The sequence below is a fragment of the Coloeus monedula genome, assembly GCF_965178545.1.
Source record: "Coloeus monedula genome assembly, chromosome: 3".
In the NCBI taxonomy this organism is placed as follows: Eukaryota; Metazoa; Chordata; class Aves; order Passeriformes; family Corvidae; genus Coloeus; species Coloeus monedula.
Window position 1 is genome coordinate 86,425,498 of NC_138783.1, and position 113,782 is coordinate 86,539,279.

A 113,782-nucleotide genomic window follows, 5' to 3' on the forward strand; every position below is an offset into this window, starting at 1 on the left:
GAACAGCCACAGAGAACTCGTTATTGTTGATGAGTTTAGAGATGTAGGATGAAATCTGATCAGACTGGTTTGGGCTGTAAAGCAAGAGACTCCCTGGATAGAAACACTGGATCTGGCCTGGGGGAAACAAAACAACCTTTCTTCTCTGTAATGGAAGACATAACCTGGAAAGCAAGCTTCTGGGCCTGTGTTTTTCTGGAAGACTAAAAACTAACTAGCATGGTTAGCACTGCGTGAGTAAGGATATATGCATGAGTAAGGTTATATGAGGCTGAATTTCTGAGCTTAATGAAGTTGATGAAAATGTTACTGCTTGCTTTAACAAGGACAAGATTCACTCTAATATTAAAAATAATTAACTATGCAAAATGTAATTAACAATGAGTTCTAATTAGCTACCTGTGGAAATTGTGTCTTTATTGTCACAGGTTTTTCTTGTCTTTTTTTTTCACTCCTCTGTATTCTGAATTGCTTTTCCAACACCACCTCTGTAATTGAGCTGTGTCAGCTGTGCAATATACTGTGATTCACACAACACTGTTTCCACAAAGAAAAATTGTCACAGGAGAAGAACTTGTTAAAATTTTGACTGTAAGCAATATCTGTCATTTTAAATTGGAATAATAAAAAACAGTGAGGGGTTAACTTAATTCTCTTTAATGGAGAAACAACAGTTTCCACACTAGAACTTGCATGACTGCCCAGTAAAGGCAGGAGTGAAATCACCTTGGAAGTGTGGGTGAACGTGAAGGATATAGGTTGGAAGGGAGATCCATTAGAGAAATGGATGAGAAGTAGCAGGGCTGTTACCATTGAAAATGAGAAAGGAGCAGAAAGCCGGGCACACAGATGGAAGATCTTGTTTCATTATTCTGAGGAGGTGTGAGGAAAGACACCTTTTTGGGATACTGACTGCAGGGGGCTTGGGTTTCTGAGCATGGAAGCGGCTTCCTTTGTTTGGTTATTCTTCTCCTTATGTAAATAATATTTATTCAGCAATGAAAATGGTTGGTAGAAAGGGCTATTGTGACTATTTAGAAATACTAGTGAATATGGGAAAGGAGGAGAATCCTCTCGTGTCCTTACTGTCCTGTTTTCCCCCTGTAGAAAGCACTGGTGTGGCAAAATAATATGCATTGACCAATTTGAACTGATGGCATTCCTTGCAAATAACACAGTAAAGAAATAATGGGCCTTACCATGAGCTTTTAATGGTATAAAACCAAAATTTAGGCCAACAGTTCAGTTCAGAGAGTATGAAAATAATAAAGGCTAAATGTAGAAATTTCTTACTTTCTTTGGGAAAGCCTCCATCCTTCAGAAGTAAGCCAGGGAATTCTTTGAGACTTGTTGTAAGCCCGAAGTGGACTGGATTTTGCATTTTGTGTATAATAATACACAAAGGCTTCCAAACTTGGTGGGACAGCTCGACACAAATGGCTCTTGAAAAAAAATTACAAACAACACAGGCATTGTCTTGTAGTGAGCAGCTAGGCACTGCTCTTACAGAGATGGTTTTGTGTCCCATTCACATGCATAACACTTCTTGATATTCACTAATGAGAGAAAAAAACGCCTCACATTCCACTGCTGTTGTAACTGGAATGGATTCCTTAGAGCGCACGCATTTAAAATAATTATTAATTACTAAAGATTTCATGCTGACACCGAGAATACCTGCAGGTTGGACTAGATACTATTTTTATGTAAACATATACTTGCTTACTTTTGTCCCTTTTTAATGAAAAACAATAAAAATTGTTCTCACAGTTTGTCCATTGGCTCTTAAGGTTCTGCATTTAGTTACTTGAGAATGCAATTGCCTCAGTTTTTGAGATTGATCTTATCAGTACCTATGAACCCATTTTCACAACTGAAATAGAAAGAAATATGGTACTGCCCAGATTGTCCAAATATACTTCTCTTTCCTGTGCCTGCCCTGCTTCAGATTCTTGTGATAGATTTACTTTATTCAGTTAACGTCTATCCCTCCCCACCTCCTCAGGCAGGCCTGACAGTGTTACAAATTGGAGGTGAGGGTACCATTCATGCTCCCAACCCTACCTTCTTCAGCCTTCTGTGGTTACACAGTTCCCACGTGCACCACCATTCATTTTTCCTCTACATCCTGCACCTCTACAGCACCTTGCCTCTTTTAGAAGCCGGTGTGGCTCCTTTACCACATTTACAACAAAAGAGACGTCTCCTGCACACAGCCAGACATTTTTAAAGTACTCTGTATTGTTTGTAGGTGTTCTAAGAGGTGGACCAGTAAATGTGACCCCTTGGTTTTAGTGTGCCTTTCACTTTGATATATTTACTTTTTTCTTTAATCTATAAGAAGAGTGAAGTGATTTAGAATATGCCTAGAAGTGAATACACATAAATGAGTGACTGTGTCTTGTGGATACAAAAATGCTGCTAGCAAGGATTTTCTTGCTATTTTCTAAGCCTGTGAGAGACTGTTCTCTCTCGCAGAAGAGGTAGCAGAGTTATGTAAACAACCAAACACCTGCAGCCTTGAAAAGCCTTGTTTAGAGTACAGTAGGAAAATATTTTGACAATGGATGTTTTAGGATTTTAGCCAATCACCCCCAAGGGGTGGCTGATCCTTTGTCCAATTAGACTATGAAGAAAAAAGTCTATAAAAGAGCTTGTAAAATAATTAGATAAATCAATCTTGCTGCACAATTCCTGCCTGCTGGATCTTCTTTCCTCCTCCCTACGGCTGCAGGACATGGTAATATACCCTAGGGCATTTTTTTTTTTTTTTTAATAGTGTCTGACCATGGAAACTAGATTTTTCCATGTCCAACAATTTCTCTGGAGGAGGTAAGAAAGATGTGCACAGATTTTGACAGACTTGTAGTGAATGCAGAGAGCTGAGATTCCTTCCACCTCACTAGCTCTCTGCCCTGCAGATCCTGAGGATGTTGGTATCTCTAAGGCAGGGCCATCAGGGAATCACAGAATGGTTTGGGCTGGAACAGATCTTAAAAGTCATCTCATTCTAAACCCCTTGCCATGGTCAGGGACACCTTCCACTCGACCTGGTTCCTCAGAGCCCCATCCAAACTGGCCTTGAACACTTCCAGGAATGGGGCATCCACAGCTTCTCTGGGCAACCTGTGCTAATGCCTCAATATCCTCACAGGGAAGAATTTCTTCCTAATATCTAACTGGGGTGTGCATTTGAAAATCCACCAGACCCACTTAATGATTATCTTGGGTGTAAAGTAGGTTATTGAGCAAGCTGCAGCACAAAGGATGATGCCTGGAGAACAGATTCACAGGATCATAGAACCTTGCTTTAAGATGGAAATATGCATGGAAGAGTGGAGCACAAGGCTTGTATGGTAACACTTCAACAGTTTCTCTTGGACTTGCCTTCTGAAGTCTGTCAGACCTTCATTACCTTGGTTAGTCTGAAGTGATACAACTCACCATCATTATGTAAATAAAGCTATTGGTGGACTTAATATTGCAAATGCTGTGTATAAAGACAAACTTCAGCTTCCCGAAGCTTCAAATTTTATGATTATTTGAAAAATAAAATTATTTTAAATAATGCTATCAAATAAATTGTTCATGTAGTTGTACCAGATACACTTTCTCTCTGTAAAATGTGGTGGGTACATATTTTTATAATCGAGAATGCCATTTGATATTGCCCCACATTATTACAGTGCATTTTAAATGGAAAAAAATACTCACCAGAAGTGAAATCTAAATCTGGAAATACAAAATAGTCCATAAATTCTTCACAAGTATCTCTAGCTTTGAATTTCCATGGTTACTGCACCCAAATATGATTTTTGTTGAAGTGAGTGCGTACCTGCTAATTGGACCAGTGATTCAAATCTAACAAGCTGCATAGTTGGGTACTTTTCAAATTCTTCACATCAGGAGTTCTAGCAAAGGCTATTGCCATTTTTTATTTAATAAAAATAAGAAAACTTCTGGTCGTCAAGGTAGACCGTCTAAAGATGATCATCTTGAAAAGCCAAACCAGAACTAGCAGTTAAATTTGCAGATGCAAATTATCTTATTTAGATATGACTTGCAAATCATTTAAACAAGCAGTAGGCACAACCAGTGGGCACTGTGGTTTCAAGCAAGTTTTCATAATTCCTTTTAGATTGGGCTCCATACATAAAATATAGAATCATAAAATACCCTGAGCTGCAAGGGACCCACATGCATCGGGTCGAACTCCCGACCTTGCACAGGACACCCCCAAGAGTCACACCATGTGCCTGACAGCGTTGTCCAAACGCTTCTTGAACTCCGTCAGGATTCGTGCTGTGACCACTTTGCTGGTGAGCCTGTTCCAGTGCCCAGCCACCCTCCGGGTGAAAATAATTTTCTTAACATCCAACATAAACTTCCCCTGACAATTTCAGGCCATTCCCTTGGGTCCTGTCACTAGCCAAGAGAAAGAACAGTGTCTGCCCCTCCTCTTCCCCTCATGAGGAAGTTGTAACTGCAGTGAGGTCTCCCCTCAGTCTCATCTTCTCCAGGGTGAAAGGACCAAGTGACCTTAGGCCCTACTCATACGGCTTCCCCTCAAGGCCCTTCACCATCACCATGTCCCTCCTTTGGACACTCTCTAAAAGCTTTATATCTTTTCTATATTGCAGTGGCCAAAGCCGCACACAATATTCAAGGTGAGGCCGCCCTAGTGCAGAGCAGAGCAGGACAATCCCCTCCCTTGCCCGGCTGGTGATGCTGTGCCTGGTGCACCCCAGGGCATGGCTGGCCCCCTGGCTGCCAGGGCACTGCTGTCTCATGTTCAACTCGCCATCGACCAGGATCCCCAGATCCCCTGCTGCTCTCCAGCATCTCATTCCCCAGTTGGTATGCACATCCAGGGATGCCCCATCTCAGGTGTAGCATCTGGCACTTATCCTTGATGAAATTCATTGCCCAGCCCTCTGCTTTGTCAAGATCTCTCTGCAAGGTCTCTCTGTCTTTGGGAGAGTCAACAACTCCTTTCAAATTAGCACTGGCGAACTTACTTAGTATCCAAAGTAATTTATGATGCTACTGAAGAGCACTGGCCCTAAAATGGAGCCCTGCCAAACTCCACTATTGACAGGTCACCAGCCTGATGTAACCCCACTTACGATAACCCTTTGTGTCTGACCCATGAGCCAGTTGCTCACCCACTGCATCTGTTATCCAGCTGAATGATGAACAGGCATGGCAACAAAACTGATGGCCCTGTAGTTACCAGGGCCATTCCTCTTGCCCTTCTTGAAAATCAGGACAACACTGATGGATGCCAGCACTTTCAAAAGCATTTTCACAGGGGACCCTGCTAACTAGTTCCTTAAGCAGCCTGAAGTCTGCTCTCCTCATATCCAGAGGTAAAGTTTTGCTGGCCCTTTTCCTCCTGCCAGCGGAGAATTTAAACTGGATTGCTTTGGGATTGCTGTGGCCAAGATAGCCAACAATCAACACGTCACTTATGACACCCTCTCAATTACCAAACTAAAAAATCAAGGAGGGCGCCTTTCCTAGTCAGCTCCCTTAATACTTGTATGAAGACGTTATCATCTGTGTGTTTTAGGAATCTTCTAGACCTGTTTGTACCAGCTGTGTGGTATTCCCAGTTAACATCTGCCAAATTGAAGTCCCCCATAAGGACAAGGGTGGTTGATTTAGATGTGTCCCTTAGTTTCTTAAAGAATAATTCATCAGTATAGCCATCGTGGCTGGGTGGCCTATATTAGACTCCCATCAGGACACCTGATTATTTATCTGATTATTTGTTTGTCCCTTAATCCTTAAATTTCAAAGCAGTTTTTATCCCTCTCTGGATTATGTCAATATGACTACTTTCTTACATTTTCAGTGGGCCAGGTAAGACAAGAGTAAAGTATTTCCCATCCTGGTGCAATAGCTCTTGTCAGCTAGTCAGAATAGACACAACATGATATGCATGACAAAACTTCCAGTCCCCTCAAAGTTTATAACATGTAGGCACTTGGGAAGGTTTTTCAAAGGAAACTACTTTTGGTTTTGAAAGGTCATATTTTAAAGTTTCTGTAAGTAAATTGAGGAAATTGGGTATTTCTATATTTTTATATAAATTTTGAGGCATTTCAGAAATTTTGTACAGTATTTTACTTCAAGTGCCTACTATATCTTGATCCAAGAGAGGTCTGCAGTAAATGACAGGCTAAGCAGTTAGGTCATGGTTGCAGTTTCAACTTTGAAAATGAGCCCTGGAGAATCAAGTTCCCTATTTTATTACAATGCTTCTTACATAATAACAACTAAGTGTTGTGTATTTTGCCTAAATGCCAGCAAATGGCCTCAGTTCTGTTAGCATTTCATTGACATTCAGTCTGTGGCTTCATGTTGGCCAAAGCCAATAGTAGTCCCATCTGCCAAGTCTTGCTCCTACATTCCTAATTCCTTAGCTGCCAGGGAACAGGAGTCTAAGTATTGTGAGAAACTTGACTTCTGGTTAATTTGAATTTCAAACTACTAATATACATCCCCAACAAACTTATGCTGAAAGATGATTATTTGCCCCAGAGCAGTTTCTCCCTTGAGCGATCAGTCAACATTTGCCTCCGGACTCCTGTCATTGCTTGCCATTAGCAAGTTCACACTTTATTCCCCAGCATCCTTATTCCTTCATGTGTAGGGGTATCACTTTACTGTTCCCAGCCTCTGTTCCTTCCCTGGTAACAGAAGATGCAGAGAAGGCAGGTTACTGATGTCTTCTTTGCATTGGTCTTTACTTACAAGACCAGCAATGGACAGAAACTGATGCACAGGAAGGTCCACCTGAGTATGAGTTTCTTTACTGGGCAGATGACCTTGCACTGGAAGACATTATGCAGAGGGGCTGCGGAGTCCCCCTCACTGGAGATATCCAGGAAGCATCTGGACAGAGTCACAGTATTATTAGGGTTGGAAGAGACTTTGGAGATCATCCAGTCCAACATCTCTGCCAAAGCAGGGTCACCTAGAGCAGGTTACACAGGAACACAGCAAGGTGGGTTCTCAATGTCTCCAGAGAGACATTGTGCCACGTGCTCTGGGATGACCCTGCTTGATTTGGGAGGCTGGACCAGACGCCCCACTGTGGTCCCTTCCAACCTTACCCACTCCGTGATTCTGTTTCCCTCCAAGCTACTGGTTACTAACCTTTCTCGTCTGAAACATTTAAAAGCTACTTTTTTTTTGAAATCAACAGTATAGTTTGCAGATAGCCTCTCAATTACTTAAACATCTCGATTTTGTGTTTTTTTAATCTCTGCATACCGGCTGTAAGGATGCTCTGATCCCCGTTATCACCGGCCCGGCTCCGCCCGCGGCCCCGCGCCGCTCCCCGGCGCCGCTCCCCGCCCCGCTGCAGGACAGGATGTCCCGCCTCCCGCCGCTCTCCCGATTGGCAGAGAGCTCCGCTGGCGTACGGAGGGCTGAGCTTTCCCCGTCTCCAGTAGCGGAGGAGCGAGGGCGGGATCGGAGAGCGGCTCCGCCGGAGGAGGGGTGGGGGGTGGGCGGGCGAGGGAAGGAGGGGCGAGGATTACCCGGGGCCGAGCGGGCGGCGGTGGAGCGAGAGCAGGAGCCGCCGTCGTCGCTGCCGCGGCTGCCCGGTGAGTGCGAGAGCCTCGACGGCCCCGTCGGGCTCGGGGGGAGCGCGGAGCAGGGGCGGGAGCGCCCCCGCCCCGTGGAGCGCTGGTGGGCGGGCAGGCGGCGGGGGGAGCGCGGCCTCCGCTCCGCATCTCGGGAGCCCCGCGGGAAGGGGAAGCAGCGCAGGGGCGGCCCCCGCGCCGTGTGCGGCGACCCCTGCCCGGGAGGGGCTCTTCCTCCGCCTCCCGCCCCCGGCCCGCGCCCCCCGTCTGTCCCCGGGCTGGCCCCTGGGTGAGAGCCGCGGCTGGCGGCCGTCAGGGGCGGTGACAGCGGGACGTGAGCGCGGGGGTGGGATGCTGCCGGGAGAGGGGGAGCCCCCGGCCTCGGCCGCCGCCGGGAGGAGGGGGTGCGGGTGACCCTGATAATCGCTTTATGTTGGCCTGCGGCTTGCGTAATCTGCGATCAATTATTTATTTCATGCACCACTTACGGGGCTGAGGGGCAGCGTTAAGGCCTTTGGTGTGGCTCAGTGCAGCAGAAGGGAGGCTTCCTTCCCACGGGTGTGATAGGGAAGGGATGTGGAGGCTTTTTTCTAGGTTCGGATAGTATTCCTAATGCGTCTTTCTCTCCCCGTGCATATTCAGGGAATGTGAACGAGGGAGGTCCTTCTTCATGATACATTTTTAAAGATCAAGTGGAAGCCGTCCTAATCTGAACAAAAATAACCTTGTGTGGTTTACTTCATATGCTAGATTGTCTTTTTTTTTTTTTCTTTTCTTCCGCTCTTTCTGTAGCAGGTTGGGCTGCTCAGCCAGCCTGGAGAGAAGGCTGAAGAAGGAAACATGTCTTCTGATTCTTTTTGTCTGTCTGCTCAAGCAAGGTTTGACTCCAAATGGTTGAAGACAGACTTGCAGGTAAGGAGTTTGATGGTCATATTGCATTGTGACCTTTCAGGCGCTGATCAAGGATGCTTTTAGTCCAAAAAGCTGACAAGTAGAAGACTGCAGCTCTTGAGATAGTGTATAGGTTTTCCCAAGTATGCTGATTTATAACTGGTTTTGAAGAAACACTAGCTTATTTTGAGCTGCAAATAGATCTGCATTTTCAGTCCAGTTCCTTCTGCTTTGAAACAAGCTGGGCTACATATGTGTGTTATCTTTGCAGAGTGTCAAAGCCCCTAGCAGAGTATGTGGCATTTCTGCTAGAACTATACATTCCTATTTAGGCTGTTGCTAAATGTCTTGCCTGCGTATGAGCTAGCAGCTTTAATGCACAGGAGAACTGACGCAAAAGGCAATGGAAATGTAATTTATATTTTTGAAGAATTCAGATTAGATTTACTGTAGTTGTTGGTATCATGAATAGAGGCTTTCCTTAAATTTTGTCCTTTTTGAAGGGAGTCAATTTTTTGTCGAAGGTGCAAGGTTGAAATGGAAGTGGTCTTTGTTGAAATATGCCAGTGTTTGGTGAAAGTTTTCTTTTGTCTTAGAAGATGATTTCTTCATTTAGCAAAGTTGCATGATACCGGGAGGAGGAGGATACTAACGTGTTTTCCCTGTTCAGGTTTTATGATTAAGTGGAAAATATGGAGAAATAGAGTAGTTTGGGTCAGTTATATTTGTTTCAGATGAAATGAGTAACTAAGTCCTTGTCGCTTTGTCTTCCTTTCCCCAGATGTTGCATATAGATTCCTTACTTTGAATAACCTTTCCAAGTTTCCACTCAAAACTAAAATACTTGCTGGGATGGGCCAGCCAGTGTTATTCTTTTCTTACTGTTAACAGTAGTGCTACTGAGAAATTCTTAAAAATTCTGTCTTTGTGACTTTATCCCAGATTACATGCTGATAGTCTGCATGGCTGAGTTGAGCTGCTCTTATGGTTAGACAAGGATTTTTCCCCGTGCAGTTGTGATTTGGAAGCAGCCTTTCTCCAGTATTTTACATCAAACAAGATAAATTGGAATCAGAAGTGACAGACATAGCCTAAGAGGTTACATTATTTAGTGGGTCTTGAATGTAAATGCTGTGAAATGACAGGGCTTGCTCTTGATTTGGCTAGATTAATTCTATTTTCATCTTTTGTTCCTACCAAAGTAAAAGTTTCAATCTAAAGTCAGATGTTTTCTCTAATGTAGTAAATAAAGATACTATATAACATTTTGGAGATAAGCATATTAAGAAATATGGAAATATATTTTTGTTTTCAGAAGGGTGGCTTTTGGATTACAAGTATATTGCTTCAATGATCGTTGAATACAGGAAAATGTATCTGAAAAAGTGGCTACCTTTGTTTGTAACAGCTGCTGACTATGCATTGCCTTTTTTTTCTTCTGTATTATATGGGGTGAAAAATGTGACTGTTCATGTGATTTCTCAGATTTTTCCTTTTTTTGTAGTGCCTTTTTTCTACATCCCTTTTTTTTCTATTTATTTAGACTTTTGGTGGAGGATTTCAGTTGTCATCCCAAGTTTTAAGGGTTATTTTCAGTTTTGTGTATAAATGCAATGAAATATTTGTGATTTATGAGTCTGTAGTTTAGTTAATGTGTTACAATAATTCCTTTTAATAATAAAAAAATCTTCATTTGCAGTATATTTCTATGAATAAGTGCTCGTACTTATATGAGTTCTTTATAAGTAATAACAAGTTAGACTCTAATTGCCAGGGTACTCCTTTTTTTTTTCTTCCAGTCAAGCTGTAGTCAAAATAATGAGATTAATGAAATAAGAGAACAGTAATCATTTGTGATCTGCTGGATGCAAACATCACTTCTCTGGAATCTGAAGACAAGCCAGGCCTCCTGGGTATAATATAATTTTCTTACTAGGTTATCTGTTTTTGGTATTACACAGGTCCTCATCACAGAGCTCTTAATTGGATGCGTGTGTTCAGTATTTTGAAAAATGAGCATGTGAATCTTGAGTAGCATCTTTTAATGTATTAAATGGCAGGTGTCTTCTGTAAAGGAGAGGGGTTTTGGGCTCTGGAGAAGTTTTCTACTACATGAATGATTATTTTAGCTACTGGTTGACTAGCATGACTTAGCTGCATGTGGGTATTTTTTTAATAGGTATAAATCCTGTGTCTTAATCCTTTAAGTTCTGTGTGTACTGAATATATAGATTTCCTATCATGCATGTTTTTACTGGCTCAGCTGTAGCCCTATTGGTGTTCAAGAGACTGTCAGCAGGAATTTGAAAAGGTGACTGTGAGAGGTTTGAAGAAGACACACTAAATTTATGTAAATAGATCAAGATGACTACAAATTGTTTTGAATTGGACCCTGGAACTCTTCACTTCGCAGCTACATTTTAAAATTCTCAGTGTACAGCAGTCCCAAGAATGAGTAGGTGACAGTCCTAGGAGAAACAGAATTATTCTGGGGAATTCTTACCTTGGAGATGTACAGAGACTGATTAGTTTTTAAAATAAATTCTTCTGCTGCAAAATTTGGGGTGTATAGCTAGAATTGGAAGTAAGATGGTTTCATTTGATGGCCTAGTGGTCTCCAAAGTACTTTTTTTTACTTTTTTCCTTTGTCACTGTTGTCAGAGAGTTTACCCTTTAGAGTTGATAACTGGCAGTTATTGCAGATTAAGCCAATGAAATCTCTCTGAAAATTATTGTATTCTTTTTTGTGATATTGCGTGAATAATGTAATACACAATATTCTAGTACTATTTGCATTAATAAGTCTGTTACATTGTAGTATTAATGTAATAAGAAAAGAAGGACATGTGGATTGTAGCACGGATAGTGTTTAATCACCTGTGTGCGTCACTGTTGCAGCTGGTGTCCGGGCCAAATTTAAATGTTCTTACTCAGTTTTGGGATGTTACTGCTGTGAGACAAAGGCAGTGTGGTGTAGCATGTTATTACTGTTCTTAAGTGAATATCAAAGGCACAAGTCCTTTTGTAGTAGCAGCGAGCCTCTGGCCTGTAGGATTAACTGATGTGGTGTGAAATGTTAATGGAACTGTATCTTCATGGTGTTTTTTGCTTATATTAATTTTTCTGAAACTGAACAATGCTATTTTAGGAAGCCGAAGTGCTCTACAAAGATCCAAGTGCATCCTATAACTGCTCCATGACTTTTTACTAACTTTGTAATTACTTGTATGATTTGTGGCTACTAGTGTAATTTTGAGGTGCTCAGAAACATTTATTTTACTGAAAAAATCTAAATTTCCTGGTGGAGCAAAATAAGATACACTGCATGTTGCCTGAAAAAACAAACTGTTACAGCAGCTGAAAAATTCAGGGTAGTTCAGGTGAATATGAAAACATCAGTATACAATATTGACATCTGTCAATAGGATGTGTATAACATCACCATTAATAAAATAGTTCTATAAAGTTATAAAATAGGCAGAGTTTAGTGCAGGACACTTTTTCATGTGTCATGTTTAACATAGTCACTCAAAAATTAAGTATATCATTTCAGTTTCTAATTTATTTATTTAGATTTGAATTAATACATTGAAAACACCTACCTGTTGATGACTATTACTAGTAGAAACCATCACATTTATAACAAAAGCTGTGTGTAATGGGAGATTGTGTTTTAATGACTGTTCCTAAGGAAGACATTCTTTATTATAAAAAGGGAAGATTAAAATTGTTTACTTAAACCTAGCTACCCAGTTTGCAGAATCAAACTGTGCTTAAAATAATTCTGATTAAATAGATGTACTGTACAACTAAATTAGAATCTTATACAGCGACCTTTAATTAGTGATGGATGAACAACTAAAAACTAGAATTGCTGTGAGCTAATGGGATGCATGTGTGTGTTCAAATGGAGTTTAATTAGGCTGCTTATTCTGGATCCTGTGGAGAACTGTTGTGCTTAATAGCAGGAGTTAGCGGGAAAAACTTTGATTTTCCTGTAGTGGGGAGAAAAACTTTAGGCAACAGTCAAGGTGGAAGAGCTGTCTGCAAGAGGAATATGAGGCATTTCCATCAGTTTTCATTGAGTTCATGGTTGGCAGACTATTTCTGTTATTATCTTTGTCCAGACATAAAAATGAGTTTTTAGAAATGAAATAGCCACCTTTAAGAGTTGCATTGGTGTGAAACCTTTTTACCCTTCCTTCAAAGTTACATTCGTCATTTTGATTTTCTTGAAAATCCTACTCTTTCTAACAGTGTCTTTACTTGTGATAAGATTATGTAAAGAAATGATGTCTTGGCTATTAAAAGCAAGAAGTTGGTGAAAGTTGCCTTCTCTATTTTGTTACTTTCCTTTTAACCTTCTTCTTTGTTTTGGTTTTCTGATCAAAAAAGTGAAGGGCTTATTTGGAAGTTCTTACAACAAACTGCAAATGAGGACTCCTTTACATTTAAAGGAAGTGAACTTCGCAGTAGCAATTTTTAAAAATTATTTAAATAATGAAGTAGTGCTATCTCTCCAAAATAAGTGATTTCCAGATGGAGGAAGAAACACTATATGTGGTGTGATAGGTTAGAGAAATGAGATTTAACACATGGGTACAAATATTTGGGCTCGGACAGACCTATTCTTCAGATGCATGAAGATAGTTTCTAGATTTGAGTGAATTGCATTATTTTTCTTTGTGTGTGACTATTAACTGTTAACTTCTCCAGCAAGTGGAAGACCAGCAGCACACTGCTACTATGGGGATGTTTCTAGTTTAACCCCGAATCGAAGTAACGTGGGACTGCTGAACTTTTCTGACTTAGCTCTCTGAGGTTTTGAGCACTGTGCCTAGGTCTAGTGGTGTTCCACTGTGCTTTGCATAGGTGTGATAAGCAGCTGGGGTTTCAGGGCATGCTTCATTCAGCAGGGAAGGAAGGAAGCTAGGACAAAATACTAAGACAACAATGAGAAAGGAAACACGAATTGAATGGATTCAAAAAAGCAAGAACAGAAGAGAGACTTAGGAAGGGACTTACTGTTCTGTGATTTTCCTTGCTATTACTGGGCTGAAAAAGTTTTTCGATTTAATATTTTTTTAAAGAGAAATGTTTTTTTCATATAGTCTAAAATACAGCCAAAGGCTAGTGCAAAAATAACTGAATAGAAGAACAGATTCTTCAGTACCCTTGCTGGCAATTCTGGGGTGAAGATTATTTAAGTAGCTTGTATTTTAAATCCATATTGATGTTCTGTGATTATGAAGTCAGTTTCTTAAACTTACAGTGCAATTATATAACCAGGAATCCCACCTGAGTCAATCCTCGTCCTTATGTGTCATTTTATTTTCCTGGCTTCATTTTTCTTGAGTTCAAGCTAACTTTTATGAAGGCTTCTATGCTTTTTGCAGGGAAGTTTATGAAACCACATTGAGAACGTCATCTAATGTACTACATGGAATGCATCTGATTTAAATAGTTGTCTTCAAAACAAAATCAGAGCTGCTGATTATTCTTTAAATAATCTATTAAAAGCAAAATTGTAGCAGTGCTTTGAGAATTCTCACGACCTTATCCAGTTATGGTTGCAAGATTTAATTTTCTTGAAATGCAAGGAAATGTTAACACCAGTGTCCTACTCTCTAGAGTTGATGGGGATGGACGGGAATTTCACTGCCAGCCCTGTTGGGGGCTGGCAGCAGCATATGTCAGCAACCAAACTAGATACCCCTTGGACTTAATCAGATGTTGTACCAGACAGAATAAATCACAGTTTAACTGCAGAGATAAGATTAACAAAAGATTAGAGTGGAGGCAGCCCAATTTACAGAAGAAGTTCACTTCAAAGTCTCCTTAGGCCCTTGCTTTTTTAGTTTGGGATAAGTGAGCAGGGCTGAGCCTTAGGTCTGTGTGGGAACCGTGGATTTGTTGAGATAAATGGCTTTCAAGTGCAGAGATCGAGACATGGTCTGGGCATGAAAAAGTGTGACAAATGATGGAAGAGGCTTGGTGTTTCTGAAGGTGAGATGTGTAGGAGATGGGGATTGAGAGGAGGTCAGTAGATGTCATGGGAAAGGACAAGGGAGATTTTTAGCATCTGGAGTGAGTAGGAGGATTAAGAGCATGGGCCAAAGTTGCAAGGCAGTGGATGGTAGTATTGGAGTATAGAGCTGCTGTTGTCCTGGTCTTGGGAAGGAAGCATGTAAGTGGTGGGGCAAGCAGGGCCTTGAGGGGGAGATTTACGGAGGGTACATCTCTGGTACTGTTGTCTGTTGTAAAAGTTCGGTTAAAACTTATTCTTAATTTGCTAATTTACTGAGTTTGTTTTAAGTTCATCCCTTTAAACATTTTCAAATGAAGTTACTAAATTATTAGAGGGAAAGATGTTCATATGGATCAAGCAATCTAGTAAAAGAGTGTTAGACTTCACAAAACACAAGTGGCTGCTCTTGTGTTTGGAACTCCAGTAGGTCAGGAGCAATGAGGACACCAACCAAGTGTGTTTTTCTTCTCTTGCACTGTACCACCAATTGCCTTGTGAACATTCTTCAAATAATTTAGTGTAAGTACCTTTTTCTTTTTTTGAGAAAAGAAACCAGAGAAATCTTTTCAAATTTGTTGTGAACAAAGTTCTAGTTCTCTAGTTTGAACACTGAGATGTGTTGATAGACTCTTTACGAATGACTGAATATGAGAGGTATTGGTGGGAGCAAAAGAAGAAAGTAGTATGTACTTGTTCTCGCTAGTCATAAAATATTGTAGGAAGAAAAAAATGCGGGATTGGGCAATCAAAGCAGACATTTGACTTTTCTACTACACAGATGAGTGTTATCTTCAGCTGCAAGTTTCACAGGGTCACAAATGTTTGAGATTGGAAGGGTCATCTAGTTGGACTAGAGATCATCTAGTCTAACTCTCCTGTTCAAGCAGGGCCACCTAGAGTCCAGTGCCCAGGTCTGCGTTTGAATGTCTTTCGAATAGCTCCAAGAATTGAGGCTCTACAACCTCCCTGGGCACCTTGTGCCACTGCTTGGTCACTCTCTCACAGTGAAAGTGTGCTTCCTGGTGGTCAGAGGGAAGCCCCTGTGTTTCAGTTCACACCCACTCCTGCTGGTCCTGTCACTGGGTACCGCTGAGCAAAGCCTGGATCCATCTTTTTTACATCTTCCTTTCAGATTTTATATATATATATATATATATATATATATATATGTAGATGAGTGTTCTTCCCAAGCCCTTTCTCTCTGCCTTTCTTCATTAAAAGGGTGTTCCAATCCCTTAATCATTATCATGGCTCTTTGCTGAGCTCTTTCCTTTTTGTGCATGTCTCTCACGCTGAGCCCAGCACTGGACCCAGCATTCCCAAGTGCAGAATAGAGGGGAAGTATCACCTCCCCAAACCTGGCAACACTCCTAATGCAGCCCAGGTCACACATTAACGTTCTTCATGGCAAGGGCACACTGGTGGTTCGTGTTCAATTTGGTGCCCACTAGGACTCCCAGGTTCTTTTCTGCAGAGCTGTTTCCCAGCAGGTCAGCCCCCAGCCTGTACTGGTGCCTGAGGCTGTTCCTCCCCAGCTGTAGGACTCTGCACTTCTTGTTTAGCTTCATGAGGTTCCTGTCAACCCATTTCTCCAGCTTGTCAAGGTCACTCTGAATGTCAGCACGACCCTCTTTTGTATCAACCACTCCTCCCCATTTCTGTTGGCTAAAAGAAATATTTCTCTTAGGGGAGCTGTAAGTTTTCTATTGTGATAATGTAATTTTGAGATTATGAAAATAAAATTGTGTAAATAATTTATCACTTAAAACCTCAGACTTTTCTTTCACTTTTGGCTATTATATATAGCAAATACTGGGTATCTGCTGAATGTTGAGTAGATTAATAGTAATTTTGTTACAGCCGAAATTAGGTTGCCCTCAGTTATGACAGATGAATTGGTAGTAAATACTGTTTCTTAATTATCCTTTCAGCTGGTTCCTTTGATTATTGTTGTAAAGTAAGTCCAGTGTTTCTTTACATTCAAACTTGTCTCCTTTTTCCCCTCCCCCCAGCACAGATACTGCTGACAAAATGTTAACTACAACCTAAGTAGTAGGCAAAATTGTTTATCTGAAGGCTGCTTATGGTGAGGTATTTGGAGAGGGAGGTGGAACTCTGTGACCTGTAGTCTTGGTGGTTCCTCTATCTTTTTGCAACATACCAAGAAAGTTACTTTGATAAGACTTTGAACCTAACCCAAGGCTGAAGATATTTTGTTTACTTTTTCAGTTTTTAGTTACGGGAAAGAGTTGAGTGAACTTTATGCCATGTAAAAGGATTAGAGGTTGAAGTGGAGAAAACAGTTCCTGATTCTGCTTTATATGAATGCTTTCAAAAATAATAAGTAAGTTTTCTGAAATAGAACAGGGCTGCATTATGAAGAACCTGGCATTCAAAGCCTGGAGACATTTAGATTCTATGGGCTGTGACAATAATTTTCCATACCAAGGTGATCTGAGAATGTAAAGTAAAATGTGTAAAAAAGACAATTTATTAGAGAAAGATCTTTAATTTGTGCAAACTGTAATTTATTATGCAACCCATCTGGAGGGTTGCCTCACTTGCTATTTTTCAAGCTTGTATTTTAGGGTAGGTTAGCATTTAACAGGTGAAAGTTAAAAAAAATAATCTATCACCACTATATGAGCCAAAATCAGTGAAACAGTTATTTTGCTATTTTACACAAGAAAAAAACTCTGAAAAGTAAATTCTCTAGGTATTCCACTAAAATATATGACCACATCTAAGGAAGGAAAAAGTGAACGCCATTTATTGTTGAAATATTCATAGATTGGGAACAATCAAGAAAATCAGTTCATGACGAATGATTTTTTTTTTCTTGTTGAAATGCAGCTTCAGCTTATTCCAATTTTTAAAAAATGAAACCAAATGTAAAGCTTTTAGCAAAAGACAGATCTTTGCAGAAGCTCTTTGTGCTGTTTGGCGCTGAAGAACAGGGACTGTACCTTTCAGTAAAGCATGGTCAGAGTTTGATTCTGGTGCTGTACAATTGATAAATCACAGATAAAATTAAGTGTCTAGCTCACACTTCATGGTTCTTTTCCTTCTTATGCCCCTGATCAGGCAATAGTAAGTGACAGACACATACAATGTGTCAGCTCATATTTTACGCTAAAAGAAGAATTAGTGAAGTCATTAATACATGTTGGAGTGAATTTCTGAAGAATGCAATATGAAGTCAAGAAACTACTGTGCTCGTTTAGTGTGTTATAGTGGTGTGAAAGTGTGCAACTTGTCTTTTAATTCATGTTAACTGAGATGAGCTAGATCAGCAAATGTCTTCTCTGCTGGTGGGTGTCTCTCATAAAACCTGTAATCTTTAATCATTAAAATGTATTTTATTTTGACCTATTTCCTTGAGACAAGTGGTCTTCTGTGTGTAATGGTAAATATTTTATGGCAGTTCTAAGCCACATCTTTGTATTACTTCTCAGCTGAAACACTTTGGATTTGAGTGCTAGTTACATAACACAAAGATGCTTCTGAGTAAGCCTTCAGCAGGTGGTGGGTTGTTGATTTTTTTTTTGTTGTTTTTTATTTGTTTGGTTGGTTGGTTTTGTTTTGTTGTTTTTTGTGTTTTTTTGTTTGTTTGGTTTTTTTTTTTAATGTGGTCCACTGCACCACTTGGGTATGCAGAAAGTATTCTGTTTCTCAGTTTCATGTCCTGCCCTCCTCCCTTATGCTACACAGTTGTGAATTACAGCGTGGTTATTATGGAATTTGCTTGGGATGTAGATACCTGTTTTACAGCGTTTTATAAAGCAGAAAACATCAATAGAAGTGAAGTTATCCTGGTCATTAGGATCCTTCAAGGGAGATCCAAATTCCTAAATCATTAGGAGATTTGTGTTACAGCCAGTGCTTTTGTGAGTGGTTCCAGCTAGCAGAGTCTATATTCTGTTGCCAGTATTTGTCCTCTTGAACACAAAGTGTATTGGGAGCTGACCTGGGCTGGGGCAGCCCTTCGCTCTTCCTCTGGGTGCAGCTGGTTTTAGGCTTGATCGTTCCATAATCTGCTCCTTCATGGGAGGGGAGGCATTGTAGCAGTTGGAAAGAAGAGGGAGGGTTGTGAGAGATGCTTTGCACAGCAGGACCAGATTGAACTGGCTGAATTCATTTACAAATCTGTGCCTTGATGTCATCATTCTGGTTGAGATGCCCAGCTCTTCAGTTGCTGGTTGGCGAGGGGACTGTATGTTTCTCTGTCTTTAGATTTTATGCAGCTTGACTTTGTTTGAATAGCTTTTTCTGAAGGGAAAAAGGGCACCCCACACCCTCTCAGCCCTCCAGCCCCCAACTGATGTCATCTTGAATGGGTGGATAGTTCTGAGATAACCAGATTCATGTGTTTGACGAGATTTGTCACCAAAAAAAGTTCATTTTGCCAGACTTGAATCTAAAATTTACTGTTTTGCACTTTTAACCTGAAAATAGCATAGCTAGACAATCAGAGATTCTGAAGAGCATTTTAATCCCTGTCCTACATGCATACAATGTCGTTTCCGATGAGATGATGCATGTATAAAATCAGATGTATTTTAAATGTTAGCTTGAGTTGCCTTGAGAGAAAATTGTTGTGTGTAACTATATATAATGTATTATTTTTAACAGCTTGCTTTTACACGAGATGGACTATGCGGCTTGTGGAATGAAATGGTAAAAGATGGAGAGATTGTATATCCTGGAACAGAATTAATACAGAGTGGTGAGCTACCTCCAAAAAAAGGTATGGATTTCAAATTTCTTCTTATTTGTTCATTTTTTCTTTCACTGTAATGATGAAAATGGACTTCAGCTTCCATACTGTCACAAAACTTTGATTTATCATTACCTCTCTATACAATTTGCAGGTGTTAATGTTTTGAATTAAATACATTTGAAAGTGATTTCTTAGAATTGTACAGAAAGGTAGCATCTAAGCCTCCAAATGAAGGCTTAAATCTGTTCCAGCCTTGTGAAATTTAACTTTGTAACTAGGCATGTTATTATGAGAGAGGCTTGGCAGTGTCTTTTTGTTTGGTATGCTTGGTGTGTTTACAGCTGAAGCTTTGTTTAAAGGAAGTGGACTGAGGAATGGGATAAAGCTGATACTGCTATTTCTAATTTTGTTTACAGTCTTCAGAACGTAGCTAAAAGGTCAGCTAAAAGCTGTGCACAATCTGCCTGAGAATGTAGTGCATTTTTTTTGTTTGTTTGTTTTTTAAGTTTTCCAGTGTACTTGAGAGCAGTTCAAATGCTGCAAATGGCACAGTAATACATCTATTTAGAGAGATTACTTCGGTGGAGGTGGATTTTGTTTTGTGATGGACAGTGGGGTGATTCTGCTCTTGCCTTTTTTTTCATCTTCACCACAAAAGTGGTACTCCTTGACTCCTTATTGAACAGAAAATTAAACTGGTCAAAAAGGAAAATATTTGTTTCCTGATCTGGCTGAAATGGACTCACCAAATGGTCAGACAAGTTTTGTCAGTAATTTTTAAGATTCCCAGGTAAATGAGAGATGGGTAGGAATACTGCCTTTGGTAACAGTGAAGTATTATCTTAGCACCTGAGCTAAGATAATAATAACCTTACTTCCTGAGCTATGCTGTGGGATAAGACATGATATTTCAAACCAATAATGCTCAATTACTCATGTAGACAGTTTTTTCATACCTATAGTATGCCTCCTTTAAAAATAGGAGGAATGGATGTGTTTTTGACTAGAGGAGGTAATTTCTACAGGAAATAAGATACAATAAATAATTTATGAGAGAAGAATGAATTATACATTTACTTATCAAGTGTGTAAGCTTTGTAGGTTATGAGTGGCTGCATGCTGTAATAAAAACCAGGTTATGCTCCTAACTGTTTCAGAGTTAGAAAACTTTTGTCTTCCGTATGCAGCTGGTCATTTGGAATATTATTGTTGACACTGGGTGAAAATACAGCTGGTCTTATCAGAAAGGATACTGCAAAACTGCTCATGAAATGAGTGGAGGTAGAGTAATAATTTGTGCTTTGGATTGGCTAGTTCCATGTATATTAATAACAGGTGTTGCAAACTTGATGCAATAAAGGGAAGGATTACCTCCTAAATGAATTGTAGGAAATGCTTTCCTGTTCACTGACAGCTCATGATAGGGGTGTTGTGGTGGTCATAGTACAACAATTCAACACACTATGCTTTCATGTAGAAGACACATAAAAACCATCTATAATACCAAAGACTACATATTATAGTAATGAGTAAGTACCTGCTTTGCAAATGAAATTGATGAATTGATCTTTTTGTGCCAGATACTTACACATTGTTTTTGGAGTTGTACTAGTCTTTGACAGAAGACTGTTCTTTCAATATCTTTATAGCTAAGTACCTGCAGAGAATTGAGATTTTTGTTAGTTACAGTGCTGAAGTGCTTTTAGTAATTCTGAGAAAGCTTATAGAGAGATGTCATAGGATAATTGTTTCTAATTTTCAGGGTAATCCTTGAAATATCAGCTAGGAAAATGCAATCTATCACTTCTGATGCTAGATATAGACAGCAGTATAAAGTAAAAATCCAGAAGTGCTAAGTCAATCATCTGTGACTTCACTTGTTTGTCCACACTTAGGATGCTTATTCTGAACAGCGATGAGAATTCTTTGTTTTAGATGCTGGATATATGTGTGTACACATGTCTTAGAAGGTTCAAAAATTTATAATGTGTTAAATACTGTAGGATACTGTTACTTAAAAATACAGAGTTTCTGTCACTTTACTGTAAAAATAAGGCTTTTTTGTTACCCTAAAATGTCAAAGCTGTGATGATGGTTTTGAAAGCTTTCTTATATCCATAGTAGTGGTGGTGAAGGCAGACTTCCACTTGTTGCTTCCAGTACTGTATTGTGGTGAGTTGACCTTAGCCAGGTGCCAGCCCTTCCAGCTCCTTGCTTGCTGCCCCTCCTCAGTAGGACAGAGGGAGAAAATAAAAGGGAAAAGCTTGGGGGCTGAGGTAAAGCCGGGGAGATCACTTACTGGGTACTGTCGTGGGCAGTTTATTTTAGTGCCAGTTAAGATTGAATTGGATGGTAAGAAAGATAAAAACTAAAACACCACCTTCCACTTCTCTTTGCATCTGCAGGAGTTAAGGGTAGGATTACATAGCACAGATCACACATGTTCCTTTTCACAGCTGGAGGGTGTATGTTCTGCGTAGGTATTTCCAAAACATCTATTTCATGAAGAACCGCAGTAGTTTAGGAATTTAAATAACAGCTTGTTCAGGCTCTTAACTCCTAGGATTAATGTATGAACTGGGTTTCAGTGAAGATAACCTTCAAAAATGCCGCTGTGTTGGCCTACAGGATTCTAAAATACATCTATCTTGCTTACCAGACTTGAGTTTTTAGAAGAAAAAGGTAATCAAGGCTATTTTTGGTCAGTGTCAATCTAATTGTATGTTTGATTCTGTTAGGCAGTAGTGAATCATTGAACCAGAAAAATTGTTGATCAGTTTGCACCTCTGAACTTGCAGCTCAAGTTGTTTCATTAGAATCTAAATTAAAATCTAAAGTATTTACATCTGTTTAGTTGGTACTTACTTTTTTGCATAAATGATCCAGAAATATAATTCAAGGGGAGAGGGAAACATACATACAAGTAATGAGATTTATATAAAACCCAGTGGTTTTATATGAGAAGCAGTATAGGTTAATGTCAGTATTCAGAGTTTGCTGCTAAATTGACTAATCTGGAGTTAAACAAGAGGGGTTGCTGTACGTGGTCCCTTTTATTCAGTCTGTTTTAAGAAGCTTTGATTTAAGCCCATCCATTATAAGTCTATTTCTTCATTACTGCTGTAGCACTCTGTTGATGCTGACAGGACTGTTCAGAAGCAGCACTTCATTCTGTCAGTGGATATTAGTAGTGGCAGTAGACTGGAAGAACATGCTATTGATAACAGAAATCATTCCTTTTCTCTCTAGGAAGAATATAGAAGTAGTGCTTTTTTTTTTTTTTTTTTTTCCCCTCCTGTTAGCAAGCATGTTTGATTAGGAATAAGCTCTTTGTTTTGAATTCGTGGCACTTTCAGAAAAACATATTTGATAAATGTGTTCAACTGAATGTGTTTGCATGTTTCCAGGTACCATCTGAGGACACAGCTGTTGACAGTAGTGATATCCAAATACAGGTGCACTTGTAGCATTGCATGTACTTAAAAGATAATCAGGCTGCCCTCAGGAAATTTGGATTAGATTAATACCTTGTATATGGGAACCTATGTACTGAAAATAATAAAAAGTAGTAAATAATATTATTACTAAATTTTCAAGTTAGAGAACCATTACTGTAAAATTTTAAGACATACCAGTCAACTACACAGGTCTATTTTGTGGGTTGCTATTTTTTATTTATTTTTGATTCCTCAAACTTCATAGGTGGAAAATTCTGTTTCAATTAGCTGTTTTAAGTTCCAGGACAAAAGTATAAAATCGTCAGTTTCATACCTCTGTCCTGCCTTTGGTAAACACTGTGGGCTTCCTCTTCTGTTCCCCCTTACCTGAAAGTTGGATCTTTCTCAGCCTGGTGCCGCTGAATCCATAAACCTCATTCAGTATTGCACCTGCAGGCAGGTTAAATGAAGTCCAAATGCCACAAGCAATTCCAGAGAGGCTGGCAGAAACAAAATATTTATGACAAGAATAACAGTATGTGGGAATTGGTTATGGTGGCTGCTGTTCAGACCATGTTATAAATCAAACTTTAGTAGTGTGCAGGCATGAAGGCTGGCTCCTGCTTTGTGCCTCCTTTTTGGTGTAAGGGAGAAATTGTTAAAAGTGAGAAGTGCCACTTCTCTGCTTCCCCTGACCCAGCTATGTACCCAGTGGTTCAAGAATTCAGTGCTCAGCTGTGGATTATCATACTCTCTCTGCAGGATATGGAAGTCTTTAGTCACCCTGTAGGACAGTTTGATTTCATAAATGTAAAATGCTCTATTGTAAATTCAAAATATAACTTAAAGAATGTATTGTAAAAAAATTAGTGTACCAGGGAAGAAAAGAAACTTTATTTATGATTAGGGTTAGGAGATCACAATCTATCATCTTGACTCAATCTAGAAGGCTGCATAAATATGGTTTGCAAATGGCAAGGCATGTGTCCTTCCATCCCAAATAACTATCAATTTTGTGTATGTATGTATATGTGGGTGTGTGTAAAAAGTAAAGGATTTTTGACAGAAAACATATTGCAGCTGAAATATTTCCTGGTTCTGGGACTGCCAAGTACTGGTTTAGGGTGGTTATAAAATACAGCTCTTGTCTAAAGCACTCTGTGTGACTTTTTGCCCTGTGAGGGGCAACATCTGTAAGGAAACTGTTGCCAGCTTTCTCTCTGGACTGAGGGATTCCCAACTACCTGAGTTCATTGGCATTTCAGAGCAGCCCAAGACCGTACTGTAACAGGTGGTGGAGGCGACTAAGCAGTGTCAGGTTTTTTTCTTCATGGATTATGAAATGTAAGTTCCATTTTTAGTGCTTCCTTTTTATCCTCCATTTGTACCAGATTAGGCTATGGCTGTGCGAGATGGTGCACACATGGTGAGCTACTGTGCTTTGATTTGGGAGCTAATTTCTAGTTGAGAACGGTTTCTGCAGTTGCTCAGTTTTGACTGGCTATGCCTGCCTGCCTCAGCATGGAAGCATAAGGCTGGAAAGTAAAACATAATGAAGAGAAAGTTCATTCAGGGAGATGTTATGCAGTTGTTTCCCCCACCACAATATTCACAAAATTAAGTTAAATCATGCTGACGCACTGCACTGTATTTTTGCATGCACTATTTTGAAAACTGTCTTACTACTTGTTACTTTGGCCTGTTCTGGCTTTGCTCAAGATTTTTCTCCTCCATGCCCCTCTTTCTGAAAGAGGGGTCTCCCTGTTCAAAAATCTTTCATGAAGCATAACAAAACTTCCACAATTATGATGTCTGTGTTGCTGGTTTCAGTCTAGACTGATACCAGCTTTGTCTGTTATGCGACAAGTGTTTTTTTGCAAATATAGTGAACCATCTTTGTGGAACAATTTGACATGGTCTTTTAATGTGATTCTTAGCTCATCTGCTTCCCACTTTTTCTCTCACTGTTCCTCTTTTCAGTTCATACAGACAATGTGGATTTACATGTCAGGGTTGTTTTTATTACATAAAAAGCTTGAGTTCCCACCTGGGTTGGGATCTTCTCTATTTGCAGTGAGGAGTTTGACAAAATGACTAAGTTCGTAGCCCTTGGTTGTCATCCCTTGCCAAGGTTCTGTTAATAAGTGTAACAAGTTCTCCTACAGCTGCCTGCAAAACAGTATCTTGGCACAGCACGCTTCTACCCACTAACTAAAATTCCAGACCCTGAAAAGTGTGTCTCTAGACGTGTGGGTGAGTGCAGAAACAGTGAGATTATGGTGTTACTGTGGAAATACTCTGAACCACTGGGGCTGAACAGGGTCCTTTAATGGTCTATAATGGATTCTGTACTTTCAGTGTTATTTGCATGTGCCTTTGAATAGAAACAGCTGGATTACATCACATTCTGGACATTGTTATCAAACCTAGTGACTTATAGGTTGTTCCTCAATGTTTGGGGGACGCAGTTACGTTCTCTGATTGCCACTTACAAGAGGTATATACAAATTGCATTCTTCTGTTCTCAAGTGACTTTCCTATCTCTTCCTTGGCCCACAGTCTCAGCCCCATCATGGATACTGCAATTAATGTCTCCTCTTCTTTCCTTTTCTTCCTGCTCTTCAGTCTTCATCTTGCACCTCCTGAGCACTAGTGTCAGTTATAGGTTAGGAAACAGTGGCTTTAATTTAAAATTTGTGTAATTAAGGCTCCCCCAAAAAGCTTTATTTTAGGAGGTGCTATTGTCTCCAGTTAAAAAAAATTTAACAAAGAGCCAATCACAGATCCAGTTCCAATCAGATTAAGCATTAATTTTCTGTCAGGCCAGATGGAAAGAACAGTTCCATGCTTTTGTACATTGTGATAGGTGTATTTTGTACGTTCTGAGGTAATGAGAGCCTTTGATCTCACTCTATGGGTGTGAGGCAGGCTGCAGTTAGATGTTCTGTGTCTGGCTACTGATGTGAACCTCTTGATTATTCTTTTCTTCTGATTTATGCTGGTACAAATGCAGGTTTTTTGGAGGGTGTGTGGGGTGAGAGAGGAAAGAAGACAAAATACTAGTGATTATCTTTCATGTTGTGGCCAGGACATTTAGGGAGGGAGTCTATGGACTAGATTGGCAGATAGGAGTGAGGGATTGGTCAGTTTTTAGGAGCCAGGTAAAAATGACTGGAACTAAACTCTTCATGGATAAGTTTCAAATGCTGGACTTCAGAAATTCTGAGTGGTATGGTTTGAAAAGAAGGTCAGGGTGAGGAAAGTAGTTGGCCATGTGTCCCTCAATTGCAATGCAGTCTTATGCATTGAACTGACTGGAGGTATGGATATGGAAATCCATATTCCCAGTATAAATAAGGAGAAACTTCCAGCTGTCTAGTTCTGCTGTGTTTAGAAATTGGGACTTTCATGCGGCCTTTGATTACAGAGGTAAGTGACTAATGTCTGTGTTCTGTCTTTGTGAAAGTAGTCTCAAAAGGATTGCACGTGGTGTTTGTTGCCTGGGCAGAAAATGGTGGAATTATTTTCATTACTTGCTAGTAATTACTAAGATGCTAGATATTTTACAGATGTTGACATACTGCTGCATAAAATTAGTGTAAATGCCAATATATAGCTCTTCTTGACTTTGAAATTAAGGCTATTGCTGTCTTTTTTTATTTTGTTGGAAATGGAATATAAAAGCAAGTAAATACTACAGAAATAGGAATAGTTGGGAGCAAAATCTGACTCCAAGTGCCTCCTCTGCAGTACTGTGTATTACAAATCCTTTGCAAATCTTACAGGATAGTATCTATATTAGATGTTCATCATCCTGAGGAGGTTATAGAGGTGATTTCTGGATTGTAAGGTCACTGTCTTACGAAATGTAACATGAGACCCAGCACCTGTGACAGTTAACTGTCCTCCCCCCACCCTGTTCTCTTAATGATAGACTATATTTCCGTCAGCTGGTGGGCTGGGGATTTCACCTTTACATTTCTAATCTAGACCTGAATTCCAGCTTGAACTGAAGGTAGTTTAACTGGTCTTTTTTTTTTTTCCCCCTCCCTTTTGTTTTCTTTAGATGATAGCACTGAATGCCAAACTGCGTCAAAGAAAGAAGAGCAAAACGACAAAGAAAAGAAAGATGAAGAAGAGACTCCACTGCCCACTTACAGGGCCAAATCGATTGTTGAGAGTTGGGTGTGGGGTAAACAACCAGGTATTACAGCTGTTTTGGTCATTGTCACTGACATTACATATTCTATATTGATCACTACTTTTGTAGCATCAGGAAGTATTTGTATCACATGTGCTTGCTGACTGATGCATCTGCCAGGTTAGTGAAATAAGTTGAGTAAGTGGCTGTGATTGAAATTAAACATTTGCTGTAATTAATTTCAGATTTAATTAGACTCTTGACTCGAAGAGTCAGTTTGCCACTTTCAGGCTGCTTGAAGGAATGATGGACTGACTTGGAATAAATGAAGTTACACAGTGAAAAGTTCCAGTGTTTCAGAATATTTCTTTTCAGTTGCAGACATTTTAAAAAAATTGCTTAGTTTCTGAAGCCTGAATTTTCTGCAGGCAGTAATGATTTAATAGGTGATTTTTCTCTTTGGTTTCATGGTCTGATAGATAGGTTTGTGTGAATCATGGGAGGTAGGTTGAAATGGTTGGTTCAGTTAACTGTTTGTCCTGACCTTTGCTGACAGTAATTGCACCAGTGGTAGCAGTGGAAAAGCAGTTTATGTTTTCACATCTTCATGTAGGGGTCTATGAAATACTACTTTTGATACTGAAGCCAGCTGAAGTTTGTGGCTGTTTGTTACTGTAGAGCAGCAGTTCATTGTCTAAAATTGTCCATGTTTAAAAATAGCAGATCAGAAGAAGCCTCAGTTCAGTAGTTTATTTTACAGTTCCTGGTACATGATGTTGCCTGATTCCGATGTTGGCATGTACAAACTTCAGAGACATCTGTTGTGCCACTTGTCCTTTCCCCTCACCCAGAAGCACTTGAATATCCCTGGGAAAAGTATTATCTCTTCAGTGCCAGAATCTGCATCTGTGTAGCTGTGTTTGCTAGGGGAGATACTTGTTTCTGTTGAGCCACAGGTCAGCTGCCAGTCTGCTGTCCTCTGCTCTGTGCCAGCCTGCTTGCTCCCTTTCCTTAAGGACAGGAGGACAGATGGATTTGCTGTCACTCAGGTAGTGGGGCAGAATCTTGCAGTATATTAGGAATGATAAGAATTGCCACTACCGTGGAAGAGGGAGCGAGAATTGAATGTGTTGAAGAGATGTGAGCTGAAGGTCACATTATTTATGTTTTATATTCTTATTTAATGTGTCTTGCTGAAAAGTAAAATAAAACTATTTTACAAAATGATAATCTAAATGTCAAGTATCTTACCAAATTTCTTCCAGGTGACCAAAGTGTTTGGGACAAGACTTGGCCTTTAAGCTCACCCTCCAATTATTTTTTAAAAAATTGAGAAAGTGTTTTTTCAGAAAAAAAAAGGATGTATGTGTGTTTGGAGTTTTCAGAAAGAAATAGCTTACTGTCTTGTAGTTACTTTCAGTGCTTATATATAGTATGGTTTATTGCTGCATGTATGGGTTCTTATTCTAGAAATAACTTGCGAAGACTTTATAATTTGAAGAATTAAATTCGTATTCCTTGGTCTCTGTTACCATTCGTGCTTGTTTGTGTCACCTAGCTGTGTCAGAAATCCTTAAATGGTGCTATGAATACACTTGCCGTTTATATTGTATAAATAAACTGCAAATGTGGCTTTTGTTCATGATTGTAGGTTACCTTGTTAATTTTTGTTTTGCATTTTTCAGAAATATAGCCAACAGCTGTCTTTTGAGCCATCCTAGTTTTTGTGGCTTGGTAATTAATTTTGAAAAAACTATACAGAATCAGTTCCATTTTGACGCTTTCTGTTAATGTTTTATAAAATGAGAACTGTTTTAAGCATTTCTTCTGTTACCCTTCAGGAAAATAAACTTTTAAACATGTCCTTATCAAAACCATGAAGGAAATTTTAAAAAGGAGAATTGTTTCTTAAAAATGTCATTGCTAATCAAGTAAGAATTAAAGACTTACTATGTCTTCATTTATGGTTTATATTCCTTTACAAGTAGGGTATAATTTGGAGATGGAGATTTGAAGTTATGTTACAAAAAGAACTGAAGAGGCGTTTAAAGTCAGTGTCTCAGGTCAATACACCTAAGTATTTCTCCTGAGTTTAATGATTTACAGCCTTACATTATGAAAATAGTAACTAGATATTAGACACTGTATATCCATGTTTTAGAAGTGCTGTAATACAATCTTAGTTTGCCAAGTGTGTAGGATCTTGGTGTTGAACTTCAACAGGCTAATCTAGGTCAGTGGGCCTTGTGACACCCCTCCCCCATGAGGGCTAAGGGATTGTGAGAGCACAGAGAAAAACCTGGTCATTAAATGCGTTGAGAAATAGTACTCTATGTATCCCTCAGCTTCATGCTTGTTTTGTCATCGTGGCACGAGTTCAGCGAAGCAAAATGCTTTCTCTAGGTCTCATTTATGCTGAGATGACTGTGCTGTCAGAATAGGGGAAAAACATCAGTTTATTTCTTTATTTCTTTTTTTTTTTTTTTGGTAAGGGTCTTACTATTCCAAGTACTGTAAGAATGCATAAGATAATAATAAATAGATGTGTAAGTCATTATTTGACTTTAAGGTGGTTTTTTTTCTTTCTCTTTTGCATTTTAGTGTTCTTCCATTTTGTATTCAGCTCTTTCGTGATACCACTGTTGAGCTATCCATTTTTGACATGAATACTCCCTTAAAACATCTTCCGCCTATTGTATTCATACCAGTACATTCATAAAGCATTTCTTCTGATTCTTCCTAAAAATCCTGGTTTACTACCTTCATCAGTTTTCTTTTCTGAAGATATTTAGGTTTTAACCACTTATGTAATCTGAAGTCCAGATGTTCAGCTCTAGGTATGGGGAAAAAAAAGAGGAAACCCTTTGAAGTTTGTTCAAAGCCTACAGAAAATAGAGCAGTATTTCACCTTCTTGGGCTTCTTTTTCTTAGTTATAATATGCTTAAGGTTGGCTGTATTGAATCAAACTGTTCACAGACAGTGTTGCATCTTATTTTTCTGATATTGTTAGTACAGCTGATTGCATCAAATGCTTTATAGGCACTACTGAAGAGGCAAGGCTAAAATTAACCATGTGACTTCAGTGAGCTTGTTGAGATGCCTGTCATTACCAAGTGCACTTGTATTCCTGCATTTGTGTTGTGAGAGAAGGAGATAGGCAGAACTTATATCCTGTAAGAGGCTTTTAATTGCATGATTAAATCTAAATTTACATTGTGTACAGAAGTAATTAAAAAGTAGTCGTGACACTGAAAATACCTTTTAGCCTTCATTGTTGTGATATTTTCAGCTTTTATCAAATTTCTTGACCCATACTTTCAAGTTTAGATTTAGAAATGCTGAGTCAAAGGATGAAATTTGACCTCCCCTGTTTTTCTCAGAGCTCCTTCATCCCTGTATTTTCTTTTACTTTTTTGCCTTTGCATCATCATTCTACCCTGTTCCTTCTACCACAGCTTGAAACCACTTGTCCAGCTCCAGATATGTTTGGTTGCTGTTTATGCCCTTAAGGAGTGTATGTGTTTGTGTGTATCTTTACCCACACACAGGAATTCAAATTCTTGCTATTTTGTTCTGTGCATGAGTACTAGAACATCAATTTAAGCAAGTTGTACTGATGACCTAAAACTTTGAAAATTAGAGAATCATAGGATACGCTGAGTTGGAAAGGACCCATGAGGATCATCGAGTCCGACGCTGGGTCCTTCCCAGGACACCTCAATAGTCACACCATGTGCCTGAGAGCATTGTCCAAATGCTTCTTGAACTCAGGCTGGTGCTGTGACCACTTCCCTGGGGAGCAGTTCCAGTGCCCAACCACCTTCTGAGTGAGAAACTTTTTCCTGATATCCAGCATAAACCTCCCCTGACCCAGCTGCATGCCATATCTGTGAGTCTTGTCGCTGGTCACAAGAATGAAGGACTGGTACTTGCCCCTCCACTTCCCTTCACAAAGATGTTGAAAACCACAATGAGACCTCCTCTCAGTCTCCTCCAGGCTGAACAAACCAAGTGTCCTCAGCTGTTTTTCTTAAGGCTTCCCCTCCAGACCCTTCACTGTCCTCCTGCACCCAGCCACAAAATGAGTTGCATTCTGAATGCACATGCAGCTGATCAATATTTCTCCTGCTGAATACTAATAAGTTTAAGTCTAATGTTGTTCATCTTTTGAACAGGGGAGCAGACAGCAGAAAGCTAAAAGCTAAATGCCCTTTAGGCATTATATTCTTTGTTGGTATAAAATAACACTGAAAGCCTATTATGGTTTTGTTTCTGAAGGAAATTGTGTACATGATTGCATTTTTGTCCTTCCCTCTAATTTTTGAATTTGCTCATTCTAGAGGTTTGAAGGGTCATTAGAAGCCTGTTAAGCCAAGCCAACTGCATCCTTTATCTCCTCTTCATCCAATGGAAGTAGTGTGTAGTGGAAGGGGAAAGAGAAGACAAAATATAAAATTCTCTAGGAAATTAGAGCACATTAGTTCTGCTGGTGACAGGAATGTGTACTCATTATAACAGTAGTTTCATGCCAAATTCTGCTTGAAATGTGTTTCCAAGTCTGAAATCTCTCCACACTCCAACATCTATATTTGCTGTTACTAAAGTTTATTAGTCAACCTTGACATACTTCAGTCTGGTATTGGCATTTTTAAGGTGTCTAATTTACCTGTCAGAAGCCTGTGGCATTCCCTAAAAGAGCTAATGAAATGAATATTAAGAAACCACAAAGCATGTTAAGTTATTTCTTTGTGCTGCTAAAACAGGAGCAAACATGCCTTTGGACATGCTACCTATCTTAGGCTCATGGCAGGTTAGTGTTCTGGCTGTGGCTGAGATGGTTTAAGAAGCTGCTGTCTTCAGCTGCTTGTTTTGTCCCCTGTTTTGCTCAAATATCTAAATAACATGTTACTTCTTAGCGCTGTTCTGTCAAATAGGCTGGGTTAAACAATTCCAGTGTTTTTCCTTCTAATGTGGAGAACTCTGGGCTGGAGGAATTAAGAAGTGAAGATGCATAGTTGCATTGTTCGCTGAGGGGAGGGAGAGATGTGATAAATTTTAACAGAAGAGGGTAAAACCCTTACCTATCTCTACTGCATCCAGAAACATACCTGACTGTAGCTGCCAGTTAACAAGTATTCTGCTTATGGTGGTCTGAGAATTTAAACTGGTGTGGTATGACTCCAACTCCTACAGTGCAGGTGCAGATTAGGTAAATAATGTCTCCACCCTTCACAGAATAACTGGCAAAGCATAGCATTGCAATGGATGGTGAGCATCAAGGCCTGGTGAAGTGACATGTGAACAGTTTTGTTTAAAGAGTTCCCTGTAACCTTCTCAGATGAAATTTGAATCGTTACTATTAATAAGCTATTCTCTCATTAGACAGTTCAGTTCATCAGTAACAAGTGTTGTGCAGGTTTGAGGGTTTATTGAAATGAGTTTCACCACGTTGATTCCCAGATGGATTTAAATATTTTGAAAGATTAACTAAATTTTTTGTAAAGATAAATTTACTTATGGAATAAGAGAAGATTTAAAGTGAGGAAGTGTATAGATATATCTCACTTAAATAGTGTTACTTTTAATAAAACAAGATAATCCTTGGTTCAGTTTTTAGATGTCTGAGTTACAAGGATACTATAACCTGTTCCAGCCTTTACTACACTTTGTATATGAACTTTGTTTTGCATTCTTGAAATACTAAAGAAGTTTGTATAAAGTATTTACGAGTGGATTTATTTAGTTTTGGTAGAAAGCCTTCCTAAAATTGTAGCCTTTTGTAATTGTGAAGGCACATCCTTCTCCCCCAGCTTTCTTAACCTCCCCCTAGGTCTGAGATCATTGAAACATGTCAAACCCTAAACCTTAACAAGGCAATTCTGCTGACAAGAAATTTAATCTTGCTTAATTTATGTAACACCTGGATGTCATTGTGGCTGATCGAAAGTGGTTTGAAAGGAATGCAGTTGCAGACTTTCAGGGAAAGTTCTCTGTAAAGTAATTGCTAGAGGATTGGTGGTTAGGTGGTCTCTGCTTGTCCTAAGTGTTTCTTTCTTGTAGTCCCCATGACGGGTGTTTCATAAGTGTCGTGTTTTGAAATGAAGGGCTTTTTCAGCTAAGTCTTTAACTCTCAGAAACAATTTTAGAGGGTTTCCACAATTGAGTAACTTGCCAGGCAGGAATGAAGGATGAATGCTGTAGTTCTGTATTACTCGACAGACTGCTGAGTCTATTGTCCAGTGCTTGTTTTCTGTAGCACCAAACATGGACTCTCTTCCCCAAGTGTAAGTGTTAAATTGCCTTCTCTTTTCTTCATTGACTATTTCTTTGCTTTTTGTATGGATGTATGAGATCATAATTTGGGAAATGAATCTGCAGGATAAAATTATTAGTCAAAACCAACAGTGTTAAGCAAAGTCTCTTTGTGAAGAAGAGAGCATGGTGATTTTGTATTTTGGTGTTGTAGCCTGGTGGTATGTAGAGGTTGATAGGACTTTAGTGTTCAGGAAGGGAGGAGAAAAGTCCTGATTTTTATGTCTTTGGGTGGTTTGCTTAGAGGGATCATGAAACTGCGATGTCAATATTGACTATGTTCTGTTGTGGTACTCTGAAGTATGCGCTGCTAGATGGTTTTTTTTTTGTGTGTTTTTGCTCTGTGCTACAGAGTTCTTTGGGAAATTTTGTAGAGCTAAAATTAAGGATGGTGTGGCTTTTTGTCAGATTTCTTGTTGGTTTTGCCAGATTTCTTGTAGTTTAAGTCAGCATGTGTAATTGCTGCTATTGCTTTCATCTAGACTGCAAGGAACGCTTTTTAATCTAGTCTTTCTTGTTGAAAAAATAAGTCCCTCATAGTCAGGTGGAAAGATGTGAATTGCCTCAGGAAAAGGAATCTAGCACATTATGAAATGGTGAAATGTGAGTAGCAATGTTGAAAACAGCCTGGGGTGATGGCTGACAGCAAACCTTAAGTGACTGTGCAACGTGATCCAGTGGCAGAGACGGTTGCTTGAATTCTTTCCTGGGTACACAAAGATGCGTTGCAAAGTGGGGACAAAACTTTGAAATACTTTTTACAGTTACAGCTGCAAAAAAGGTTTTATACCTCCTTAGATAAAATTTTTGACCATAGAGACTACCATAAATGTGTCTAAATTTCTAGTTTGGAGGCACTTGTTCCAAGAAATATGTTGGTTTTGTGTTGGTTTTGTATAGTTTTGGGGTTGTTTTGTTTTGGTTTTTTTTGAAGTGTCTTCTCACAAGCTGTTTCTTACATATATGCAGACATGTTTTTTTCATACTCCTTAGTCAGGTGTCATTTAAAACAAAGGTACTCTGTGTAGCTGCCAGGCAAGCTGTGGTTGGCTTAGGGACAAGTATAGTAATGCAGTGCAAAGCAGAGTGGGGTGGCTCAGTGATCAGACTGTTAATGAAGGGACAGAAAAGAACTCCTTTAGGAATGTACTTTGTTGATATTTGTCCTAGGAATTAAAGCTACAGAGTATATAAAAATACAGTTTCCAAATTTTTGTTTTAGAGTGGTTTTGTGTTGTTGTTTTTAACACTGTACTTTACCGTCTGTTATTAGATTACTAGGACTTTGGGCTGGTGCATCCTTACTCCGGTGAAAGAAAGGGAAAGTTAATATTCTAGCACTGGTACATAAGTCAGATGTTTTATTTGCTAATAGTACTTGAAAGCATCTTAAATTTCTGACATTATTTGTTTCAGAAGCGTAGCAGGTCTTTGCAGTGATCCTAGAGCTTCTGAGAGTAGTTTTATGACTTCTGAGAAACTTAAGATAATGTGTATTGGGTGCAAAATGAAAGCATATTCTTGTAGGGACTTGCAAGGGACTTGCCTGCACTTAAGAGAAGTCAGACTCTGAGGTTGGATGATGATAAGAATTTGCTGTCTAACTTGTTTTTTTGGAGTGCATAAATATTTTCTATGATGTTTTAATTTCAGACATGAAATATGAAGGTTTAGATATGTTTAGACAAAAGCAGTTTTGATGATAACCTTTGTCTAAACACCTGTTTGATTGTATTTATGTTGTACCGTGTGCATTCAGTATAGAAACAGGGAGTTTCACAGGGGGTTCAGACTTCTGGTCAGTTTACGGTTTTCAAGTGGTCTTTATTTTTCTTGGTACTGATTATAACAAAGATGAATGCCCATAAAATGATATTTGTCTCTGATTCTCAGATGTGAATGAATTGAAGGAGTGCCTTCATGTACTAGTGAAGGAACAGCAAGCTCTGGCCACACAAACTGCAACAACAGCTCTTTCAGCTATGAGGCTAAAGCAGAGGCTGGTTATCCTGGAACGATACTTCATTGCTTTGAACAGAGCAGTTCTTCAGGAGAACGTCAAAGTAAAGTGGAAAAGCAGTAGCGTTCCTCTGCCTGCTGTGGATAAGAAAAGGTAGTAACACTTCCATGAACAAGCTAATCCATTAGAAAAGTCATAGAAAGGTTATCAACCTGTCTGTGAGAGCTTAATGTGATTTATTCCTCCTTGTGAAACATTAACGGTAAAGAAACTTCTTATTTCTTAAGATGGCTTTACCATATTAAGTGGTGTTATCTGCCATCAGTCCTCCTCCTTGCCTGGTGCTTTCTTACAGTGTCTCTGTACTAGTAGGTTTTTATTGTAGTACATTGCTGTAGATATTAAACTTTGAGCTATAAGTATGCATTTATTGAAGTATTTCTTTTGTTCTACTCAGCTAGAAAGTATGGGGAAGTCTATTTCAGAAATGGTGCTAATGGAAATTACATAATTTCAATAACATTAATGTATTTTTGTCAATAGTTGCTCAGTTAAAGCACATAAATTAAAAAATACAAATACATAAAAGCAGAACACAGAACCTTGGCTTGGGTGAGAAATGATGTAATTGTGCATTTTATAGGGAACTATTTCAAGAGAAGGAACTGAACAAGGAATTATCTGATTACTCTTCATGTCTGGATAGCTATCTAGACCTAAAAATAGAAAAATCGATTAGATAAGGCTTTAAAGAAAGTGTTCAGTAGCTGTCTGACAGAGCAAGCAATCTGGCTTGGGAAATTTTTGTTAGGTTGTCTCTAGCTTCAGATATGAAAAGAAAATGTAAGTAAGATATCACAACTAGTTATTATGGAATTGGAGTTCTGACAAGGGTGTCTTTCTTTGAATAGACTGTTCTCTTGAATTTTTTTTTCAATTCTGATTAAAAAGAGCACTGATATCTTTAAGTTATCAGATTGCTAAAAATGCAAGTATAATTTCTTGAAAAAGTCCTAAGCAGTTCACTTTCTTTGTAATCTCACAACATACCAAAATAGACTTGGTGGTTCAGTGTTGGAAGCAGTAGGGCATCTCCTGTTGCTGACTACAAAGGGGAGCTTACTTAAAATAGTGTGATTGTCTGCATGAAAAGAGAAGTTAACAGAAATGAATGTGAGTCCAGTGAATATTGCCAAAAGTTGAAGCTGTCTGTCTTCCTTAACCACACAAGTACAGAAATTTCATGGAGAGATTTGTAGCATTGACACTTGAATAGAAAGATAAGAAGTGAAAAAATGGGTGGAATTAATTATCAATAATTAAAGATTAATTTTAAAAAGTCTGTAAGCTTAGTTTATGCAGTCCAAACTAGCTAAAAATACAGACTTCCCGAGTAAATAATTAGTACATGAATTACCTTATGTTTGCGTATCTTTAGTAAAGCATCATAATTTTGCTTTGAGTAACTATGGGCATTTTTTTGGTGGCAGTCTATTATGCCAGTCTGGTTTATATTTTTCTCTGTGAAGCTTTTTGATATTGGACGTTGAATTGGTTCTTTGAAGTGGTTGAAGTTGAACTTTGGTTGCTGATGTTTTGATGTTGTTCACCTTGTTTCTCAAGATACAGTTATGCTTCTTTACAAATAAAAATTGTGTAATTGTATATGCATGCATATGGCTAAATTATAAAATTGTTGAGTATGTAAGTTATACAAAATAAGTGTAGCATAAATATATATTATTATTCTATAGAGTTATTGAAACTATTCGTACATAATTTTTTTTAGCTCAAGACCTGTAGGCAAAGGTGTAGAAGGACTTGCACGCGTTGGATCCCGAGCAGCACTTTCATTTGCATTTGCTTTCCTTCGTAGAGCCTGGAGGTCAGGTAGGTCTGCTCTTGAGCATATTGAATATATTTTTCATTTGAAGCCAGTTGACTCATTAAAGCCTGTGTGTGTGTTAAATATTTGCATAGAACTGTAAGTTTATGAATGATAGGTTTGCATAATTGCATTTATGTGATACTGTACCCAACAATGTTGTTGCTGATCAAAGCCACCCAAGCCAGTATCAATGTTATGTTTTTCTGGGATGTTTTATGCTTGGGAAGGTAAGTTGGGATTTCATGAAAAGCATGTATTTTTAATGCTCGATTTCAGAAAAGTTGGATTTATTCTTCAGACAAGGTCAAGCCACTGTATTATTGCATGATAGTAGCAGCTTAGAAAAAGTTTTGAGTGTGAAGCTTGTGTTTAGTTTGTGTACTTGTCAGCAGTTGTCAAATTGCAGAGGTTGGCAGAGGTCTCAGTCTGCACTGTTTGGTCAGATGGCAGGTGTGGGCTTACTCTGTCCAGCCAGCCCTAGTTCACCTCTTTTCTCAGTGGCTGCATAGTGGAATGAGCTGGTTTGGGTTTTCACCTTTCTGAATTTTATTTTTTTTTTGGTGAAGATTTCTTCAGAATGCTGTGGTCAAATATTCATGTGAAAATTGAGAACTTTGTCTGTAGGAAGTAACTTGTATCTTGTGTTGAAAAAAAGCTCCGCAAAATGTTGTGTACAACAATTTCTCCAACTTTTGTAAAGATGGGAATTTAACTGCTCTTGCTGTGTTCCTTAGGTGAAGATGCAGACTTGTGCAGTGAATTGTTACAGGAATCACTTGATGCACTGCGAGCTCTACCAGAGGCATCCCTTTTTGATGAAGGGACTGTATCTTCTGTGTGGCTGGAAGTGGTAGAAAGAGCTACTAAATTCCTAAGGTCTGTTGTGACTGGGTAAGTTTCTTTTTTTCAGCTCTTAAATGGCAAGCTTGCATCTCTCAGAAGCCCGTGGTATAAACATAATGATTTATAGAATATTGGAAAGATTTCCTTCCTTTTCTAATGTTGTTATACAAGCAAGCAAAAAATTAATGAACTATTGAAATGATGCTCTTTAAATATGATTTAATGATTTTAGCTGCTTAAGAAAAATCTGAATTGGAATATCCTCAATCACTGCATGAAGACTTACCCAAAAAATTGTGTTTTACTAATGTAAAAGTAATTAATAATAATAATATTACCAAAGCAGAAGAATGCTTTGGTAGTATTGTATATGTGCACTCTTAATTAAGTACAGTAAAATAATACAGATTTCTGTGCATGCGGGAAAATACACTAACACTGGACTTGGAACAGTCCCCTGCTCTTCACTGTTATTTAAGTAGGCTTCAGGTTACCTTTTTACAGTAGTTACTAGAAATTCTTTTCAATACTGGAACTACATCCTTAAGGTGAATATCATAAAACATAAAAAACATACTTGAATTTCACATATAAGAATATGTGTTTCATATTCTTAGCAAGTTTAATAGAACTGTTGATAGATAGCAGAACTTGGGGCATATTTAAAGCCTAGCTGTTACTCTAAAACTTGATCCAGTTTGGAATGTGTGGGCTTTTCTTCTCAGCTGTTTTCCTCACCACTTCAGTATTTTTCTGTAAGTTTAGTGGTTCTTGGGGTGCTGTAGATGCTTTTGATAAGCAATTATGTATTATTTTCTATTAGTTAATGTATACTGTTTGACTTTTAAATAGAGATGTGCATGGAGCTCCCAGTACCAAGGGGCCAGGAAACATTCCTTTGCAAGACCAACACTTGGCACTTGCCATATTGCTTGAACTGGCAGTGCAGAGGGGTACACTAAGGTGAGAAGCATGAACACTCTGATTTTTAACCATCGCTGTCTGTTGGAATGGGCTGGCAGTGTTCAGTTTTCATGGATTTGGGTTTAATGTAATAATTGTGGTTCAAAGCATATGGACCTTTTCACTAAAGCAGTGGTGATTGATACCTAATACTATCTAGATTGCAAAATCCATTTTTTATATTTTGCTAATCTGTTTAAAACACAAAGCCCTGACATCTGATTTTGCTAAACTTCCAAATGTAGAAAGGGAATTGTATGGATAACGTAACCCAGTGTTTCTAGGGATGCTTATTAATAGAAAATGTTGATTCCCTCTTGCAGCCAAATGTTGTCTGCAGTTATGTTGCTGCTTCAACTTTGGGATAACGGGACGAGGGAAACAGACAATGAGCGATCTGCACAGGGAACAAGTGCACCCCTTCTACCTTTGCTACAAAGATTTCAGAGTATAATATGTAATAAAGACATGCCCAATACTGAGGAAGAGATTCAGGTACTTATTCTTGGGTTATTTGATAGGGGCATTATGCTGGAATCAAATTTCATTTGCCTGGCTAAAATAATCGTAAAATTATCCAAACAAAACCGGGAGTGGTGTTTTCCATGTAAAATCTATGTACACCACGGTTGTTTGGTTTTCATGTGAACATTTGAGTTAGTTGAGGTAGGGGAAAGAATGTCACAGCATGGTTAGAGGTAAGCATTGTTTCACAGTTAATTCTGTTGGGATAATGAAGTTAGATGTGGCTAAGTAAGTTTTCTGCATATTTGGATTGTTTTTATTCTGTGTTTAAAATTAATTGAAATATAACTCTTAGTGACTATTAAAGAGGTTGATAAAACATAATAAATCAATTTTATCGTGCTTGTAACTTTGTTATATACACTGACTATTTTCTCAACATGCATGTTTCAGATTTTTCTCTGATGTAAAAAGAGGATGTGCAGAGTTAATTCATTATCTGCACAAGTGTAAGAGAAAGTCATCTTGTCTAAACTTTATTGTGTGTCTCTATGTGTAGTCTCATAGATACACCTTGAATGCTTTCCTGACTCCTCTTTTCTCTTTTCCAGCTTCTGACTTACCCTCTAAGTCCAAATGAAAGTTTTCTGAGGTATCTGACTTTGCCACAGGACAATGAGCTGGCGATTGATCTGAGACAAACAGCTGTGGTGATCATGGCCCATTTAGACCGCCTTGCCACCCCATGTATGCCTCCACAGTGTAGCTCTCCTACATCTCATAAGGTAATTGTTTGCAATATCAAATACAGTAGGATGTTTTCCCTGAAAGCATAACTGAATTTCAGAATGCAAGGAAAACAGCTCTTAAGATTCTTCAAATTCCTTTCTGATTTTCACAACATAACCTTGAGTTCTGAAATTTGTCTTACATGGGTAACTTTTATTACATCAGCCCTTTTTCAGTCGGCCTTGGAGTGCAATTTTATGGTTTATGAACCATTCTGTGTTACCACACTATGGCTAATTCTGCCATATTTTGAGCTGTTCCTTGTGTTTCTCAGAGTAAATTCGCAAGACTAGACTTTACAAATGTTGGGGGTCTGACGTACTAAAAAAATAAAGAAAAAAGTAAATGCCAACTTTCCAAGTTGAAGAATCTCTGAATCTCTTACAGTAGATATTTATAGCTCATTTAATACCAGACTGACCTGAATATGATGCATGCAAGTCCTTCTTTTTGGTATCTTCCAGTTAGGTAGGTTTTATTGACTATTGGCACGAATGACAGTCTCAGATGTGAATATATTTGGCATAAAAGGGTTTAAAACATAATTTGCTCTGTGGATTTTATTAAGTTGTGTATTTCAAAATTTGGTACTTACAGAATTTCTTTTTTCCTAGGGGTCACTGCAAGAGGTCATTGCTTGGGGATTAATAGGTTGGAAATATTATGCTAATGTGAGCGGTCCAATTCAATGTGAAGGACTGGCCAACCTTGGTGTTGTACAGGTTGCTTGTGCAGAGAAACGTTTTCTGATATTATCTAGAAATGGAAGAGTTTATACACAAGCATATAACAGCGATACTCTGGTGAGAGTTTTTTACATGTTTTTAAAAATCTGTTCTGTATTACTTCATAAATCTGCTCTTCTAAATATTTATAATTCCTTAGGAGAGTAGTTGGAGATGTGCTGATTTCTGTGAGCTTTCTGTACTGTTGTATTTGAACCTTCAGAAATAGTGGGTTTTGTCTCTTGTGTTGATCTGATGAAATGCATGTGGATTCTATAATTTCTATCAGGCTAGAGGTTATGGATACAATTATAATTGCTTTTATTGGTATGCTGGCCTTGATAGCTTCCAAAATTGGCAGATATGAAATGGATTTTACTTTCGCGATATAACTGTGTTCAAGCTGCGTAGTTTCTCAAAAAAATACACTGTAACAGAAGCCTTTGTCACTCAGGTAGCCTGTAAAGATAAACACCATTTTCATATGCACTGAAGACCTATGAGTATGGGAACAAATAACTTCAAAGCATTGCTTTTGTCATATTTGACCGTTTTTTTTCTTCATGCCTCATTAATTTGAGAGCAAAGTTTTGATAAAACTGGAAATAGGAAAACTGTATCTAGTTATGTGATGGAAAATATCAGCAGTTTTTGCAAGCATGTTGCTTTTGTTTCATTTGCAGGGACCACAGCTGGTGCAGAGTCTAGCTTCCAGAAATATTGTGAAGATAGCAGCACATTCAGATGGGCACCACTATCTGGCTTTGTCAGCAAATGGTGAAGTTTTCTCTTGGGGTTGTGGAGATGGTGGAAGACTAGGTCATGGGGATACAGTGTATGTATTAAAAATAATCATAACATTTATTTGCAAGTGTTCTGAATTCATTGTAAAAATTATTTTGTTGTGTATATAAGCAATGTTCAGCATTTGACATTTGGCTCTGTTACTGAACAGAGGTTGCATTCTCCCTGTGTGTTTTCTCTGTCTGGAATATTCCCAGCTCTCTGTTAATGCTGCTTTCTGAAATACTTGTAGGTAGAGGGTGTATCAGTGAGCACTGTAAGTAGGCCTTTTATTATGGTTTTATGAATCCAGAACACATTTTCTCTGTAGTGTTGAGTCACATGTTGGAGCGGGGTCATAATTTTTTATGCAGTCATGTTATACATTATTCCATTTTTCCCGTACATTATTGTCCTGCTTTTGTGTAGAAGCAGTCTTCTACAACAGTACTGCATAGGGGGTGTACATCAATACATTTTAGAGATTTTAAGTGTCTTCCCCCAGTACAGAATTCCCTCTGAAGTAAAAGAGAGACTACACAGGGGTTATCAGTGTCATGAAATTAATTGTTCAGATACAGTAATTAAAGGTAGAATTTTTAACAACAGACAAATTTTTTTTAAAACATTGCATGAACTAAGTTGGAAACAGAAGTTGCAGTTGTTAGATACTCCTTCAGTGGTTTCTATGTTGTTGAACAATTTGAACTTGATTTTGGCTTGTAGCTCTATTTATATTTTGTTACTTCAGACTGATAATAAGGCTTGCAGGTAGAATTGCAGCAATTATGATGAGCATGTCACACCTTTTATCAACTACTCATCAAATCACCTTTTGTGAAATATGTCACCTTCTCTTTAAATAGCCCTCTGGAGGAACCGAAGATGATATCTGCTTTATCTGGGAAGCAAGCTGGGAAACATGTGGTTCATATTGCGTGTGGAAGCACCTATAGTGCAGCCATTACTGCTGAGGGGGAGCTGTATACATGGGGACGAGGAAACTATGGCAGGCTTGGTCATGGTGAGTTAGTTGATATCTTCAAATAAGTTATTAAAGAATTGTTTAGTGCCTGTCACAAATGATCTTTCATCCCACCTAAAGCTGATTTGAGAACCTTCTGTGGCTTCATGTGAATTGAAATAATTACGGGAGGGGTTGTCTCAAACCCACTAAATTCCTATGAGTTATCTGGAAGTAAGCAATTGGGTGGAGAAATAAAATCTGCGGTGTTCTCTGTTCCTTTCCTTGTGAAGCTAAGACTATTTCATGGGTTAAATCCTTGTTGGATATCTCAGAAACCCTATGGGAGCTTAGTCATGACACTCAAATCTAAAAACAAAACTAACCAGCACTGACCTACACCCACATAGCAAAACATCCAAAAGCAAACAAGCAAAAAAAACCAAACAAAAGAACCTGTCAGGCCTTCTGGGCTTTTCTTCTCACAGAACTACTTTGTTTTGAAGGTTCCAGTGAAGATCAGACCATCCCAATGCTGGTCACGGGGCTGAAAGGACTCAAAGTTATTGATGTGTCGTGTGGGAGTGGAGATGCTCAGACTCTTGCAGTTACTGAAAATGGTTAGTAGTAAACAAAACTTAAAAGTTTTAAGTAAGCTTACCTTCCCTTCCTTTTACTCTGAAGATGTTTATACTGCAGATATGCTTATTTCTAGTGGCTTGAATTCTGTAAGAATTTGAAGCTGAAATTCCTTCTGGGGAATTAAATATGTACATTTATACATTTTGCATATAATATTGCAGAGGTGTTTCCATGCATAGATATGCAGTATGTTCCTTATGAATATGCAAATATATTGATTTATGGTGTATATATTTCATGTAAGTTTGTAATGGACACACAAAATAATACATATATGTGCATGTGTCTAAATTTTATTCATTACTGTATAAGTGCAAATATCTCATGTTGTCACAAGAGCCAGAATTCAGAGTAGGAGAGCTGTCTCTGTTAACCCTTTGGAACTGTCAAAGAGAAACTGCATGGAAGTTCATCTTTCCAACGTCTCTGACCAAGGTGCCTAGGATGAGATAGATTCAAAACCTGCATTTCATTGTGTGAGGTTAAGCCCTAAAGTCATCTCTTAGAAAGCAGATAGTTCTTGGAAGCTAATTGTTCCTTTGAAATACGGCTGGTTAATATGATGTGCATTATTTAAAAACAAATGTTTGCTCATGCAGGAAATGGAAACCCAGATTTTATCCATTTTTTTTTTTTCTCTTGGTCTCTGCCTTGCATGCTTCCATTGCTTATCAGAGTACTTAGGGACTAGCTTATGCAAGCAGGGAACACAAATGCATCGGAATGTAAAGCAAAACTTTCTGTTTGTACATGCATGGGTTTATCATTCTTGAACTATAATTTTATTTACTGCAGATGCAGAATGACTTGGCTGTTTCTAAGTTCCTACATCAGGACTTAGATTTAGTAGTGTATTTCAAAAGAACATGATAGATGTGGTGATTTAATTTCATTTTGAGAAATGCTTGAATGATATAAACTGAAAATTGAAATAGGCTTCACAGGCAGTTTGGCCATTTGATGTGGAAAACATTTTGTAAGTTCTTATAAATAATAAAAGAAACCAGTTTTTAATTTTCTTGATTTACAGTAAATCCTGTGCTTCATATATTTTTAAGAAGGACTTTCCATACACTAACAGATTTTCAGGGCGTGTTCTATGTTGCACTTATGTTCAGTTTTGTCAGCATGAAAGCTTTTCAAATATTATTCTTTCTTATTGTCACAAACAATTAGTAATTAATTTGGAACTACTTTTCTTAAAATAAAATTTAAAATTTGTGCTTGTTATAGAATCTCGGGTTTTTAAGAACTTACTTGTTAAAACAGATGAGTTAATTACATGAAAAAGCAGTGCAATTATTCTTTTTCTTTCTCCTGATGTAAAGGCCAGGTGTGGTCTTGGGGTGATGGAGACTATGGAAAACTGGGAAGAGGAGGCAGTGATGGTTGCAAAACTCCCAAGCTGATAGAAAAACTTCAAGATCTGGACGTTGTGAAAGTACGCTGTGGGAGTCAGTTTTCTATTGCTTTAACCAAAGATGGCCAGGTCTACACCTGGGGAAAAGGCGACAATCAGAGACTTGGGCATGGGACGGAAGAGCATGTTCGATATCCCAAACTGCTGGAAGGCTTGAAAGGTAATTATCAGAGCTGGAAATATTCCAAAGTTCCTTTTACTGCTGTTGGAGTTTTTTATGGGACACAAATGAACTCAACTTTAAGAGTGATGATACCATGTACTGTGTCATATTTTATGCTGGTAGCACTGAAAAAGGTAATAATGTGCATTTCCTGTCACTTCTGCATTTATACCTACAAGATTTTAGCAGACTTAAAGACACTATGTTATGACTGCTTTAAATGCTGCATGTCTTGTGTTCTCATTATTCTTATTGCTTTTCTTTTATTAGGTCCACAGAAATGCTTATTTAAAGCATGTATGTTTGCATTGTCATGCAAATAAGTATATATAAAATATATTATTAGATTAAGGCAGGTGAATGGAATAAATGAAAATAACAGACAACAAATAGTGTCATTAAAGTTGTGTTTGCCTTTTGACTAGTTCATAACAGAGTGAAAATTACATCTTCCATTTGTGAGAAACCTGAGGTTCTGTAGGAGAAGATGAGGAAGAAACATTTTTTATTGCTCTGTCTTTCCTTTAAATTATTATTCATATATGTTGAATGATCTAAATGAGAACAACTACTGAGCTAATGACTACAAATAACTTTACAGTCTCTCATCATAGATGGGGAGATCTTTTAAAAAATCTTTCCCAAAAAGGTTTCTATGTAGAAGGGACACAAAGTAGAAGATTTTTTTTAACTTGTAAACTTTCATACTTACCTGTCTCTTGGTTTTTGCTTTGCTGTACTCTTCCAAGCCACTACTGAGGCAAAAATGAGACTCTATGACATCCATAATATGTTCCTAGTTAAGCGTGGTTGTAATTAGCATGGTTTTCCTTATCTCTGCTATTTTTCTGTCAATGATTGTAATATCCAAGTTATATTTTCCATATCTAACTTTCCTATCAGGGAAGAAAGTGATAGATGTGGCAGCTGGATCTACCCATTGTTTAGCACTGACTGAAGATAGTGAAGTGCACAGCTGGGGAAGCAATGATCAGTGTCAGCATTTTGATACTTTGCGTATCACTAAACCAGAGCCCGCAGCTCTCCCGGGATTAGACACAAAGCATATTGTTGGAATTGCTTGTGGACCTGCTCAGGTAGGTTTTATTTTTGAATGATTTGTTTTTTACCTTTCACTGAGGTTAGTTCTGTATTCTAGTTCTGGTCCTTCTTTCTGTGCTTGCATGACGTTTTGTATTCTTATTCTGAGTAAATGAAGGCTTTGGAAAAAAAAAAAAAGTCTTGTGCAGTTGTTCTGCTGAAAAGGGGTGATTAGCTTTCCCTCTCTTGGATATTCTGAGAAGTAGCTATTTACTTGTTTTGTTTTGTGTGGTACAGCAATGGAGGAGTTGTCAGCATGTTGTTTCCTGGGGCACAAATAGTAAGGTATCTGGACTGGGTATGACAACACACTGGAAAATGTGATGGGAGAGTTCTGGATCCGTAGGGTTTTATGTATGTTTACAAGGATGCAAGTAGAGCATTCTCTTCCACGGTTGTGCTGGTATTATTTCCACATGAACTATTGCTGTTTGAGGGCAGATTTAGCTTTACACTCCTATCTGTAATCAGTGTCATATTTAGAAAATAACTGACTGTGGAACTTTGTGTATTGTTTCCATTTATAGAGTTTTGCTTGGTCATCGTGTTCAGAATGGTCAGTAGGCTTGCGGGTACCTTTTGTGGTGGATGTTTGCCCTATGACATTTGAGCAGCTGGATCTGTTACTGAGACAAGTAACTGAGGGAATGGATGGATCCTCTGACTGGCCCCCCCCTCAGGAAAAGGAGTGTATGGCTGTGGCAACATTAAACCTTTTAAGACTTCAGGTACCTCCGATTTCCTACACTTTGAGCAGTCATTGAGCTGAATGTTTTCACTAAACTGCTTGGATGGAAACAGTAACCTTTAATGTGCCTTAAAACACTTTTATTGGCTTTAGAAAGTGAAAGAACTATACTATCATTTTATAATTTGTCATCTAGTGTTGTTTTTTTTTTTCCTTCTTGGCAGCTTCTGGGTTTCATTAAGAATGAACTATAAAAACAATACCTAAATGGACTAAGCCTTGTATACTCACTCAGATTTTGAGCATTTTTATGGACTTTAAATAGCATTTTTAAAAGTGAATGATCTCTTTAATTGGTGTCTGACAGTCACTGAAAATGTGCTATTTTTTCTAGCGTGATGTAGTGAGGCAGAAACAATATAGGTTATTTTTTAGGTTTACTGCAGAACTTCGGGGCTTATAGCTACCATTTGTAATCTTTGAGTATTGGTTTAAATTCAGTATGTAGGCAAGCCAGAATTTCCCTTTAATTTTACAGATTTGCAGGTAAAAGTTTGTATCTTGGTCACTGAACTTACTCACTTGCTCCAGGATCGACTTCCCCCCCATTCCCACCAAGTTCATACCACTTGTTAATTAAAATTTGCCTTTTCTTTTTTTTTTCAGCTTCATGCTGCCATTAGTCATCAGGTGGATCCAGAATGCCTTGGCTTGGGTTTGGGCAGTATCCTGCTCAACAGCCTGAAGCAGACAGTGGTAACATTGGCAAGCAATGCTGGGGTTCTTAACACAGTGCAGTCGGCGGCTCAGGCGGTGCTGCAGAGCGGCTGGTCTGTGCTGCTGCCGACGGCGGAGGAGCGCGCCAGGGCGCTCTCAGCGCTCCTACCCAGTGCAGGTTGGTCCTCAAAGTGAAGCCTGCTTGTTTAAGCCTCACTTTTTGACTTCATTACTAGCTTCTTCCATTCGTAGTTTCAGGAAATGAAATGAATGTCAGCCCAGGACGTAGATTCATGATTGACCTCTTGGTGGGCAGCTTGATGGCTGATGGAGGCTTAGAGTCTGCACTGAACGCTGCTATTACTGCAGAAATTCAGGTATGGTTCATCAGCTCTGCAGTTCAGGTTCTCCTTGGGGCACTGGATTTGTTGCTTTTATAAACACAGAGTAAATGTGCCTTCAGTTGTGAAGTGTGCAGCGGCAGCTACTGGCATGTGTCCACCATGGTTTTGTGGAATTTCTCTACTCTTTTTTACCTTCACCACCTTCATCCCTCTCTTCGCCTTTCTTTTCGTATTATAATTGTTTATTAAAAAGTGTGCCCATGTGGTTGTTACAGAATATACAATAGACATTTTGTCTGGTAGCAACTGTTTCATTTTTGCCATAGGTAAAAGTAACTTGATCTTGTTACTGTGAATACTTGTTAACAAAATGTTTCATAATCATAGTGGAGGTTTGTGTGTTTTCTTTAACTTCATTTACTTTTTTAGGATATTGAAGCAAAAAAAGAAGCACAGAAAGAAAAAGAAATTGATGAACAAGAGGCAAATGCATCAACACTTCATAGGAGCAGAACTCCATTGGACAAAGACCTTATTAACACTGGAATCTATGAATCTGCAGGAAAACAAAGTTTACCATTAGTTCAGTTAATTCAGCAGTTACTGAGGTAATTGCTTTGAATTTGTCTTTTACTTTTGTAGAGATGTATTTAGATGTTCTGTGAACTAGTCAGCTAAAGGATGGTAGTTTTGGTTAGCAAATAAAGTCTTCTAGCATTTTTAGCTCCTCAGAATTCAAAATATTGAACATTCTCCTAGCTTATCTGTGGTTCTGCTATGTTATGTTTGCTGAGGAGCAATGTTCTATACTTAATTACCCAATTTTAGAAAGACTGCCTTGCTTTTATGGATTTTGATACTTCTCTGGAAGAAGTATCTGAAAGTTTTTGTACCAAATATAGGACAAATGTTTAAAAGACTGTCCTTAAAAAGTGTGAGAATCACCAGAAATTTGTTTAGAACTGAATATTTTGTCCTGTTTATTTAGAATTGTCTCATGGAGACTGTAAGCAGGAAAGAAACCTGAATTTTAAATTCTTAACTGAGAATTGTGAATGCATGACCAATTAGGGTGCTGAGAACAAAGCTGCTTTATATCAGCCAGAGGAGCTACAGGATTACTTAACATATAGCATGTAAAGCAGGAAGTAATTATGAGTTTACCAAGAAATTTATTGCACTTTTTCACTTAATTGTGATGGCAACCATGTAATTTAATCAATAGTGAAACTGTTTTGAGCTATGCAGTGTCATGACTTTCACTGCAGCCTCTCAGTGAAGATTGTCAGATTGTGATTTTTGTCATCACTCGCTACAAAACACAAACTTGAGGTATTTTACAAATCCTGTTAACCAAAATGTAGCCACAAAACCATTGCCTTTTTGAGTTCCACGGTCCAAAGGAGTGGAAGTTCTACATAGAAACTTTGCATATATTTCTGCAAAATTTTGCAAAATCTTAACCCATGAACTGTGGACTGTCTTCATTCTGAGCTCCCCTTAAGTACTCTGTGGTACTTTTATACCACTTAGGAACATCGCTTCACAGACAATAGCCAAACTAAAAGATGTTGCTCGTCGCATTTCTTCCTGCATGGACCAAGAACTTTATAGCAAGGAGAGATCTGCTTCTCTGGACCTGTTGCTCCGTTTTCAGCGTCTGCTTGTTAGCAAACTTTACCCAGCAGATTGTGTTGGCCAAGTCCCTAACACATACAGTAAGTAGTGGTTTTAAAAATAAAAGCAAACAACTTCTGACCCCTCCCCAAGTATTCCTGTAATAACTTCTACAGGATAGCATTTTCTTATTTCAATTTATCTTCTTGTCTCATTTGTCAGCCTATTTGCTGAATTTGTCTGAACAGTGTTTGAAAGTAGTTTATTTACATTGTTTTCTGTAAGTTAATGTTTTTTTTTTTTGTTAGGTAATAGGATCTGGAGAATAAACTTTTCTAAATTTTTAAAACTATGTGATTTCTTAAATTAGTGCTGATATTGAGTGGCATAATTTCAGAATAGTTTGTCAGCTTTCGAAGTCTGTGTCTTAAATATGACTATGTGGTGGTCCTCTGTGCTCTTCCTCTATTTTTATACAGGTCCTGACCTCTTAGGTGTTGGTTCTTTACTGAAGAAATACACTGCTCTTCTGTGCACGCACATTGGTGATATACTTCCTGTGGCAACCAGCATTGCTTGTACTAGTCATAGGCATTTTGCAGAAGTATCTCGTGTTGTGGATGGAGATTTAACGGGTAGGTTTTTACTTGTTGTCCTCCTTTCTTCCCCTTCCACAGAATTTTAAGACATTCTTGAAAGTTCTAAATGTCTACAAAGGAGTCAGTTTAATATTTTGGTTAATGGGAGAGAAGGAGGGAAAATTCAATGAGGAAGACAAGTGCTTTGTACTCAACACTAGTCAAAGGCAGAATATATTAATGGTGATTTACTTCTGCAATGCAATGAATGTAGAACTTGAACTAAATGTGAGTATCTTCTGTGTTTTTTGTTTCAGGCATTCTTCTTCCAGAACTGGTGGTTTCTATAGTGCTACTCCTCAGTAAAAATGCTGGATTAATGCAGGAAGCTGGTGCTATCCCTCTGTTAGCTGGCTTGCTGGAACATCTAGACAGATTTAACCACTTAGCCCCTGGAAAGGAGCGGGATGACAATGAGGATTTAGCATGGCCAGGAATAATGGGTACGTACTTAGTAGCATTTGGACTGCTTTTATAAAGTAGCTGTACAAGAGTGGTGACTGTTCATGAACTACTCTCAGGAGGAGAATTCTACTTCACAGTACAAAGTTTTATTAACCAATTTATATGGCACTATTTATTTCTGTCAGTACGTTCTTAAGGAAGTTAGATATAGAGGTAGGATTAAGCAGAGTACAAATGCAGCTTTTTCAAGAAGTAGTTCACATCATTTCACATTTTGACTGTGAAAAGTTGCAGTGAAAACCTGTGTAGTACATCTAGGCATTTTGTTACTAAACTCTGTCTGTAACACAAAGGATGAGTAATGTGAAAGCTTTGAAATAAGGAATTTTTATTTTCTCAGGGTACTTTGTAATATGAGCTGTGTCTGTGGTCAAAAGAGAAGAGTCTTTTATATTAAAAAAAATCTGAATTAGGATGAAATTAAATATACAGCAAATTCCTTGCAGGCAACTGAGTAATAAAACAAAAGTAATTTGGAGGAAGAAGCGATTAGAGCAGTGATTTGCCAGAAACCTGATTGTTCTGCTCCACCTCCACACAAAACAGCCATATAGCTGGGCAATGCTAGGTGACATTAGAGATCAGTGCATAAAAGAACACAGTATACAGATAATTGAATTGCATAATATGTGGACAGGAACATATTAATAGCCATTATTACTTTTGAGCATGTAAAAAAAAAGCAGCCTTTGAATAGAAGTGAAAAATTTGACTAGTCAACTATTAAAAGAATGTTCAGAAAAAACCCCTTACTTTCTGATATTTTGTTGAAAAATTCTCTTTTCTGTTTTATATGAATAGGTTCATTTTTTACTGGCCAGAGTTGCAGAAATAATGAGGAGGTGACACTTATACGTAAGGCTGATCTAGAGAACCACAACAAAGACGGAGGATTTTGGACAGTGATTGATGGGAAAGTGTATGATATAAAGGACTTTCAAACCCAGTCTTTAACTGGCAGTAGCATACTTGGTGAGAATTTTCATCTGACTTACAGACACAAACTGCTTTTGTTTCAAAACTAGGTGGAATTACCACATTTTTAGATACTGTATTGACTACATCATTCTTTCATTAGCTCAGTTTGCTGGTGAGGACCCAGTTGTTGCTTTGGAAGCTGCTTTGCAATTTGAGGACACACGGGAATCAATGCACGCCTTCTGTGTTGGCCAGTATATAGAGGTAAAAATGTTACTCGTGGGTAAATGTTTTCTAAAGTAAAGCATTACTTTGCTCTTGGAATTCTTGTTGGAGCTCAATTCTAGCTTACAATTGCTGTTTCTTTTGTGCAGCCTGACCAGGAAGTGATTACAACGCCAGATCTCAGTACTTTGTCATCACCTCTGATAGACACAGAGAGGAATTTGGGTCTTCTCCTTGGACTGCATGCTTCCTACCTGGCAATGAGCACACCACTTTCTCCTCTGGAAATTGAATGTGCCAGTAAGCAGGACGTCATTTTGAGCTTTAAAAAGTGATAAATACTTGTCAAAGCATGCAAGAAAAAGACAAAGGATGAATAAATTGCTGAAAATTTAGCACTTTGTTAGTCTTGATCTTCTGCAGGAGTTCTTCATTCTTAACCTTAACTACCACACTCATCAAGATCCCAATAATTTAGCAAGATTTAAATAGGGGTTAGATAATTTTGAGCAGTTGAATTCAGAATTTTGTAATATGCAACATAAAATAGAAGAGAAAACGATGCTACACAGTCTCCTATCTCACCAATTTGTGGTCAGTTGAGTGCCTGGATCATGTGGTATTGGAAGTTTTCTTATTGGGTGTCTTGGTTTGGTCAATAGAAGGTATAATTCAATATTAATAGCAGAAAAATTGCTAAGGCCCCCTGTATCTCTAAACAGATGATGGCTGCCCTGCTACTTAATTGTTTCTCAGTTGCAGAACCCTTTTGTTTTGCCTGTGAAAAAGTTTCAGCAAATGAAAGATTTGCTAAATCTTGTTGAAGCTGTGAATGCATTTTATTACAGGAAATTGAGTCTTGATAGCTTAGTCTTTGATCAGAATACTCACTCATGTTTTCTTTACTTTAGAATGGTTGAAGTCATCGATCTTTTCTGGAGGCTTGCAAACTAGTCAGATTCATTACAGTTACAATGAGGAAAAAGATGAAGACCATTGCAGTTCACCTGGTAACACTACCCCAAATAAATCAAAACTATATGCACATCGATTAACTTTGAGTGACCATTCACAACCCTTTCTCCAAGCTATTGCGGATAATAATATTCAGGATCACACTGTGAAGGTAGGCCCTCAGTAGTTCTGTGCACAAAAAATGTTTCTGAGGGGTGATAGTGGTGGTGAAAATTCTCCACAAGTTATAGCAAAACAATTGAAAAAGTTATTTCAGAATTACTTTTTGTGAAAGGAATGGTTGAGTACTACTGATGGATAAAATGTGTATATTTCACTTGATAGCACAACAGTACATTTTTTCTTTACTATTTTTAGAATTTTTGAGTGGGAGAACTAAAAATTTGAATATTCTTACCAAAAAATTAGTAATGCTTTACTTCTCATGTCAACTTTCAGTAGCATTGAGAGATCCTGCTCACCTCCAGTTGAACTAAGAGAGAGTTTTCCCTGTCAAGCTGCAAATGTATTTTGTTTCAGTATGCTTTTGTCTTAAAGTTCCTTTGGGGCTTGAGGTTCAAGTTTCACGTGATTAGAATTGTGGATGTTCTGAAAAACCCTATGGTTTACATTGATCAGTATCTTCTGTAATATCTTCAGATTTTCCTAGCCCTCTGAGTTCAGCTCCTTTATGAAGAGAATCCCAAATAAGTCTTTGGGAATAGCGATAATGATGAATAATGATTAATGAGAAGACAACTGAAAATTGTGTTAGGTGACCTGACTATCTCATGAAGAGATAAAAGCAGAAGTAGCTTTTTCCTTGAGCCATGTTGCTTTTTGTACAGGAAGAAGGCTGTAGCATATTTGCAGCATTGGGTTGTAGTTGCTGTGTGTTAAATTGCACATACTCCGTGTTGTACCTCAGGAATGTTAGTTCAGATTGTGGAGATTGCTCAGCGTTATTTAAATGCTGCCTGTAGTATTTTGAGTCCTTTCACTGTATTTTAAAACTGAAGTTAAACAGAGGCTATTGTGTGTTTTCTTAGGATTTCTTGTGTCAAATAGAGCGATACTGTAAACAGTGTCACTTAACAACACCAATCACATTCCCTCCTGAGCATCCTGTGGAAGAAGTAGGACGCCTGTTACTATGCTGTCTTCTGAAGCATGAAGATTTGGGTAGGTAGGCGTGTGGTGTGTTTGTTTAGGTCAGTTTAAATTCTGCTATGGATGATTTTGGAAATGCATATTGAAAGATTGTCTTTTTCCATTAAGGTCATGTAGCACTGTCTCTTGTTCATCCTGGTACCCTTGGAGTTGACCAGGTAAAGCACAAAACCTTACCAAAATCTGTAGTGGATGTGTGCCGTGTTGTCTACCAAGCAAAATGCTCACTTATTAAGGTAAGCCCCTTAGCTGCTGATGTTAAGATAATTTTCATTTGAAGTGTTTTGTTAAAAAGCTATATATTGTTCATTTTCTTGTGTATTATACAATAATTTCATCTTTCTATGTCTTTCCTAGACCCATCAGGAACAAGGGCGTTCTTACAAGGAAGTTTGTGCTCCTGTCATTGAGCGCTTGAGATTCTTATTCAATGAACTACGTCCTGCGGTTTGCAATGATCTCTCTATAATGTCCAAGTTTAAACTTCTTAGTTCCTTGCCCCGATGGCGAAGGGTAGCTCAGAAAATTATTAGAGAAAAAAGGAAAAAAAGAGGTAAAGCAGCATTAATGTTGTATTCTCTTTGAAACAATGAAAATCCATCTTATTTCAAGGTTTGCTGCTATTTGACAAGGCTCTCCTTAGATAAAGCATCAAAGCCATTTGCTTTCTGCTGCATTTTCATGAAGTTTTCTAAACCAGTGGTTGCATGTCAGATCCTACAGCAAGAGCTGGAAAACAACAGTGTCAAGGGTAGTTGAGGCATGTTTCTTCGTGTTCCAGTGGATTAAAAATGATCCTTCAGTATTAGACCCTCTGAATTTGTTTTAGTAACACTTCACTGGAAGTGACATCTTTTTAGAAATCATGTTTTATTAAAGTGTAGTCAAAAAATGGTTTAACTGGAAATAAATTAATGTGGTGAACAGACTCTGAAGTGCTTTTCAAGTTTGTCCTTAAAGAGAAAAGGATATTGCTAGTAATACCAGAGTTAATTTGGTAATAGTTGGACATAGAGTTCACCAAGAATACATTTCCATTTTATTACAGACAGTTCTTAAGTATTCTGTGTGCTTAGGTTATCATGCAAACCTAAAAATGTGATGCTGTAAAATCTAATCAGACTGCATGAAAGAATAATACTTTTTTGTTTATAGTGCCAAAAAAATCTGAATCTGCTGATGTAGAGGAATCCAAAATTGGAAATGAAGAGAGTGATTTAGAAGAATCTTGTGTGGTACCTCACAGTCCTGTCCCTATAGATAAAAAGCCCATACCAATCAAATCACCCAAGGTAAGTTATCAGATTTTGAATCAACCTTGTGAATAAAAATAACAAGAGAAAAAAGTATGAGTTAAAGCATTATTGCAGTAGCTTGACATTTAATGTTCTGATAATGGTGTTTGGGAAGTGTAATTAAGTGTGACATGTTGTTTCAGTGAAGCCTGGTATAATTTTAAAAAATAAGCTTGTACTATGCATTTAGCATATGTAAAGATACCTTTTCTGATTTTTAAATTATTGATAATCTTAGATAAAGCTTCAAAATAAAATGTTATGATGGGTTACTTCCTCTTTCTTTGATCATTAACGCATTTGAAATTTTATGTAGCAATAGTAAAAAAGATGAGTTAAAAAATACTAAACTCTTTTCTGACTTTGAAAAGGTTTTTATTTCCACCCCCCTAGTGTTTTAAATTTGGAAATTGTTTTGCATGAAATAACTTATATTTTCAATAATTTAAAATTGTTTAAAAAGTTTTAACATGCTACCTTCTTCTTTTGCAGGATAAGTGGCAGCCAATTTTGAGTACAGTTACAGGTGTCCACAAATACAAATGGCTGAAGCAAAATGTTCAGGGCTTGTATCCACAGTCTGCCCTCCTTAACACCATTGTTGAATTTGCACTTAAAGAAGAGCCGGTGGATGTAGAAAAAATGAGAAAATGTTTATTAAAACAGGTAAAATGAATGGAAATGGGACCTTTACATAATTATGACAATTATTAGCCATTTACATAAGTGTGACAATTTGGTTTTTTGTCTTTGACAGTTGGAAAGAGCAGAAGTTCGTCTGGAGGGAATAGATACTATTCTGAAATTGTCAGCTAAAAATTTTTTGCTCCCATCTGTGCAGTATGCTATGTTCTGTGGATGGCAGAGGCTTATTCCAGAAGGAGCCAATATAGGGTAAAACTTCTTGTTGCTTTTGCTTCCACAATTCTTCAATAAGAAAACAGTACTTACTTTGTTGTTGTTGTTGTTGTTTTTCCCTGAAGGGAGCCTCTTACTGACTGCTTGAAGGATGTCGATCTGATTCCGCCATTTAACAGAATGCTGCTGGAAGTAACTTTTGGAAAGTTGTATGCATGGGCTATTCAGAATGTCCGGAACATCTTGCTAGATGCTAATGCAAAATTTAAAGAACTAGGTGAGTCTCATCTTGTTGCTGTTGTCTGTAGAGAAAACTGTTTTACGTTAATGTTGTTGCTATTTTTTTTAAAGTTCCCAATAATTGGGATGTTGAAATCTGTTCCCTTGTTTTGTATTGAGAATTACTCTGTGTGTCATTCCAGCCTTCCCACCTTGACCCCCTATTAACTTGCTTCTGTGTTTTAGTATGTTGCTGATTTCCCAGCAACAGGTGGTTGATTACTCATTAGTAACATTTTAGCATTAAAATACAAATTAGAATCGGTTTCTTGGAACTTCAGCTTGTAAGTTCTCAGAGCTGAGCAGGGAATAAAAAATATTTTAAACCATCAATCAAACAAATCTGTAACCTCTTCTATTGTAGCTCCCAAATGTCAGCTGACTTTGTTATTTGTATTACAATCGGACTAGGTCTGCAGCCTGTTCCTCTTCAAACAATTACTAATGAGAATCCAGCAGGACCAAGTCTTGGAACTATTCCACAAGCGCGTTTTCTGCTGGTCATGCTGAACATGTTGACGCTGCAGCATGGTGCGAATACCTTGAGCCTGCTCCTCAATTCTGGCATGCTGGCCTTGACACAAACCACACTGCGGCTGATAGGTACAGTTCTTCTTTCTTACTCAGAAGAAAGCATTTGCTTTACAAGTCTCCTGTATTTTTTACCTGTTGGTGTACCCAAATTACAGAATTACTTTGCTGCTTAATGATAATGCTTAATGCTATTTTAGCCCGATACAAAAAACACATCTGTAAGCATGGTTGAGAAGGAAGTTAATTTGATTGCAGCTTTTTTCCAGTCATGATTTTTTTCTATTAAGTGTTTGCTTCAGCCATCCTTTGCTAAAATTTCAATTGATGTGTAGTTTTGGTGGAACTGTTACAAATAAATAAAAAATGGAAAATTTAAAATGAAAACAATAAAAACTGTCTACTCTCTAATCTCCATTTCATTTTTTCTATGTATTAAAAATGTTTTCAGTCTGCATATTTAAGCTTGAAGCTTTCTTTGTTCTGTTATAGGAAGTTCTCTGGTGTGTTTTGCTATGATTCAAATTGCCATGGTTTTTCTCTCTTGGTTTTCTTAGATAATAGCAAACATCTGTTCCTGTAACTTGTGTTTAACTGGAGTGCACACAGAAAGTTTTTCAAAAAAATTCTGTTTGTAGAACCATTTAGCCAATTGAGTCATCATTATTAATGTCTCTTAATTGTCATTTGTTTTTTTATTCAAAATTAAGTATTTCAATTCCTGTGCATTCAAAACCATTACATCCTAGTTTTCTTAAAGGTCATTTGACTTATCACCTGTTCAGTCAGCTTTCCTGTTTCTTACTGCTTTTATATTACAAAGTTTGTGCCTGAAAGTTTACATGTGACAAAGGTACATATCAAAAACTTGTAGTTGGATTTAATTTTTTTCATATTTTTTCCTTGTTAGGACCGAGTTCTGATAATGTTGAAGAAGATATGATTGCCTCTTCTCATGGGGCTTCTGCCACGGTCCTAGAAGAGTCAAGAAAGGAAACTACACCTGTTCAGCTCCCTGTTTCTGGACCAGAGCTGGCAGCCATGATGAAAATTGGTACCAGAGTGGTGAGAGGGGTAGACTGGAAATGGGGTGATCAGGTACGACTTTTCATACAGATTTTGGGTGTGTTATTATCTAAAGTCCCTATTCGGTGGACTGTCTGTGAAGTTTCTGGTCAATCAAGGGAATTTTACATTCCAAAAATGTTGAATTAAGGGTATGGGAATTTAACAGAAAATAAATGTTGCGTTCCAGTCGGTCTTCAGAGATCATAGGGGGGCTGGTTGCAGCTGGGCTTAATTTCTTATTGTAGCCCAGTTTAACATTGTAAGTCTGGTTGAGTTTGGAGGGGAACTTGCACAAGCACAGAAGCACAAATAGTGTGGTTATTTGAAGCACCAGAAAAGCAGGCTCAGGATTGCTGGTGATGAGTGCACTAATTACTGGGTGTTAGTATGTGTTGTGACAGAAAGTATAGTAAGAGATCTAATAGCACTATAGCAGTATACATACACATATATACATACACATATGTATAGGTGTGTATGTAAATTAATACTGCCTGGTGTGCTGTTGGCGTTGCAAAGCTTACATAAAGGCTTCTCTTTGGGAAAAGAAGAGAGATATAGTCTGTGAATAGATCTTGAGCAGACAGAGTTTTCCCCTTCCAGCCATTTCTGCCCCTGAAGCCACTATTTTATACTATAAATTTTGGCCTGTTCCAGTGGGATGGAACAATCATGTTTTAGGTGGGGTTTGGTGACTTTGGCCATATGTGCATTATTACACATCCTATGTTTTCCTTCGTCTGCTTCCTGACGGGTGCCTAAGTTAATATGTTAGTGGGGCTTAATGAGGGTCTTGGTTACCTTTTGTCAGAATTTACAGTTGATGAAAGAGGTGGAATCAACACTTTGGTCCTCCTCCATGTGCTGAGGCAGCAGTAGGGGCTGTCTGATCTTCATCAGAGGGTCTTTGTATGCATTCTTATCTCCTGAATAAACTGGATTTATAACAAGGCTTGTTTTTCACGGTGAAGGGATTGTGGCTGTTGGCTCACACAGAGGCCCAGGTGCCCTTCTGTGCCTCACTGAAACGACATCGGTGCATGAGAGCTCTGCTTCACTCCAGACATCACTCAGTTGTGCTGGAGCCAGGTGCAAGATAAGCAAGAGGCCCAGCTCCTGTTTTTCACAACCAGCTTTATCAATCCTTCACTCTCTTACAGCAATGCTGTGCAATTCTGACTATTTACCACGAAAGACTTGGAGAATTAACATAAAATACATTAATTATTTCTTTAGCTTTATTTTTGGAGATGTTTAAAATTCTCTTTTAGTGAGACTGTGGTAATTTACCATTTAACAGGAAATTGGATAATTCATTTTCTACAATATTATACATTTCCAGTTATGTAGGACATAACTGCTACTTATGTAAGACATAGTAAAAGAGATCTAGCCATGAATGTCTAAATATGTAGCTTACTGGGGTGATTCTTTTGAAATTTGTGAAATGCTCTCTAACTTTATGCTTGATTTTTGAAACATTGTTGAATATTTACTACCTATCATTAGGTTAGCAGCAAAAAAGAGCAGTTGCATTTTTATTTTTTGAACTTTGGGTATGAATTAGTGTTGTTGATTGTGTCACTTGAACCTCTCTCTTCTGTCAGGATGGACCCACACCAGGTTTGGGTCGTGTGATTGGAGAACTGGGAGAAGATGGCTGGATTAGAGTGCAGTGGGACACTGGAAGTACAAACTCTTACAGAATGGGAAAGGAGGGAAAATATGATCTCAAACTAGCTGAGCCACCACCTGCAACGCAGCCCACAACAGAGGATTCAGACACTGAGGATGATTCTGGTAAAAAAAAAAAAAAAAATTCATAAAAGTGGAGGCACAGTTTTAGTTGAATTTTAAAATTGGTATCTTGTAATATAAAACAGTTTCTTTTACAGGAACAAGTGCCTCATCAAAGAAGAGTCATTTAATAGGTGTACAATTCTGACCAGAATCTTTCTTAATACAACTTTAGAATGAGAAAGGAAGATAGACAAGATGGTGTCACATTTGTTGTGTATTCATGGGTCAGAGAAAACAGTATTATTCAGTTGAAATAGTTTCATTTACAGATACCAAGAGGTATACATTTTAACAGGTGTTAATACCACCCTGAAGTGGGATTTTTATATGGCCTAATTATACATTGAGTCCGAGTGCTTCCCTGTTCTTGGCAACAGCTGTGTACTGCTAGAGAAAAACTTGAAAGTATATGTGCAAAATACCTGGTTTATATTTTGCTCTTGGAGTTGGAAATAAGGAATCTTCTTAGTGTCAGGTCATCTCCGAGAAAATATTTTTAACAAATTGTTCACATCATGTTTGTCTCAGAACCTCTGTGAAATAAAATAACTCGGTATTAATGTATTCCTTTGCCTTTTGTGTCTTCCTTCAGAAGGAGAACAAGTTGAAAGGAATCTCCACCCTACTTCCATGATGCTGACAAGTACTGTGAACCTGTTGCAGACACTGTGTCTCTCTGCTGGTGTCCATGCTGAAGTCATGCAAAGTGATGCTACTCGGACTTTGTGTGGTCTACTCCGTATGCTTGTGGAGAGTGGAACAATAGATAAATCAGGTATATTACATAGAAGCAGTCTGACTGAGCTGTGTGCTTCTGTTTTGTGCTTTGTTGTCTTGTGAGTTTGTAAATATTTTGTTAGTAGTTTTTAATCCTTTTAAGGGCAAAGGCTAGAATATGCATTTTCAGAGCTTTTAAAACCTTGTTTTTTAAAGGCAATAGAAGTGATCCTGTGCATTCTTAGAACGTAAACAGTAAAAGGAGAAGAAATGCATGAGATGTGCATTGTTGACTTAGACAATTAATTTATTAGCAGCCTTTTTGTGTTTGGCAACAACAGTATGACTGGGTGTGTCATACTCCTTTTTGTAGCTTTTTTGTAATTTTCAGAAGTAATGCTGTTAAATACTTTGAAATGAGGAAACAGTGTAATGATAAGAATTGTTTTAAAGGCATATTTAATAAAATTCATTACAAGCTCTAAAATTGAAATTAATAGTTCATGTAAAGACAGTGAAATAGATCAGTGTTCTGATTTGTCCAAAAAAGTCCCATGTAGTATATAGAGAACTACGTAGCTGGTGGAAAAGTCAACTGTTACATGTATATGTCTTTTTGTTTTTAGCTTCCTTGCCAAATAAATTAGTTTATAAAGAACAGCATAGGAGTTGGTGCACGTTGGGATTCATTCGAAGCATAGCACTCATGCCTCAGATGTGCAGCACTCTTAGTACATCTCAGTGGATAACTTTGCTAATGAAAATTGTTGAGGGGCATGAATCTTTCACTGCTGCTTCACTACAGAGACAGGTAATGTGTGTATTTCCAAATTACTTCAATAGGCAATAGAATTAATAGACTTCAATTGTCTTAAAGAAAAAAGTGTATTTTACAAAACAGCTGGGAAATGTCCATAAATCACTTTTTAGTTAGTTGGAAAAAAGATAACATTTTCTTTATATTTAGGATTTACTGTTTTAAATATGCATCTCTTGAATTTTGAGCCTTCAGGGTACTATAGACTCCCTTGTTCTGTTGAAAGAAAGGTCAGAACAGTGTTCCAAAAATGTGCTCCAGAAACTCCCATAAACTGTTTCCTATAAGTTGAATAAATGAAAGAATAACAAGTAAATGGTTAGGAAAAAGTCAAATTTCATTTATAGTTACTGAATTATGTATTGTCTACTGTCCCTCCTTCCATAGGAAACTGTTAATATTATTTTAATTACAGTCTCTAAAGAAGCTACATCTTTGCATCTTGTTTTGGTATCGTGTTTCTCTTGTCATCTTTCCCCTTTTCTTATTTCTTCCTTTCTTTTAATTTTTTTCTTTTTTTTTTTTTTTTTTTTCTTCTTTTTGTGTTACTTAGCATCTTGGTAGTGCTGTTTCCATGAGACTGAAAAGCAACTTTATTATAGAATAACTCTGCCAAATTTTAAGGCTTGGGGGTCAAAAAATCATCTTACTCTTTTCCTTGATAAGCCATTAGCATTTTTTAACTAAAGCCTTGTATCATGAAGGCCTGTTCATTTTTATGTGATCTTCCAATAAATTCTTGTCAGTGTTTTTAATATGTTGAGACTTCTGTCATCATCCAGGACTTAGTGCAGCAGAGTCATCTGTGCTGTTCAGGGAATACTCGAGAGAAATGACCATTCCTCATGTACCAGCACCTAACTTAAGAACAACAAAAAGATGAGACCTTGAAGTTCTATAAAGACATGCTATTGGCAGAAGTTTGCAAGAGGAGAGTTGTCTTTGCTGTTAGTCACTTCTATTGGTCTTCCGGGTAGAAGATGAGGAAGCTCAAAACCTGGAATGCTCCTACTCAAAATATGCAACCCCCTCTGCTCTTTGATACTACAGTGCTGCACCTTCCCCTGTTCCTTGTCAGTCCTGCACTGAGTGTCTGGGTTCAGAGATGCCAGCCTGTTCCTTCTGTGTTGGAGGCCCTGGTTTCACAGTGGCTGCTTTTGAGTGTCACTGTGGCTGCTGTTGCCTGCCTTCCACCATTCAGCTTTATATCTCATGAATTTTAACTGTTACAGCTTCTTTGCAGAACACTTGGAAACTTTCATTCCAAAATACATCTTAGTACTAATTTCCGAGTCTGCAAGCTGAACAAACTTTCCCATTCTGTATTCTTATTTTTCCTATTTGTTTTAGTCATTTGCATTGTTTCTCTGTGTGTCTGTGTCTCATGTCCTAAGTATTGAAGAGATTGGGTTCATTAATATAATGTGCCAGTAAAATTGTTACTGACTCTGAACCGTCACAACTTCTTTTAAAATATCCCTTAGCAAAGTGAAGATCAGTAGCTCTGTAATTTCGACAGCCAGAAAGAAATCAGCATTGTAGAAAGAACTACAAAAGAAAGCTAACTTTAAAAATGTCATTCTTCTGTACTAAATATGTTAGAGAGTTTCTTTAGTATTTGTTGACATAGACTAGAATAACACTGATTTTGTTCTCTTTTTAGATCCTTGCTGTGCATTTACTGAAAGCAGTACTTCCATCCTGGGATAAAAATGAAAGGTCAAGAGACATGAAATTTCTTGTGGAAAAACTGTTTGGATTTTTAGGGAGCCTGCTTAGTACTTGTTCTTCAGATATCCCACTGCTCAGAGGTAGAGGAATTTTCCCTCAGTGGCTTATTTTTATGTATGGGAGATGTGTGCATTAAACTCACAGCTGTTGTGCCACTGCTTTGTCTTTCCAGAATCTACTCTGAGGAGGAGAAAGGCCAGGCCCCAAGCATCTCTCACTGCCACTCATAGTAGTACTTTAGCAGAAGAGATAGTGGCACTGCTGAGGACGCTGCATTCGCTCAGCCAGTGGAATGGACTCATAAACAAGTACATCAACTCTCAGCTAACCTCCATCACCCACATCTTTGCAGGAAAACAGTCAGAAGGGGTAGTTTCCACGTTTTAAAATAAGCTCATTTTTATAGCAATATTTATTTTGAAATTATAAATGCTAAATCTTTGTAAACAATATTAAGCTTAATATTGAAACCATTTTTCTATTTTTATATGTATTTGTATTGTAATTTTTAAGTTGAAATATGTGTGATTAACTTTGTATTTTAAAGCAGATAGAAGTATATGTTTTCTCCCTACAGTTAAATTTTATTGTTCATTGTTAGGCTGTGTTGGATGACTACTTCCCTGACACTGAGAATCCAGAGGTGGGAGCTCTGATGGCAGTCTTGGCGGTGATTGGTGGCATAGACAGTCGCTTGAGACTGGGTGGACAAGTAGTTCATGATGAATTTGGAGAAGGCACAGTGACACGCATCACCCCAAAAGGGAAAATCACTGTGCAGTTCTACGACATGCGAACATGTAGAGTGTGCCCTCTGAATCAACTGAAACCAGTAAGTTTGGTTTATTAAGGCTTTAATACTGGCAAGGTTTGAAACTCTAGTATGGGCCAAAGAAAATACTTGCTCTTCACTGGCTAAATACATTGCCATTGAACACATACAATGCTCTGAATGCACATCTAAGATGGTCCTCATGCAAACCTTTGTAGGACCTTTAAATCCCATCCTTATTTACAGAGGTGAAAGGAAGAGGGACTTAAGCTGAAGCAAAATCCCAAGTCATTGTAATGTGATGTATAGCTCTTAGATAAGAGGAGCTTTCTGTTTAACTTGATTTGCTAACTAATGTAGAAAGTCTTGGGTATTTTCAGCTGAATCTTGATTTGGTTGATACGACTTCAGTGAAAGCACAGGCCAAGTGCTTAGTCTGCTTCAGAGACTGGAGTTCTTTCTTGTTCTGACTCTCCTGCTTTTTCACCAAGTAGACCTGCAATTGTGTGGTACAAATACAGGCTTAGCAGCTGTGTAGGGAATAGAAATCCTCTCTAGTTGTTCCTGGTCAAGAGCAGTAAGATGAATGCTACTTTTCCTCTTCTGCAGTTAAGAACTATTGAAACTTTTTAACGATTTTGTGAGATTTTAGGAAAATACTTACCTGGTTTTTTTGTTTGTTTGTTTGTCTGGTTCTTCCCCCACTGTCTAGCTTCCAGTTGTGGCTTTTAATGTGAACAACTTGCCTTTCACTGAACCTATGCTATCCACTTGGGCTCAACTAGTAAATCTGGCTGGAAGTAAAATAGAAAAACAAAGAATGAAGTCTCCCAATCAAGGTCTTTCAGGTACAGTTGGGGGCTTTTTGCTGTTTGTTTTCTTTGGAAGTAGATGGATATGCTCTGGGAAAAATGCTGGTAACAGCAAACATACATAAGGAAAAGGGTCACCAGAACCTTACATGCTTTCTTATTCAACATTGAGTAATAGACACTCAATAGACAAGTTTAGCTAGGAGGGGAATTGCTCTGCACTGTAAGTGAAATATGTTTAACTTTGATGGGAAAACGTAAATAAGGTTTGGGGCTGATCTTACTGTATTGAGTTGTTTAAAATACTGGATCTGAGTAACATCTTAACTGCACTTACTGTGTTATAAATCAGCTGTATGATTGTCCAGGGTGTGAAAAGTAGGAAGGCAGTATTTTTGATATCATGGGTCATACAATGTGTGTGGACTTTTGGTCCGTGTGCTGTTTAAACTGACTTATACTGTCAGTACACAGTGAGTTAAGATGTAAACTGATGTTTGTGCTGAGGTTGTGTGAATGATAATCTTCTCTAATACAAGAGATTTCTAGCACTAATGGCTGTTTAATATTTCTGATAGGTCAAGTTGATCTGGATCTACTGCGGTGCCAGCAGTTAAAGCTGTACATACTGAAAGCAGGACGAGCTCTGCTTTCTCACCAGGATACACTAAGGCAGATCTTATCTCAGCCAGCTGTTCAGGAGTGTGCATTAAATCCTGCAGGTATTCTGAAATGCAACCTGACTGTGCTGCTATCTGTTTAGGTGGTAGATAGAGTATGTGACTATAACCCTTGCTAGTGGCAGTTGCACAGTAGAAATTCAGTTTGCCCTCTAAAGACTAAAAATTAAAATCCATTAATATTTTAAGCTTCTGTTTTAAAAAGATTTTGACTTTTTAGCTTAAGTTTTGAAAACGAAGTACGTCAAGTGTTTGAAGCTGAAAATAGTGGAGTTCACTAAATTTGTAGGTCTTCTATAGTTAGTAAGCTTTGTAAGTAATTTTAAAATACTTCATAGTTTTTGCAGTGGTTTTATTTTTCTGTTTCAAAAGTTAAAATTGGCTATTGATTTTAATTCAAATGTCTTGCTGTTTCCAGTGAAACAAGTATAGAAATACAATTTCTTAAGCATAATATTAAAGGAGTTTAAGGAGTTGTAGTTCTAACAGTTTGAATTATTTATTCCACATGCATTCTACATATAAAAATAAATACAGTAACTGTGTCAGCTTTCAGGAGAACTATCAATGCCTTTGGAGTATGTATTAATTCCTTGGGTATTTGTGAAGCATGAAATATCTTTAAGTATAGTAATATATTTGTCTTATATGGATATTTCTGTGGGATATTTTGTCAATTGCCAGATTTTAAGTCAACAGAATCTACAGGGTTTTTTAAGGAATGGAACATGGTATTACTCCTTACCATAATTTTTAAGGGGGGAGAAAACCCTCTAACACTTTTTTTTTTTAACCAGAACAGCATATGTATGCAAGGACTATTAGCCATTTTATTATTGTTTAAATCTTACTGTGACTATCACACATTTTCGTGTGATAGTCACAGTAAAGATTTAGGAAACATGAATGTTTATGCCAACAGGAATACAGAATTAAATATGAAAGCTTCAGAATTGTGAGCAAGTTGATTCAATAAAAGTATCCTGTTTTGAAGGGACAATGAATAAGGAGCCCTTCCCAAGAGGTGTATTATAGGGGAAATGACTCAATCCAGAATGCATGCACCATGGTTCTGGTATCACTGAAACTGTTGGTTGTCTATATCAAGTGGTTTATCCTGGAAGTACCTCTTACTACTAGTCTTACTGGGAATAAGGTGGACTCAAAAGACACTTGTGCAGATTCACTGTCCACTGTGTAGTTTCTGTTAGATGTGTCTTAGGTGTATTTTAGTAAATTTATTGTTTATCTATAAATTTCTTACTTGCATTTTTTGTATGGAGATTGTGGTACATATGGCTTAATCTTAAATGCATTGTATATCTGGTGAAGAAGTACGTGAAGAATCATGTTTGACCAACCAGTAAGCCCTAGAATAAGTCTCCTGATTGACTTGTGTTACGTGGTTTTGGTTAAAATAATGTTTTTGCTTTAAGAGGATGGAGCAGTTGCCTCTCCCGACATAGGAGATATGTCTCCTGAAGGACCTCAGCCTCCCATGATCCTTTTGCAGCAACTTTTGTCAGCTGCTACACAACCATCACCTGTGAAAGCCATATTTGACAAACAGGAGCTTGAGGTAGAGTCTTGTGTTTTCTGCTAAGTAACCTAAGAAATAACTCCTTATAATTCACATTCCCGTTGAAATTTACTAAACGATAGGTTTAAAAAAGAAGTGACACTGAACCCTTTTTGGCAAATAACATTTAATTTCGTTCATGCATGTATGCACACACAAACATACTAAATATGCTTGTTTTGCTTGCACTGATTTATTTGTTCTCCTTTAGGCTGCTGCTTTGGCAGTGTGCCAGTATCTGGCTGTAGAGTCTACACATCCTTCAACTCCACTGTTTGAAGACTGCAGCTCTAGTGAAGCTACAACACCCATCACAGTGCAACATATCCGACCCACAAAAGTGAAGAAACGCAAGCAGTCTCCAATTCCGCCCCTCCCCATTGTAGTTCAACTTATGGAAATGGGATTTCCTAGGAAAAACATAGAGTTTGCACTAAAATCTCTGTCGGGAGCCTCTGGAAGTGCTTCTGGATTACCAGGTATTTTATTTAGTAAAATTAATGATATTAGAAGGAGAAGAAGAGTTGCAAGCTGATTAAAACAGTACTTATGAGGGAGCAGTTGTTACCCTCTTTCTGGATACAATCTTAAGAATTCCAGGGAATCCCTTGGAGACAAACTTGAGTTTGTTTTCTGTGTTAGGAGTGGAAGCCTTAGTTGGCTGGTTGTTGGATCACCCCGATGTTCAAATTACGGATCTCTCTGATGCTGATACTGTCTCCGATGAATACTCAGATGAGGAAATAGCAGAAGAAGTGGAAGAAGCTGAAGCTGCTTGTCCTGTTGTAAGTATTAATGTAATAAACCTAAATTATCCTAGCTGGCTGCAAATTTTGTAATTCTTCTCATTTTGGGAAAGTGGCAAGAGTACAAGGACAATCTGCTGTCCCAAGCTTTCAAATCAGTAACAAGGATCATGTTTGCCCTGTGTTTTTAAGACACGACATAAAACAACTGAGAATAATCCCTAAATACTTTATGTATGAGTTAGTACAGGGGAGAGTAGAGTGCAGGTAGATGTTTCACTGGTGGTAGCTCCAAGTATCCCTGGTAGATGCTTTTAGTTTCTTCAAAAGTAGTTGATGTTACAGTGTAATATGGTAAAGGAGTTCCCCTTTTCCTTTCCCTTGGTCTGAAAAACAAATGTGTGTTACTTACAAGGAAGGGCTTAAGAACTAGTGGATAAATGGCAAAAAAGTCTGTTAAATAGCCTAGCCTTTTCCTTATAAAAACTTTTTCCACTTACTAGTGATAAAATTACTGTTACAGTGCCTATTGAGTGTGATAGCTTTAATGTGAATTTATATTAGGCTTCTGTTGACTTTCAGGAACTGTTTCATAAAGGACTTTTCAATAAAATTAAATGGATTTCATATTTCTGTTTATTCTTGTAGGACTTTACGTTGCGCTTTCTTGCACATGTGGGATTTTGTAATTGAAATTAATGCATTGTATTTTGAAGGAAATTAACAGCTTTTGGTATCTTTATCAGTATTGCAGTGAGAAACTGCTATAGATTGCCTTCAGTGAAAAAAATGTTTAATACTCAGAACAAAGTTTTCTGGAAATTTTCCTTTACAGCTGGCATGCAGTAGTTCTCTTAAAAAAATTAAGCTAATCAAATCTTGAACGGAATATTTTTTAGTAACTGTAATTTAATTTTTTAGCTTGTTTTTTCCAAAGGAGTGCATTAAATCTCATTGTACTATATAAAAAAAAGTTAGTATGATTCAGGTTAGAGATTGCCATTCACCACTGGTATTTTTGATTTTTTTTTTTTTTTTTTCTTCTCCCAACGAATGTTCTAAGAACTGGAATGTAAGTGTGTATCTGCAAGGCTAAGTAGAGTACTGATAAATCTTCTCTGTTCTGATTCTCCTTGGCAATCAGTTTTCGTAAAAGCAACTTGCAGCTTCTTTCAGACATGTTGAAAATTTGCATCCACATTCTTTGATAAGTAATTTTGGAAAGTAAATTTTAATTTAAAATCAAGTAGATCATAAATGTTATCCTTATGGTGAGTTGAGCCTGTTGAAGTTTTTTCCCATTTTGGCATGCAGCTGGGATATTTTATGGGTTTATTTTTGCTGGGTTATCTTCAGTCTTTGCCAACAATTTTATTTATCTGAATTGAAAATGAATTTTGTAATTGTTTCATATTTATTTTGGACTTTTTTCCAGTCAAGTGGTGCTGTTGTAACAGAGAGCCAGACCTATAAGAAACGAGCTGATTTCTTAAGCAATGATGACTATGCTGTGTATGTTAGGGAGAATATTCAGGTAAGTATGATGATCAAAAGCTGCATAAAAACTGCTTTCCTTTTGGTATGAAAGCCTTTACAGAGCTATTGCATTCTCTTGTCCTTTTTTCCCTAGGTGGGGATGATGGTTAGGTGCTGCAGAGCCTATGAGGAGGTTTGTGAAGGAGATGTAGGCAAAGTTATTAAACTGGATCGAGATGGATTGCATGACCTGAACGTGCAGTGTGATTGGCAACAAAAGGGTGGTACTTACTGGGTCAGATATATCCATGTTGAGCTTTTAGGTGAGTTCACTTCTGACTGCTTTTTAACTAAAAAAGTGAATGGTCGACTCTAAGGGAGATTTATTTTTGGAGGGGGAAACCCCGCTCACTATACATTTATTTTTGCATCTGCTAGGATTCCCACCACAGAGTTCTGCCTCTCATATCAAGATAGGTGACAAAGTGCGTGTGAAAAGCTCTGTCACCACACCCAAATACAAATGGGGATCAGTTACTCACCGAAGTGTGGGCATCGTCAAAGGTAATGTATATTCAAAATGGTGCATGGGGAGGTAAGAAAAACCACTCAGACTTTCTTGTAGACACACTTAAAAATCACACTGTTTTGTGGAATGCTTTATGATGATCGACAATCTAGAACGCATTTGAAGTCTGTGGCGAATTTATAGATGTGTACTCTGTGGCAGCCCATTTTGTTAGCATGTCCATCTGCTTTTGAGCCACTTTGTTCACATGATGCCTTATCAGGCCTCCTAGACACAGAGACTGGACAGGAGTAAAAGAATAAAATAGGTATTTATTTGAAAGGCCTTCAAAGGTACACCCTGGGAGCTGCAGGCTATTGCCAGAAATGGACCCCAAGGTGGATGACAGGTCACGAGTTCTTCACACCTTTATAGCTTTGGTTCATTTGCATAGCAGGGTTCATTCTCCTGTTAAAGCTTCAGTTCAATGATGTAATTTTCCCTCTGTTTGTCCCCCTTAGAAACTCTTTGGATTATACTTTTTGGGCCTAGGATGGTCTGGGTGACCTTGGAGAGCAGGCCTGGAGAAGCTTTGTTATGTCTGCCTAGCACGAGTGAGCAGAAATTAGCAAGCTACAAGAAACCTCAGAGTTACATTCTAAGCAGTACAGAATTTGAAAAAATACAAAAGTTAAAACCTAGGCATCACACATACAGTAAAAGTCTTTAAGCATCTTTGCAGCTTCCTGTTGTAGTTTTCTTTTACACTTTGGATGAACCACGAATGGTTTTCCTTTAAGAAGTAATTCTAATTTGAAGGCTTCATAAGGAAGTGAGGAGAAAGTGGTATGCACTAGTGTCAGGCTGTAAGGGATGGTATTGAAGAAAGCTGTGGGACAAAGGTTCTTTGAAGAGGTACAGATTTTGGTCATACTGTATTTGTGCTTAGAAGTATGTCCTTGCTTGGAACCATTTCTAAAAAAAATAAAGAAAAAATCAGAGTAGAGGAATTCAAATGGAATACTACTCTAAGCAGTTTCAGCTTCATTTTATAGAGATTTGCAACACCTTGTATTTTCTCCATGTTTTTGTCACAGCATTTAGTGCCAATGGAAAAGATGTTATTGTAGACTTTCCTCAACAATCACATTGGACTGGCTTGTTGTCAGAAATGGAATTGGTCCCCAGCATTCATCCTGGAGTCACGTAAGTGATGATTTACTTTGTTCTTAGTGTATATGGGTTATCCTTTATCTTGTTGTCTTGATTCTGTTACCTTGTCTCGTGTCACAATTAACTTGTACCATGTATATATTGATTTGTTCTTCTCTTGTCAAATCAGGTGTGATGGCTGTCAGATGTTTCCTATTAATGGGCCTAGATTCAAATGCAGAAACTGTGATGATTTTGACTTCTGTGAAACGTGTTTTAAAACCAGGAAGCATAACACCCGACATACTTTTGGCAGAATAAATGAACCAGGTGAGTTTTGCAGTCTCAAGTGTTTCTTAGATTAATTTAAAATGCATTTAATTGTTTTTTTAAAAGAAAACAGTTTTAAATTTCAGCTCCCTAATATGATGAAATTAGTGTTGGGACTGACCCCCTAAACAACAAAACATTTATAGCGCTGCTACGATTGCATGTGATGGACTACGACAAAACATTAACCCCTAGGCCTTTTCTATAGTGTTAAAAAGTTTAAAAAATATCTATGTAACAGTAACTCTACATATCAGAATGGCATTTTTACCTACACCAAGAGCAAAATGTGCAATTTTCTAATCCTCCTGCCTTTTGCTGTCAGCCTAGATGTAGATGAATGGACTCCTCATGGTGCCAGGGGCAGTCGGAAATACCTAAGATGCCTTCTTATGCCTCAGTTGCTCTTTTTGCCTGTCAGTATGTGGTGGCTGTCGCTTCATTTCCTCTGTGATGTGGTGGCTCCAGAGGAGTATGATGGGAAAGGGAAGCCTTTTAAAAGACTCATAATCAGACTTTTTTTTTCAAGGACAAGAACAGATACAGCCGTTTTAGCTCCAAAAGCTTTGGGCTTTGCATTGTTATGCAAAACTTACCTGACATTTCCTTTGATTTATTTTCCATCCACCTGCCTAAAAATTAATCTTACCCCTAGTATTTGCAAGGTGATGCGGACTTCTGGACTAAATTTCTTTGTATTTACACATTACCAGTCTAATTGTTTTGGAAAATGAATAAAACTGATTCCCCCTAGAGATCATGAACATGGATTGCGTGTGTATGATGGTTTGTCTAAAGGGCAAGAAAGACATTCCTTTAATAAGTCAGTTGATATGGTTGTGCAACTATTATGATGTAAATCTGTAATCCTTTCCCTTGCCCTGTATAGGGCAGAGGAGTTACAATAGTCTTTTAATCAAGATTTCTAGATGCTACAAAATCAGTGAAGGGAAGTGGAAGTGAGGTTTTTGCAGGGAGGAAATCTACATCTCACTAAATCACCTCCTTCTGGAGCAAGATTTGAATTTTCCAGTGTTCTAGCTTACCTATTTCTATTCTTTGGCAGGGGATTTTTGTTGAGGTTTAGTTGCATATTTTTCATATGTTATAATGCTCTAAAAAATTCATGTGCTGTGGGCTTGTATTTTGATCTGTATTTTAGAGGGAAGGACGTTTTCAAGTAGCTATCTAGTCAAGAACTTGTAAAATTGAAACTCCTTTCAAAAAAGGAGCTATGCCCTTTAAGCATGCGTGTTGTGTACGAGTACATAGTATCACCGTACCGATGTGACATGCTTCTTGTGCTCTAAATGTAGACTACATACCCAAAATGTTTGATTTGTCATACTTCCTTTCACCTTGCTTACGGGTTTCGTATTTTCTTTGAGAGCTGCATGCTTAATGTGTCACTTAACCACGCAGGTCAGTCTCCCGTGTTCAGTGGGCGTTCTGGAAAGCAGCTGAAGAGACGGCACAGTAGCCAGCGGGGAATGTTACTGGATGATTGGTCCAGGATAGTCAAGAATTTGAATGTCTCATCCTCCGTGAATCAGGCTTCACGTCTTATTGATGGTAGTGAGCAGTGCTGGCAGTCTTCTGGTTCACAGGGAAAGGTAACTTCAAGTCCTAAATGCTTTATTCTGGCATGCTTCATGCTTAAGAGGATCTCCCCAGAGCCTTCCCTTCTCCAGGCTGGCAACACCAACTCTCAGCCTGTCTTTGTAGGAAAGATGCCCCATCTCTCTGATTGTCTTTGTGTCCCTCTTCTGACCCACTCTACCAGGTCCATGAGTTCTTTTTGTGCTGAGTACCCCAGAGGTGGGGTCCAGCAGCACTCCAGGTGGGGTCTCACAAGAGCAGAGTAGAGGGGATGAATCCCATTCCTTGACTTGCTGGTCACTGCTCTTTTGATGCAGCCCAGGATGCAGTTAGCTTTCTGGACTCTGAGTGCACACTGGTGACCCATGTCCAGCTGTTCATCCGCTAGAACCTCCAGCTCTCTTTCTGTGGGGCTGCTCTCCAGCCTCTCATCCCCTAGTCTGTAAGTATAAGCAGGATTACCCCATCCCAGATGGAGAGTGCCACACTTGCCCTAGTTAAATTTCATACTGTTGGTGATTACTGAACTCTCTAGTCTATCAAGGCCTCTCTGTCTTGGAGGGAGTCAACAGCTTTGCCTGGTTTAGTGTCATTGGCAAAGTTGCTTAATGTTCGTTTGACTCCTGCATCCAGATAATTTATGGAAGGCATTTTTCCTCAGTTTATGGTTTACCAGTTTTATTGGCCTCTAGCAGTGTTTTGTGACCAGCCTAGGCACAAGGATTTGCAGCTGGACATCTGTCCAGTGTGTTTTGATGCTCTGTTGATGGCCATGCTGAGAATATCCCCAAGTACTCTTCCTCTAGTTTTTGTACAGACTGTAACCTAAGAATTATGTCCTATTTCATAACCTCCAGTGGCACTGTCCTTTGTGTGTTCTCAATGGTGTTGGTCTTGGCTGAAATAAATTGTTTGCTACAACTATTTCTCTTGTAATTGGAGGTAGGACAGGCAAGAAGTTCACAAGGTTATTTCCCTTTGGCTAGTTTCCATATATTGCAGCTGCTCTGTACAGTTCAGAAATACTTTTCATGCTTTCTTCACAAACTTCACGTATATATTCTTGTTAACCATATGGTGGTTGTAAGAATAACTCTCTAAAAATGAAAATCTTTGTTTCTACTAGCACTGGATTCGCTTGGAGATTTTTCCAGATGTTCTTGTTCACAGACTAAAGATGATAGTGGACCCTGCAGACAGCAGCTACATGCCCTCTTTAGTTGTAGTTTCAGGTATGTGTATGTTCTCTGAGAAGTCAAAAAAATTTTCCTTGCACTCAACAGTAGGTATTTATCTGGTTTCTGTTAACATAGTCTTCTGTTTAACATGCACAGTGCCTGTGAAGCAAACGCCATATCCTAAAATTTTTTTCATTCTGTGTTTTGTTTTCTAGGGGGTAATTCCTTAAATAACCTTATAGAGCTAAAGACAATCAATATAAATCCTACAGACACCACAGTGCCTCTGCTCAGTGACTGTACTGAAGTAAGTGAAGTCTGTGTGAGAATTACTCTTGTGTGCAACAGAAAAATGTTGTGCTGCAAGAGGTGGATGAAGAGCGTTGTTGTGATCATTAGAACCTGGTATTTTATTTTTCCTTTTAACTTGGCAGTATTTCTGGCAAGTAAGTAAAGTTAATTATTCTGAAAAGTTTTACCATAATCACAATGTAATGCTATAATAGACTGATACATTTTAGAGGGTTTTATGTAAATCAATATACCTGTGAACCAGTAACACATTCCAAAAAATTTTGGGGGTAATTTTGGATAGCAGTTACAGCAAGGAGAAATATGTAATGAATTCCATGAGATTGGGAGTGAAATCTTACTCAGATGAGTCAGGCCTTATGCTAATGACAAGGTATGAATTATTTAGAGCTGAAATGACAAGTATTTAAGGTGACAGATTCATTTTGTTAAAGTGACAAAGTCAAGCAAAAGTTCTAATTCTTTCCTATGTTTTATGAAGTTACATAGAACCCAAAAGATGTCAATAGAGTGTTTTTCTTTTTAGTACCACAGATATATTGAGATTGCAATCAAGCAGTGCAGAAGCTCTGGGATTGATTGCAAAATACATGGTCTCAGCATACTAGGACGTATACGTGCTGAGGATGAAGATCTGGCTGCTGTCCCTTTCCTGGCTTCTGATAATGAGGAAGAGGATGATGATAAAGCTAACACTGGGAGGTAGGTAACTGCAGTGGTGGAGGAGGGGGAAAAGGTAAAGAATCTTAGTATCTATATATTCTTATGACTCTGGAGATGACTGTAGGAAGAACACCTTAATTAGGTTGAATGATAGTAAAGAGAAATTGGTATCTTAGTTTACTGGAATTGTAAGTAGATCCTTTGTCAATAAATAAGTTCTGAGATGATCACACTGGTGACGTGTAACATTTTGTATGACTCATCCACTTTTGCAGTATACTTGAGCTAAAAACTTGATGTGCTTGTATTTGATATGTGGCACGTGTATTTACCACTGCTCAGCGAAACATTCTGGATTTTTGTTGCTGGTTTGTTTTTTTTTTTTTTAACTGTGGTAGTGTAGCTTGAGTCCTGAAGCTGTTCCAAACTGTAAAAATCAATAAATACAGTAAAAAGGTGCCTATGCTACAGCATGCTGTTTGCTAAACTGACTGTTTTCTTTTCTCAATTTGTTCAGTCTTGTTAGAAAGAAGGCAGCTGGGCTTGAATCAGCAGCTACAATAAGAACCAAAGTTTTTGTTTGGGGACTGAATGACAAAGACCAATTGGGAGGGCTAAAAGGTTCCAAGGTATGTTGTTTTCATACTTCAGTACAAAAGAGAAACAGTGAAAAATAAAATGTATGAGTCACACAACTTAAAATTAATCCAGACTTTATTAGAATTTTACAGTTTATTACTGAAAGCTACAAAGAGTAGTATTAAAATTTTTTTCATTGGTTTTTGTCTTTTGCCTGGTGTGTATTAATTGGCATGTGTGAAGCATCTGAAAATACCTGTTAGATTAACTGGTGTATTGTTAAGAGCTCTTCTTTTTAGAGTGTAAAACATGAAAGTGTATTGTAATGATTTTTACTTCCTGTCTGCTCTAGATAAAAGTCCCTTCCTTTTCTGAAACCCTGTCTGCCTTGAATGTTGTACAAGTAGCTGGAGGATCAAAAAGCCTTTTTGCAGGTAACATAAGTTTAAAATAAATATAGTTATTTAAGTCCAGAAAGAGATTTTGAGTTGTGAAACACTAATGGTATTTCAAACCTTTTTCTTCATTCTAGTGACTGTAGAGGGTAAAGTGTATGCCTGTGGAGAAGCCACAAATGGAAGGCTGGGTTTAGGAATATCTAGTGGAACTGTGCCTATTCCCCGCCAGATTACAGCTCTCAGCAACTATGTGGTAAAGAAGGTGGCTGTTCACTCAGGTACTGACTATTGCTACCCTTATACACAGAAACGTAACATATTAAGCCTGAAAATAGTTGCTTTGCAATTTTCTTGGGTGATGTGGTGCCCTAGCATATCAGATTCTTTTTTAAAAATAAATACAGGTTATTGAATTCTGTCTGTTGTATACAATGTTAGATTAAATTTAATGGTTCTGTTATTAAAATCTGTGAATTTAGACCATACAAGTTTTCTTGTCTGCTGGAAGTTAACTTTGGCAACTTTGGTGTTTCCATTTGATTGAAAGAAAGTGTTTGCATTTTTAGTGTTTCTAAATGGTGGGTTTGTTTTTCTCATTATTTTTTCTTGCAACTCTGAAAATAAAAACATTGAGTGATTATCAGTTTGTTTGTTTTTTTTAATGTGCCAGGAGACCTACTGTCACAAAAGTTTTTTATTTTAAAGTAAATCACATAAAAGCTCCAAAGAAAATAAGTAATATCTGTGGGGCTGAAGGGCTTGTACAGTTGCAGTGTAGAAGTACAGCAATGTCAAATTGTTGCTAGACCTGCTGCCTGCTTGATAGCTCAAAAATGTAAATTTATGTTTACAATTTTAGGTGGCCGGCATGCTATGGCATTAACTGTCGATGGAAAGGTATTTTCTTGGGGTGAAGGAGATGATGGAAAACTTGGTCACTTCAGTCGAATGTAAGGTTACCCAATTTGTCTGTATTTCAGTAAAAGATTTGTGTTGAATGTTACAGCTGACCACCACTATTGACAACAACAGTATTTTTAATACAGTAGGAATAATAAAATGTGTTGTAGGAAGATGGTTTTTTACACAGTATATGCTGGTGCAGCATTTGTAGCAAAAGGAGGTGTTCAGTTAATATAACACTTAGAAAGATACCTAGTGGATAAAATGTTGGCTAGTATTTTAAAATGTCACTGATGAAATTCCGTATTTTTGACATATATTTTTTGGTTACTTTTAATAAGGTGTGGTTTTCAGAGGTGCCTTGAGGAGTAAAACCATAGCAATTTTACATTCCTGAGCTGTAACAGTTCATAATTTAAGCTTGTCATTTTATAGCCCTTTTCTTTAGACTTCGGTTCACAGACTTGGTAGCCAGAAATAAACTTCCTACACTTTTCAGTAATACCTAGTTTAATCTTCTGCTGGACAGCTTTGGGAAAAATTTGAATTATCTCAGATTTTACTTTGTATTTACCCACAGAACAATATTTTGAAAGAAAAACCCCTGATAAACAAAGCCCATGGGTAAACATTTTTGTAGTTCTGATATATTTTGAGGACCTGCCCCATAATACATAAAAAGTTAATTCAGATGGTTAATATGTTACAACAAATAAATGTTCATAAGGCTGGGTCAGGCTAATGAAAAGGGAAGTCCACATAAGAGCAATATTACTGTTTATTGTTCAACTGCCTCATGTTTTATGTAATTTTATTGAAAGTGAGATTTGGAGATCTTGGGCATTTCATAGTAGCAATATTTCCAGAGGCTATGCATAATTTTATGGAATCTTAATAGTGGTCCTGGTACAGACAATATTAGAAAATCTTGAGTTGAATCTCTTTTTGGAATTAAGAGAACATTGTAATCACATGAAGAATAAATGTTTCCAGTAGTCACATAGAAGCTTAACAGTAAATTCTAGTTCTGGTTTCTCTATCGTGAAGAGCAAAGTTGGGATGGAAGTGTCATCTCGATTACTGTGTCCACTGCTAATAAATCACTTAACTTTGGGCAGTGACAGAAAATTGGTTTTCATTTTCTATTATGAACTGTTTAATTGATACATCACGTTGATATTTTGAATTTCTCATGTAAGTTTTGCAGCATATGTATAAAATATTCTTTAAATAAACTTTTAAGTACATTAAACTTATTCAAAGTACAGTGTAAACTTTGGATTTATGGTGCTGATAAAGAGTATATCTTGGAATCAGAGTGTTGTATCTTACTTTATTTTGAGATTACTGTTAGTTATTGCACGATTTGTATTGCAACAGTTGGGAGTATTTGTGTGGCTGTTTTATGATGAACACAATGGATTTGTTGCTCGTTTTCTCTAGGAACTGTGATAAACCCAGGCTGATAGAAGCGTTGAAAACCAAACGCATCCGTGATATTGCCTGTGGCAGTTCCCACAGTGCTGCTATTACCTCTAGTGGTGAGCTGTATACATGGGGTCTTGGAGAGTATGGAAGACTAGGACATGGAGATAATACCACACAGCTGAAGCCTAAGATGGTAAAATCAGCGTTTCTTGTTTTTGATGGAGTGCAAATGTGTTTTAACAAATGAGAGCAGCATAAAGCTAAAGTAACAAAAACCATGAAGGCAGTATGTTTTGGAGTGATCTAAGTTAGGTTTTGGCACACGTACCTCTAGTGGAAGTAAAGCTATTTCAGAAAGGCCAAAAAGATCCAGTTTCTTTCTTGGGAAGTGATGTAAAATGGCTAGTGCTGCTTTCAGCATTCATGTCCTGCATCTACTTTGTTACATGGCTGGAAGCTACCATGTAGCGGTGTTGGATTCTGAGCATGGCTGGATAGTTCTTCGCTCAGGCTGGGCACAGTGACCAAGATGAATCATAAGACCTTGGAAATGTTACTAAGCTTTTAAAACAATTTCTTTGAAAACTTCTTACTTACTCCATCTGTTTTGTAGGTTAAAGTGCTCCTTGGCCACCGAGTCATTCAGGTTGCGTGTGGAAGCAGAGATGCTCAGACTCTTGCTTTGACAGATGAAGGTGGGAGTGTATTGTTTCAGAAACTTTTTAAGCACATGGGAATACTGTGATCATTGTTTGACCTGCAATTTGATGTTTGTTAGGTTTGGTGTTTTCTTGGGGTGATGGTGATTTTGGAAAACTGGGCCGAGGAGGAAGTGAAGGATGCAACATTCCTCAGAACATTGAAAGACTGAACGGCCAAGGCGTTTGTCAGATTGAGTGTGGTGCACAGTTCTCTTTGGCACTGACCAAGTCAGGAGTGGTATGGACATGGTATGTTACATTTGCCAGGAAGTATTAACAAAGCACTTGCTAACTATGTGCTGTATTTAGTGCTGTTGGACTCTGTGCCTTATCTGTGTGCTTTGTCTCTTAAATTGACAGCTCTTACAGATGAGCTGCATCCATTCAATTACTCTAATGCTGTGTCTTGTAGCATGATTCCTAGTTTGTTGTACTCTGTTAGAATGCCTGGCTCCTATGGAATTAGTGGAGAAAAGGGGAGATCATTCCCTCTTTTGGGTGCCATGAAACATTAAAAGAATGTTAATTCAAGACTGGAGTAGAGTGAGGGAAAAAAAGGACCTGATAACCGTAGCTTGGACTATGTAGCCTATGCATAAAGCAGAGACTTGAGAGAGTAAGGATGCAGGAGGAGAGAGAGGAAGTAAGCTGAAGTTCAGGGCAGATGGAAGGAATTTCCTTGGGGAGGCAGGAGCACAACAGCAGCTTGTTGCTGCTCAGAAGGCCACTGAGTTGTCAGTAATGATGCCTTGGAGCAGGAATTGGTATGAAATGATCCTTGAGAGTTATTGAGATATGGTTTTATTTTTCTTCTGTTTGCCTGCTTGCTTCTGCTTTGTTTTGAACACAAATCTGGCTTTTTGAATTTATAAATCGTTCTGTAAAATCTGAGAGCTTACTGCATGGCAGGTCAACTTCAGAGCACTAACCAGTTCAAGGTCTTACCCCATTCTTGTATAATAAGACTGTGTCCCATTTGATGTATATCAAAGCCAAGTAGGCTTAAACCAGTCATTTTTGTTCTGTTGTCAGCAGTTGCTGAATAATATGGAGAGAAATACACAAAACTTTCATTTTTGTAGGTTACTGCTATTGTTAAAGGGAAGAAAAGTTTTTAACAGAGATGCTGTTTTTCAGAGTTGCCCTTGGAAACCGTATTTTTCTTGCTCTCCCTCCTCTTTTTTTTTTTTTTTTTTTTTTTTTTTGTAGAGATAAATGAGCAAGAGGAAAGGGAATTTTGAAAGGGAATTTGACAGTCTTTTTTTTTTTTTTTTTTTTTTTTTTTTAAAGAACTCATTCCAAAATTCTTGATTATTCCTTCTTTGCTTTAGTTTTTCTTAACAATGTTACAGCTAGACAAAAATCTACAGCTATTTCAGGACATTGCAGGTCTACAAGGAGATATTTTTGGGTCTGTTTCAGCTGGGGATGGCTGAGTTGCTTCTAAACTTTCATTCTTCTTGAATTTGTAATGGTTTGAGAAAAAAAATAATGACTTCTGGATTATAACTTTAGGTAGATAACAGTACTCTATATCATGTTTCTCTCCAGCATAATATAACCTTTCTTGAGAAAAATTGGTGGTGAGCAAAAGAACTGAGTGAGTGGTTATTAAAATATACTGGAAGAAATATCAAGGTTTTTTTTGTCTTTACTGACGTTCTTGGTAGAGGCATTTTAAGGTGTTTACATTACTCTTGTGTATGCTATTTTTTTAGTGCAGTTTGTGTATAACAATTTTTGAAGAATTTAAATTGTGGAGACTTGAGAATCTATACTGAGGCATCCAACAATGTGAAAAAACTCAATTCTGAAAACATTTTTAGTTCCAGTGTATTTTTTTCATGGGAGCAGACTTGTTAAAGGTTCTGTTTTTGTTAGGTTTATCCTCAGTAGTATAAATCTGCCCAAGTCTTATCAAAACATCTGAATTTTGTAAGTGTTTATAATTGCAATATTTCTGCAGCAGAGGAAATTAATTGTAATACCAGTTGCTTTGCATTCAAAAATTAGTCATGATCGTGCTCTTCTCTCTTGAGGTGAGAAGCTATGGTGTAATGAAACTGCAGTTATCCTTGTTCTTATGCCTTTGTAATTCAGTTTTGAAGCATTTGCTAGTTGGTATGTGTGTTTCAGGCAGTGATTGTATATGAAGTATACTCAGCTCAGCTGGGAAGCTGCATTGAAGAGGAATGTGAAAACAGTACAGTTGTTTTGAATGTTACATTTACTGTCTGTTGCCAGGGGTAAGGGAGACTACTTCAGGCTAGGCCATGGCACAGACGTGCACGTACGAAAGCCGCAGGTTGTGGAAGGACTGAGAGGTAAAAAGATTGTGCACGTGGCTGTGGGAGCACTCCACTGTCTGGCAGTGACTGACACTGGACAGGTATGTTGGGCATCACCCTCCTTTCCCCTCTTTCCTTGATGCAGAAAGGAATCCTGCTTCTTGCTCTGGAAACACAGCAGCAGTCATAGTATTCTGGACAGTGTTATCATCATATTGTTTTTGCAGTGTTACCATAATATTGCAGTGTTATCATAATGTTGTTTTAGCTCTCCAGTGTAATTACTAGGCAATTAATTCTTCTAACTTACTGTTCACTGTGAACATTGAGTGTTTTATGAATCAACTGATCAATTATGATTTGGCAATAATTTATGAATCATCTGATAAAGTGCTGGTTTGATTGTTTTTTATTTTTCTTTTAATGTATGATAATGCCTGCCTTATTTAATCAAGTGAGGGAATGTCATGACAATAGGTTGTTGAAAGTGTCCTAGAATACTAGCACAAATCACTAACATTTTTTTTTTAGGAATTTTTAAGAAAGCATTTAAATGAGATAAGCGGTGAAGCCAAGTAATATGTGGACATTCTTCCTGGCAGGTTTATGCTTGGGGTGACAATGACCATGGGCAACAAGGCAATGGAACTACTACAGTCAATAGAAAACCCACTCTTGTCCAGGGCTTAGAAGGCCAGAAAATCACTCGGGTTGCTTGTGGCTCTTCCCACAGTGTAGCATGGACAACGGTGGATGTAGCTACACCATCTGTTCATGAACCAGTCCTTTTCCAGACAGCGAGGGACCCTTTAGGTGCTTCTTATCTTGGTTGGTATTTGCTGCCTTATATTGTTTTTCCTTTACTGCCACTGGAGTGTTTGTTTTGTGTGTCGTTTAATAGAAGAGTGCAAAAGAAAATGGTTTTAAAAAAAAATCACAAACCAACAAAATACACCTCTGGGGGAAAAAAAAAAAAAAACAACCAACCAAAACTCCTAATGAAAGTGGAACTTTTAAATTAAAATGCAACATGCTTTCTCAAACGCCTCAAGGACTTTATGGAGGTAATGATAGATGAATGCTACACTAGTATTAATCTTTCTACACATTACCTCTTGTTTCTATGGTAAGTGACTTAAGGATTAGGGAATCAAAACAGCAGTGTTTTGTGTTGAATATAAAAGCATCAAACATCTTGCTAATTAAGCTTTTTCATGACCAAGGCAATGTGTACCTAATAAATATTCTTGTTATTTCAGAATGTTTGTGTAAGTAAAACTTGTTTTAGGTGATGATCACTAAAATATTTCTATCTGTATTACCTTAATCCTCATAAGTAAGCAACAAGATCAAATACTATTTTATGAAAGCCCGTGTTGGAAAGCCTCAATATGAACTTTAATATTGTACCTGTAGGCACTGCAGTTTAAGAATCAACTGTAACATTAGTTTCACAGTCATTCTTCTGATTTAATGAGAAATTAGATAAATCATTTCCTTTTATGTATTATACCATTAAAAAATGCTTACCTTCTCTTTCCCCCCACCTCTTGTTAGGTGTTCCTTCCGATGCAGATTCTTCTGCTGCCAGTAACAAAATAAGTGGGACAAACAGTTCCAAGCCGAATCGCCCTTCCCTTGCTAAGATTCTCCTGTCGCTTGATGGGAATGTTGCCAAACAGCAGGCACTGTCTCATATACTGATCGCATTGCAAATCATGTATGCCAGGTAGGCATGGAAACATTGTCTGTTGCAGAGCAAAAGATGACATAGCTTACCATCTATTAGGGGACTCTTGAGTCAGGTATAAATTGTTTAACAAGTTTGGACTCCTCAGGATGGGCCTAAACTGCATCAAAATTTTCTTTTGATGTCAATGGTAGCTTTATGTTGTTATGTTTACAAAAGTTTCCATTGCCTGGGGAAAAAATTGTTCATTTAGAAATGCTCAAGTAAATAATGTAGAAGCAGTGTAAGAAAATCATGATGGATGATCTGGAAGAAGCAGTACAGGGCAGAGTGGAAAGAACAATAAAATTTTGCCGTGCCGCCGTTGTTAGTAGAGAACAGAGTATTTGTGCTAAAATTTATAAAGAGAAACTCATGTTAAATATTGAAGCGTCAGGCCCAAAGGAGAATAACAATGAACTACCCACTAAATTCTAGAGCTTGGAAACTTCATTAAGACAAGCTAATAAAATTTTTCAAGTTCAACAGAGGAGTATAATTAGGTTTATGTTAATCCATCCAAAATGATTTCAGGGATGCAGTTGTTGGAGCATTGATGCCTGCAAGTATGATTGCACCAGTAGAATGTCCCTCTTCATCGCCAGCGCCCCCGTCAGATGCTACTTCTGCAGGAAGCCCTGCAAATGGAGATGAGTGTGTGCTTGTAGGAGATATTGAGGAGAGGCTGAGCCCAAACCCATGGCAGGACAGGAGAGGGGAGGTAAAGTGTCACATAATTTTTTTCATCACTTTTTAACTGTCACGCTGACAAATACCTCAATTAGTCTGATAACAGCAGAGAATAAAAAATTCCTTCATGCTGTAATTTCAGGACTAGGTTCTCTGCATGTCAGATTTGAAAAAACTAAAATTTTATTGTGAGATCAGTTTTGAACTTTCAGAAAGTACTGTCATTTAAATGCAATCGTGATGATTTCTAGTAATATTTTAGAGATATGGAATTCATTTTACAGGAGTGATATTAAAAAAAGTCAAGAATAGCAGAATATTTGACCATTATTTAATGAAATTTAGTTGTAACCTTAGATCAACTGATGTAGACATGAGGCCCTGAATGCAGTTCTACTATGTTGATTCCCAACTGCTAACAAAAGCAGGAAAAAGAAAAGGCTTGCTACTGCAGAGGTCTTTTGCCTTTATAAACTGTGACCTTGATATGTATTGTCAGGGTTTGCCTTCTACTTTGTAGACTTTTCTGCAGGCACTGATGTTTTATTGTATGTTTTTGTAGTAGCTGGCATTGAAGGGAGTGTTGGCTGTTTCACCCGCACTAGGACCATAAAATAGAAGCTAAAAATACAGACAGTGGATCTGTTGGTTTTGAACTTATGGCTGTTTTAAAATTGCTGCTGTCTTCAAACACTAGCCCTTGTAATAAATAGTTAAACTCTTAAAGATTTTACAGTGTCTTGTTGAAGATTTCATTTGGTATTATTTGTTCTGTCTAGGTTGTTCCTTCAGAAGATGCTGTGACACCGTCTGCTGTAACTCCCTCAGCTGCTGCTGCCTCTTCCCGTCCTTTCATTCCAGTCACAGATGACCCTGGGGCTGCCAGTATTATTGCAGAAACCATGACAAAAACCAAAGAAGTAATGTTGTCAATGCTTTTCTTAAAACTTAAGTCCTTACCATGCTTTTATATAGCAGTTCTTTTGGTTTTTGTGCTTTAGAAGTTATTCTGTAAATGACTGCATTTTAAAAATCAGTTCAAAGACAGAGGGATGTTTATTGTTTGTTTTGTAGGATGTCGAAAGTCAGAGTAAGGTATCTGGCCCAGAACCACAGTACTTGGATGAGTTTACAAGTCTCCTGGTACCAGATGACACACGAGTCATGGTTGACCTGCTAAAGCTTGCGGTGTCCAACCGAGCAGGCGAAAAGGGAAGAGATGTTCTCTCAGCTGTGCTGTCTGGCATGGGCACAGCTTACCCACAGGTCAGATTTTGTTTCTGTTGCATTTTAACTATGTCTGTTTTATTACTAGCTTGCTGGAATACTTTCTTGTATTGGAACTGCAGTTCAGCATCCTGAGAAACCTATTACACATGAAAATTTGAGTTGAACTTAAATGCATGTGAGCTTTAACCATTTTAATGGAAATATTTCGCGAATATATGCATGTGCTACGGGTGTCAGTAACAGACGAATGTCTCAATTTCTCATGCTGCAATTAGACATTAAGATAGAATGTATTTGTGTATTCACCAAGTGTCAGTGGTTATTGTAATGAAGCTGAATTAACCAAGCTCTATCCTTGATCTATATAATGTTAGTTTAAAAACTTCTGTGATGGGGTTGTTTTGCATCTGAGTTTATTTTTCAAAATGATGCAGTCATTATTGCTAGCTCAAAATGCTGTTAGTATATTGTATTCTTAATGATATAATAATTCTTCTGATCTGTTAAAATTTACATTTAATGCATTGAAGTTTCTAACTTTTTTCAAAATAGCCATGGGTATGGGGTTCTTTTTCCATAGCTGACAGAATGTGACAAATCATGAATTATTTCTAGAATATCTGTGTACAGTAACGAGCTGAAAACTGTTTAATATTTCTTGTAGCTTTACCTTTCAAATAGTAGTTTTTCCTAATGAATAACAATGCATTTCTTCTAAGATTTCTGAAACTGTTACTCCCCCTGCCCAATTTGCTGTGATTAGCTGTGTATATTTATGTTGGGCTTGAGTTTTCCCAGTCAATTTAGGTACATGCTATATGTGCACTTCTACATTAATTCTGGGTTTTTTTAGCATTAGTAGTGAGTAGCTGAACAGCTTTGGGTTTGTGTGGGGATTTTGTGTTTTGGAGACAGAATTTTTATTAGAAACTCTTTTAAAATTAATACTTTTGGCATTTCCTCCCTAAACAGTGTTTTGCAATATTACATACTGGTTAAATATTTATACCTTTCTATGCTTGTATATGCTCTGCAGCTTAGATTTAATAGTTTGCTTTTTCTGCAAGGGAAAACAATTATTTGTGTTGTTATTTACTTACTGAAAAGTGAAGTTTTTTGGCTTTTAGTTCTAGGAGTTTTTCTAGCTCTAACACTACCAAAAGGAGTATTTTTAAATTAATATGATGGTTTATGAATCAGATTTCCTAAAAGAAGTTATTTATTTTAAATTTCGGAAGAATGGTAGTTTACTTAGATTTTTTGGACTAATCAAACATACAGTTTGTGAATTGTGTGTTTTTCTTTTCTTAGGTTGCTGATATGTTGTTGGAGCTTTGTGTTACTGAACTAGAAGATGTAGCAACTGATTCACAAAGTGGTCGCCTCTCTTCACAACCAGTTGTGGTAGAGAGCAGCCATCCGTATACTGACGATACATCTTCTAGTGGCACAGTTAAAATACCAGGTACAGAATTCTTAGAGTTATGTTGCTAAGATTCAATTATTTTTAAGCCTGCCTGCATTAAATTGTTCCTTAACTTACAAAAATATGGTTTGAACTTTTAAAGCCATACTATGTGTCCTGTTGCTATAAAAAAGTATTTCTTGAAGCTGATTTCTTACATGCTGATGAAAATCTCTGTTCCGTACAATGTGCATTTCTGGGCTCACTGGGTGTGATTCCAGTTCCATTGCTGTTTTCCATTCAGTTATGAAGCTGAGAAGGACTGAGTCTTTTTCAGGTTTAGTAATTGAACACTCATATTCTAGTCTTGAGCAAGGGAAATACTTCTTTGTTTTAATGCTTCATTAGTGCTTCCTTCAGTAAGTTACCTAGTACTTACCAAAAGTTACAAAGAGCTATTTGCCTTAACTGTAAATAGGCATTTTTTGTCTTTTGAAACTTTAGTTTTGAATGTTCTGCTATGGTCTTTTGTCTGCTAGCCCCTACTCACACAAGTTTGCTGTGATTTAAGCTGTACAATGAGAAGAAATTACAGGCAAATAACGTCATCAAATCAAAAGAAGTTACTTTTATTAATGAGCTCTATGGCTTCCAAACAACTGTGTTTGATTTCATGTGGATTTCTGAAATACTGCATTTGTCTGCAGTATTGATTGCTCTGTAGAAATGTGTGAACTCTCTGTTGCTGTTCAGGTGCTGAGGGACTGAGGGTAGAGTTTGACCGCCAGTGTTCTACGGAGCGGCGTCACGATCCACTCACCATAATGGATGGCGTCAACAGGATTGTGTCCGTCCGATCAGGTTCGGAGAAACGGTGCTTTTCAAAAGTGTCTTGTGTGATTTACTCTTAAGTGCTGAATGAAATGTGCCACTGCCTCTGACTGACTTCTTGTTAGGGATATGCCAGTAAAAGAGAGGAAAACCTGTGTTAATTGATACTGTCTTTTAAACTAAGAAGTTTGTAGGATCTAGACTCAAAGATTGATCTTGTGTCTTTGGATGTAGAGAATCTCTGGGAAGTGAATGTTAGGTTGTCCAGTTCTTCCAAAGAGCAGATAGAGTGTAAAATTCAGCGTTTAGCACCCCTGCCAACATGTATGAATTTCTATATAATCAAAGTGTATTCTAAAAAATTGGAAAAGAATACTTATTTTGCTAGCTTTTTCCTTTTTCAGGTAGTACTTAGAGAAATTTCAGCTTTCATACAGTCAAGACAAATGCTCTTCTGCTGTCAAATGTCCAAAATAATAGCTTGGTGCTCTTTCTTTCTGTTTCCTGCTCTGGTCTTTGTATGTGACACTACGTGAATTCTTCACATCTTTAATCTTGACATCTCTGTTTTAATTTTTAAGCAGTATTAATTTGTAGGAGGTTTTGGAGGATTATTTTTAATCACATCAAATTTTGTGTTGAACTTACCCATACACTACATTGTGTGCGAGGGTCTCAGTAGTTACTGCCTGTGCAGTTGTGATGTGGGCTTTTAATGTTGACCCACTTTTCCCCAAACATGTTTCATTACTGAGATATTTCCTGGTTGGAAGCTGTAAAGCTTTATTTAAATGTATAGGTTATTACATATTTTTGTAATATGCAAGCTAATTTGAAAATAGGACAATGGATTTTAGTAAGCTCTCTCAGTAGCCTCCTGAATGTGGTACTGAAAGTACTAAGGCTATCTGCTAGCAGTGCTAATTGAACTTTTTAAGACTTAATATAACATCTTTACATTTATGTTCATGTGCTTTACATAACTTTTTTTCTTGAATGCCTTTGTGTGATGTTTATTGTTGGCGATCTCCGATAAACGGGACGGGGAGCCCAGACAAGCATTCCAGGAGCCTTGTATTATTTTATTTGGCATCAGTCTCACAAGAGATGGGACTGGGCTCACGCGTCTGAGACACCCAAAACCTTCTGTTTGCAAAGCACTCTTAAAAGCTTTTTAGCCAATCAGCATGCTTCTAAAAGTTACAAACAGCTGTCTTAACCAATTCATAAACAGCACATGTACAACTGTTGAATACAATACTGGATTGTTATGCCTTGACACAGCAATACACAATATCCCATTATAAGGCTTAAACTTATCTATCTTGCTAAGCTAATATTTTTTGCAACTTCAAAATCTATCTAGGCCAAACCTAGAAACCCTAACCATTGTTTTAATGTCCTTGGTGCTGCATAACTGTATCTTCTTCTAGTTTTTCACAGGCAAAGCTGAATTCTAAATCCTTTGCTTTATTTTCTGAGGCCTGCTTTTATTTCTCACACCTAAAATCCTTTCCACCTTTTGTATTTCCCCACATTTATCATCTTTAACCAATTGCTGTTGATGAGTGGCTAGCATTTGGCTCAGGCAGAAGAGCTGAATATGCTTGTCTTGCCTACTGTAACAGGTCGTGAGTGGTCAGACTGGTCTAGTGAATTGCGAATTCCAGGGGATGAGTTAAAGTGGAAGTTCATCAGTGATGGGTCTGTGAATGGATGGGGATGGCGATTCACAGTTTACCCTATCATGCCAGCTGCAGGTAAGGTATCACATACATCATTTACAGGAGGGTAAGAGTAGGTTTTATTGTTAGCTTTTTACACTGCACTTATTGCATGGTATTTACGTGCCAAAGTTCAACAGTTCATTTACATTTATACTAAGAAAACATTTTCATTCATACTTAGGAAACCTTTTCAGCTAAGTCCTGAGAGGTGCACTTCTACATAGAGAAGAGAGAAAAATATTTTGTAATAGCTCTAGTTTGCCTCTTCATCAATGAAGAGAAGATACTTCTGGGACACAAGTCATCTGAAATGCCCTTATTTTTTAAAATGCGTCTGTTTTAAAATTACGTGAATTAAGTCATGAAGGTGCATTTTTCTTCTGAGTCTCTTCAAAGGGAAGTAGAATAGATAACTCAGATGCAGGCTAGCACTCTAGAGTGCTGTGTTTGGCCAGCAAAATCCTGCCTATGTTCTGTTCTTATTTCAGTTCGAGGACAAGCCTTCCCCAGCTTTTTTTTGTTGTTGCTTTTTGTTTCTTGCAGGCCCTAAAGACCTTCTCTCAGATCGTTGCATTCTTTCATGTCCCTCAATGGATTTGGTTACGTGTTTGTTGGATTTTCGCTTAAATTTTGCTTCTAACAGGAGCATAGTTCCTCGCTTGGCAGCTTCTCTTGCAGCTTGTGCTCAACTGAGTGCCTTAGGTGAGTATAGTCTTAAAATTAGGTCTGTTTTTTTTGAAGTTATGATGATTGTTTTAAGTAATGACGTTTTGTGTGCTTATTTTTCCTTAGCTGCTGGCCACAGAATGTGGGCTTTGCAGAGACTACGGAAACTGCTCACCACGGAGTTTGGCCAGTCCATTAACATCAACCGGATCCTAGGGGATAACGAGGGAGAAACACGGGCTTTGGTAAGAAGGCAGGGGTGCTCCTCTTCATATTTTTCACATTAAGATTAAAGTGCTAGCCCTGATGTACAACTTCCTTTGTGTTAGTGCAAAATAGGACATAGGCCAATGAATAGTCTTCTTGCACAGGTCTGCAAGTCTGTAAAGGGTCTGTAAAGGTACTCCAGTTTAGAATTAAAAAAATGGCTAATTCCAAGAAGGAATAGATGTGCTTTCAGAATTGCCAAAAAGTGGTAGAAATAATTTTGTTTTAAGAAGTGGATGGAAATGGTACTTCACACAGCTGTCTGTAGTTTGGGAAGTTATTCGTGTTTGTCACAGTCTTCTAAATAATGTACTTCCTGTAGTGCGTGCACTATGACTAACTTTCTGGTTGTGTGGTGTTTCTAGAGTTTCACAGGGAGTGCTTTAGCTGCTTTGGTTAAAGGTCTTCCAGAAGCTTTGCAGCGACAGTTTGACTATGAAGACCCCATTGTGAGAGGTGGCAAGCAATTGCTCCACAGCCCTTTCTTTAAGGTAATGCAGTACAATCAGTAAAGAATACTTTAAAATAGCTCTGGGATTTTTTGAGATGTGTAAAGTTCACTTAGTCCTATATCAGTAACATTTACTGACAAAACCAGAATACTGCTTCTAAAAGGAGAATCAAATATATGAATGGCTAGGCAGAGAAGCTCAGAAAAACATCTTGTAAGCATGCCTTTTGATAAGTGATTTTGAGCTGTCGTAATAGGAGTGTTATATATTTCTATTTAGTTAGTTCAGTACTCCGAAGGTTTTATTTACATCCAGTTGGAAAAAATGACAATGTCTTAAATGGAGCCTGTACTTCAAAGTAAACATAAACAAACTGAGGAAGTCTGGAGAAGAGCAAGAAGAATAAAAGGCTGAAAAAGCCTCCTTCATAGTATAAAAGTGAAACTAAGAGGGCATACCTATCTTAACAGAAAAATCTTAGAAGTTTATAGGAGGAGGAAGTAATCTATTGTTCACAATATTCATCTGAAACATTGATTTGAAATTGAGTCAAATTGAAAATCAATTGAAAATTCATTGAATTGTAGAAAGGAGACAGAAATGGAAGGTAAAAAGTTAAGCACATGTGATTTGATATGGAAAAGTTAATTAATCTAGGAATGTGTTTCACAGGGAGGTTATGAAAATTTCTGGACTGAAAGAGGAAATTCGATACCTGTGTGAGATAGTGTGGGTACACCTGATGTTATTCCATCCATGAGGGTAATGAAGATGGATGGCTCTTAGTGACTTTACTTGACTTTGAGACTCTATTCAGGCCCTACTAGCTTATGTGCTGTTCATCTCTATCAAATGCATACTGATTTTTATTGCATGTTTTTGATACCTCTCTAAAATGTTGTTTTGATGGTCTGCAGGTGCTTGTGGCTCTGGCTTGTGATCTGGAGTTGGACACTCTCCCTTGCTGTGCAGAGACACACAAATGGGCCTGGTTCAGGAGATACTGCATGGCATCCAGGGTTGCTGTGGCTCTTGATAAAAGGACACCATTACCTCGCCTTTTCCTTGATGAGGTACTGCAGGAGTACGTTGGTTAATGGAACATGTGAAAGTGTCTCATGTGAAAAGATACACTGAGTTTGAATTATTTTATTCCAACTGTGATAGGCATAATTGGTAATTTGAATTATGTTGTTTAATGCAAAATATTTCACAGGTGGCAAAGAAAATCCGAGAATTAATGGCAGATAATGAAAATATGGATGTTCTTCATGAGTGCCATGACATCTTTAAGAGAGAACAGGATGAGCAGCTTGTCCAGTGGATGAATAGGTAATTTCTTTCAACTGTTACTGGTTTGGTCTTGGGATGCTTTGTTGTTGTACAATGATAAACTGTATTTTTTGAGACTTTTAAAAAGCTCTTTTAAAATTTTGCTTGTCTTGCATTTTCTGCAGACGACCTGATGATTGGACACTTTCAGCTGGAGGCAGTGGAACTATTTATGGTTGGGGCCATAATCACAGAGGACAACTTGGTGGAATTGAAGGAGCAAAAGTCAAAGTCCCAACTCCATGTGAAGCTCTAGCCACCCTCAGACCAGTGCAGTTAATTGGTGGTGAACAGACTCTGTTTGCAGTGACTGCTGATGGGAAAGTAAGGATGCAACAAATGATTGTTTGTTTCATTCCCTTGAAATATTTCACCCTCAGTCAGAATGGGTTTGGCTAAATGAAAAGTAATGTGTATAGCACAGTTTTATTATTATTATTGTTATTGTTATTACTGTTGTTGTTGTTGGTAGTTAGTAACTTTCTTTCTTTAAGAATCTGAACTGTGCCAACTCCACCAGTACTTTCTACTGCTATAGCATTAAATAGCTGAAACAAGAAACATATTTTAGTTCTCAGTTCAAAAATATGATCCGATTTTGTCAAAGTTGGGTACAAGCAGCATGCTCGCGGAGCTCCCTAAAACAGGGGTGATTATTTCTTGCTGACGAGGGAGAGGTATAATCTGAGATTGTTCACAGTTGGCTTAATGTAAGTTAGATATTGCATCATCTCATTTCCAGGTGCTCAAATCCTGACCGAAAAGGAATCTTAATGCAGAAGTTTAGTGTAAGGTATAGGAGAAAAACATCAGTTCATGAATTCGAAATTTTTATTTTTATACAGATGGGCGCTGTTAAGGATGTGATGGAGAATTTTAGCTAGAGCTTTATGTAACAGTTACATTCATCTAGTGAGGTACTGTAATGATTCCTTGGGGTCAATATTATCCTTGTTAATAATTCACAGAAGGGTAAAGGGCAGATTAATGACATTTCTTGACATCATTCTGTTGAAAGAAATTATTCAGAGAGATGAAACAAATGAAAATCAGACATTAAAACTGTATTTAGGGAATGGAAGGAAAGAAACAACTGTGTTTAGGTGTGTATATTCTACAGAAGATGGAAAACAATAATAACGCTGCTTGGAAGGAGAGCTACAGGTCATAGATGATTTTGTAATGCTATCAAGCAAAGCTGTGGTCTCTTGATAGTTTTACAAAATAAGCTTTAGTATTTCAAACTAAATCCATTACATCAGTGGGAGTTCTTATTGACTTGAATGTAGCTGCATTTTCCCAAAGTTTTTTAGGTGAAATATTTCAAAATATTTCTTTATTTTCCAAGAATAAAGAATTCTTCTCTAGAATTCATTTCTAGGGAATGTTCTGCATGAGGCAAACAAAACTAAATTTTATTCTTTACTTTAAAGCTATATGCCACTGGATATGGAGCAGGTGGTAGGCTTGGAATTGGAGGAACGGAGTCAGTTTCTACTCCAACTTTGCTGGAATCCATTCAACATGTGTTCATAAAGAAAGTTGCAGTGAACTCAGGAGGAAAGCACTGTTTGGCATTGTCTTTTGAGGGAGAAGTTTATTCTTGGGGTGAAGCAGAAGATGGCAAACTTGGTCATGGAAACCGAAGGCAAGTAACACTTTGAAATGTTATTTAAAAAAAACTATAAATGGATACTTACCACAGTTGCTATATATTAAGAGTGCTCTATGAGTAGTCCCTATATGCACAAGTCAGCAGAAAGCAGTGATGTGGAAACGTACATTTTAAAATTGGAGAACCTCATCATATTTTTCAGATAAGCAGTTTATCTGATTTTTCTATTTGATACTGTCTTCTAACATATCTGTGGATGCCAAAATTCATGGCTTTACTTTAGGATCTGTCTCGTAGGTATGTGGAACTTCCAGATACTTTTGGGAGCAAAACTGCTATTGTCCTTCTGATTTTCATATGCACTGTTGCCCACATTAAGGGAGAGGTTCTATTGTGTTAGAGACGATAATGTTCTGATCCAAATAAGAAGAATGCTTAAGTTCATGGGGGCAAAATTATGTGGTTTATACTAGTACATTTTAGAAATTTTGCTAATGTGTCTTAAATTGGACTGATTTTCCAGGCTAAATGCTTAGTTTTTACTAGATTTTAGTAAAAGTGGCTTTGTAGTTTCAGTTTACCTGTAGTTCTCTAATATAACATGTGGTAAAATACTTACTCCTTTTATAGGCCTCTGTCTCTGTATTTCTGAATGAAATATTTTTCTAGTTAAATGAATCTGAATGAATTTTTCTAGTTAAAATTAAAGCAAATACTCAGCGATTTTAGGTGTCCTCATTCTCATTTGAAGAGCTTCTCTCCGTATACTGGTGAATGTGAATGGTCTATCCCAAAAGTTTGTCTAGACAGACATTTTCATTTCAGCCCTTGTGATCGCCCTCGTGTGATTGAGTCTCTGAGAGGCATAGAAGTGGTTGACATTGCTGCTGGGGGAGCACACAGTGCTTGCATTACAGCTGCAGGAGACCTTTTCACGTGGGGAAAGGGAAGATACGGACGCCTTGGGCATGGAGATAGTGAGGACCAACTAAAACCTAAACTGGTAAGAAACCTTTGGAGCACTCAACAGTCTTTGTCCAGTTCATATCTTCTGATTTATGACTTTATGCCTTTCTGCATACAAAGAATGAAAGGGCAAAACAGTGGCATGTATTTGTAAGAAATGAACAAGCTCCCATGACTGAAAGGATAAAATGAAAGAGGAGCTGCAAAACTTTGTTAGTGGTCACCAAACAGCTTTTAAGGAATTTATTTTAGAGATTTAAAGAAAATCCCCAAATCAAACACCCCACCCCATAGTAAGTAAATTCTACCTGTTCACAGGAGTAGTTTGCACTGAATGTAACAAATGAGCTCGTTGTTTTCTGGGTTTCCTCATTATTTACTTCTTGGGAAGTATAACAGTGTTTACAGTGATAGCTGCTGAGTCACTTGTAAACTGCTTTTTTTCTCCTGACACAGTAATGATGCTCTTAATTCTCACAACTGAATACCGAGACGTTACTAAAGTATGCACTAAGTTAATAAGAATTTAACCAAAGTAATTATGAAGTATTTGATTGCTATTTGCTAAGGAACGTAAAGCAAGTTTTGATTAAGGAGGTAGCTGTTTTCATTTGGTTCTTAAGTGGTAAGTCTGACAACTTGGGCAGTGTGGAAAGTAGGAAGACTGCCAATACTAATAGCTGACAGTTGTAATTCAGACTGTTGTACTCCTGTGAACTAGACTCTTTAAGGGATTTTAGTTAAAGTAATGGTATTAAGAAAACTGCCCTGCCTTTGAAATGAAAGTTCATTTTGCTTCCTGCATTCACTTGCTGAAAATACAGCGAAGGCCAAGTTTTCATTGGTTGTATCAAACCAAATGTTAGTTTGTTAGTTTTATTCATAGCTCTGTGTATCTTTCTGTTGTTACAAACATTAACTTTTTCCAGTGTTTCAATCTGTGAGATGAGGTATCATGCATCTTAGTCCCCTTTGGGACCTTAACGCCTGTATCCAGTTGTTCTCATTCCCCTGATCCCCCCAAAAACCAAGGTCAGCCCACCTTTCCTTTCCCCACCCTGTATTCTGTGTGTGTATGAAAATAGATAACTATAGATGAGTTGAAATATGTGAAGTTTCATACTGCTTTGGATGATGGGTTGTGCCACCTGGAATCTGTTTCAAGTAGTGGCAAGGATAGGAAGGATGTGATATATGTGGGTCACCAACCTTTTACTTTGTCATTCCAAATCCCATGCTTCATCACTAGATGGCATCATTTCAAAAGACGTCGACTAAATTCAGATTATGATGCAAGTGCTCAAAAATTGTCAACTAGTGAAAGACTATTTGAAAATAAGACATTTTTTCCCCCTTACTGTATTCAGTACAGGCCCAGAGAGCCCGAAATTATTTCAACAGAATATAGTCTTCAGTAACCTTAGGGTTTTGTACTGTTTTCCCTGACACTTAGGTAAAAAAATTTAACTGGTTCACCAATTAAAAAAAGTAAGTCCTGTATTTAAAATACATAGTTGGTTTTCATTTGCTGGTTTGAAAAGAGCAAAGCTCTTAGAGGTGCCTTTATTTCCTTGTTCCTGTGCTGTTTCAGACTTGTAGTTCACCTCTCCAAGCTGAGTTTGTCATCTTTTGTGAAACGAAATGACTGAGTCTTTTGTGGTGAACAAAAATGAGTGATTTCATTCCAGGTGGAAGCTCTCCAGGGTTACCGTGTGATTGATATTGCCTGTGGCAGCGGGGATGCACAGACACTGTGCCTCACTGATGATGATACAGTCTGGTCCTGGGGTGATGGAGATTATGGAAAACTTGGGAGAGGAGGCAGTGATGGCTGTAAAGTACCAATGAAGGTATTTCTGTGTAACTTCATTTCTTTGGAAACCATGATGTTGGTGGAGAATGCTGAAGACAGATTTGTCAGTGTGTACAAACTTTCATCCATCCTGGGACATCAGGATTCTTCTGGTGGCTCTTAAGAATGAGCTTTGTAGGCTACAATAGCAAGTCTTTAAGTTTTGTGCTGGCTGTTAAAGTTGACCTTGAAGGGTTTTTTTTTTTTTTTTAAAAACGTTGCTGGTTTAAACAATATTTCTCGTTTTAATTTTGGTTCCTGTCAAAACATTAGGTTTTGCCAAGAAATCTTCATGTTTCTTTGTGTTAATAAGTTTACAATAGTCATAAGGTCATTCCAGAAAGGGGTATCAATTAATTGGAAAGCAATCTTACTTTATATTCAACCCTTTCTATGAATGCATGGTTGACTTGGAATTTTTTCACGTTACACATGAAATCCATGTAGCCATTAAATTTGAATTCCAGCATTTGTTATGAAGATGAATGTTGTTTGTGTTTGAGAATCAAACTATCACTGTGTGTAGCTATGCACAGTGGATTGTAGATCGTAAATCCAGAAACACAATTACTTGGATACAGGTATCCCCCGTTCTGTTTCCGAATGTTTCCAGCATGATGTAACATAATGTGAAAATAGCTTGTTTATATTTCATCATTGAGTCCCATAGGACTGATTGTAAAGCAGCAAAAGGTCCTACATAGAATAAATAGGAAGGGTCTGCTGGAGATAGAAATATTTTTATTATGTCAGCAGAATCACATCCATGTCATACAAACTAAGGATGAGTGTTTGTAGACAAAACCTTATTGTTTCTATTCAGGGCAATTGCGGAGTAACTATGGGAAAAATGTACTAGAGGTGACCTTCAACAGTTTGTGAAATTTGAGCTCCTTCTTAGTGTTTAAGCAGTAAATGGTAGGAAGATTAAAGGAGTGGAATTCTTCTAAATTACCTACATAAACATTTCAATTTGTAAATACACATATAGAAATACACTAGTGTTATATTTTACTTCAGGCAGTTCAGTCTACAGTCTCCTTAATTAACTCATTTGATTTTCATGTGATTTTATTTTTCTAGATTGATTCCCTCACAGGCCTTGGAGTGGTTAAAGTAGAATGTGGATCACAATTTTCTGTGGCCCTTACCAAATCTGGAGCTGTATATACATGGTAAGTATTCTGTATTAGTTATTTTGACAGTGTTAGATGTCACCTTGTCTGTAACAAGTATCAGTGTTACACTTCTTTCACTGTTTTGATCTTCTCTTTCAAAAGTTTTTTGAGTTTCTGTGTCTTGATTAGTAATAAAATCTACCACTTTGGGGAACATTTTCTGGTGCCATGAATGAAAAATCCAAGTGTTTTGTCTTGGAACCTAAGCACAGGGTTGTCATTCCAGACATTGACCACTGCAAGATGCAGAACTTCTAAGGAGGTCAGTAGAATTATAAGCATGAAGTGTCATGCAGGGCGGAAGGTGATAGCATAAATAACATTCTCATGTATTATCAAAGTTGTGTCTAGCTTGTGGTGGCTGTGGTCTGGGAATTTGATTTTAGAATTCATTGTTTTAATCTTCCTTACACCATTCCAAATTTTGTAGTTTAAACTACTAGACTGAAATGTTTAAAAAGGCTTAGCAAAATACCTTTCCAACTTCCCTCAGCTACCTTGTTTATATGACATTTTGGTGTCCTTAAACTGTATGAAGTTCCAGTCCTTGAGATCAGTAAATACACTGTTTCTGCAGATGAATGCTTCTAATACTTGACTCCTTTAAGAGTGAAAGATAAGACCACACCCTGGAAAAGTGGTAAAAGGAGCTACACAGATTAAGTAGGAACATTGTATTGAAGGTGTAAGAATCTGTACTGAGTCAGCAGAATCACATCCATATAAAGTAGGGATGATTAATGTTGAATGTTTGGACAGTATTTTGGTATTGGACTTTGTAAGTACATCTACAGGTGAAATGTCAGACATAGCCTATCATTATATTTTTTCCACAGTTAAAACACAGTTTTTAAATGTTTATTTCTCTGTGCAGGGGCAAGGGAGATTATCACCGTTTAGGCCATGGATCTGATGACCACGTTAGAAGACCACGACAAGTGCAGGGACTTCAAGGAAAGAAAGTTATTGCAATTGCTACGGGCTCTTTGCACTGTGTTTGCTGCACTGAAGATGGTATACAAATCAAATAATTTACTTAGTTCTTAGCACTGAATTTGAAAAAAATTGAAACTTTATCTTTTAGTTAACTGTTGGTAGCTTGTCCTTGCTAAAAACACTGGTTCTCTGTGTCCATGGTTATATTTTGTGTTTGCAGATGTTGCAAGCAAGAAATTAATTTAAAGTGATCACATAGAACTAAATTAATAAAAATTAAAGAATTCAAGTTGCATAAGCACTGATGATCAAAGAAAAATATAGAGCTCTAAAGGTAATTACAGAATGGTCAAGCAGTGGCATTGAACGGATTTGGCTTTTGCGGGGTCTTGTGAGTTTGTTGAAGTGTTTAACTTGCTAACTGAAGCACTGAACAAACAACATTGCTTCTTACATAAGAGGTTGAGATAGTGAATATTCTTTGTAGCAGACTCAGTCCCACAAATAACAAGTTTGCACCATAACAGTGTTTTATAGGTGCTAGTGAAAAACAGCTGCAGAAAATGAATGTGAGTAATGAATTATAGCTACAGAAAATGAATGTTCAAGAACACCATTGTTACTTTAAAAGTATTTCCCAATTATCTTGCAACAGCAAGCACCTATTTTAATATCTTCTCTAGTAATACCGCTTATTATTCATACAAAAATATTAAGCCTTTTAAATTTTTATTTTTTCATATTGGCTTTGCTTTTGCTATGAAACTATCAAATACAGGCTGTTCCTGATGTTCTGTTACTTTTCTGCTCTACCATCTCCTATTCTGGAACAGAACCTTTCAGTTACACAAACTATGAGGAAAGAAATGCATCTTATGCTAGCTGCTCTGTAGAGACTGTGGACCTAACTATGTCAATCAAGATTTATCTGCACTAGATAGTGGATTTCAGGATGGCCGACAGTCCTAGAAATCTTACAGCCCAAGGCTTTATCTGGTTAATTAATTGCTAATAAAAATTTAAAAAGGCAAAAAGCTTGTATATTAGCTTCAGGATAATAAATTATTTTTATTGGTTTAGGGGAAGTGTATACATGGGGAGATAATGATGAAGGGCAGCTTGGAGATGGAACAACTAATGCCATCCAAAGACCACGCCTGGTTGCAGCACTTCAGGGTAAGAAGATCAACCGAGTAGCCTGTGGCTCAGCACATACTTTAGCTTGGTCAACCAGTAAACCTGCTAATGCTGGCAAGCTCCCTACACAGGTAATATTTTTGGCTTATTGAATTGAGATTTTAAACATACTTAATGTGGTTATTGCTGACTTTTCAGTAGATGTATTTCCTTCCCAAATCCCTGCATAGGCTCAGTGCTTTAGTTTGACTTCAAGTTTGAGCCAGTTACTTTGTTTTACTTCTGTATTTCCAAAGGATTCCATTTTTCTGAGCTGAAAAAGCCTCTTCATTCAGTGTTTAATCCAAATGTGAAACAGTAACTCAGTATGAAAATTGGCAGGAATTTAATTCTGCCTTGGAGCTGTGGAAATTCAACTCCAAGGGAGTTCTTAGTTGCTTGCTTTATATTGGGAAGCCTTGTTTTTGAATATTCTGCATTTCAGCTATGCCTGAAAGTAGTGATGACAAGATGTAAGATGTATTTGTTTATGGATAAATTGTAAAATATAGAACAGCACTTGTATTCTAGCCATCATACAATACTTGGTTCAGTTTAGATGGATACTATTAGTATCTTTTACAAACAACTGAACTCCACATGCAAAGTTTTGACAGTGTGAATAAGCAAATATCTGCATTTCTAATACAAGTTTACCTACAAATCTAAGGGTTGTTGTTCTATTGAATAAAATAAAGTATATAATAATTCTAAGTTACATTTGGATATCATTACCTTATCCTAGGTTCCTATGGAGTACAATCATCTGCAGGAAATTCCCATCATTTCATTAAGAAACAGGCTTCTGCTCCTGCATCACATTTCAGAACTCTTCTGCCCTTGCATTCCAATGTTTGATCTTGAAGGAAGACTTGATGAAACTGGCCAAGGACCCTCAGTTGGGTTTGACACATTACGGGGAATTCTGATATCCCAGGGAAAGGTATTTTATTAGAATGTTTCTAAGGGAGAGATTTGTAACCATAACGGAGAAGTACTGTTTAAGTTGTTTCTGAGGAAAAAAGAGCTGTGTGTCTCAATTTGTTCTGTAAGCTGTGTATCAGATATTTGCATTCTGGTGATGCAAACTTCTTTCTTTGTGTTTTTTTTCTACAGTGTTCTTCTCAGTTCTTCATCATAGTGCTTTTTTGTGTTGATCTCAAAAATAACTTTACACTGTAAATCTTTAGTTTGTAGTATAGCTGAATTCTTCTAGAGTATTCAGTAAATGTTATCCTGGAAAAAATGTAAGATAGGAGACAATGACCAATTCATACCTGTTTGTATTTCAGCTACCAAGGTCAGGTGATATACTAGCAGATGGAAAGCTCTGTGGAGTTACAAGCTTGTTTTAGACTGAGCTAAAAGGGAAAACAGAATACCTAGGAGTTCAGTCTCGAGTGGTAAATAAAGGGTATTTTTATAGTTAAGTCAGTCATGAGAAAATGTAGATAATTGTAATGCTTCAAAGCTGCAACACTTATTCAAAACTTCAGATATGATAAGCAAAAAAAACATGATTTGCCTTCAGTATAATCATTGGTTTGGGGTCTGAATTTTCTCACTGTCATAGTAATTTGTCTAACTGAAAAAAAAAAAACATTATACAAACTGACAAAATCTGCTGGGAGATATCTTTGAAAAGAGAATTGGTTAAGTGCTGTTCTGTGTCCTTAACTAAGACACATGGCCTGTAACTAGACTTCTTAGTATCTGTTGTCTCAGGGTCTCTTTCTCTAGACTCCAGTAAAATTGTGTAGTAGAACAAGCAAGCTGTGTCCATACTTCACAGACCAAGGGAAATCATCAAAACCTAAACTAGAAAGGAAATCCTTGCTGTTCTCTTCGTGAGATTTTTGTTTGTTGATGCTATTAAGTGAGTCCTTACGTACATGTTACATATAAGAATGTGTATGCAGGAGGCACATTCAACCTAATTTGCTTGAGTCTGCAGAATAGTTACAGAAAGGCTGCAGACATAAGGTAAAATGGGATATCAGGAATAAATACCTCAGAAGCACTCACAAGGCATCAGAGGTTGTAATGCCATATTCATATATAGGCATTTAAGACAAGCTTACCTTCAGAGATTCTAAAGACCAAAAATCTTCTTACTCTTTCTTGAAATTGACTGTAAAATTATATCCTAATATTTAGTGGGAGAACCTCAGCTACTTGAATTTGCATGAAAAAGGGTTTTTAAAAAATTTTTATTTATTGCTTTCCATAGCAAGATGATCTCATCTTTGGCTTTTTTGATTGTCATTCTCTGATGTTAATTATTCTCTATATCCTTATATTTTTCTGGTATAAACTAATTTATGCTTGTACTCAGAAATATGTTGGTTGCTTAATAATTGTATCTGGGTGCAGTGCAACCTTTCAAGCCGTGGTTTTGGGTGATACAGATGGGACTTTCTTCTTTACTTTTTCAGTATCCCCACTGTTTCAGACATGAAACATATTAGCACAAATAACATGATCCTTGGCTAACATCTTGCACCTTCGTGTTCTGTTGCTTTTTTATTTCCTGGGTGGAACTATGTGTTTATTTGCAAAATATGTGCAGGGTTCTGATTTGATTTCAGTTTTGCCATTATCTGGATTTTTTTTAGGAGGCAGCTTTCAGAAAAGTTGTGCAAGCAACTATGGTGAGAGACCGTCAGCATGGGCCAGTTGTAGAGCTCAACAGGATACAGGTATCTTCAGCTGAAGTTCTGATTTACTCTCTGTATGTTTAGCCCACAGTGCTGTGTTGGTCAAAGCCCTCTTTTTGTTTTACCTGTTTGGTATCTGAGTGCTAAAGAGTTGAATTTTTTGTCAGAGAATCAAACAGTAAAGAAGTGACTGCAGTTAGGACTGCTTATATTCATTTCAGTATGTTTTTATCCATACTGTAGTTGTTTGGGGAGAGGGTGATGACACTTGTTGAAATGTTAAGTGAATGATTTAGAGTCTTAATAAGTATGTCCTGCTTGACAAAGGACTTTTCAGAACTCACTCCATTAGATAGTTTAGGAGAGTAGTGATTCTGATGCTTTCCTTACCTTTCCAAATGCTCAGCTGAATTATTCATCTGTTGCTTTCAAAACAGAAAAAACGAAAGGTAAGAAAAAGAAAAAGGCATGGAAAGAAAGCTCTTGAATATAATTAAAATTCAGGCTGATAAACTCTTGTCCTTTGCTGGTCATCACATGTAGTCATATTGATTGCAGATGTCTTTGATACAAAAGGGCTTTTTTCTTTATCATTGATGTCAGAAAATGTAATGTTGTGCCTTAGGCCAGATATGTCTTTTTTCCATGGATACTTCTGTAACACAGAATAGTAAAACATTGTTTTCATTTAAATGGACTACAGCCTGATCTTAGAGTCCTTACGCATTTCTTCCCGGTTGTGGTGGGTTCCTTTTTTTTTGTTCCCTTTTTTTTCCCACCTTAATATTGCAAAAAGTAAGAAAATCTACCGTTTGTGAGGTTAGAGTGAAGAAATTGTGAAAATTCAAACTTGTTATTTTCTGTTAGTGAACAGAAAATACATCCTGTTTTGGCTGGACCCTGTTTCTACTTCTTTGCCATGTTCTGTGGACATTTAAAATTTCTTGCTAATGTGCTGTGATTAAAATGTGTTGTTCTAGTTTATTAGAATCATACAGTCACTAAGTTTTTACTTATTGAGTCCAACTGTATTATTTGGGAAGCTGAAGAGTGTACCAGAGATTTTTAAATAACCTTTTAAGTGTGTGAATTCAGAAAGTCCAAAAAATATTGCTGGTATTTTAAGCAGGAAGTAAGTGATGAGTAGGTTTTGGGATCATTTCCTAGTGTCCTCCTTCATTAGTTGAGATAGGTTGCTCTTGTATTTCAGTTTGTTATTTAAATCTGTCTTGAACCCTAGAAAAGAATTGGCAGCTTCCCTTCTTTGTACCTTCTGGGGGAAATAAAATATTGCTGTAACTGTCAGTTTAGTCAAGTGAAGACTACAAAAGGTCATGTTCCTAATCTGGCCTGATTACACAGAACTAAGTATGGCTTACAGTTTCTAGAGTTAGCTTTTGCTCGGAATGAAAATGTGGATTCTGAAACTGTTCAATCCTTTATAATATTCAGTTGAAGATTCTAAGCTGCATTACCTAGTCACGAAAAAGTTAAATATCAGTGTCAAAATTTTTCATCTTATTTGCAGTTGTAAGTTAAAGTGCAGCTGGGCTTTAAGACCCCTTGGCTTTCAGAAGACTCTTTTTGCAGTTTATAGATTACATGGTGCTGTCAATTCACTTCACCTTCCTTGGTATAAAAATAAACAGAGGAGTTTTTAATTTATACTTGTTTTCCAGGTATTGACTTTTTTTTTTACAATACATCCTCAGCATCCCTTGCTGTTTAGTGGTTTCTTTGGAAATGCCAGAACTGAAGATAATGGCAGTGTAAAACCGAGCAAACCAACACTCCCTTCTCCTGGCAGGGTCCAGTGTTACAGGGACCAGATTCCTTTAGAGTAGATCACATTCACCTTACGTACTACTTGGGCCTGGGTCTTTTCTGTTGGGAGCCTTGTAATGGTGAGATAGGGTAGTTTTCTGTACTTTTTCTGCTCAGGGTGTGTGAAAAACAATGTGATGGCTGTGCTGTAACTCAACTAAGTGCCAGCCTGGTGTTTCTGTAGCATAAAATTTGAGTGTAGATAATTTATGCATTGAGGTGTAGCATGAGGGCAAACTTGGATGCACGCAGGTGGTATGGGATGCTGTTGCAGGACTACATAGGGCTGAAGAAACCAAATTTCATGCAGGTTTATCCATACTGCTTTTCGGGAGTAGTCATTAAGTAAAATGTTCCAAAACAGCACCTGGGCCTTGTTCTGGAGAGGTGTAATATAAGCAGACAAAAACTAACCCAGAAGTGAATTAACAGTTGTGTGTCTAGACAGGGTTCCAGTGCTCAGTTTTACTTACTGACCCTCATACTAGGAGATCAGATTTTCTTAAGTGTTTAAGTTCTGGTGTAATTCATGCAGTGTCAAATGGACAGTGTGTTTTGACCTAGGAGCAGATACTTCCATAATGCTGTTAAAACATATCTTTGCACAGCAGTTGAAAGGAATTTCATCCTTTTCAAAAGGAAGCAAATTTCACTTATTATGGAGAATGTCTACTTTCATGAATGTAATATGGCAAAGAATCTCCTGGTTTAATGTTCTTTACTGTCAAGGGAGGAATGTGATATGTATGGATATATGAAGTACCACTTTCAAGACCAGTTTCTTCCTCCTCACAAGGACTCCTTATGCAGTGTGGGTTATAGCAATCTCACTAACATGATGAGTAAAAATGATCTGATCTTAAAGTAGGCACAGCATATGAATGAATTAATGATTTGTTCTTTTTGAGTGTCATTTCAAATTAAGTAACATCCCTCCTTCCTGGTTATTGTCTTCTCCCTTATCAAATGTACTTGCAAAGAACACTCATTTCATGATAGCCTTCATTTTCCTACACTGATCAGGCTAAGATTTTTTTGTCTGCTTGTGTAGAATAGTCTTTCCTCTACTCTTCATCTTTTTGTACTCTCTTTATTCTGTAGCATTTAAGTTTGAGCATAGAAAACTGAAACTCAGGGTACAGGTGAGAACTGTGTCTGTGCTTTTATAATTATTACACTGATACTTCTCTACCTCTTCTGGTGATTTTGTGACATATCTTTGAATTGTGTTTGTTTTCTTCATAGGTCTGTCTTACCTGATAACTATATATATTTCTCTTTCCTAGCTGATTCCAACTTAGAAGCTGTCATCTTTTTGTAAACCTTTTTTGTTGGTGTCTGAGTGCATGGCTTTATGTACTAGATTTCTCCCAACTTCTGGGAGAGAATTCTTCTGGGTTGAAGGGAGTCTCATGGGATGACCAGTATTTTTCAAGCTGCTCGAGACTAATACAAAGTTTCTCAATTTAAAACTTCTTGGCCAAATGTCTCTCTTTAATTCAATGGATTTCTATTGAATTAAAACCAGCTTGTGTTGATAGAGAACATCTTACATCTGAGGATTTAGGTTTCTCAGCCTTTCAATAAAACCTGAAAGAAATCCGGTGGGTTTTTTATCCAAAGCCATCAGAAATATGCAGCATGAGAACAACTGGATTTTGAGATGCACTGTAGCTTGTAGTGTGACTAAATATAGGTTAGGGGGATAAGTTTGTGTTATTTCTGAATGAACAGTCTCACAGATATTGGTGATCTGTGTGCATGTAGGAGTCCTTTTGCAGTCAGGTTGAGAATATAAATTGCAGAACACCAAGTAGGAAAAAAAACCCCCTTGTGTTTCTCCAGCTCTCTGTTCACTTTCCATTTCTTTCCTCTCTATACTGGTGAAATACTTTTTGTATTCTTACCCTCTTTGTGTGTGTCTCTTGCAGCAAAATCCATGGAAATTTACTTGCATGCCAATCTTAGAGATCTCCATCAAATATAAAATACACTTTTTCTGTAGGTGCCTAAGAACACATTACCTGTGTATCTATATACATACATATTTTGATAGTATTTACTCGTTTTTAGAGGCTCCCAGTATCATAGATGCATATTTAGTCATTACCATTAATAAATATAAGAATAACACATACCCAGTTTTCTGGCCAACAGCACAGTCTCTAATCTCTCTCGTGTGAAAAACTTACTCAGATTTGTCAATTAAATCTATGTATAGAGATAGGATGAATTAACTAAAAGGACTGAAATCAGAAAAACGGAACTTGCCAAGTCATTGGCTGCTTCTTCAGAAACAAAAGAAATCTTTATCATTAGACTTCATCCTTGCTATCCCTCTGTCTTTCCATTTTCCTTTAAAGATGAACAGATGTAGTCCTGATTAGTGACAGATGAACAAAGAACTCTTGGAAATTAAAGATAAGGTGTTGGTGGTTGGGGGAACTGAAAATTCCTTATTTATCTGCACAGTGATGCCAGCTGAAATATGTTCTTACAGTGACTTTTATAATGTACTTACTCAATAGGTAAAACGTTCCAGGAGTAAAGGAGGACTGGCTGGACCTGATGGTACGAAGTCAGTGTTTGGACAGATGTGTGCAAAAATGAGTTCCTTTAGCCCCGATAGCCTTCTGCTTCCTCATCGTGTTTGGAAAGTCAAGTTTGTTGGTAAGAAAATTCTCAACACCCCACCCCTTCCTGCTTTGCACTTAACTTTACAGTTTTCTTGGGATTTACTCTTTTGGAGAACCGGAAGGAAGGAAGGGATACAGAAAAACAATGTATGTGTGTAGGCAGAGGAAGGTGCTTAAAATGTTGGGAAGTAAAAAAGCTTTCAAAATGAGTTTATAAAACCCCTCAAGATTTATGGAAGTGTGTGTGTAGTTCTCTTCAGGTCCCAGGGGCAGCTATTCTGCTAACAACAAACATTCTGCAAAACCTAAACCTAATTTTTCAGCTGTCTGAATTGGTAAATAATCCTGGTTTGCTAGTTTTACTGGTAGGGTAGTTTTTACAATTTGTCTATCACTGAGCTTTTTAATGAAAAATATTTTAGATCGAAGTGCCATTCTATCTACTGCATATGGGCTAAATAAAACATACCTACTTTAAAATGCCACTCGTGAAAAACAAAGCAACACTATGCCTTTTCTATTTCTGTTGTATTTTATTGTTATTAGCATACAGCCCAAAATATTAGTCGCACTCTGTCAAAATAATATTTTTGGCACTGTGATATGTCATATAATCTCCTAAAAAATACATTTTGCAATGAACTGGAAACATCCAAATACAGAGCCAAACTTCTAGCATTTTCATATGAAGGGATATAACGCTGCAGCTTTTAGTAAACTTTTGTTTATTCAATTATCCCCACAGAGGAAATATAGTTTGTTTCAATACTTCAGTTATTTTTGAAGGAATATTTAATTTTGAGCCTTTTTTCTTCTCCAAGGTGAATCTGTGGATGATTGTGGTGGAGGTTATAGTGAATCAATAGCAGAAATGTGTGAAGAACTTCAGAATGGGCTGACCCCTCTATTAATTGTGACACCAAATGGAAGAGATGAATCTGGAGCAAACAGAGATTGTTTCCTATTAAATCCTGCTGCCAAGTCACTACTGCATATGAACATGTTTCGCTTTCTTGGTAATTTCTTAGCAACTTCATGATATTCTGTGTGCTTTATGTGTAGTCAGAATATTGGGAATCTAACAAAACTAATAAATTATGTTAAAACTTACAGGTGTACTTTTGGGCATTGCTATCCGGACTGGCAGCCCTCTGAGCCTCAACCTGGCTGAGCCAGTGTGGAAACAGCTTGCAGGAATGAACCTAACAATTGCTGATCTCAGTGAGGTGAGAAGGAAGTTCGAGGGTAGGATGCAGCTTACAGAAGACAAGCAGACTCCAGCATAAATTTCTCAAGTGATTGGTTTCCCTGGTTTTTATGTGATGTATTTTGACTGGCCTTTTATATTCTGAGCCAAGGATGATTTGTACTGACTGTTAAAACTGTAAATTTAAGTTGTTCAAGAGTGGTTAAATAATCTATTTGAATTCTAGAGCATTCTGAAATCTTCTCATGGGTTTGACTAGACAGTCTTTGTGGTTGAATTCCTAGTTCCCAGTCGACCTTTCTGTAGCTGTTAACTGTCTGTTATATCAAGATGCAATAACTGATTTGGAGGCACGGGCCTGCACTGTTTTGAACTAAAAAAAAATAAGTTCAAACTACTACTGGTTTGTGCTCACTTACTGAATTTCACAAGCTTTCAGTTTCTGTTTACTGAGCTCAGTAAATGTGGAGTAAGACTTAGGTCTTCATTATGAAGAAAAGTTCCTTCTCAAATACTGTCATGTAGAAATGTACTCACTGTAAAAGCATTGAGTCATTTACTTGTCAGTGAGGGGATTCCTTTTGTACCAAACCCAGTGCTGGTAGGGATGATTATGCTTTTAAGCTTTAAATCCACTTTCTTATATGATACAGTTTCTTTTGGAGGGCATTTGCCCTCCAAAAAAACTTGAAATCTAGAATATGTGCGCTTTCCCCCATCCAACCTAATGAAATTTTATGGCTTTGAATTCAAGTTAGATGAATTGTGGTCAGGCATTTGTCAAAGCTTTTGGTAGGTGACACACGATGCACTGCTTTTGGCATGCAAGAGATGCTGTTGTACAGTGTTAGTAAACTGACTTTAACTCGCGTTTCTTACTTCCAAAGGTTGATAAAGATTTTATTCCTGGGCTTATGTACATTCGAGACAATGAAGCTACTTCAGAAGAATTTGAAGCTATGAGCCTCCCATTCACTGTGCCTAATGCAAGTGGTCAAGATATTCAGCTGAGTTCCAAGTACACCCATATTACACTGGATAATAGGGCAGAATATGTGAGGCTGGCAATAAACTACAGGTTTGTTGAATAAATCATTAAAATTACTGATAGCAATATGCATTTTCTTTTAAAAAATATGTATCAGCTTTTAAACAATATGCTACCTTACCCTCTTACATACAAGTATTTTAATATTTTCATGTGATTACAGTGTTGATGTTCTGATTCTTACTGTATCCAAGGAGAAAAATCTTAATTTTTAGGAAGCAACATAAACGAGCAGGTATGCGTCTAGACGTGTCCCAACAAAGCTGTTTTGGCAGCCAGTTTTACTGGTGGAGAAATATCCCATGCATCTAATTCTTCCTATGAGCTAAAGTAATAGGCTTGATCAGTAAGCTCTTTGTGAAAAGAGCTTAGATCTAGTAGTGCTGCACTCATACTTTTTCATGTCATCAACTGCAGTCAAGGACTGTATTGGCTGAATTCTTACTCTGGGTCGGAATGCACAAACCAGAGTGTTCATTCCTTGGGTAGGACATTGATGCGCACCCATGGGTGCCAAAAGCTGAACACTGCACAGAAATCAGTGGGAAATAACTGCTCAGTGTTTGAGAAGACTGGCCTTTGGTTGCTTATGTGGCCAGGTAGCTAATCTAGATGAGTGCATCTCAGAAACAATCATAAGCATCTTGTATCTGAAGCAGTAGGCCTAGTGCCTACTGAAATATGTGCATTTAGATAATTTGGATAAGAAACTGGTTCAGGCTTGTTTTATTCACTCCACCACATTCCACTCTTCTTTAGAGAGTGCTTGAGCAAGACTTTATCAGAGCCTTATATACTTGCTTATTAGTTTGTAGTTATAGTGTCTGCCAACAACTGTGAATTGCAGCCTTCATTTTTCTTTTTTTTTTCCCCCACTGTAAATGGTTATGAACCAATACTTAGACCTGCTGCTGACATTAAAGAGAGAGATTTCATTTGGAGCTGATATTCCTTTGAAGAAATGGCTTTGCTGTCTTGCCAGTACCGGCTGTCCTCAGAGGACATGAGCAATTGTAAAGCATTTTACAGTTAAAAGGCCTTGTGGAGAATAATTTAAAGGTTATGTTAAGTATCAAGTTTTTTAACTCTCTGAAGCCCTTGAGAGGGAAAACTTGCACATGCATAGAATCCATGTGGAAAAGTGCATGCAAAAGACCAAACTTGTCCTGGCATCATTGTTTATTTTGGTGATGGCTAGCCTGAGGACAGCACTTGTGAGAGATGTGTCTCTCTGGAGGGCTCTGTAAAACATCTCAGAAATTATTTGACAGGGAAAAAAAATAAGCAAAGCAAAAATCATGTGTGGCATCAGAAGCAGCAAAATGCTACTTACCTGTGCCTGTCTTGAAATAGAAAACCCTACTGTCCCCTCAGACCTCCTGTTTTAGTTCAGACCAGTTTTTTTACCATAATGTCTGTCAAGTGTTGACAATGTTTGAAGTTAGAGTTTCAAGATCCAGCTGCTCCTTTTCCAAGAGCATATTGTTTCCAAATGGGGTATTGGTTTGTTTTTGCCAGGCACGGAACTAAAATATGTATGAAATAAAATATGTAAAACATTGGGAGATACCTCCTCATACTGAGCTTGCTGTGCAATAGCAATTAGTGTAGAAAGTCAAGTATCTTGTGATAAATGTTTGTTAATGTTCCTTGGTACACAGCTGGACATTTGGGGAGAATGGTTAAAGCTGCTTTGGTAACACAGTAATTGCTATAAATAATTGCTAGAAATGACATTCACAGAAACTCTGAAAATGTGTCTTTGCAGGCTTCATGAATTTGATGAACAGGTTGCAGCAGTTCGTGAGGGGATGGCCCGTGTTGTTCCAGTTCCTCTGCTTTCACTCTTTACAGGATATGAACTGGAAACTATGGTATCAATTTCTGCTCTGTTACTTCTGTCAGATTAACTTGGAGTGAGATTATTCACTCATTTGTTTTACTAATACAAACCCCACATTAAATGCTGTTTACAATGATTTCTGTGTGGTTGAAACATTCAGTTCAAGGAAAGACTAGGAAATGTTTAATTGTCCTCTTTGTGTTAGTAAAATTATTTAGATATAGCTGAGCAGTGATGTAATGAATTATTTCAGGAAGAAACAAACAAGCAACACCAAAACATCCCCACATGCCAGTGATTTCATGCCAGTGATCTAGGAAGTAAATTGGAGATACTTGTCCTAAGTTCAGGAATATGAAAAAAATTCATTACTGTTGCCTGATGGGAAGATGTATATTCAGTATTATTGTACATGGGGACTATGCATGGCATTTCAAATATTTGAATGCTCAGTTTGTCAGTGTAAAAGTTGATGAAATATTTTAAAGGAAGGGAGGGAACAAATTACCTGGAATTGATTTGATCAGACTTGTGTAGCCTATCACTGTATTTTATTTTTCAGGTATGTGGAAGCCCAGATATTCCACTTCATCTCCTGAAATCTGTAGCAACTTACAAAGGCATTGAACCAACTGCTTCCTTGATACAGTGGTTCTGGGAAGTGATGGAATCGTTCTCCAACACAGAGCGATCTCTCTTCCTGCGTTTTGTGTGGGGCAGAACAAGGCTGCCCAGGACTATTGCAGACTTTAGGGGGAGGGACTTTGTTATTCAGGTAAGGTGTGTGGGATGGGGAAAGTTGGAGGCATCTTAAAAAGCTGGTAGTGGAGAAGTAGCAGCATGACATAACAGCCTGATTTCATTAAACTGTTTTTCAGCTTTACATTGCAGATTAAACATAAATAATGTCTATATATAAACAAAAATAATGTCTGTAACAGTTATATAACGTATAGAACTATTCTTCTCTCTTGACTTGGACAAGTGGATATTCATTTAATTTCCCAGGCGTTTGTTTCTGTGAATTTTGATCGTTTTCCACTGTAGTCAGTCAACTGTTTTTGCTGGCATTTATTTAGCATTTCATTCAGTGTAGTTAATAATTCCAGCTAAATTAAAACCACACAATCTTGAAATCATCTTTTGATATCTTCTGAAGTAAAACAGTCTTTTTTAGATTGTTCCCAACCATATATTCATAGTCAAAGCAGCTCATACATGTCTGTTTTTATTTATTGATTTAGCGTAGGAAAAATGGATTTGGCCTCTTCATTGTTCTTCTAAGAAACTTCAGCGTCAGAATCAAAAATATAACATGCTGCTAAAAAAAATCCTGTAATTATTTCAATACTTACTTGTGTTTTGGACAGTGAATCAAAAATAAAATGCTTTTTTTTCTTTTTTTGTTAACAGGTATTGGATAAATATAATCCTCCAGACCACTTCCTTCCTGAGTCCTACACATGCTTCTTTCTCCTGAAGCTGCCCAGGTATTCCTGTAAGCAGGTACTAGAGGAAAAACTGAAGTATGCCATTCACTTCTGCAAGTCCATAGACACTGATGACTATGCCCGCATAGCGCTGACGGGAGAGCCAGCCGCTGATGACAGTAGTGATGACTCTGATAATGAAGATGCAGATTCTTTTGCTTCAGATTCTACACAGGACTACTTAACAGGCCATTGAAAAGTAATATAAGGAATAGTTGTTAAAAGCACTGAGGCAAAATGCCAAAATGACAATGAAGCCAAGGATGGTTCAGGTTTCAGAACAGAGACTATATAGTCAGAGGGGTGGTAATCTTCTGAACATGGGGAAAGTGTGTTTGCTACTCACAGTAGAACTTAAGGATTACAGCTTAATCCATCATCTTAAAATAAATGGCACAGTATATGGGCATTTAACATTTATTTTAAGAGCTGAAAATGGCCCCCCATAATGCTGCACTACATTTAGAACCTTTGTGTTTACTGAAGTGTTGTAAATGTTTATATAAATACGGTAGTGCAGCATCCAAAAGGCAGTGAAACCTTTAAATTGTGGGTGCAATAGGTTTTTTCATATTAAGTGTTGTGTTCTGTGCATCTTCTTGATTGTATATTGGAAATACTGTGCAACAATGGAATAGTATTATAAATATTTCAATTAACTTTACTAGAAGTTTGTTAAAAGTTTTTGAACATTGAATAAACATTATTCCTTGAAATTCTTATATAGATAATTAAAAATGGCCAATAGTTTCACCTCCACCCCTGGTTTGTATATTTTAGCTTATGCATTATTTATCTCAAATTTGATACCTTTCTGTGAAAGCATCATAATTCTTATCATGGAAAGTGTACTGTATATAATTGGTGCCATGTAAATGCAAAAGTTATAATTTCCCTCTAAATAAAAGTTCTGCCACATTAAGAACCAGTATGTGTTTTTTCACCGTAATTCAGCTCCTACATGGGATGAACATTGAAACAGCTCTACTAAGAAATGTTTCTGCAATTTACAGCTTTTGACCAAACTGCTCCACCAATAGTAGGTGCCTTGCCAGAGACGTTTTGTGAGCTACAGTAAACTTGAGCAAGTCCAGATCACGTGTTAACTGTAGTGATTAGGTACACCTTGCTTATGCAGTTGTTCTAAGGCTACTGTTGACAGTAATGGTGACTTTATTCATGGACACTTGGGAAAAAGTTTTGAGGAAGTGTAAGGGAGAGGTGTCATGAAGTACCTGAACATGAGAGGAGTATGATGACACTCGTGTAATGTTGTATCAATGAGAAAATTAAGTCACCTTACAAGGCCTGGTCAGGACACATTGGCACATGACATGTTGATCATGACACATTCCTGACCACACAGATCGGTATGCACTAGTTTTTCAAAACAGGAGAGTAAGATTAATTGTGCCAGAACACTAGTATTTTACTTCAAAATCTATTAGTAGGTGATGTCATACCATTGCTTCTGTAATTATTAGGACAGGTATATGTGAGTATTCAACATTTTACAATTTAACATTTTACAATTATGAGTGGATTCATTCTTGTTCAGTGTGTGCATTTGACTTCTGTTCCAACTAGATTTAAATATTAACTGTGGTCATGAACTAAGTTTTCATGAGACAAACTTGATATTCAGTATAGTGGTGAAACTGTTGGTAGTTAAGATGTCAGTATTTTGAAATACATTAGCTTTAGAGTCCTCTGTTTAGTGCTAAAGATCTCTTGCAATAGATGCCCGTCCTGATGCTGTCTCATTGGAGGTTCCAGAACTCAGGCCTGTGCTCTGTCCTCCAAATTTTCTCTGTCTTTTTGAGTCTTTAAGATGCAAAACTCAAAAAACCTTTCAGAACCTCTTTTATCTTTGCTGCTGAATTGAATTTCTCCTTAGGGTAAGGAATGGAGAAGTAGTACAGAAGTGCTCATGTGGTTGTCTGCTGCCCTTTGTCATGCTAACACCAGAGCCCTGTAGGCATCCAACTTGATCAAAGAGAGTCTGTAGTCAGCTTTTCAGGAGGTGGGATGAATGAGTCATGCCCAAATCTCAGTCCAAAGTCTTTTACCAAATTCAGTTGCCATTCTTGAATTTCAAGCCCCATTCCAGAAGCATACGGACTACTGTAACATGGAGTTTATAACTTGCTTATAGAAAAGAAAAACAATGTCAGGGTTTTATATCCAAGAAAAGTAAAAAAGAAGTATGCTTTATGTAAGGAATCCATTTGCATTGTTGCATTGAACTGTAAAAGAAG

At 37.7% G+C, this 113,782-nt stretch overlaps 1 protein-coding gene across 4 annotated transcripts; it reads left to right on the forward strand.

The window, feature by feature from the left end:
• Positions 1 to 7,530: 7,530 nt before the first annotated feature.
• HERC2 (HECT and RLD domain containing E3 ubiquitin protein ligase 2) lies at positions 7,531 to 112,449 on the forward strand. 4 transcript variants are annotated; one of them, XM_082278858.1, is made up of 93 exons: positions 7,531 to 7,616; positions 8,388 to 8,507; positions 19,147 to 19,261; positions 26,738 to 26,875; positions 35,019 to 35,238; positions 36,875 to 36,975; positions 37,708 to 37,864; positions 38,669 to 38,779; positions 39,103 to 39,274; positions 39,856 to 40,029; positions 40,648 to 40,836; positions 41,442 to 41,593; positions 42,408 to 42,565; positions 43,012 to 43,125; positions 44,476 to 44,727; positions 45,634 to 45,827; positions 46,359 to 46,559; positions 47,186 to 47,414; positions 47,489 to 47,613; positions 48,010 to 48,188; positions 49,114 to 49,298; positions 49,677 to 49,832; positions 50,093 to 50,278; positions 51,102 to 51,272; positions 51,379 to 51,482; positions 51,593 to 51,743; positions 52,355 to 52,569; positions 53,447 to 53,579; positions 53,676 to 53,803; positions 53,925 to 54,120; positions 54,723 to 54,859; positions 55,355 to 55,528; positions 55,620 to 55,756; positions 55,846 to 55,997; positions 56,411 to 56,602; positions 57,441 to 57,628; positions 59,206 to 59,398; positions 59,991 to 60,173; positions 60,742 to 60,926; positions 62,596 to 62,743; positions 62,836 to 63,032; positions 63,265 to 63,495; positions 64,148 to 64,283; positions 64,826 to 64,969; positions 66,364 to 66,506; positions 66,718 to 66,985; positions 67,149 to 67,291; positions 68,688 to 68,786; positions 68,883 to 69,051; positions 69,167 to 69,292; positions 70,334 to 70,442; positions 70,579 to 70,718; positions 72,141 to 72,331; positions 73,444 to 73,549; positions 73,711 to 73,802; positions 74,334 to 74,509; positions 74,988 to 75,099; positions 75,402 to 75,483; positions 75,582 to 75,725; positions 76,307 to 76,397; positions 77,794 to 77,971; positions 78,392 to 78,473; positions 78,557 to 78,728; positions 80,724 to 80,868; positions 81,370 to 81,595; positions 82,325 to 82,496; positions 83,031 to 83,217; positions 83,966 to 84,106; positions 84,261 to 84,452; positions 85,728 to 85,881; positions 86,575 to 86,682; positions 88,281 to 88,412; positions 88,923 to 89,081; positions 89,172 to 89,290; positions 89,678 to 89,803; positions 90,682 to 90,837; positions 90,981 to 91,096; positions 91,222 to 91,420; positions 92,530 to 92,744; positions 93,537 to 93,714; positions 95,366 to 95,527; positions 96,613 to 96,704; positions 97,582 to 97,721; positions 98,724 to 98,911; positions 99,565 to 99,762; positions 101,435 to 101,518; positions 105,829 to 105,970; positions 106,758 to 106,952; positions 107,050 to 107,162; positions 108,031 to 108,221; positions 109,960 to 110,065; positions 110,597 to 110,809; positions 111,448 to 112,449. In XM_082278858.1, exons 2-93 carry the CDS (start codon positions 8,436 to 8,438, stop codon positions 111,718 to 111,720), a joined length of 14,520 nt encoding a protein of 4,839 aa, XP_082134984.1. In that variant the 5' UTR covers positions 7,531 to 7,616; positions 8,388 to 8,435; the 3' UTR covers positions 111,721 to 112,449. The 4 variants fall into 4 exon arrangements, with proteins under 4 accessions (XP_082134984.1, XP_082134986.1, XP_082134985.1 ...); XM_082278860.1 differs by having other exon boundaries at positions 37,708 to 37,849; XM_082278859.1 differs by having other exon boundaries at positions 7,544 to 7,616; positions 8,391 to 8,507.
• The last annotated feature ends 1,333 nt before the right edge of the window (positions 112,450 to 113,782 follow it).

Coding starts and splice junctions, on each gene's coding strand:
- HERC2 (XM_082278858.1), top strand. CDS start 8,436: ATGTCTTCTGATTCTTTTTGTCTGTCTGCTCAAGCAAGGTTTGACTCC. Junction 57,629..59,205: donor ACTGGAAATGGGGTGATCAG/GTACGACTTTTC, acceptor CTCTTCTGTCAG/GATGGACCCACACCAGGTTT. Junction 110,810..111,447: donor GGAGGGACTTTGTTATTCAG/GTAAGGTGTGTG, acceptor TTTTGTTAACAG/GTATTGGATAAATATAATCC.